General features: G+C 54.2%; 5 protein-coding genes across 9 annotated transcripts; 2 read left to right on the forward strand and 3 right to left on the reverse strand.

The window, feature by feature from the left end:
- Window positions 1-32,479: 32,479 nt before the first annotated feature.
- FBXL15 (F-box and leucine rich repeat protein 15) lies at window positions 32,480-44,671 on the reverse strand. 3 transcript variants are annotated; one of them, XR_015913602.1, is made up of 5 exons: window positions 44,481-44,671; window positions 43,258-43,760; window positions 42,736-42,889; window positions 39,001-39,124; window positions 32,480-32,566 (listed from the first exon to the last, which is right to left on the reverse strand). XR_015913602.1 is itself a non-coding variant. In XM_088528825.1 (3 exons), exons 1-3 carry the CDS (start codon window positions 44,661-44,663, stop codon window positions 42,700-42,702), a joined length of 876 nt encoding a protein of 291 aa, XP_088384951.1. In that variant the 5' UTR covers window positions 44,664-44,671; the 3' UTR covers window positions 41,959-42,699. The 3 variants fall into 3 exon arrangements, 1 of the variants encoding a protein (XP_088384951.1); XR_015913601.1 differs by having other exon boundaries at window positions 32,480-32,673; XM_088528825.1 differs by lacking the exons at window positions 32,480-32,566; window positions 39,001-39,124 and having other exon boundaries at window positions 41,959-42,889.
- CUEDC2 (CUE domain containing 2) lies at window positions 34,557-41,363 on the forward strand. Its single transcript, XM_010220229.2, has 8 exons — window positions 34,557-34,649; window positions 35,492-35,635; window positions 35,955-36,016; window positions 37,427-37,560; window positions 38,516-38,686; window positions 39,024-39,085; window positions 40,767-40,827; window positions 41,203-41,363. The coding sequence occupies exons 1-8, from the start codon at window positions 34,576-34,578 to the stop codon at window positions 41,347-41,349; spliced, it is 855 nt and encodes a 284-aa protein (XP_010218531.2). The 5' UTR covers window positions 34,557-34,575; the 3' UTR covers window positions 41,350-41,363.
- Window positions 44,672-57,714: 13,043 nt separating the features above from the next.
- On the forward strand, window positions 57,715-97,224 carry PSD (pleckstrin and Sec7 domain containing). Of its 3 annotated transcripts, XM_088528823.1 has the most exons (18): window positions 57,715-58,180; window positions 58,325-58,617; window positions 58,706-58,816; window positions 59,180-59,640; window positions 65,525-65,959; window positions 69,081-69,086; window positions 77,904-78,104; window positions 78,626-78,706; window positions 79,266-79,378; window positions 80,224-80,282; window positions 80,774-80,863; window positions 92,397-92,440; window positions 93,164-93,342; window positions 94,181-94,251; window positions 94,928-95,085; window positions 95,516-95,660; window positions 96,375-96,518; window positions 96,944-97,224. In XM_088528823.1, exons 1-18 carry the CDS (start codon window positions 57,715-57,717, stop codon window positions 97,181-97,183), a joined length of 3,297 nt encoding a protein of 1,098 aa, XP_088384949.1. In that variant the 3' UTR covers window positions 97,184-97,224. The 3 variants fall into 3 exon arrangements, with proteins under 3 accessions (XP_088384949.1, XP_088384947.1, XP_088384948.1); XM_088528821.1 differs by lacking the exon at window positions 69,081-69,086 and having other exon boundaries at window positions 57,715-58,281; window positions 58,396-58,617; window positions 77,904-78,098; XM_088528822.1 differs by lacking the exon at window positions 69,081-69,086 and having other exon boundaries at window positions 57,715-58,228; window positions 58,355-58,617.
- Window positions 97,225-99,275: 2,051 nt separating this feature from the next.
- NFKB2 (nuclear factor kappa B subunit 2) lies at window positions 99,276-110,408 on the reverse strand. Its single transcript, XM_088528824.1, has 24 exons — window positions 110,370-110,408; window positions 107,617-107,809; window positions 106,956-107,069; window positions 106,394-106,472; window positions 105,915-105,955; window positions 105,674-105,772; window positions 105,261-105,412; window positions 104,406-104,512; window positions 104,062-104,220; window positions 103,540-103,644; window positions 103,272-103,357; window positions 103,018-103,156; window positions 102,789-102,908; window positions 102,494-102,676; window positions 102,158-102,299; window positions 101,848-101,962; window positions 101,398-101,605; window positions 101,118-101,287; window positions 100,808-100,910; window positions 100,331-100,563; window positions 99,958-100,027; window positions 99,658-99,830; window positions 99,474-99,585; window positions 99,276-99,394 (listed from the first exon to the last, which is right to left on the reverse strand). The coding sequence occupies exons 2-24, from the start codon at window positions 107,659-107,661 to the stop codon at window positions 99,276-99,278; spliced, it is 2,874 nt and encodes a 957-aa protein (XP_088384950.1). The 5' UTR covers window positions 107,662-107,809; window positions 110,370-110,408.
- A 2,061-nt stretch (window positions 110,409-112,469) lies between these two features.
- On the reverse strand, window positions 112,470-120,430 carry TMEM150A (transmembrane protein 150A). The gene is made up of 7 exons (XM_088528826.1): window positions 120,317-120,430; window positions 117,985-118,032; window positions 116,020-116,091; window positions 115,771-115,838; window positions 115,526-115,653; window positions 114,288-114,465; window positions 112,470-112,751 (listed from the first exon to the last, which is right to left on the reverse strand). Exons 1-7 carry the CDS (start codon window positions 120,394-120,396, stop codon window positions 112,507-112,509), a joined length of 819 nt encoding a protein of 272 aa, XP_088384952.1. The 5' UTR covers window positions 120,397-120,430; the 3' UTR covers window positions 112,470-112,506.
- Between the last annotated feature and the right edge of the window lie 1,466 nt (window positions 120,431-121,896).

The following is a 121,896-nucleotide window of genomic DNA, read 5'->3' on the forward strand; positions in this document are numbered from 1 at the left end:
AGGGTGAAATCTCTTGAAGACAGGGCTGTCTCTCCCTGCGCGCCTGTTTGCTCCATGGTATACGCACACCATGGTATACGCCATGTATAGGGTAGGGACCTGCCATCGGCCGCCTCTTGGGGTGCTTTTCTCTCCCCTCTGAAGCAACGCGGCCCCTCGGCGCCCCTCAGAAAGTCATTGTAGCTCCCAGCGCTGCATTAAACCAGCAGGGCCCTCGCCCCTTTGCCCCGTGCTCGCCACGGCCGCAGCCGCCCTGGCAGCCCGTCTGCGTGCCCAGGGACACTCACGCAGGCTCCCAGGGCTTCGGGCCTCCCTGCCCCCACGGCCTGCGCCCTCCCCAGCGCATCGCCCCTCGCTGCTCCCCGGCCTGCCAACAGCCCCTAGGGTTAGGTTTTATATTTCCTACCCGCTGGCCTCTCCATTCCCACCAAGTCAAACTTCAACCAAACTAAAAAGAAAACAGAGGGAGAGAAAGGAAGAAAGAAAGGCCCCAAGAGGCTCCCGGTTGTTCCAATCAGGTCACTGTTTCCATACCAATTAGGACAGATGCAAAGCACATTATTAAAAATAGGTCTGCAGACCCATCTATGTTGATTATTGTCCTCCGTTTCCGTCCCCAGCCAACTCCGTTAATTAATAAAGAAACTGCCAGAGAAGGAGGGGGAAAAAGGGTGGCAGGGATTCCCCTGACTGGAGCCTCCTGTTCAGAGAGTTCAAGAGAGAAATTGGACACTTGAGCCCCTCTGCCATTTTCCATTGTGTGTGTTTTTCCTAATGAACGGTTTAGTGATGCAGGGCTGGAAGTCAGCTCTACCCCACCCCCACTAACTACCATCCATCATTAAATGACCCAGTAAGAGGCATTTAGTGCTTAGCCCTCTCTAGAAGAAGTCAGATTGTTGTTGGGATGGCTTTTTCCTCTCCACTCATCCCTCTCTCCACCAGTTTGGCCGGATCTGAAAGCATCTCAGAGCCTTTCAGAGGTGACTGTGCTTCTTTAGAGGAGTCGTAGGAAAAGACAGAAGGGACAAGCCCTGAGACCAAGCGGAAGGGCTCGTGTGCTGGAAAACCACAGCTGGGGAGTCCTGCGTTAGTGGGGCCAGGATTTCACTCTCAGCAACGTCAAACCAGGCGGCTCTGGGATGGCAAAGTTGTTAATGGAGAGACAGCTCTGTAGCCTACGCAAGGTATACTGCTGATCAACGTACGTGCTGGCGATTTGCGAGAGGAGACAGAATACACAGTCAGTAAAAGTCAAGGAGGGCTGTGAGAAACGTAAGTGATAGATAATACTAGCAACATAAAGAGTGCTTGTCTCCTTCTAATTCTGCTAGCCCTGCAGGACTCTTCTCCAGCCAAAACTAATTTATCTTCATAATCCTTCCTCAAAAAGCAGGACAGTGTTATTAGTCCAATTTTGACAGTGGGGAAACTGAGTCAAGGACAAACTAACCTGATCAAATTACTAAATGAGTCAGAGACAGAGCTAAAATTGGAACTGTGCTGTCCAAGGTTTCTCAGTCAGTGCCTTTGCTCTAAAGCGGAAGTTAGGAGGAGGCAGAGAGGTTAAATGAACCATTATCGTAATTAGACTTGATGAAAGCAAATCTAGGGTTGGGCCCAAGATGGCAGATGACGTTTACCTTGGATGAATGTATGTCAGTGTGTGTCCTAAAAATTCTCTGAGCTATTAAAATGCCCTCATGAGCTCTGAACCTGTGAGGTATAAGCTCCGGATGTAACTTAGAGTGCAGAAGGCCCTGCGTGATCTTGGTCACATCACTTCATCTCCAATGACCTCTAAAGACCCTCTCCATCTCTAAAACAAGGGCTGTCATACCCATTTGGACTGCAGGTTATTTTTTGCAGAGTCTGTTTCTTACTAATACATTTTTACAGTACTCACTGTGGGGTTGTGATCTGCTGATACTTGTGGAATAGGAACTGTCACAAAATGCAGCCATCTTTGCACCTCTGAGCTGACAGGCAGAACTCATGCACATGCACCAAGGTGAACTGCAGACCACGAGCCAAACACCCACCTGCACATGCCAGCAAGGCCATTTATCTGAGAGCTGACTGTGATTTCCAGCTAAATACAAAGCTACTTTCACACAGACTGCCCTTTCATGAGTCTGAAGGGTTTTGTTTTCCCTTTCCTGAGTCACTCTTTAGTAGATAGAGACTCTTCACATGCAACATTTCAGTTTTTCACAAGAGCTCTGATACACACAATAAAACTCATGTCACAGGTCCAGAAAATCCACTCTAGGCTTCAGAAATGTGCAGAAGGAGGTTTGGATAGAAAAGAGGTTGTTAGGTTGTTTTTTTTTCAGCCTAATCATTTTTATGACATCCTCCGCCCAGCAAATTGAATTGCTGGAGACATCAGACAATTGATTTAACACTGAGGTGTGACAACATGCTTTCCTACACAGTGGAAATGAGAACCAAGCCAAGTATCAGGACTAGTATCATGTAGAAAGGAGACCATGAACAGAGAACTTTTTTTCCTGATATTTCTATTTTTGTTTAGATTATAGGTGCTATAGGGATCACTAATATCTTAGGATGCCAGTAGGAAAAAATCAGCACAGGTACACTTCACCTGAAAAAATATATATGACAAGAAAGAAGGCATTCTTGTGAATCCGGAGCACCAGCAAGGGGCCTACAGTGGTGAAAACAGATCTGGGAGTTGAGTGCTGCAATAAGTCACACACTGGAAGTGAAATCCACCTGACATGACAAGACACTTCTCTATCCACAGATAAACTGCAAACTGCGATCAATCATCTACTTGTGGAAACAAAAGCTACGGGAGATCTGTACATGACTAGAAACAGTCCTTTAATCCTACTGTAGAAGGAAAGTTGTATTCTCAAATATTCTGGTTCCTGCAGAGTACAAGAGATCTGCGAGGCCTGGTACTACATCTTCGCTAGCTGTCTTCCACTCCTCCAAACCTTTGAATCTGGATGCAGGGAACAAAGAGTATCTCTGATCCTTCCCCTCCCTGGTTACTCTGTCCATAAACTGCTGCATCACGGCAAGAGCAAGTTCCCAGCACCCCATTTTCCTTTCTTTCTTCTCCCTTGTCCTGCGAGTAGGACACATCGGTCAAATCCTTCTCTGGCTGTCTGCAAGGTGCCACACTGGCAGAAACCTAGGGCAAACTCCTGCTCCTTGGGAGAAACTTTTCCCTTCACATCTCTCTGGAGCTGAGATCTAGATCAACCAAAACCTGATCAGTAAAATAAATCAGTGGGACACCCAATCCACTAGGGAAATAGCATCACCCTGCCTTGCATTTATCTTGTGGAGTCAACTTCAGAGGCACTTCACTTCTGAAGCACTCCGAGGCTCTGATACAGTTTACTCAGGGCACACTCTGCTCTCCAGCTAAGCAAACATTGCTTTGTTTTCTTTGAGCCCTTGAGAGCTCTTGCCTGCAGCAGCCCCCCAAGGGGAAACAGCAGAGCCTCTTGTGCCGACTGAGCGCTCACATGAGAGAGGCTGGTTAACCAAGTGGTCCCTCTTGGCTCAGCACAGAGGCCGTGACACAGCCCAGGATGCAGAGCTGGTCATGCATTCGAACCTGCTCGCTGTCTGTTTGCTCCCCTCTTTCTTAACCAATGGAACGAACCCTTCAGCAGATGTTTTCCTAACTCCTGAGAGGCATGTTGGTGGCTCCTCGTTGTAGAGCTCTTAGATGAGGCTGAAAGCATCCAAGTGAGTCTAAAGAGTGCAGGAGGGCCCTTCACCCACAGAGAGCTCAGCCATTCTCCAGCTGCTAAACAAATATTATTAGCAGCAGTGACAGAGAACCAGCCCTCCACAAAACATACTCATTGCTACAGGATTTTCCAGCAAAACTAAATACCAACAAGAGCAGAGTAGTGCTAAGGAGAGAAGAGACAATACTGATAAAGGACAAGGCAACGTCAGGCATGAGTAATGGCACTAGCAAAAGGCAAGACAGCGTTGAAGGGACGAGAGTCAGCATGAGCAGAGATTCAACAGACCTGAATTTGCCTCTTTTACTGCCATCTGCACCCCAGCCAAAGAAATGCTGAAGATAGGAAGAGTCATACAGCTGAAAATTGAAAGTCAACCCAAGTAGAGACCAGCCAGCACTTCCCAACATACAAGGCAGATCTAGCTAGTGCTGCAGTACAAAACCAAAGCAAAAAAAGTCCAAGTAAGAGCTAACCAAGCAGGAGACGTAGTCAGCTACCAATATAAACAGCCCAATAAAAACAACAGCCTCAGACTCAAACACTCATGAACCAGTGTTTAGTGAAAGACATGTAGAACTGAATATGTCTTCATTCACCAGATGTTCCTTGCTCAGGACACAAAGGAAAGGAAGATGGCCAGAGTCCACTCTGTGCTACATAGCGAGGGGGTAACTAGCTACTCATGAGAGCTTTCTCTTCTCCCACAAGTTTGCCCTCCTCTCAGCCAGCAGCTTATATAGTCTTCAGCTTACAATGTAAGCCTAGTGTTTTATCATCCATGGAATATTCAATTTTTATATATGTATGCACACACACATATATATATATAAGAAAGATCTTCACCAGCAGTGACTCAGGGCTTTGGAAAAGTGAACAGTCCTACATATATTGCCAGCACCTGTTTTTAAGTCCTGTATTGAAAGTCAAAGAGAACAGACCTAAACCAGGAGACACTCACACACATGAACCTCAGCTGAAGACAGGTATCTCTCTCCAGGCAAGAGGCAAGTACCTAACTGCCAGAATACACATCCCATCCCGCCCTTCAGCACTTCTCACCCACTGGCTTACACAGCTGCCCATCCATGTTCTGCCTCCCTTGCATCCTTACAATTACTTCTGGCCATAGGTAATTCAGAAGTCTGTATTTCACTGCAAACAAGTCCCCTATAAACAAAGCCCTATGAGGACAGAGCTCTTTTGTGGATTCTTCTCCTGAAGTCTATGTTTCCCCAGTTCTGAAATGGGAGTGCCCTAGCTGAAAGCATATTTCAAGGATATGCAAATAAAGACGGTGAAGTGTTCGGGTACAGTTAAAATGTAACATAACTTAGTAATTGAACTTCTTAAGGAAGGGAAAGTTAAGATCCCTATAAAAGCAGTAAAATGAAAGGAATTTCTCAATCCTTTACTCGGAGACCTTTTAGTTTATTGTCAAACCCTAGATATATCTATCCTCCCCAGCACTGCCTCCACCATATACAAAGAACCGAAATAGTTGCCTGCACTACAGTAGTGACATTTCAATGATAGCACAAAATAGATGGGACGCCAGAGGTTTTATTGAATGAAATATTATGGCACTGACTCATGACTCATTTTAGTACTTCATTCCACAGAAGCCGCTGAAGACAGCTGCTTTCCCAACACACATTTCATCTTTTCACACATTCAGGGTTCCTGTGCCAACCTGTACCCCCTGCACAGTGGATGTGCTGTACTCTGTACTAAAAATATAGAATCCTAATTTCCCTTTATACTTCGCAAAATCCCACCTCTTTCTCTTTATAGTATAGACAAGAAACGTATGAACAGGTCACCCTTGTAGTCACGTCCTGGATAGGAGCTGACTTCAGACACCCCATGTGACAGTGGGAGCTCTTCACTGGGAGGTGGCTTCAAAGCTCAGAGTTAACAGGCATGCTGTCAGTTCAGTGGTTTTTGAACGAGACTCTTAAGCATCTATTTTTTTCATTCAATCTGAACTGTGTATTTACCCTGTAAGCTCCCTGAGGCAGAGCATGTCCCTCACTTAGTTCTGCCTTTTGGCTCAACCAGAATTTAAACAGCACAATTAGGCCCTGGTGCTGCTGCTGGATACTGACTTGCACTGGGGATGATCCAGATGAAGGAATCAAAAGGGATGAAGGATCACCACTTTCAGCATACTTCCTGTCTTTGGCTGTATAGCCCTGTCCTTTTGTAACTGAGGAAACAAATGCTCCAGAGAAGCCAGCTGCAAAGACAGAAGCAGAAGTCCAGTGCCTCTAGCTCTTATTCCTTCATTCAGACCATTAGATCCAGTAACTCACCCCAAAAAATCTAGGCCTGGCCTTGCTGCTCAGAGCCTTAGGAAACACCTGGAGGTGCCTTATATCAAGTTGCAGGCCACAGAAGTACAAGGGTCCTTGATTACCGTTACTGTATAACTAGCCAGGTGAGTTACCTGAGAATGCTGATCCATTGCTCAAACCATAGCTTGGCCCTTGGAGGAAAACAGCTCTTGACCCTGTATCTGCACCTTCCATCTATGCTCCTGCCAAAAGCATCTGCACTTTCCAAAGAGAATCAGTTCCAGCAAACACCACCAGCACTAATGTAATTTGTGTTAAACATGACTTCCTCTCATGTCATACCTTTTCCCCTGAATCTTCCCTGTGCTCCTTTCTCCTCCCAGACCCCTTCTCCTCCTCCACATACAGCTCCTAAAGCCCTGTCAGAAGACATGAGGCTCAGAAAAGCATGGCCACGCAGCAAAGCCCCAGAATGACTCCTTGGCTTCATCCACCTCTCCCCACTATCACCTGCTCCTTTGGCCCTAGCAAAACTGGTGACATAACAGCTGGAATAACCCCCAAATCTTCACCAATTATCCCAACAGACATCAATGTACTCCAGGACTATTTGGAGGATCTTCCTAATTACTAGTCAGACAATAGAGAGCAGAGGCAGGTCTCTGGGATCCTCCAGCTTGCTGTTACTCCCAGCCAAATGTTGTCCTATTCGGCCACTGGGACAGACTGCTTCGTACGGAGACCTCTCCGCCACAGTTCCCCTCTCCCAGCCCTCCACTCAGCTCCCTCCCTCCCCCAACCACCAATCCAGCATGTGGATTTTATGAATGAAACTTTCTGACAGTTATGGGGTTGGCAGAGGCCTATTCAGCAAGCTAGAGAATGTGTGAACATCAGGCTTCATTAGAGACTTCTCCCAGTCAGCTGATAGCTCATTAACTTAAAGTGGCCTCTTGTTTTAAAACCTCAGAGACTGGGAGGTGGGTATAGAAAAGGGGGGGGGTGGTTCTCATTGTTCCTCTTCCCTCTCTCCCCCGCTGCCCCCTGTGAGATTAGGCGCCCTTGGAGGGGAAAGAGAGAGGCTAAAACAACTTTAATTAGTTATTTTCAAAGATTTTCTCCCCCTTTCTTCCTTTTTTGTGTGTGTGTCGAGCAGGGGGGGTCTCTCAGCTGGGTTTTTCTGCATGGCGGAGCTCACGTCATTATGCTTAAATCCAGCTCCTCCGTCTTTTGTCTCCTGGCCAACAATAGAAGAGGGCTTGTAAAAAGCTCCTTCCAAAACTCCTGGAGACCGTCTGAAAAGGAAGATGGGATAAGGACTCCTCTTTTTCCTCCCTCAGGCACAAAAGTGACAGGCTGGTGCCTGTGCCAACAGCTTTCCTGTGTTAGAAGCTAGCACTGGAGTAAGTAGGGCAAACCGAGTGCCCATTCCTAAACTTCTGCCCTGGCAGATGAAAAACGGAGTCCAGACTCACCCCAGAAAGTGGCTGGCAACTGTGCTCTGTGTGGATTTAAGGTCAGGTTGGCAGCTCTGGACGTTGAGATCAGTCATGGGCCTTTATCCCAACTCCTGATCCTCTGCTGTTCTTTAAAGAGACCACAAAATAAAAGCAGCAATAGGGCAAACCCTCCCTCATGACCCCACTTCAGAAGAACACAAAATAAACAACTAAATTCCTATTATTGTCAGCCACAGGTCTCTCTGGGGAAATGGGCTGAGACCAGCACATTCATCCCATACAGGCAAATGAATTGCAAACCACGGTGGCTTCCAAGCTAAATTGATAGATTTAGCAGAATAGAGAAGAAAGGTGCCATGGCCTCTGTTGTGGTACAACACCAGCAGAGAAAGAGTGTTTGTTCCTTGTTAGCACGGAAGCCCAGAGCAGCAGCCACTACACCGGCACCCTCCAAATTCACTTACTGCTTTTCCAGTAGGGTAAAACATTTTGTCTTTAAGTCCATCTGGAAGGGAGACGTGCCTCTGAAGAGGACATCAACGGAAGTTTCAGTGAAGCACAAGGGTTTGCATTTGAGGCACTGGACACAGAAAATCAGCTAAGAACGCTGAGCTAACAATGATTTCATACTCTAAAATTCGTTTCATGCTACCTCCTTTGCCTGTTTAAACCATCAACATTCAAGTGTTTGGACCAATGGGCTCTGATAGCTTTCACACTTTCTTCTCGCATTCCAGCACAGACACAGAACTGGGGCATTGGTGAATAGTACAGTTTAATAGGATATCAGAGAGTAGATCACAGAATAGTTAAGGTTGGAAGGGATAAGGTTGGAAAGATAACGATTGCCTGCCATGGCCTCTTGAGTCACAGCCTCAAAACTAATAAATGAGCTATATGCTCTTCAGGACAAAGACTTCTACTGCAGTTTCACATCATTCAGTATCTGTTTTGGTCTCTTTTCTCAGATGAAACTGAACAGCTCTTCCAAATTCTCAGAAATAAGGACCCCCACTCCTCTACAGCCACTGTAAAAGCACAGCAAAAAAAAATGTGTCTCCTTCAAGTTAGTGGACGCTCCTATTGCTCCCTGAGAGAAGGGAAGACAGAATTTCATCCCCGTAGTTCAAATTACTCCAAACCTATCTGTTTGGCCTGTAGGTACTTATGCTGTGATCCCGCCAGTCCTCATAAGCTAAATAAGACTGACTGGCTCACTGCCTGGTGGTCCTGCAAGGAGAGCTCCATACTGCAGCACTGAAAGAGCAGCACTTGGCCCTGGTGTCTGGGCCAGCAGAGAGCTCATGTCTCAGATTGGTGGTAGGGCCACCATGCTGCAGGACTCCAACATTTTCTTCTGAGACTGCAAACTAAAAGGTCTTTCAGCATTTCTGGCAAGGGTTAAGGATGATTACTCTTTCCTCCTATAACACCCCTGCTCTTCTCTTTCCCTGTCCTAATTCATTCCCCATGGTTTGGCGAGTTTTCTTTAAATGAAACCTCTCCAACATCCCATTCTAGAAGCGACCGCATTTCAGAAGTAGTAAACATGGTTCTTACATACTAATCAGAGGGGAATTATATGATTTTTAAATCACAGTTGTCTAATGAGTCTGGCATCCTTGAATTAAATAAACTACACAAGTATTACTTTTTATTGCGCTTTCATTAAAGCAAAGAAGTTTCTTCTCTCACTGACTGCAAGGGTTTTAAAATGTAGATTCATTTGTGGGAATTTTGAATTCTCTGCGCTCAGCATCAAAAAGTATAGTACATTTTATCATAGCACATTCATTTTGCCCCTGCCATGAACCGCTAAGCTCAAATGTTTCCAGGCGAAGCCATCCCCCATATTTCGTTCCATTACCACTGCCTTCAAAAGAGCAAAGCTGCTGTGCTACACTTACCACCAGGAACAGCTGCACCCACCAAGCTATTACACTTTTTCCTCGAGAAACATTAAGGCTTACTCATAGAATGATTATCAGCAGAGTGAACTTAATTTATACTGAAGGGAAAACAAAGATACTAATAGTATAAAGGTTGGCAGAGAGACCTATGATACTACATTTTGTTTATCCCTCAGCAGTGTAGAAACATAGAGACATCACAAAGCACCAAGTACTACACACAGACACAGCTAAAAGAGAGCCAGAGTTTTAATGAGGGAGGTTCCAACCTTTGGATTTAACCCAGAAGCCCATATAGCCTGCACAGAAAAGCCTAACCAAGGCAACAGCAGTCGTCAACCCTGGCTGCAGAGCACTGCCTAGAACAGGATGCTGCACTGAGAAAGTTACACAGACAGGACAGAAAGGAAAGAAAGACGACACTGTGTTCTTCATCAGTCCACATTCGGGTGATGCAAAGAAAGGCTACATGTCTTCAAAACTGAAACACATGTTTATAACAGAAATAAAAATGACAGTGAGATTTCATGAGAACTAAAAATAAAAAAAAAAAGGGCACAAACATAGAGAACACCCCCACCTAGTTGCAAAAAACAAACAAACAAACAAACAAAAAAAAAACGGCCAGGTAGAGAAAGTTTTTTATTAGGCCAACTGGTACATTGACATTATCTCAAACCACAAGCATTTCCTAGTATCTACCTTATCTATCTTTAGTGCATCACAACTGCAACAAAATACCACTTCACCAAAACGATGACATTCACCACCTCTTTCACAACATTTTTCCCAGTGGCAAAATGGAAGCAGAGCAGAATTTGTAAAACAGTGTGACAGTTCCTACCAGGCTACCGATTAGAAAAGACTGAGCAGAAAGCAGGTCAGAAATATTAACCAGTGGGCAAGAGCAGTTTTGTGCATCGCAGTATCACAAATAGGAATGGTTAGAAGATGCACAGTACTGACAATTAGACTTCTCTCCCAGCAGGAAGGCTGCATGATGACATGCTCCAAATCCAACCTCAACAAGCTCTACGCCACTGCAGTTGGGATGCTCACAGTACTCAAGATAGCTAATTCAGGCTTTGCTGAATTTATTTGTTTCTTGGCACAAATCAAAAGCCCAAAGCACTTTTTACTTCTCAGCCTAATGCACAATTTCTGCCATATGGAACCATAGGTTGTTATACTGCAGTAGTGTGGAAAGACTTCAGCCAAGATAAGTATCATCCTCTAAGCTGAGTGATACCAAAATACATAGGAAGAAACACATATTACTCAATAAGTTTGTGAACTTTAAAACATCCCCTTGATTATGATTTTCCTAGCAAAGAATCTACTAGCATGGGACAATTACTCCTTCTGTATATATGGCACAATCCAGATTTAGCATGTGATAACCACAGCAGCATCCTACCGATGTAGTATTATTGCTGGGTTACACCAGAGGGAGAATTCACATAGGTAATGTTAGTTTCTTTTATCTCCCAGGACACTGGACTTTGCTCCAGTATGAACACTATTTTTTCAAGCGCTTTTTTCATTGCAAATCCCCAGTCGCAGGGCCTGAAAAGGGGAAAGCTGCAGAGCTGAAAGGTGACACTCACTTCTTTTCTCTCTCATTCAGTGATATCCAAAAAGCAAACGTGGTGCCGATCAGGGTGGATCCCTCTATACTGGGCAGTACAACATATTCATCTTCCCCGAAGATGCCAGTCCTGTTCCAGAAGCTCTCCAGGCAAGGAATTCCCTGGCAGTTCCGTGCAGTGGTGCATCTCCTGGCCGGTAGGAAATGATGAGTTCTCTTTACTCAAAACTACATGAGGATGAAGTTTAGGTTTTATCTTCTGCCAGGGCTGAAGAAACTTCTTCGCCTTCTCTCCTTGTGAAGAAATCCCTTTTTACTATGCTGTCTGTGTGAAGGTGGCAACTAAGGCTCAGCTTTCTGTCATGGCCCATATCATTCCAGCCTGACATCATCCAAGCTCACACTGAACTGCCAAGTCCTCTCCTTGTTTTCATCAATTTGATGCTCTTTTTTAGACATATCCATATGTCACAAGTCTGACGGCACGCCTTTCTTAGCTGTCTTTTCCTTCTCCACTGTCACTATTTCATTTATGTATATAAAGATTTCTAGATCAAATACAGATCACTCAACATCTTGACATTCTCAAGAACTGTGAACTGTGATTATCACAGAAAAATTCTCCCAAAGCAAATATCAAACAGAGTCTATTTTCTCCTCTCAATGAGACCTCGGCCAGGGTAATCCTGACATGCTGAACCTCCACATGCTCAGCCACTGAATGATACAGAGGCATAAGGAGCCAATGGGTCATCTCTCAGAATTGTGAATTTCTGCAGGTGTGCTGTGACAACAGGGAAAGATGAAGTCATGTCAAAGAGAATAGTACATTACTGAAAATTAGACTCAGTTGTTAGAGGAGATAATGTTGAAGCTTTACAAAACCCAGTATGCTAGTGAAATACATTGTGATATTTCCTCACTCCTCCAATGTGATTTAGGGGTGCTCAGAACACTTCAGAGGACAGAGCATCCCAACAGCACAGCTCCAGAAGATGAAACTAGTAGGAGCTGAGTAAGCAATAATGTAATGAAACATGGTCTTGCATCCTGACGCAGTGCCTTGCATTTGCTACCTGCTACTATCAAGGTGGGTAAAATTCCAGGTTTTAACCCAGATCAGGCAGGTTCACACAACATTTGGCTGATTATGAAATTCTACTAGGCAAGAGAGAAAAAACAAAAAACACGAATAGCAAGTCTGTCACAGAAGGCAGGATAAAAAAAAAATGAAGCTGCAATATAGGGCTCCTGAAAGAAGGCATTAACTCAGGGAAAGGGTAGCGATAGGATTCTTGGAGAAATATCATTATGACAGCGCAAAAAGGAAAGGCCCATCTACTTGGTGCCTATTTGAAAGGATGCAATGTCTTCCAGGAAGACAGAAGAAAAGGAAAGAAAGAAATAAATCAATATGAACTTCTTTCAGGAATGCAATGAACACAGGGGGTGTCTCTCTCTGTTTGGCAGCCCCAGGACACTTGCAGCCCTTGCTTGGAGTGTGTGGATATGTTTTTGACTTGTCCCGGTCAGCAGATTAATGGCATTAACGAAGTTTCCATTAGCATCGGAGATTGGGGAGGAGGGTGAAGAGACAGAGGCGTCCAAGCGGAAAGCCACATGACTGCAGAATTGATAAGGCTAAAGATGAAACGGAGCTTCATTGGCAGAAGAGAGGCCAGGAAATGCCACTACAAATTAGCCCCAGGCCTCATTTCTTTTCCCTTCATTATCCAAACCCCTTCAGGAGAAGAATGGAGGAGGTTATGACCCTCTCCCAACACACACATACACAGATATTGAGTGAGTCTCTCTCAATGAGCACAGGCGTGGGTATATCTGTGTGTGTCTAAGGGTCTGTGTGTGGCATATTTTTGCCTAGCACATCTGTATGAATACACAGGTTAAAAAAATCTATGCATCAGTACATAGTTACACATCTGTAAATGTAAAGGTTATGTATGTTTTTGTACCTATGATCTCTGCAGCTAAACTCCTTTTTTAGTGAGCTTTTACTGACAAACAATCCTACTGAAAGCAAAGCCTTTGTACAATTCAGTAGAAGTTCCAGCACCTGAACTTGCTATACATTCCCAGTGACCCACATGTGCCCAGTATATCAGGACACATATAAGTTTATTTACATGGGACTGTGCATAGGGTTTATCTGCAACCACATATGTAGCTATGCAGCTTCCATGCACGTGTGCTGGTGCTCATATTCAGGCATGCCTGCAAATTATAGGCTTTGAAGAGAGGCATGTAAGCACGAGTGTATATGTGCACATAAGTTTCCACATAGCTGCTTTCCTGCAGGCTTATCCTTGCACCTTTTTCTGATAGTCTGTGTATATGATGGTTTCTCTGGAGGCATCTACATTGTTCCACATGAACCTCTTTAATTCTGTGTGCATTTCCTGTGTGTATGTGTCTATACTCTGTTGTTTGTGTTGCAGCTATTTCTCTTCAGTACATGACTGTCTCTTACAATTGCATATCCCAAGCATGTTTCGGCCTTTCTGTCTATCTCTCTTGGTATGTATGTGCATGCAAACATATGAATGCCTGTATTTTTGAACATAACTGTGTATGTTAGATGTAAACTATTCTGGGTATACGTGAATGAGTTTTTCTACCTGTCTGTCTCTGTGCATGTTATTCTTGAGTATATCAATGAGCCTGCATTTCTTGCTGTTACCTAATCATTGCACCTGAAAATTAATGAAAACAGGTAAATACAGCAATGAATGCAGTGAATTATTTGTGGTAAGAAATGCACAAATCCCATTTTATAGATATAGGAAGTAGTAAGGAGAAATGAGCAGAGAACCATTTTAATAAGTCATATATACCCAGAAAATTTAGGAAGAGGAAGATGATTTCTTGCATAGATTAAAGAATAACATTTCTCTAAACCTAAAGACTTCTATGTATTGTTAGTCAGAAAGGCAGGTTGTCTTCAAAGAGAATTAGCCACAGGCTACAAACATGAGAGACAACTTGGCCTAGGGGTAAACAAGAAAACAACCTCCTTCTGCCTTTGGAAAACAAAAAGAGGAAGGGAAAAAAAAGTCAGGGAGGGATGTGTAAATGGAGCTTTTTGTGCAGTGGTGCTCTGTTATGTGAGCTGTATGTGACAATAGCCCTGAAACCCAATGCGAGCAAACTCATAAAAGAGGTCACTGTCTCTTTAATTAAAGCTCCCTGGTTTGAGGTTAAAAACAAACCCAGTGTTTTATGACCAGGTGTGCGTGTGAAAGAAACGGGAACCTGATCTCCAGCCCAGGGAGACAGCAGCATTGAGAAGATAAGGGAGGGAAGCTTTTTATTAAGGTGTCACTTGAATGCTGCAACAGGGCAGCACCAGGCGAGGAAAATGCTGGAGTGGCAGGAAGCGTAAGTCCCCAGGGCCTAAGCCTTCCAAAGCATCAGCAGTAAGAGAGGCTCCTAGGAGAACTAGCTAAAGAGCACACGGGAAACGGCAACACTATCAAGAAGAATGCGGAAAGCAGCAACTGATAATCGCAGAGACATACCGAGACCCAGAAGACAGAGCACTTCATGCAGTATTCTCCGAGTTGGCAAACAACAGGAGCAAGAGCAACTATTCTGACGCTGGTTGGTAGGGTCAGGGAGCAGCCAAGCCAGGGAAGGCCAGCACACTGAGATCCATGGAGGTCGGCAGGCAAGATCCCTTATGCTGTTCACAGAAGCCAATAAAATGCCAAAGGAAGAGAAGGAGCAGAGATGCTCACTCTCTCCCCAAGTTTGTTTCTGTCAGTGATATATATGCCTCAAGATATACATGCCCACAACATCATTACTGACAGTAGATCACGCTCGGAAGCTAGAGCCTCCATTTGCCCTGAAATCAAACGTTAGATAAGGTACCTACTAAAAGGTACCTGCCACCATAATACTGAACCCTAATGAAGTACCAATATCCCTACGGGTCACGTTTAGCTAAGGCTCCTTTCTTTACAGAGCTTCCAACAATTGCTCCCTGTCTTTAAATTGAATCAAAGGGAAAATAGTGGTTAGTTCTTTCTTATACTGTTCTGGATTTTGATTCAATGCCAAATACCAAAAAAAAAAAAAAAAAAAAAGAAACAGAGTCCCAAATCCTGCCCATTGTCCTGACAGTCAGTCGGAGGTGTAGGATCCTTTACAGAACTGAGATATGTTTTGCGTGGCTACTGCTAAGCACTTTTGTGTATAAGAATTCTTACCCTAATGCAAGGAGCTGTCATCGGAGTGAATGAACTTGCAAGCAACAAGCTCTCCTGAGCAGAACCACAAACACTGTAATCGCAAGCCCTGTACATCTCTGGATCTGGGCAACATAAACCATGTGCTTTGAGCCAAATCTGAATTTCAATTCAGCTTTGCCATGAAAATCCTTGAAGCTAAAATGATACCACTACGAGACTTTCAGCAGATTTGCCACAGTATTACTAAATTAAAGGTGAAATATAACATAGAACAAAATAATTTTTGATCCTTATGTCTCATTAGACACCTTTGTAAATAAACAGCAACATAAGCATGTTCTTGAAGTGCTCTATTACAGATAAACGCAACACTAATTTGGAATTTTCTATGTTCAAATGTATGTGATTATCCCTAATACTATTTTAATTTGCCTTTTTTAAGAAAATGGTTGCAAAATTTTAATAGATATAATCAGAAGACAGCAGGTTACCACAACATCATCACTATGCTCAGTGAAAATATCTATGAGATATGAATGAAAAAAGCAAAACTTTAAACATGGAAGAGAAAAGAATTGAGAGCAGAGCACAGAGTAACATTTTTCATTTAACAATCTTCTGTTGCATATTTTCAGTTTCTTTACAGATGAGACTAAATATCATATCTTTACATTATAACCAGGAAAAGGAACAGAGACTAATTATCATATCTCAGCCCTGGTGAGGCCGTATCTGGAGTATTATGTCCAGTTCTGGGCTCCACAGTATAAGAGAGATGTGGAGCTGCTGGAGAGAGTCCAGCGCAGGGCCACAAGGATGATCAGGGGCCTGGAACATCTGCCCTATGAGGAGAGGCTGAGGGAGCTGGGCCTGTTCAGCCTGGAGAAGAGAAGGCTGAGAGGGGATCTGATCAGTGTCTATAAGTACCTCAAGGGAGGGAGTGAAGAGGATGGTGCTGGTCTCTTTTCAGTGCTGGCCACTGACAGAACTAGAGGTAATGGCCACAAACTGAAGCACCAAAAGTTCCACAGGAACTTAAGGAAATTTTTTTTTAACAGTGAGGGTGACAGAGCACTGGACCAGGCTGCCCAGAGAGGTTGTGGAGTCTCCTTCTCTGGAGATCTTCAAAACCCACTTGGATGCAGTCCTGTGCCACGTGCTCTAGGTGACCCTGCGTGTGCAGGAGGGTTGGACTAGATGATCTCTAGAGGTCCCTTCCAATCTTAAGCATTCTATGATTCTATGATCTTTCCATCATAATCAGGAAAAGGAACACATACACACAGAGAGTTAGTTTGACTGCCACAGAAAGCGACAGAATCAGAAGCAGGACCAGAGTCCCATTCCTGTTCAGGAAAAAGAATGATTAGTCACTGGAACAAACTCCCAACAGAAGTAGTATTTCCTCCATTACTTGAAACCCTTTAGCCAAGGTAGATACCTTTTCCCTCCCCACTCCCACCCCTTCAAAATATACCAGTTCCTGGGATCAGTACTAAAATAACTGGGTGATATTCTACAGTCTGTAGCATACAGAAGGTCACAGTATAGGAGCTAATAGTCCTTCCAGGTTTGAAATCTATGAAAACTGCAAGATAAAATTCATCCCTGGTGTAAAGCTACTGGATTTAACTTTTTCCAGGAATAGATTTAAACCAGTTATGGTAACATATTTGCTAACAGAAGGCAGACAAGGTCCTGAACTACAATCCTATAATTCTTTGTTCCCTTGCAATACACACAATCTTCCCATACAGAGCTCCTGCAGACATGGCCATGCACCTTCTCCTTACTTCAACTAAGGAATCTGACTTCTCATCTCCAAAGCAGTGGGTCAGACTGATTGATGGTACCCTGCTCTCACTATCAGTAAAGTTAAATGATGATTGAATTTACCACTTCCCTCTTTCTCAATCTGTTCTTACTAGAAAGTGTGTACATAAGGGCATGAGTTGACATCTATTGCCTGATAGATGCTATTTTTGAACAGCTCAGAAATTAAACACAATGTAGAATGATTTTTTTTGTTTGTTGCTTAAAATGACTAAGAACTTTACATGCAAATTTATACTGACTGGAATAATCTCCAAAATTGTTTCAAAATTGTATATTTATTTCAGTCAAGATTTTTTTTAAAGTCCAAACAATTCAATTTGATATTTTGAATACAAGATGTGGTCCCTTTGAACTCAAAGCTATATTACTTTCCTGAAGTTTAATTCAAATTTTCTTTTTACTTTTTTTGTTTAAATCACAATAAAGGTGAGTATTTCAGGCTAAAGAAAATGCCTCCTTAAACTGTAAGTATTCTCCTCCGCCCTCGCTCTGTATGTTCCACTTTTTTTTTTTTTTTTTTTTGGTTCTGCAAGCAAATCAACAGATTAGCTATTGGAAAAATCATTCTTTAACATCCAATAATCTGGCTGTTTTACCTTGGGCTGTATTCTGTAAGCCTTGCTCAGCCCTACCCTGCTGCTCTTGATACTAATGCAAAGCAAGTAGATGCTGCGTACCGAAGAGCGCCAGTTAACAGGGTTAACAGGTTCCATTTACTTTGCACTTGTGTAAATAGTCACATAAAGTGTGGGACTTGGGACATATGTTCACAGTCTCCTGCTGAGCAGTAACATTGCCAGCATCTGCTTCATGACTAATGTTAGGTCTCTTAAAATGAGTTTTTAGTGGGGGCTGGGGCTAGAAGGTGAGATTTCTTTGTTGGGTTTTGCATTTTCATTTTTTGGGGGGGGTGTTCCCCTTTCACGTGCCTTGTCCAGCTCTGTTCCTGACTTTCCCTTCCAGATTTGCATCAGATTAGGAAAATACTGTCCCCAGTCATTACAATTTCTTGATTTTTATGTTTTCTCACTTTAGAACGAGAATGTAGTTTGGTGGCACAGTTGTGAGCAGACTGTCAGACAGATCTCACTGTCATAGAAGCAGCTATGCTGATTTACACCAAAAGCTAGTTCTCTGTTTACACCATTAAAATTATTAAAGCAGTAATAGAGATTGCAAAAGATATAGCTTCCCTATACCTGATCTGCTGGAGACTGCAGCTGTTTAGACTTTTTCTTTGACATGTGTTTTAGGCTGAAAATGCACCCAGCATAACATAACTTTTTCAGAGAGTAGTCACTTCTAACAATTGACGCTAATTAAAATGCATGAAAAAAATGCATGAAAGATTACAGTTTTCACAGTCAAAATTATTATTTTTTTTAATACTAATCTATGCATTTCTAAAACTGTCAAATGGAAACAAAGTGTTTTAAGATCAAAATCTTGAAATCTCTCCATAGACACAAACTATTTTGAGGGCAGACCGGGCGATGGGGTCTTAATTTCAGTTCATAAAGTGCTCACAACTTTAGCTTCTCATCCTTGCTCTAGATGAGAAGATTTGTCAGAAACTAGACTTTTTCTACAGAACAGGAAGTTTCCCATCCAACTATACCAAGTTTGTCATACCACTCTGGGAGACCAATAATATAACATAACATATTAACGAAAGAGGAGTTGGATCCCAGAGGCTAAAACTTCTAAAGCATCTTGACTAATCTAGTCCCACGGTCTTAATTTCATCTTTATTCACTCTTACATTACCTTGAAATGAGGAAGCCTTACTTACGTTTGCTTTGCTTAAGGCTCCAAGAAGAGAAGAACATTCCTGGATTTAAAGATGTCCGTATGAGACTGCGCAATCTAAACTCAGTTCCAAGCTCAGCTACAATTCTCTAGCGGTAAACAAGTCATTTATTCCATTCCTTGATTCCCTTCACTTATCTCAATTTTAATACTCAATCTTAACCAATCATAAAATTTTCAAGCCTATGAAGATTTTAATGTGTGTTTCTCAAATCCAACATTCTGGATTTGTATGGGTGATTCTAGACATTCCTATAAAGTAAATAAGAGCAGTAACAACCTTTAAATAGTTGAAATATACACACACCACCTCCTGATTCGAGCAAAGCTATAAACTGGTATAGCTGCAGTCAGGGGATAACGAAAAAGAGAGCAGAAACTGTTGTATAGCATAATATGGAAAAAGAAGAAGAGAATAAAGAACAAGGTGAATGTGAGTGTCATGCTAAGAGGAAAAGACTAGGCTTGCTAGAAAATACTCTTAATTAAGAAAAGCTCTTGCAGCTTGGAGCTCTTACTCCAGTTCAAGGATGACTATCACACAGATACTGCCTCTCTATTGCAAACTGATTATCTGTCTTTGCACTGTGGGAATAAAATTGTTTAGATTTTTTTTTCCTAATAGTATATCACTCATAACAATTAGCAAAAGCTGCAGGACAACACAGCTGTAAAACATCCTTTTAAGGCAGGAGGCTGATATAATAAAACAAGAAAGTATTAGAGAATACCTTTGCAGGTGAAAATTGTACATACCTAGCACTTTATTGGGTGGCAATTTTCCTACCCTGCCTTGTAGAATGGAAAGAGATGAAGAGGAAGAGATGATAAGAAATAATAACATTTTGTACATCATTTTGTAAAAGCAAAGCTCTGCTGGTTGGAACTATATATCAAGGCAGACATCAGAGGAAAGATAGCTGTAGGAAACTCCACATATTCCCTAGAAATGAAGGTCACGAAGCAACATTGGCTGCATTTGGCCTAAGCAAAAGGTGCATACTGCAACACACCAGGATCCTGATCCACGTGAAGTCACTCTGAGAGCACAGTGGCCAGTACCCCTTGCCCATCTCCTATTTCCTCCACCTTGCCTCATCCCACTCATGTCACTCCTAGTGTCTACCACTAGCTTTCTGACTCTACTAAAAAAACAAACAAACAAAAGACAACAAATAAAAAAACACTAATCTTACCCATGCTATTAGAAATCCTAACAAATCAATTTTTTCATAATTCAGTCCATGCTCTTATTTCTCTTTTTACCTCTTTTTCTCCTACTCCTCACCCCTCTGCCCCAGATTTCACTCTCTCCTTCCCACTTTTCTTCACCTCTTTCCTCTTTCCCCAATTGCATTCCAAAAGTTCTCAGTTAAAAGCATTGCCTGAAGCAAGATCACATCTCCAATAAGAGAGGCAACTTCATTACAGTTTAACATAAAAGATCAGCTGATATCGATCCATAATTTGGACAAGTGCCACGCTATTGACAGGAAGACAAAATAAGTTAGAATGGCCATGTTTCAAAAATTCTGTATATACACTCAATCACTGGAACAGAAATTGCAGCTGAGTATATAATAACACAGCCATGTTCTTTATTTCCTCTGTAGATCAATGCTAATATGTGGAGGGCCCCAGAAGATGGATGTTGCTGACAGAAAACCTTGAAATTCCAGGTTAAGACTTGGGTGGCTTCCTGGAAAAAAGGACTGCTCTGTGGCAAAGGTAGTGTAATTTCAATACAGAAGACCAAACCCCTTCCTCAATACCTGAGAGTACTCCACCTCAGTGTAGCCACTTTGCATTTAAATTCAGGTTCATGATGACAGAACCAACCTAACATCAAGTTAGATAAATAACTGCACAGGCTTTAGTTCCCAAAACAAGGGAATCGCCTAGACAGATTACTTGCAAAGGTCAGACAATCCTAGGACAATACACGCTTAGACACTCCCAACTATACAGAAATATATTGACTAAATTCAGCAAGTTCAGAAGGTGAAGCTAGACTTACATTTTAGTCAGTGACAAGACTCTCTTTCTCTCCTTGATATTCCTATTCAATCAACTTCTTCTGCACTTCAAAACAACTTTTCATGTTGGCTAACACTACGGTGTTGGGAGAGAGGGGATTTTTTTTTAAGAGGTATATGGTTTGCACCACTTACACAAAGCGCTCATTTTCAATTGCTCGGTAAAGCAGGCACAGTTCCTAGAAAATATATTGCCCCTTCAAAAATTCAGTTCACAGTTCAGTCAGGCTGAATCCAGACTCCACAACTAACTTTTATCTTGACAACAAGTTAAACCACAATCCAGATGCTCTTGAATTTTCTCAGCTGCACAAATCATACTGAGGGCTGTGATTGATGCCCATCACTAGTTTAGTGAAATTAGAGTTTTGACATGTAGTTCTCATTACGGTGCTGTTTAGGACATGCATAGAAGTGATGTGGAAAGGGGTTCTTAACGAATTTTCTACTGACCTACCTGCAGAGGGACCAAACCCTTGACTGTACAAGTATTAACACAGTAGGAACCATAAGCCTACAGATCATCCATTAAATTCACAGAATTCCACCAACTGAGCTATAAATGCCCTTTCACCTCGTCCTTCCTCCTTCCTTCCAAGCCATCTGGCTAACAGGTTAGAACTGAGGACACCTGTGTATTAAACCATTGAAGCTGGGAGATTATTTGCTAACCCTAGAGCTTCAGTTCCCATCTGAAGCACCTGCTGCAGGCCCTGGCTCACAGGCAGTTGAATCCACGCCAGTGGCCCCTGATTCACCTTTTCACTGTTTGTTTTGTTGGCGTCAGTGGAGGGCTATGCAAGGAGCACGGCCTGTCTCCCTCCCACACAAGGCTTTTTGGGAGCTAATGCTGCTATCCTTCCCCACCAGGATGGCTCTTGCTGCCTGCAAAGCTCTTACCATGGCCTAAGAGTGGCATCTAGTGCTGAGCTGCTGCACTGCCCTCCAGCAACACAGTGGCGCTGCTCTAGCTGTTCTCACTCAGATTGTTGCACCTGCTGCCCTCAAACCACAGCCAAGGCTCTGTCTTGGACACTGAGCAAAACAACTGGGCTGCTCCAAGCGAATTAGGGTATTTTCCTCATCAACTTCAGAATTCATTGATTCCATGGGCAGGAATCGGTAGTACAGTGAAATAAGGGGTGTTCTTATTACAGTTAAGCAGACCATGCTCTATGAAGAGGATAACTCTTCACAGCCCAGACTAGAAGATGGCAAATTCCATCTAACATTACCTTCGCCTGTATGCTATTTAAAGTGTTTTTACTAATATGCACCTACGGAGAACAGGTCAAAAGTGCTAGGCATTTCTGAAGGCTTTATCTGTACGCAGACACTGCAACCTTCATTTTCCACTACTCAAAACAATTTTGTCTCCCAATCCCTAGTTTTCTAGCTCATTTTTTCCTCTTCTTCTCTGTGTCAGACAAGTCTCAAAAACAGAACCCTTTCAAATTACAGCATCAAAAGCAGACAAGGAACCAGATACACCCTGTGTTCCTTCTCCACACCCAAGGAATATTTGGAGCAAAAGTAGCAGCAAACAGAATCCAAAAAAATAAATTAATTTTAAAAAAAAATGCCTGGAGCTCTTGAGGGAATTCCTGAAGGCAGCATTCATTGTTTTCTTGCACGATTTCATGATTTACTCAAATATAATTTTATGCTGCATGATTTAATCAAAACGTTCTGCTGTCAGGTACATTATCTCAGCTGAGCATATTTTCCTTTTCAGCCTTCTTGATACAAAGTGCTTAAATAGGTAAAATTGTAGTAAAAAGTGTGTAACTTTTTATACACTTTTCAGTAGCAGATCTCGAAGTGTTTCAATGGAAAAGGTCAAGTGTTACTAGCCTCACTTTATACACCTGTAATAATGAGGATAATACCCAAAAGACAGAGCGTGAGGATTAGAATCTGTGTCCTGAGCTCTTTCCATCGCAGACATAGTTTAGTTTGATTTTTCCTATTACACCTGAACAAAAGAAATCAGAGCTACCATTAAGATGGTCTTTAAATTATGTCCCAGTCTTCTCCCTATTTTAGTTCTGCTAACAGCAAAAATTAGGCATTTTTTATGAAAATTCAGAAGCATGTTTAAATATAGACTGATATGTATCACAAATTCCCATTTCTTAAAATAGGAAAAGCTTTCACATTTAGACTCTGGTCGAGTTCATTGCTAAAAAGTGACTTTTTGCATATGAATGCAGTAGAAAGATAGATCCTGTCAATATTGTATCTGTAAAACATAAAAGACAAGCTAATAATAAAATGAAGCGCAAAACAGCTTGGCCCTGATCTGGTCCAACGGCTACTGTGGTATATGCATACGTCTCATAAATTTTCTAGGGCTAAAAAGGTTCATCCTGTTAGCAGAACCTGCATTCACAAATAAAGTGCAAGAAGCCACAACAGTTTTGATGCTGTAAATGTCAGCTACGCCAGTACAACCAAACATCCACTGACAGCTGACTGAAGTCCAAGATGAGACAAGTAGTTAGTCTTAGTCTTATTACTCTTAGCTAGCTGATTAGTACTTAGTCATAGCTAACTGACACCTACAGGAAACTCAGCAAAACTGCCCTACACAGAGTTCACAGCAGCTGGAGATCTGCACCCAGAAGTGCAGCCTTTGCACCTTATTGCAAAGACTTAGAAGAGCAAAAGTTCCTCCTAGCTGTAGGACATCGTCAGCTGGAAAAAGAAATCTTGTTTGACTTTTTACTACGACTACAAACAATCTTACAATTCCCCACAGGCTTAAGTACTTCATAATCATCCCACTATAGCATCAAAGGCCTTTTGGAGAATAGAACCTATGACATCTATTTTTCAGTGCTCTTCAGCATTATATTCTTAATGCTCCTTTAAGGTTAGCCAAGTCAATGGAGCTGCTTAAAAACAGCATATTTCATTTTTAGCCAAAAAGCATTGCTCCAGGCACCCTGGCTCCTTATTACATCTCTGGCTTTGTTCAGCACCTTGCAATCAGAGACTGAAACATGACTTCGATCCCTCAATCATTTTCTTCTCTGTATTCTCAAGAGTATGTGTAAGCAGCATACTTGCTAGTGCAGCAAGAGTCGGGGAGCCCAAAATCCTGACTCCTTTTTCTGGCTCTGCCACAGACTCTTACTGAAATACATGTCATCCTGCAGTGCCCCAGAATTCTGCAGTGCTCCATATATAAAATGATGATAAAGACACAAATGTAAAGCATAATGAGCTCTCTGACAGAAAGATGACAAATTATTAATTTACTTATTATTCTCTTACTTTGTTTCTTATTTTTAGATGAATTGCTCATTTCTCTGTCACAAAAACGTTTTTATACCTGTGAAAGCTAGACAGCTAAATAAGCCAAAATAAAGGAATGAAAAAGATTCTTTTGTCAGAGACATCTTTAGAATTGTCTGTTACTTGTCTGCAAGACTTTTCTAATTGTGATAAAATGTACATACAGCATTAAAGCAGAGGAGGCATAAAGTGACAGAAAGAACCAAGGTAATATTCACATAATGCTTCTTGTTACCAAGGAATAGTAAAGATAAAGACTAAAAAAAATCTAATTGTAATGTCAAGATGCAGGTTCGGTTGTAAGACTGAAACATGAGTTTTCTCAGGAGCAACAGAAAGAAATGCCTTTTCGATTTAAAAATATGAATATATATTGGTGTGTGTATACATATATGCACAGTTGTAATCAACTAAGAAATAAACAGGAGAATATGGAAATGCATTTCGAGTTTAATGACTCACATTTTCAGCTCCCTTCTTTCTACATCAATCCACCAGAGGGCTCCAGGACTCCATTCTCACCCGCTGTCCTGAGAAACAGCAACCCCGCAGTTCCTGCAAAATTTAAATCGAAGAGTCAGATTCTCCTTCAGTAGCAGCAGGAAATCAGGGAGAGGTTTGTGCTGTCACAACAGTGTGCAGAGATTTTCCACACTTAGGATCTGAATTTCTCTAATACCTTAAAAATATAGGCAACGATGAACTTTTTTTTAAAAAAAAAAAAAAAGCTCTGAAATGTTATTTTAAGTTGCAAAAATGGGCCTGTAGAGGTCTGAAATTAATTACTCGATTAATTAAATTAAAACTCAGTTCGGTTTAGTATGAATAAAAACAGTGGACAAAAACAAAGCTATGTACTGATAGAGAAAATATTTGGAATAGTCTCAAGGACACGTATGAACTAAAAAAGATTACAAATAAAGCCAGAACATCAAGAAATACATCTCTGCAATAAACTCCTTTCTTCAGGCTAAGTCCCATTGCCAGAGCCTTGCAAAGCTAGAATAAACTAAATATCTAAAACACCTACTCTAGGAAACACACCTGCATTAAACAGGGGGCAAGAGGAGGTGGACAGAATATAATTTTTTTTTTTGTTCTCTAATTTCAATTCAAATACAAAAGAGAAGCATGTGTAACAGTTAAAATTAGTCACATACAAATACTACCCACCCACACATCAAATTACCACAGAACAACCTTATTTCAAGTACATTATACAACAAGGAGTTAATAATAAGCTGGAGAAGGCGCAACGCAGCTCTGGCTGGATGCGGTGCACGTGCATCGCTCATCACGTGTGTGGGAGCGCGAACCCCATCGCCCAGGCGGTGCGTTCGCCTCCCCGCCTCGCGCGAGCCTGGCCGCTGAGTGCACGGGCTCCTCAAGCACAGTTTCCTGCTGGGTTGCTCCCTTCTGCTCGGTGCATTCAGGATATGTGTCTGTGTATGGAAACCTTATGGGGTTTTCACTGAATTATGGGCCAAGAATCTCCAGATTCAACTTCACATTAGGGGGAACAATTAGTTGCTAAATTTACTCCAGCTGTTTTCAGTGTCTCAGTGCTGGCCATTTTCCAATAACATGAACAAAAATTAACCTCTTATAGCATTTTGCATCAAAGTATTACCATACTTCTCCAAAGGAGAAGCACTCCAAGGAGAATTTTAGTGGCATTTTAACTTTAAATTTCCTCAAATCTCTCTTTCAAAGCCTGGTGTGTTTTTCCCATCTCTTCATTCTCCTCAGGACAGACTAACCTGATTACCATCCAGAACTGGCAAAAGTTAACTTTTAAAGTATTTGCACTGGAGAAGAATAGACTGACTGCTGTCATTCTAAAACCTATTATCTAAAGCAGAAGTTTACCAGCAGTCTGAGTGCACGACACTTGAACTCTCTAAATTTCTCCTGGGTCTTGAGATTTCCAGACAAGCCAAGGAAACTAAGATGCAGAGTCACAACACACACACAATAAATGAGTCCTTAAATTCTGCCATTAAACCAGGTGCCACGGGCCACCTATGAAAAAAGCAGGAAAACCTCCTATCTCGTCTTGAACAAAGACCAGTTTGGGAAGACAAGAATTAACTCAGGGAAGTTACAAGGCCAGACAAGCTAACTCTGTGTGTTTCTCCCAGCTTTCAAGTCTGCTCTTTTCTAGGCTTTTTATATGGGCTACTTTTTCCTTATAGATTCCCTTTGACTGCACTGCAACTTAATGCAATTTCCACCTTGTGTCTGCCCCAGAAGCAGCTGCGTTTCCAGCATGCCCTTTATACAGTAAAGGATCCAGTAGGATCACGCAAGCTGAAACCTGCCCTAGAAAACTGAGATTTGATGGGGGATTTTCAGACTCTTCCTTTCCCACACTAAGATAAAATCACAGAAAAACTGAAGGGGTTATAAAAAAAAAAAAAAAAAGACAATCCTGCATAGCTCATTAGCTTCAGCAAATGTACTGAACATGTGTGATAAACAGTCAAGAGCAAAATTTGAAGACACTCACTGACTATTCAAAGAAATATGTTCACACAGTGTCAGAGGAGGAACGTATATAGGCAGAAACAAACTGTGGGGACAGACTCTGCTCCTAATGAGCACCGAGTGTGGAATGATGTTCCGTACACAAGTGGCATTTCTCCGAATTTCTCCTGGTACAGCGCAAGGCAGAATCAGGCTCATCCGATTGGTATTTAGCAATATATTACTGAGGAGTAGGATATACACTTAGCAATATATTACTGAGTAGGAAAGTAATTATGCCTTGCTGCTTTAGAGTATTTATGAAAGAGAAGCAGCTGGTACCACAAAATTACTTCTCCCAAGTTAATCCTTCCCAAGATTTTGCTCCAGAAAGCATCTGGGATCTTTGTGAAGACCAAGTAAATGAGGGCACAGCTCACCTTACCGGGGAGCAGGCACTGCAGCGAGCAAGGCGGGAGCAGGGGAGATTTTTACAGAAGGGGAAAAAAGTGGAGACGCGACACGGATACAGCTTCCACCTTTCCCAAAGATGGGAGCTGAGGGAACGGGTGCTTCCATGGCTGGATAGGACCGGAGTGGACTGGACCAGGCCGGTTCGGACCGGATTGGGCCACACCGGCCGCGCGCGCGAGGCGGCCGCGCGCGCGAAGCCGTTGCGCACGCGCACGGAGCCTTACAGCCCCGTGCCCACAAGCAAGATGGCGGCGCTGGCGCTTGCCAGCACGAGGCCGCTCTACCTTCCCGCGCCTGCCTCTATGGCTGGCGGCGGCGCGGCCACGTGACGCGTTCAAGCGCGCTGCGCGGGACTACGCGGGGGGACAGCGAGGGAGCGAGGCCGCACGCGCGATCAGGTGACACCCCCCACCCCAACGGTCCTAACGGCTCCAACGGCCGTTCCCTCCGTCCGCAACGTCCCCCCGCCGCCCCGAGGGCGCTCTGGGGCTGCCGCGGCCCGGTGGCCCCTTGGGCCCTGACGGGACTCCTGCTGCAGCCGAGGTGTTCGGCCCTGCGCTGCCTTCATGGAAGGGTCCTCGCGAGGCGTGCGGGGGCCCTGGGATCCGGGAAGGGGCTTTAGTTCTCGAGCGTGCTGCGCTTGGGTCAGCGGGGTCTGTAAATGAGGGCTAGGGGGCCGACCTGCAGGGTTTATAAATGGGGGGCTGTGAGAGGCCTGGTTCTTGTAGGGAACAGCGAAGCAACTCCCACTGCTATTGCTGTTCGGGACACGGAGGTGCCAGGGCAAAGTTAAGCTTTGCCTAAGCTATTTGTTGCCCCTATTGTGGCGACATCTGTTGTTTAAGCAACTTTTGAAAATGGCATTACAGTTAAAGAGTGAAGTGCTCCAGGACACACGTTGCATTGGAATATTCTTTAGCTTTTTTACGAATTTTGTTTCAGCTGCATTTTAAGTATTGTCTAATTCTTGCAAGCCTTTGTGAGATAAGTAGCTGAGTATTATCACTACAGAGGGGAAGTAGAGGCAGGGAAATACCTAACTCCCCAAAGTTACTCAGCCAGTACGTGAGGTCTAGGATTACAGTTCAAGATAAATTAAGTATTAGCCATTTACCCTATTTCGGTCTCGGATGCTTTGCCCTTGACCATGTGCCAAAAGTACCCAGCAGGGAGACAACAGGGAAATCTTGCACTTATTTTCTTCTCTGTCTTATTAAAGCAACCAGAAACAAATTCTATTTGACAGTCATGTTGACAAAAGTTCTTCTGAAATACTTCGATTATGCTGAGGGAGCTTTTCAAGCCATACTACAGAAATTATAAATGTTGAAAAAAATGCCCATATGACCATGTATTGTAAGCTTGACAAGTATGATATTCTGGCTTTCAAGTTAGCCTTTTTTATAGTACCTTTTATTCTGAAGGACAAAGTTGTACCCTTTGCATTAGGAAAAAACTATCACAGCTGACATGAATGATAGCATAAGGACTCCAGTATTCAAAGAAAGAGCCTGTTGTGTCTGTAGCTCATTTTGTTTTTATTTCCCAAACAGGACTGCGCAGTTCTTGACTTGGGTTAAAGTCGGAGGCTGTTCTGAGACTGGTGACATTCCGCTAGAGTCACCAGAGTGATTTGCAGATACTGACCGTGAGCTGAGTCTTTCTGCAGGCAACTCTTCTTCTCGGGTAAGGAAGCTTTGGGAAGCACAGGCATCCAGTAGAGCTCGTAAAGATCGTGGGGAATTCTGGCTGTTGACGTTAATGTATTGTGTTATGGCTATCTAGTGGAAGAGACTAAGTTACTAACAGAAGCATTATTTTAATGTTATAGCATAAGCAGTTAATTGTACTATGTGCAGTGTGGATTCAGGCCTGCCTCTTAAAGCAAACCACTGAAGTTCTTTCAGAGACTTTTTTTAGCAACCAAAACAAAAAAACGGGAGCACTGAAATTAAGTCTGCAAGTGTTATTCAACCTGGAACGTTTTCTTTTAAGTCAGCAAAGTTTCTGAAAAAAAAAATAGTTTGGTACTTGTAGTGAAAATTTCTTATGGAGAAAGGACTAGTGTCTTTTTGTTGCTGAAGAGTAGTAATTGAAAACCTTTTGAATAAATAACTACACAACTGGATAGAAAAAAAAAACAGAAAAAGCAGCTGTTTCTTCCATGCCCTGTAGGCAGAATATCTTTATCTCACAAACCCCTCCCCTCACTCTGAGTCTCATTTTGCTTTCTTCTGCTGGAGACAGGGTGGGTTTTTTTTTAGTTCTCTTTCACAAAGCAGCAAGTTTGCTCCTTATTTCTCCTGCTGGTCCTAGAAGGGAGTTCGTTAGACTGAATTAGGAAAAAAGATGAGAAAAGGTTTTAAAGTACTTCAGAGGAAAGAAGTTATAGGAACCTTATTGCTGACATCGTAGGTGAAGTGGAATAAAGCTACAGCTCTGTCTCTCCTGCAGGTCAGAATATTACTTTATATAATATATATGTGGTATATATTGTTTATATAGCAGGGATTTCTGCTGAGGTTCCTCTGCGAGCGCACAGGCACACGCATTGCTGCATGAAAAATTCTCTGTACTTTCTGGTAAAAAGTTCTCAGAGAGGGGACAGTTTACTGTCCCTGTCCTATAACTTACACATTTAAGAATAATTACTGAAACTTGGGCTGAAAGAGCTTTCTAAAGGCATTCCAGAGAGTGAATTCCTCAGCCAAACAGCCAATTTTACCTAAAGTTTCTCTGACTTGTTCTGAATATTTCCAGAATCTACAATATGCATCTCCTTCCGCTTAGAGAAACCTCAACTCATTGGTAGGCAAATTTATGATCTCATAAAAGTTGATATACATCCGAATGACAGTTCCTCTTAGCTCAGAAACACTTTTCCTAAATTGCTCTCCTCGAGTCTGTCTTGTTAATATAAAGTCCAGGGCACAATCAATCATCACCATCCCATCACATTGACTGTTTAAGAATGATTGCTGAAAATTGCACTTGAAGAGCCCTCAGAAATGATCTAGCCATACGCAAGCATGTCAGATTTTCACCTCGTATTTAAAAAAGGCAGAACCATATGCTTTAAGAAGCCAGCGTTTCTGGAATACAGAATGGGCAGGTACTTCACACACTGCAGGGGTAACTAATACAGGGGAGTGTTGGTTTGCAAAAATCAAATTTGATATTAACATAATAAGAGGGAAAACACAAGGCAGATGGAGATTACAGGGACAGACAATTAGGTGTTGTAGTCTATTGAGCTGCTGGCCAAAGTATTCAGTACAGAAAACTAATAATTTTCACATTCATATTTTGAGACCTGATACCTCTCTGTCTGAGGTAAGAAAATAGGAATGCTGGGAAATGTTATATGAATCAGGTAAACATTCCTGTTATTAAAACAGGCTTGGTTGGAAATAAGATGTCTTAAAAAACTGCCTGCCTTAAAAAAAAAAAATACAAGGAGTTTCAATGGTTGAATATCTCATATTGTGACAGTTGAAAGCTCTATGACTCTTAACTGAGAACAGAGCAACAGGAATAAAAAGTCTTCACTATATGATTAAGAAAAATGAAGTTATATTTTGGGCAGAATGGTAATCAGAGCCCCACTTATAATGACAAGATATGCAGAAGGACTTTCATAGACAGGACTGAATCCGCTGACAGCTACCAAAGTGATCTTAATATCCACACTGAAATTATGACTGGAAGTTTGAAACAATGATAGCACCTTTTCAATGCAATTGTGCTCTGGGGAAATAGATTTTTTTTTTTCCATCTCTGAGTTTTAGATCATTCAGTGCATTATAAATCACATCTCCACAAAACTCTGCTGAAAGGATAAGCCCTTCCAGTAAATCTATTCCTTAAATATTGCATGTTATGCCTGGAGAAAATGTGTCTTTTGAAGATACAATGCATAATGTGTTTTGATGTTATGAACTATGGAATTCTAAACTTGGCAATGTGCAAAGAATACACAGTAACATCAGTTTGTTCCTTGAATAATCCACTTTAAAATGTTTGCGCGTACATTTTTTATCTCTATTTCGAGAAAACACCCACTGAATCTGTAAGGCTGGAGGTGCCTTTCTGGCTTCTTGTCCACAAGACTCGCTCAGCCAAGACAATTACGCACTGCAGATCTGTGACATAGAAAGTTTTTTAAGAACAGGCTGTTCGCCAAGGGGTAAAATCTTTCCTGTGTGGCCATAAATGAGGCTGTGTGAGTGTATCTGTCTCGCAGAGGGCTCGGCACTGGCGGTCTTGTGGGAGAGGTATTACAGGAGCACAGCTGGATTCTCCAGGTACAGAGGCAATGAGGCAATGACTGACCCACGAAGAAATACCAGAGCTGCTGGCATGTTTCTGTTCTTTACTGTTAGGTTTTGTCATTAAAGGATTTCTTTTCTTCCAAGGTAGACTAAAGGTGGCAGCCAGGCTTCTCTGGGGATAAGCCGTAAATCTGGGCGTGCTGGTAGATGTATTTATGTGAGGTGCCAGGAAGAATTTATTCCCAATGAATAAAACCTAGTGCTTTCTTTCTTTCTTCCTACAGGCACAGGGAAATAGCTTTTATTCACATACCAGCATGCTAACTCTGTGGGAAATGTTTGAAATAACTTCAAACCAGGATTCCTTGTGGTTGTTAGAGGCTGAGGATTGGAAATAAGCAGTTAGTACCTGGCCATAGTTCCAGCACTTCTCTTGCAGATTTATTTTTCCTATATTTCTTTTGTCCCAACCTGACTTGCCAGCAAGTGCCTTTGCTTAAGATGATGAGTGTCTTTGCCTAATAAATTACTAGCTGTTAATTTATGATGCTCACAAAAGTGCCTTTGACATGGAGAATTGTGCTCTGTTGTTGGGTTAATTGGGTTGTCAGGCAGTGTTGCTGGTTGTTAGATAGTTCTTGCTCCCAGAATAATGCCCTGCTTTGGGGAAATGGGCAAAATCTTAAGATTTCCAGGTCCCAGGGTATTATAAAGAATGAGTAAGGGAGAAATAAGCTTTTGTCTGGATAGTAATGACCATAGAAACAACATTTTTGATTACTGGGCTTGATCTTCCATCCCTATTATCTGTAAAAACAAAATAACTTCTCTTCTAAAACCTGCTAGTTCAAGGGGGTTAGTGATAGCCAGCAGTCACAGAAGCTTAAATCATGGGAAAAGTGCTGCTTAGGACAGTCATCAAATCTTATCACTGGCTTTCCCATGTCTGAAATGGAAACTCACCTTGTTCTCCCTATGTTGTAAAGACAACAAAGGTAAACTTGTCTCTGCCACGCTGCTAGAAGTGTGACTCATTTAAAACACACACAAACAACAAACAGGCAGCTGGAAGGTGTTTTTACACATGGTGATTTTTACTGCCAATTTTCACACTTGCAGGCCATAACATCTGCAAAAATGAGAAAAATGCCAACAAAGGATCCTCGTGAGGCTGAAAAACAAAAGCGGCAGCCCAGTGGTCAGGAGTCACTTGGAGGCTTGGTCTTTGTATGCAGAGCGCCCACTTAAGAGTGTTCAGGCTGTTGGTTTTCTCTAATGCTGTGAAATGCAAATTTCTTCTTTGAAAGAAGAGGTAAAGAAACTTTTTAGCTTAAAGGGAAACTGCAAATAAATAACCTTGTCTGACAGTGCCTTCTCCTGACTGTTCTTGCAGAGGGGCTGTGTTTGAGTATGTCTATTGGTCATCTAGTAGTACAGCGTTGATAACTCATTGTTTTTTGTCCCAAGTGAGAGGTCTATGAAAACAGGGTTTGTTTCCTTATTTAGTTACTGGATCTAGATGAGTGGAAGGGTCAATATAAATACGCAGCTGTAGGGGAGTTTAGATGAGTAGGTGGCATTTGTGTTTAGCTCTGATCATGGTAAGAATTAGAATAGTTCTGTCAGCATGTTTGATTTTGGGAGCCCAGCTGTGCAATGGTGTTTCCTTATTTGTCTCCCTGCCTCAAGAGAGTGGTGCTGACATAAAGATCCAGGAAGAGTCAATCCTGCAGGTAGCTAAATCTGTCTTTTCAAAGCCCTTAAGAGCATAGACTGGGCTTAAGTGGAGAATTGTTGTAGCAAGCAGCAGTGCGTGATGCCACAGACCCACCAGAGCACTTTCACATAAGCCTTTCTCCCTCTATATCAGGAACCAAATCACTGGAGCCCTAACATGACCATAGCCAGAGGCAGATGTGACTGGCTTTGAGTGTGCCACAAACAGAGCAGTGCAGGCACTTTGCTATGTACCTGGTGTGGTAGTCAAGTGCAGTGCAGGGTTTAGTGGACTCTGAGATGCCTCTGCTGACAGACTGTTGGGCTTTGGTTGTTTCTAAACCCCTTAAGAGCTGTGCTTAATGCGACTGGAATGCTTCTGCTTGTATCTTGCTAGCTATGGAAGTCTCATCTGAGGAACTCCTGAACCTTCTTGACTCCCATGGGCATCATTTGAACCCACAAGACTGCTCCACATGAAACCAGGGAGTTGTATGGTTGGGAGCATGGGGACATCTGCAGCCTGTAAGCTCTGTGGACAATGACCATGTCAGTTCCTGTAGATGCAGGGCTAATTTGCTTCCTTGGGAAGAACTTGGGACTTATCCTGAGAGTCTCTTCACCCATCAGCTTTTTAGGTCCAAGGGGGAAGGAATAGGAATGGCTTTTCTCCACCAGGTTCAATCCAGGCCTGGTACTAGTAGTTGAACAAGGGCCATGGGCAACCCCATTGTGCCACTGCTTGTGTAGGAGGTCTGTTATTCTAAGCACTCCCCTGAAGAGTTTTGGGTTATCAAGTACCCCTTGTTGCAGCTGCAGAATGGCTCATTTACCAAGTACAACAACGGGCTCCTGTTTGTGCAGGATTGCGCCTGACCTGCAGACCTTTGCTATTTTGGCTGGCAGACTAGTTGTCTGTGTCCTGGCTAGTATTTCCCTGTGAAATCCACTAGGAAGTCTTTTCTCCAAGAGGCATTACCCTTCTTCCCCATCATTTTTGAGTGCAGGCAGAAGGTCCCTCCCTTTTGGCAATGAGCAAGCAAACCCATCACCTCCCTTCCTTGCCAGGCAGCAGAGTGTTGCAGCTCAGGAGGTGCCTCTGGGATCCTGCAGCTGGACACACCTGGATTTCCAGCTTTAGTTTATGCTACCAAAGGGGTGCATTTTACACACCGTACAGCTGCATACTGCCAACAAGAACAAGGGACATCCAAGAGACTGAGTTGCTTTGGGCTGGTATTTCCTCCTACTACTACTTTTTGCAGATATCTTTAACTGCCTTTACCCAGGTTTGTGTGTCAGGTTGGAGCGGCTCATGAATTGTTCAGGTGGGAAGCATTCACTCACTTATACCATGTATATCTTTTGATCATGTTAATCTTTTGATCAATTTCTTGCCTTTGAAGTTACATGGAGTTTTCCTTCCCATTATTTTTTACAGAAAAAAAAAAGATTTGAAGAGAAATGGCGCTAGAGAGAATCATTCGAGACACACTGACACATTTCATCCAGTCTCACATTCCTGCTGCAGACCTCAGGTACATCCATAAAGGAATGTCCAAGATCATCATTTGAATTTTAATGCAGTATTAATTGCCCCTCTGCACATTATGCTGAGCTCCAAGTGGAGCACTGAAACTCTCCTAACTTTTTTGTTGTTTTTCCTTGTCTGATTCAGGATGCACCCAGTCCAGTGTGAATGCAACCATCATTTAGCATTACAGTTTAGCATGTCATTTCTTTGATGACCAAGATGACTAATGTCCTGTCTAATAGCATGCATTTGAAGATGAAATTCCCCTCATTCCACAGTGATCCCAAAAGATGTTGTGAACAGCACACTGCTGCATCAGGGCTGTCCCTATTGTAAGCTCTGCCTGCAAGCAGAAATACAGCCACCCTGAGGTTGGAACACAGCAGCTGGTGGCAACAGTGACCCAAGCATAGGAAAGCAAGAAGGGAACGATACATCCCATAGAAATTACAAGTTGCCATAATGACATCACCTGAAACACCAGTCAACACTGAAAAGTCAGGGTTTCAGCAATTACAACATTTCAGCTCAGCTGAAGTACCTGTAGCAGCCCAGCCTCTGGCCACATGCTGGGATGTTCCTCCAGTGCTGCCCAGGAAGAGGATGGCACACAGTATTTCTTGTGGTATCCTGTTTTACCCCAAACATTTCCCACTCAGCCACTGACTTACCTGCTACCTAGCTTTCCTATTAAGTCTCTGCATAAAGGATAGGCCACAAAGGTCCTTCTGCTGCTATATTTAGAAAGAACTGGGTTAGAGGATAGAGGGGGTGGGAGGGAGAGAGAGAGGAAAAAAATGGGTCTGTTGACTCTGCTTTCATGTCCTGTGCTCTTTCTATCTCCAGTGGAATGGATGATGTTTTTTTCTCCTACATCACGAGTATCTTGGAAGAATTGGGCTCACCAGAGTCCTCTGAAGAGACCTTTGACATGGACACCTTTGTGGAAATGATGGAGGCCTATATTCCTGGTTTTGCAGAAATCCACAGGTGTGTGTGAATACAATTGTTGGTATGTGTATGCCGTGCCTGGGGATGCCAACTCAAGCACCTCACTACCATAAACTTGCTTATAGCCAGGTCAGGATGCCTTAATACTCAACTTGTGCCATTCTGATTAAGTCAAGCTCTGTCTAGATACAAAAATGCTAATCCCACTATAGTTTGCAAGTAAGTCCTGGGCCATCTGAAATGCCAGTTTGTAACACCAGGCTTCACAGCAAGCCCTGTCTTTTTAGAGAGGTAGCCAAGTAGGATGGACTAGTGCTTCTGTTTCTCACCCTAATTACACAGTATCTATCTCTTGCAGTGGGGAAATTTGCGAAATGATGTTCTCCCTCTCAGAAAGGCTTGGTGAAGCTCGCAACGAAGGTGAGTTACACAGGGAATTTCAGCACCAGAAGTATATTCTGCACCTGCTTTCAGTCTTAATGTTTGAGGTTGTCACAGAATAAAAAAAAAAAAAAAAGTTGTTTATAACATAGGATCTCATAGGATAGCCTGAATTCATTGACTCTTTTGAGATCGATACATGGGAGGTATACATCACAAAGAATACAGGGTAGGGAAAGAGGGTAAAATACACTCGACCAGTCTCCAAACACCTCTCAGGGTAGATCCAGAGTACCAGAGAAGAAACAGCAGGTACAGAGGTTCTAGCTGAAATTCAGTTACTTCTGAAGGTGGGAATTTCCGCCTGTCTCTGCTAGCTGAATGCCTAAGGTCATAGGGGCAGCCTGTACCAGATGCAACATCAAACAGAGAATCCAGCTGATGGTGTGTATCAGTTGAAGAACTTAAGCATCCTCAAAACTTACTTTCTGTTCACCCATGAATCCCACTATTGATGCAGAATCATCAGTGGGATATGTGGGACTGCAGAAAACTATGCCCTAGCAGTCCTTCCTAGCCTCTGTGTTCACAGATCAGCTGAAGTGCTTCATTAACCAGCCTCACAGATACTTCTCACCAGAGAACAGATAGGTCAAGCACCCAGGCATTAAATCTTTCAGGGCATAATAGTTGGGATTTTACCTGTCTGGCAACATCACTGCTTTATCAGGAGTCAGGAGTTCATACAGTGTAGAACAGACGGTCTTCTCCCTTATCCTACTTACTGCTTTCCTGTACTTAACAAAACCTACTGCTCTTATCCCTTGCATCCTACCCTTGAAGGATCCTGATACAGCCTGTGTGGGGAAGAATAGCACCAGCCCAGTTTACAGATGACAGAACAGAGCTGAAATTATTCTTCCTAGACAACACAGAAAGAACCTGTATCACAATTGCAAAGAGATAAATCAAAGCAACCTGGCCACAGGATGCGTTGGGTCACGCACAGCACAAGATCCACCACTGTATTCCCAAATTTAAAAATCAAACCCACACTCAGTTCATAGTTGGAGTGAACACAAGGAATTTGTTAAAAACATGACAAAATATGCCTTAGGTATCCACAACCAAGCATTAGATCAAGCTAGAATTATATTCAGAAGCAGCCCCAGCAAGGCCTGAAAATACAGAGCTGAGACACTCCAGCATATGTGTGTGTTCAATCTTTCTGCAAGGCAGTGTAACTAGAGCTGCAGCTGGCCCCACCAAAGGCAGGAAGAACAGTAGTGGTTTACCCTCCTGTCACTTAAGGAGGGTAAAACAGTCCAGACTGAATATTTTTTCAAAGCAAGATGGAACATGACACACTAGCAGCTTAATGCTAACAGAAAGCCCAGAGCTCTTGCCTTTGTGGGGCTGTTCCTCAATAGATATCACTGTGTCTTTAAGAGAAACCTGGCGAAAGGGCTGCGGAGGGCAGGAGTGAAGCCACTTCTGAAGACGTGAGCCAGGGCCAAGAGCCTGCAGCAGGAGCCTGCAACGGGAAACATCTCCACACTTTGACGGCAGGAGCTGGGGCCCAGGTATGGCCACTCCACAGAGCAGAAGAAGCCCTGGGGGCAACATCGCCCCACACCACATTACCAGCACCCCTAAAGGCACTTTCTGGCTCTGAAAGGTACCACAAAATAGGGCATGGCACAGTATCATGGGTGTATATGATCTCTATTATGTGGCCTCAACAGGTGTGTCACGAACTGGAAAAAGAAGATTATCTGTTGCCAGAAGAGTATGAGCCATCACTGGCTCATCCTTCCCAGCCACTGAGGTGGTGACAGGGGGCTAATCACAGCCTGTCCCAGTGCCCTCAGATCCAACAGCAGCGCAGCAACAATGCCCCTGCAGCCCTAGCCAGGCTTCACTGTGCAGTGGCACCATGTTCCCCCAGCTCATTCTGTAGTTGGAGCTGGCTCTCCATTTTTGTCATCATCTGCCAAGCTGCAGCCAGCACAAGAACTGAGCACATTTAGGTATCAGTTGTGGAGACTCAAATCCCAAGCTCTGCTTGCTGTTTCTCCAGTATCTACTGCTCTGAAGTGAGTCATTGTATCTAGGGCCAAGAGGGGCCTTCTGATAGACCCCCAGGGCACAGTGCCCAGCCAAACCTTCCTTTCCCCATCAAAGCATGTATAACCTTGCAGGGAGGAAAATGAATAAATCAAGCTTTGGCACCAGTGCTCAGAATGCTACTCCTGAGCAAAGAGCGCCACACAGATAAATCAGGCCTCAGATGCCCTACCATAAAGAAATACAGGGGGAATAAATTAAGGAAGAACAGTGCTTTGTCCTGCCAAAGATGCTCCCATATCAGCTTCAGGAAGGGGATTTACAGTCAAACTTGTAAGGAGTGACAGCCTTCAGCTAAGAGTAAAGGATGAAGGTGAATTTCCTGACTTCATGTAAAACCAGAGAGACCCTTTTCAATAACCACCTCTCTTCCACATCCCCAGCCTAACCCATGTCTCTTACTCTAACTAGGAAGACAGTGACTTGAAGGATGGGGTGGAGCTGCTACTGGAGATGTTTCCTGCCTGTACAGTGGGCCAGGCGGAGAAGGCACTGTCCATGGCCCTGGGGAACTTGGAGGAGGCAGTGCAGTTAATTGTGGAAGAGAAGGTGGAAATGGGCACAGCAGGTGTGAGCATGAAGGTATCGTACTCTCAACTAGGTGGCACCAGGCCAAAGTGGTGCCCAGGGACATACAGGTATGGCAGGTCTGCATGGCAGCTGCAAGCTGAAACTTTGACTGTGGGAACTTTCCATGCTCCCAGCCAAGAGCCAGGGAGGTCACCCAGAACCCACTCCCTCTCCCAGCTCTCTGGAGGACAAGCTGTGCCCACAGCCAAGCCAGAGAAGCTGCATGTCTGGCACCCCTCTTCTCATATGGGTGGCAATGCTGCATCAGCAACTGGACTCAGCTGAGCTAGCAGGGGAGCGGGGGACACAGCCCGTGTGCTACTCACCTGCCTCCTTTGTCTCCTCCCAGGAACTGGCACGGCCCCGCAGAACGCCCAATCACGAGGAGCTAAAACAGGTTATCTTGCAGAAGTAAGTATCCAGCAGCAAGGATCCCCTTGTAGGCTTACTCTATTTGCAATAAAGGAGGATGCAGCAGGTCAGGGCAGATGACCAAGGTCAGAATAACAGTATCAACTATAAAGAGCTTAGGCTGCACGATGCTTAGAAAAGATGCTGTGAAGCTGATTTGGGCGTAGCTGAAGCATCTGAGCATAAGTATAATCCAGGGGTGCAAAAAGAGGTTTGGATTTCCCTGCTTCCTTTGAGCTCTAGTATACAAGCAAGCTATCAGCATCAGCTGGGGCACAGCAACTGGCTGGTTGAGAGACTTCAGCCTTCTAGAGATGTTCAGTAAGTCACAGTGTTGTCAGCTGAGGTCCCAGTTAAAGACTAAAGGCACAGACATCATGCTGCAGCTCAGGTAACATGGGGAACTTATGAAGCTACAGCAGGTCATTCATATCTCAGTCCTTGGAGACAGTCTAAAGAAAACTAAAGATTTCTGTAAGGGACTACCTGTACAACAACACTGTGAAGATTAAATCTCAGTCACTGACAGCATGAATTTGGCCTTTCTAAAGAATCCTTTCTGAAATCCCCTTCTAGACTTCCTGGGAATGAAAATGGCTTTAGATGGGTTTAATTTTATTCACTTCAAAAAGCCCTTTAATTCTCAATAGGAGAACACATACTCTGGTTTAATTGATTTACTTTAAGATCTCAGCTTCCATGAGTGTCCTCCTGTGGGCATGCAGACTCCACATGCCTATCCAGCCATGGCTTTTCCACTATTTTACATCCTCTCTAGTGAGAGAGGAGAGAAAAAAAAAAAAAAACAGCTGATGGTCTAGGGAAGATAAAACAAGGAAGAATGGCATCCAAACTGAATTAACAATTCCTGTCCTTTCCTATATTATGTGCAGACTTACTTCAGAGCAGCACATAAGGGAACAAAAAGTACCACCTGCCAGTTATGTTTCTGGGAACTTCACTTTAATGACATTTTGGCAACATCCTGTGCTTTAAACATCACTCAAGCACAGATACAGAGAGCAGATCACCATAGTTGAATATATACAGGAGCAACTATATTAATTACTGAGGGAAAAAAAAAAGTCACAGTCAGCTGCGCTGTCCCCCTATTAAACCAGCTCCAAAGTCTCAAGAGCAGTAAGTCAGCAGTACAGCAAGCAAGTATTTGGGCCCTGGTGTGTCAGTCACACAGGGAATGAGGTGGTGCCTTTATGCAGTTGCTTTCCGCTCAGACACACTCCCTAGTCGAGCAGGGCATGGAGCTCTAAAGGCACACGATCTCCTCCGGGCAGGAGCAGCAGCTCAACCCTGGGCAGGGTGACTCTTACCCTTGTCTCCTTTAGCCGCCCCCGCTCAGGCTGAAAAGGAGCAATGCTGCCCAAATACCAGGCTGGACCTCAGCTCCTCTCTTCATTTAACAGGCGCTACATTGTCTCAGCAGCCCAAGCTTTTTAGACTATCCACAAACATCCATGGATGCTACTCCAGGAGAATCTTACCAGAAGGATGGCAAACTTCTTTCCTGTTTCATACAGAGAAAAACCTTAAGTGCTCCTAGCTGCAATCTAGGCAAGTAGTACACTTCGCACAGCCACAAACCAGCCAATGAAGACATAGGCTCTGAGCAACTCTAGGCAATGCATGTTGCAGTATTTGCTAAGTGCTTCTTGTGTTTCAGATACATGATGGTGGATAGTGCTGAAGATCAGAAAACACATCGACCAGCTCCACCAAAAGAGGTGAGAAGAGTTGGTGGCCCAACTCACTAGCATTTTTTAAATCTAAAAAGCTGACTGCAAGCCCAAAAAGCAGAAGGGCAGTTGCAAGGAAGAAACATTCACAGGGCTACTAGCTAGCACAGGGGAAGGATTAGTTTAGCAAAGAGGTGCTGCAACATCTGCCAGCACTTAACGCCTCCTGACTAGCATGGCTGCAGCCCGCTCCCACCAAACAGCTACCCTCCCATTTTTGACTTAGGCTCCCAGCTCACAGGATGGGTAACTCAGCCCATCCCACTCTGTCTGGCCACCCAGGGCATGCCTGGCTTGGGCTCGGCCCTTCTCTTTTCCCAGCTGTGTGGCTGCCCAGTAAGTGTCAATGTCTTTCTTCTCCAGGCTCCTAAGAAGTTGATCCGCTATATTGATAACCAGGTGGTAAGTACAAAGGGAGAGAGATACAAAGACATCAAGAAGCCAGAGAGCGAGGAGATGAAGCGGACTTATATCAGCCTCAAACCAGCCAGGAAGTACAAGTTCCACTGACCACCAGTCTCTCCTGCTCGCTTCTGCCTCACTGGCCCAGGCATGCAAGGATGGGCACGTGGCACTAAGGATCAGAGGAGACTCTTCCATCCTCCACTAACTGGAACTAACCTGGGAGCCAGGACACTGCTTTCAGCTTCCTCAGCTAACAAGGAGGAGCCTTCTCTCTCTAAGTGGCTGTCCCTCCCTAGATGAGCAGCACAACAGCTGTCTGGTCATGGGCCTTGCATGGGACATTTTTAGATCTAATATGTGGCTTGGGCTTTTGCAACAAGCTTCTTACAAGTCTGTGTGCACTGTTGCTTTAAGTTGAATGCCAGTGTTAATAAAGATCATGTGAGTTGGTGTGTAGCTCAGCTGGAGAGCACATGGAGAGGGCTGCCCCAACCCTCCTGGGCCAAAGATAGGAGCAGGGCTGCTCTCTTGCTCTAGCCACTATCTCCATCCTGCTCTCTACAGAAGGTAGCTGCTGTTTGGTTAACCACCGAGGGGATACAAGGATGGAAGTTGTATTCCAGACCAGAGCTAGGCCACCCGTGCCAACACAGCTTGCAGCACTCCGTAAATTGCAGTTGAAAATGCAGACAGGACTCCTGCTATTTCTCTCACCCCTGTTGAGTCTGAAAGCCACAGTGCTGTGACAGGGAGAAGGATGGAGTTCCAGTAGGCCTGGGGAAGTATAAATCAGAATCTAGAAGAAATAAGCAGTGGCCATCAACTGCTTTCAGTTTGGTGCATTTCGTCTAGTGAAGCTGCAGCAGGAGCCCATTGCCTCAGAGTACCAAGGAGCAATTTCTCCACTGCACTGGCCTGCACCAGCGCCCAGGCAAGCAACTAGGGCAGATATGTGCACTCTGGCTGAGCTCAGAGGTACCTGCCCTCTCTGAGAGGAGGACTGGCAGCTTCTCTTTTCTGCTCCAGCTGGCCTAGTTTGTTCCCAGCAGTTCTTTGGGCATGCCCTGCATACCCACCCTAGAGTACAGGGGGCCACAGTCCCCATCAAACACCCTGCTGCTCCCTGGACAGCTGCCACGTAGAATGTTAAAATACAAATGAGTCTTGTCTATTGGCTGGTCTGGCCAAGGCCTGTTCAGCACCATGGTGTTCCTGCAAGTCACCCGCTCGCTCCATGTTACTGCAGAGGGAGTTACATTCACAGGAGACACCATCAGGGCGCACTCACCAACACCCAGTGGCTGCTAAGCAGCCCCAGAGAGGAGAGCGAGTCCCACTCAGGCCAGCCTCACCAACGGGACCGACCTCTCTCTGTGGGTCTCAGCAGCAACTGGCTCTGGAATCCTCCTGGGATCCCAGCATTGAATCCATCCCCCCCACCCAGCAGCCACAGTCCTAGATCTGGAGGTTAATGAAAGGGGCAAAGCCAACCACGTCCTGCAGGAGAACAAGGGCCCTCTGCAGCGGAGGCTCCACATCCAGCTCCACTCCACGGCCTCGGAGGATGCTCAGGCTGGACTCAGCCACATTGTGGCAGTGCTTCACCTTGAGCGAGCGCAGCTTGGGACAGTACTCGGCCAGGACTCTGCCAAGAGAGCACACAGCAGTCGTCAGGACTCCTGAGCACAAAAGTCACCCTCTTCTCTACTCACACCAAGCCAGCACTCAGCACTGCCAGGCACACAGCATACTTTGGGAGCAGCACCCCAACAACCCCAGAGGGAAACTCAAGGGACATGGGCAGGTCAAGCCGGCTATGTCCCACACTGACCCTCTATAGCATCCCAGGGAATTTGATGTCAGCAGCAAAACATGTCCCAAAAGGCCTACCAGCAGTCTTTCCCCAAAACGTAGCTCTCATTACTTCCAACATAAAGAAACCCAACTTTTCTCTCCATGGCCTTTTTTCCTCCTTCCCTGCAACCCCACTCAGCTCCCCACGTTCCTCAGTACCTGATGGAGTCATTTTTGACTCGCAGACACCCCGTGAGGTCCAGGTGCTCCAGCTCAGGGCAGCACTTGGCGATTTCCTCCACTGCCCCATCGCCCACGTTGGCATTGACGGCCAGCGAGATAGACTTGAGCTTGCCACACTTCTGCGCCAGGTAGCAGATGGCTTCATCCTTCAGCTGGCGACAGGCTGTCAGGTCCACGGCCTCGAGCGCCTTGCAGTGGTCAGCAAGGCTGCGCAGGGACAGGCTGTCCACCCACTCGCAATGAGCCAGCGAGAGGCGGCGCAGGTTGGGGCAGCTCAGCGAGATGGCCACGAGCGCGTGGCGGCTCAGCTGGGCACAGCCCTTCAGCTGGATCTGCTGCAGGTGGTGGTTCTGCCCAATGACAGGGAGCAGCTCTCGGTCCGTCAGCCAGTCGGAGCAGTTCTGGAGCACCAGCTGATGCAAAACTTCGTTGTCCTTCATTAGGTTAACGAAAGCAGCTCTGGGGATGGCAGGTCCGATCTGCAGGGGGAACCCAGGCAGAATGAGGCACTCACCAGAGTTTCAGATCAACTTGGCTCAGTCTGACTCTCACCAAGAAACTCATCCCACTCCTCTCTCCCAACGTGGCACAGAGGTGACCAGGGCCACTCTTCCCCAGTTCCTGGGCAAACCCTGCCTTAAGGCTCCCCTGCCTACAACATCTAATGCCAAAGTTTCTACCACTGCCCTCAAGAAGGCACGAGCTGCTCTGGCACCACATGCCACTCATCAGCACATGCTTCATTCCATAACTCCGCTCTCCCAAAAACTTGCCTGACCATTCACATCTCCTCAGAAGAGGAGCCACTCCTGCAGCTCCCAAGCCCTCCCAGTCTCTACCAGGGCTTGCACAGGCTTTCCATCAAGAGAGGGCATGGCCTGACCTCCAGACAGCTGTGACAGGCCGTGCCACGCGGGAGCTGGCTGCCAGCCACTGCCCAGGAACAGCCTGGGTGGAGCTCCCTCACCCACTGCCCACAGCCTCCTGCTAGGGACAGCCACATTGCTGGTCCCTGAGTCACCTCCTCTCCTCCCTGAACCCATGAGTCCAGCCCAGCTTGCGAGCCTTAACCCAAGCTCCTAAGCAGAAACCAGCCCCCCTTGACAGGGCTTTCTACACCCCACAGAGCCACAAGCTCCCCGTTAGCTTGGGAGCAGTGGCACATCCAAGCATCCCCCAGCCTCTGAGCCATCTGATACCTTGCTCGAGTCAAAGCAGCGCATGTTGGCCAGAAACAGCTGGATGAGAGACTGGAATGACTTGCTGACCCTCTGCAGGCTCAGGAGCTGCTGCAGCGGCAGGTGGCAGAGGACGTGCGGAACCAGGATGTCCTCCCAGGGCAGATCCAGGAGGCATCCCCTGGAGGGGGCCGCACTCATCATCGGCTGCCGGGCGCTATCCCCGCGCAGCTACTGCCGGGCACCTCTAGGAGGAACAGTCAGAGAGAGACACTCAGCACCGCCGCGGCCGGCCCGAGGGGAAGCGCCTGACAACACCCACGAGCGGGGCTCGCTCCGCCGCCGCCGCCTCCCCGCCAGCCCGCACTGCCCGCCCGGGAGCCTGGGCCGGGCTGAGGCTCCTCTGCGCCGGCGCCTGGCCAGGGGCCGGGCCTGCAGCTCTCGGCCGCGCTGCGGGGGCCCGCGCGACAGCCCCACCGGTCACCCCGGGCACAGCGGCCCCCGCGCGGCGGCCGGGCCGGGCCGGGCCGGGCCGCGGTGCCGGTACCTGCCAGCCCGGCGGGGCTCCGCGCGCGCCTCCATGCGCGTCACCTCCCGCGGCGCCGGCGTCCCCTGCCCACGTCACCGCGGCGGAAGTGAGCGGGGCGGGGGCGGGGCGCGCGGCGGGGGCGGGGCCGCGCGGGCGGCGGGAACGCGCCGGGCCGGAGCTGCGGGGCGGGCACGGGGCTCCCGCCGCCTCCGCCCGCGCCCCGTGCCCGCCGCCACGGCTGCCCCGCCGCTCGAGCCGTGTGTCCGCCGCCACGGCTGCCCCGCCGCCCGCGCCGTGTGCCCGCCGCCCGCGCCGTGTGTCCGCCGCCACGGCTGCCCCGCCGCCCGCGCCGTGTGCCCGCCGCCCGTGCCGTGTGCCCGCCGCCACGGCTGCCCCGCTGCCGCCTCGCGCCGGTGCTGGGCCGCGTCGCCCTAGTCTGCCCGTGCACACCCGGTACAAGCCCCGTGCACGCCCGGTACCCCGTGCACACCCGGTACAACCCCCGTGCCCACAACCCTCCGCCGCTCCTTGCACACCCGCTGCCCCGGCCCCGCCGGCAGCTGCCGCGCATGCGCGTGCGCCGGAGCTGTCCCTTCAGCACCACGCGGAGCCGCGAGCGCCGGGACCCGCCGCTGCGGTGAGCGACGGACCGGGCCGGGCCGGACCGCGAGCGCGGCCCTCCCGCCCGCGCGGCCCCTTCCCCTCAGCCCTGCCCCAGGGAAGGCTGGCGGGCAGCGGGACCTGGGACCTACGGCAGGGACAGCCCTGCACCGCCCCGCTCTGGTACCGCCCGGTGCTGCCCCAGTGCCGCCCCGGTGCCACCCTCCGCCAGCGCTGCCCCGGCGCCGCCGCGCTGAGGCAGCCAGGTCCGACCTGCGCCGCAGCAGGGGCCCGGGCTCCTGCCGGTGCAGTTGCCATAACGACTGCAGGCAGCCCTCGCGGGAAAACAGGAGCTGCTGCGTCCCCGCCGCTGCTCCCCGCTCCGCTCCCCGGAGCTGCATCCTGTCGAGTCGGGTGAGCAGGGGCGGGCAGCAGAGCAGAAATAGGGTCCCGTCGGTGGGAGCTGGGAGGATCTCCATGCCCTCCTCTCCTGGCCCATGGGGCAGCCCAAAGGCCTGTCTGTACGTGGGCATCTCACAGCGATGCAAAGCTCGTCCTAACACACCATGTGTTTCTGCGGTGAGGCATGGAGTGGCCCTGGCGGGTGAGCGTGGCCCTCACACAGATCTGAGCTTTTCTACCTTGTGCAGCATCAAGCTACTGACTGCTATTAGCAACAGGCACTGTAAGAATAAAAAAAAGATTCACGGCAAAAGAGGAGGACATACACACAGTGAACAAGTCCCAACCACGGTCGTTTCAGTACCTTCAGGAGGGCTACTAGTTCTGGGTGTCCTTCCTGCTTGTCTAGAAAACCTAAATCCTTTCTGCTCAGGCTATTTCCAAGCTCCATGGATTATTTTTACAAGCACTCTGAAGCCTGAACCTCCCTTCTTATCACATCATGGGAAATGGCAGAGCACTCATCTCCGTTACACAGGAGGAAGCAAGAGCAGGATTTTTAATTTTCTAGAGCTAAGAAGGACTCCAGCCACGGCCTTACCCACCGACTCCTTTCAGCCCTCAGCTGCTTGCGACATAGAAAGTGCTCCCAGCTCTGGCTGCTGATCCCGTTTCTAGACTGGGAGGGTTCATTTTGCTCTCAGGAGGTTTCAGTCCTGTGGTGACTCTGCTTTTGGCTTTCTGATAGAAACGTAGTAGTTGGCAGGGTGTCCCTTAACCTCGCACATCTAAGTGAATGACTGTGGCTGTTGCTGTCTATAGGGAGGCTATTGAAATTTCAATCTTGTTCTAGACAGGACATGAGGGAGCACCAGGGAGTGCAATGCTCATTTACATCTGGCCTTCACTGCAGCCTTTCAGTGCCAGGAGAGACCTGGCTCGTTGCTCCCCGCTTGTGCTGGAGTCTTTGCTCAGAGGAGCAGTGCCGTGTGTTGCTTGTTATCCTTCCTAAGCAACACGTGTATTGGGCTGGCAAATGGGGCTTGCTCTGCTCCCACTGCCACCTGTGTTTGTTTTTCAGTTTGCCAGATCCAACTGGGCTGCCTGAGTCACTTCCCCAGGGCTTGCTGCAAGCAGGGCTAGGAAGAGGGAGGCTACTCAGCCTATACAAGCTTTGGGAACAACAAGCAAGTTGGGAGGTGCTGTTATAATAGGGAAAGAAGTGAGGCCTCTCTGATCTGTGTTGCTTTCTTACCTTACCCTGGACAGACAAGCCTGCCCTTGCCCTGAGGGTAGGTCCTGGGACTAAGGGACCTCATGCCAAGGCAGAGTTTGCAGAGCTGATTAGCGCAGGAGCGTCTCTGCCCAGGTGCCCTTGGCTCCATTGGGGAGCCACGTTTACTCCAGCTCACTGTAGGCTGCTTTCATGAGGGGCTACAGCACTGGGCAGCACTGCCCTTTCAGGCACTCCTGGCTCTTTTCCAAGTGCAGCTCACAGGGTCAGCATCACCCTGGGAAGCTCGTGGATCCTGCAGACTAAAAGCAAGCTCCCTAAGAGGATCTTGCAGAGACGCTATGGGGTTCTTGCTCTGACAACCCTCTCCAGGCCCAGAGGCCAGTGCAGCCTAAAATTTGATGTCTCAGCACTTAGGACGCTGCAGGTGAGGGGGTAGAAAAAGAAAGTAAATAATGCAGCTGCTCCCTGAGGAATTAGGAGCCAAGCACAGTTATGCAGCCAGGAGGGCAGGGGCCTCCCTGGCCAGGGCCCAGTCGCACACTACCTCAGCCAGGCAAGCTGAGCAGGTCTGGGGGTGGCAGCCAGGGTCAGCCAAAGCTCTAGGTTATCAGGAATGTTTATGGTCATGAAGCAGTTTTGAGGTCAAGCCAGAGACACAAATCGGTCAGTTTCTCCTTATATCAGTGGCTTCTGGTATGTTTGTGTGATCTACTAGCAGTTCTGGACAGTTTCCATCTGTGAAATACTCAAGTTCTCTCTCTCACGCCCAGGGCACCTGTGCATGCATGAAGAGCATCATATTCTGCTACTCTGCTGCACGTGGATATGGTGAGGTACAGCTCAATGCTGCCAGGATGTCCAGCAAGTCCAGCAACCAAGGGCTGCACTAATGGTAAGGGTCCCAAACAGGTGTCTTCCTTGTGCTTGTGTATACAAGGGTCTCCTACACGTGGAGTGCCTGTGACCCAGCTGCACAGTGCCCTGGCACACCGCCTGGGTGGTGCCACCTCCTGCCACTTAGCAGTGAAGGGACAAGTGGGAGAAGACAAGCTTGAGGGATCTGATTTTCTCTCTGCTCTGCTGTCCCAGTGAAGAATTGCAGCAGGCCTCAGCCTGTCTGGCAGGGTGCCCCTTTGCCTAAGGGGTCTGTTCAGTTTTCTTGTATGGCGTTTGGAAATTTATGTTTTAAGGTCAAGCCAGATGCACATTTCCAGCCAAGACCTAATGCTGCAAGCTGGTCTGCCAAGACAGTCTTGGCCCTGGTGTCAGGGAGGTCCCTCGGGACCAGGGGAATTCACCTTGCTAGTCGGCCAAGCTGAGGGCAGAGCCTGAACTAAAAACTTCCTGCTGCAAGCTTGGCTAAGCACCAGCTTCAGCGATTTTAAAGAGGATGTGGGAAAGATCATCACAATTGCTCCTGGAAAACCAAGTAGTTGGATTACTTTATTTTCCAAAGGGAAATAAGAAGGGCTGTGTTTTTACTTATGTGTACGTTCACTGGTGTCTGTAAGTATTATGAATTCAGCAGTGAGCCTGGTGGAGACAGTACATGAGAGAGAGGAACGGAGCTGACAAACATGAAGTGAACCCAGCTAGTCTGGTTTCAGCGTGTGTCCTGGTAGCTCCTTGGTACAGTGTGTGCTGTGTGTTAATCAGAAAACCCCAGCTCCTGGAGTACAGGGATTAAAATACTTAATTTTTAACAAGAAAAATAAATTGATAGCTATTCAGGTTGCAGGAACAAGAGGAAAAATGTGATCTCAAGAATCCAGAAGCCCTGGAAAGCTTGGAAAGACTGATCCTTAGATGCCTACTGCTATTGGTGATTTCCATGTAACTATATAACCTATGGCTACAGCTGATGTTTTTTGCATCATTTTGATATCTAGATTTGGTAATACAGTTTATTGATTGTACTGACATATTCAGTGGTTTGAGATGAACATAACACCAAGGAGAGACAATCTCTGCCATAAAGGATGCACCAGCTTGTTCAGATGTAGGCACTTCAGTGGACATATCTGAGAAAGATTTCCAGAATCAAGGAGGGAGCCATTTACAAGAGGAATGAGTTGATCTTGGAGGTATCTCCACTTTCAAAAGTGAAATACTCATACATTCGAGACATCTTCCTTCCAATTCTGGTCTGCACCCATCATTTTGGATGAAGGGCAACTGAAACTTCGTGCTTCAAGATGCAGACTGGGCTGCGAGGTGCTTGGTGGCTGCATGGGGTTGGGGAAGTGTATAGCACAGGGCTGAGCACAGATGTACTCAGTGAGCTCATGCTGCTGGTGGGTCCAATGCCTTTGCTATCCCAGCGACTGCTGATATTCTGTGAGGGAAAGGAGGCCTCTTGCGTGCAGTGGATCTGCAGTGACGAGCGACCCAGATGAGCCCTCAGGGGAAGGGCACAGATTAGCTCACAACTGCTGCTGCAGCTTTCCTGCACCTTCCTTGGGGACATGTGGTACCTGCAGCCTGGCCTCCGTCGGCCTTGGGTCTGATCCCGCTGCTACCTTTGTCTTTGTAAATGTCCTGTTGAAGGGAGAAGAGATTTCAGCCACCTTCCCTATGGCAAGGCAGAGCTAGCAGCTAACCGCCTTTGAAGGGTCTAGAGCAGCAGGTTGGTTTTGACCTCATGCTTCAAGGGTGGGGTGCGATTTAGGAGTTTTGAGGCCTGAAGAGAGCATTGTCATTAGGAGAGATGATTTAGAGCTAGGAATCCAAGGTTCTGTTCCCGGAGGTGCTTCTAATTTGATAACTGATGCTATTTTCTTTTTGCATTGACTTTTCATTGTGTTGATTTGCTTTGAAAACCCACTTATTTCATGTCAGGGGCATATTGAGAGGTTGGTTTGATTTCCTCAAGCCTGCCTGGGTCCCCAGAGGACATTCTGAGCTGTCAGAAGGAACAAGTTATTGTTGGGAGATGGGTGCAGTGCCAAACCTAACCTAACCCTCACCTTGATACCCATCACAGAGTAAAAGAACTTGGCACTTTGATGACTAAATACCCGCAACTTCATCACAAGGCTAAAGGTATTTCCTTAACAGTTTTTCTGAAGGATGACAGTAGGTTTGCAATGTTCACTCTTTAAGACATGGAAGCTGGGCCATGCAGGATCCCTGAGGATAAAGAGTGGATAGAACTGTCCTTGTTTGGAATCTCAGCAGGATCTGGGTCCATTTTCTCTCTAGATGCAGAATAAGTCCAACACATGCTCCATTGCTCTATGGGATGGAGCAGGTCACAGTCTGACTTCTATTTGCATAGGAGAAGAAGGTGTTGAGCTTACAGGGGCAAACCTCTGCCTTTAGGTTCTTTAGTTCACTCGCTGCCCAGGAGCCACTCTTTAGCTGGTGAAACAAGAAGCTGTGCCTTTTGCCCAGCTCTTCCCTGCAGATGCCACATTACCTTTCTCCTTAATGAGAAGAGAATCTGAGTACATAGAGTTAAAAATAAATAAATAAATAAATAAGACAGAGAGAGACAGCAAAGCAAAATCACAAAATGAGGCAAAGCTGTCCCCATCAGAGTTGGAAGAAGCATATGCACGAGGGGCTCCTAGCTACTTGCCAATGCAAGGTTGTGCAGGCAGGGTCCCTATGAGGTATCCACTGCTGTCTCTCCCAAGCTTTCAGCAAATCCTTTGCATGCAGCTCCACATATCTTCCAGTTGGTAGGTTTTGCCCAATGCCTGGACTAGATTCAGTTTCCTCACTGTACTTGTAATTACACCTCCTTAACTAACCCTTCAGAGTTTCCACATATTTTAGACAATTCTGTGTGTGATCACATCTCCCTGGGCAAGATCAGGTCATGTGCCTGCAGCTTCTTGTCCCCTTTCTACATAGGATGCTGCCTGCAGCCTTTCATTCATTGCTCTTACTCCCCCTCGCATCCATCTGCTTGCTGATTCCAGCCTGACGGAGCCAGGCACGCCTGTTCATTTTGAGCAAGAGACTCCAAGGGGAGATGCTGTGACAGAGAGGGACTCTCCCCATGACCTGCCACACCTGTCATTTGTCCTGTGGAAGTACCAGCAATCAGGGCCATCTTGGGCAACACAATGTCATTATGTACATAAGAATAATGAGAGAAGGACTTTGTAAGATCACCAGAGAGTGAGGAGACTGTGTATTTGTCTTGTCCAAGACCACCATGCAGAGCTGGAAAGAGCTGGTCCGTCAGCACTCACATGAGCTCCTACCAGTATTGCCCTCGCACAGTCCATGATGTCTCACACAGTCCATGGAGAAGGAGAGGTACTTCTCTTACCCAAGAAGTCATCTCAGGTATTGGGAGTTAGGAATCCAGCCCTGCCAGGGGCATCTCAAGCTAACAAACTTGCCTTTGCTGTGTGAACAGCAGGAAATCCAGCCTAAACCTTCTCTAGGGCCACTCTGGTGTGAAGATGCACTGGGTTCTCCTGCATGGGGAGAGCAACTCTTTGTTTAGACAGGACCACTGCTCTCCCCCTGCAGTCTCTGTCCAGCTCTGTTCCAGCCTCACATCAGATGGCAGCTGTAGAGCAGGGCTGCCTGCAGAGTTGGTAAATCCCTAGAAAGTTTATTTTCCTGCTCCACATCAAGGAGAGGAAAAAGGACACTGAACGGTGTGGATATGGTCAGCTCTGATCAGGCAGAGGAGCCAAAGGGGCTGACTCTGTGTGGGTGCTGTGTGGATTCACCCTGAGGCAAACTCCCCTGATTTGGAAAGGTGGAGGTTGATCCTGGGTGCACATATAAATAAACTGCCCCTGCATGGTGGAAAGAGGGACTTCTACAGAGCATGTAGTCACACCGCATGGGGACTGGGGCTGGAAGAGCTGTCTGTGCTTGGCTTTCTCTGGGGATTTGCAAGGGGAGATGGTGGCTGCAGGGTGATCCTGGGGCCGGGCTCCACTACTGTCTTCTTACCAACACTGCATTGTAAAGCAGCATCTGTATAACAGACTGTCAAGGAAGAGTATTTTCACCATTTATCCTTAACCACCAGCCTGGTGGAATAGCAGATAAGTGCATCAAGCCATTAAAGACTTGGCTTAAACGGCAGTGGCTTTTTAAATATATAGCTAGGATGTTTGGATGTTGGCACTGAAGGCAGAAAGGATTAATTGGAGCTCTGTAATTAAGCTTAGGCCACAGGGGAACCACTGGGAGAAACGTAATCCATTGCCCTGGAGCCCTCTGCGGGTGGAAGACGCCAGAGCTCGGCTTGCCTTGGCCACGCTGGGAATCAGAAGCGCTCGTCTCCCGCAGGAGCCGCTCACGATTTCCGTAGCGCTTCTAGGTAAGTGGGCGAGGAACACCCGCGTGCCAGCAGAGTGACTGTCCCCACTGGGAGGCTGCACTAAGCTAGAGAGCTACAGGACGGCCCTCAGCCCCTTGCAGTACGTAAAGCATCAGCTGCTCTGAACGGAAAGGCCCTGACTGTCCCTCCCTGTCCAGGAGGGCAGCATGCGAGTGCAGTACTGCAGGCAGTCTTCTTCTTGCTTGAATCAGACCCCTGAGCCCTCCATGCAGGGTGTCACTACACAGGTCACTGTCTCACTGATGGCCCAGCACTGCACCACGGCATTTGCAAGTGGAGGAGACAGTAGAACTGCAGAGCAGGAGGAGCTGGCAAGCCACAGAGCTGTGTCTGCATGTGTCTGCTAGTGCCACTGAGCCCTCCAGGGACTGCTGGCTCAGTGGCACAGTGAACACAAGGGTGCTACTGCTGCCCTCACCCTGAGCCCACTCGCTGCCCTGAGAGCAAAGGCACTGCAAAAGCCAGGAAGCTGTGCACTCCCCCATGGCCGATCCTAGCCTGGGGAGATGCCTGGCATTTGTCGCCAGACACAGCACCTGTATGTCCAGCTGTGCCATTCCCGAGACCACTGTGAGCAATCCATGGACTTGAGGACAGACTGAGGATCAGTAGCAGGAGGAGGTGTCGTGGGGGATGGAATCTGTCATCTACTGCCTTCCCACCACATGCCCCCAGGATTTATACAGCTGCCGGGACAATGCACTGCCCAAGGTCTGTCCTCTTACCTAGGACACATGAAGTACCTGCAGGCAGGGGCTGGACAGGCTGAGGTGTCCAAGGGAGGCACATAGGGAGGAGATGGCAGCGAGAGGAGGTGATACAACAGCGTGTGGTGCTTCTGGCTCTCTAGACAAGTGTGCTCATGGTAGGGACCATGGGGATAGAACACCAGGGGTGGACCACTCTGGCTGTTCTCTTCTTGGCCGTCTGCCAGAGGAATTCCCTGCTCCTGCCCTGCCTCGGCTGGGGCAGTGGGCAGGGATTCTCGCAGGAGGGTGGAGAGAGCCATAGCTAATTCCTGGTCCAGCGCAGCTCATGCTGGCACAGATTGGACCTGCAGGTGTGAGCGTGTCCCTCGGGAGAAAGGGGAGTGGTGAGAAGGGAGACACAGCAAGAAGCAGATGGTGGTAGGGTGAGCAGCAGCTACTGTGGGAGGAAACACAAATGATGTAGAAGGAAATGTGCTTTCCATGAATGGCCTGGAGCTCCAGCCAAGGCTGCAGGAGAGGACTTCCCTGGAAAGCCCATGCCTCGCTCACAGCCACCAGCGATGGTCAGTCCCTCTCCAGCGGGATCCTTGGCTCCAGGCTGCCGCAGGTGACAGGAAGGCATGGGCTGCCCTGTCCTGGTGCGGCGCCCTGGGAAAGCTCGGAGCGTTTCCACTTGGTTAAATTTGTCACTTGGCTGCAGCTTAGAGAAAAGCCTCTCCCCCCACCTCACCCTCCCGCCAGCGAGAAGCTGCTGAAGGAATCAGGTCGCTGATCCCATGGCGCCAAGGCCCCTAATTAGCCCAGCTCTGGCGGAGTGGGCCGGGAGAGCTGTGTGCGCAGCAGCAGCTCAAGGAGCCGCATGCAGGCGGAGGGAGCACGGCTGTGCACGCGGGAGCCTGCCCAGGGATGGGGAAAATGGCAGCTCCGATGCATTAAATATGAGGCGAGGAGCATGCTTGCGCGGTGGCTCCCTGCCCGCAGCCCCGCGCTGGGCACCGAGAAGGGGGTGGCGTACGAGGGGTCTGTGCCTGCCCGTGCTGTGCTGTGCTCGGCAAGGAGGAAAGCTGGGAAGGGGGAGCTTTCCCCAGATCCCTCTGGAAGGCGCCTCACTGCACACACGGGAGGCACCGGCTCCCCTGGGCCCTGCTCGCACACGCTTAGTAACAATTGCTGGGCTGGGAATAAAGTGCCGTTTAATAGAGAATCGATTGGGCAGCTGCGGAGCACAGGGAACGCGGGCTGTCACGCTCCGCCAGGGTGGCCGCGGTGGGACCAAGGGCACTTGCCACCCTCTGAGCAAGGTGCAGAATCTGGCTCCCTAGCTCGAGAAGGCCCCGGAGAGACCCACCCCCAGCGCAGGGCAGGACCACCACCAGCCCTGAGCGCAGCATCCCCTGTTGGGGACCCATCCCAGGGGCCACTTTGGGCCTCTGGGCCCAGCAGAGGATGGCAGCAGGGTATTGGGATGACTGCCTGTGCCACCAGCAGCATGGGACTTTGGCTGCCCGGCAGGCCCCCATGCTGCTTGGGCCCCACCTCTCTGAGGGGTGGCTGTGGGGCCCCGCACTGCAGCCGAGGGAGCCAGGAAGCCGCCTGCCCGTGTGGGCCGAGGCCGCGGCAGGGAGGTAGTGGGGACGCAGCCCCTCCGGGAGCCCGCTCGCCGTGCGGGGGGTGCACGGGGACACACGACGCCGCGCGCAGCGGCACCGATGAGCGGGCACCCGCATGCTGCCCGCCAGGACGCACACCCGAGCGGGACGGGCCCGCCACTGCGCAGAGCGCCCGGGCACGAGGGCCCGCGCTCCCGCCGGCCGCCCGGGCCGCCCGCTCCCCGCCGCGTGTCCCGCTGCCCGGTGCCACCGGGCGGGGCGGGGCGCGGCGCCCGGCGGGAGCTTCCCATTGGCTGGCGGCGCTGTCAGCGGGGCGGAGTGACAGCCCGGCCCGGGATTAGCGCGGCGGGAGCGCCGGGCCGGGGCCGCCGGCACCGCCACCGCACCAGCACCAGCTCGGTGCCGCAGCAGCCCCGCATCAGTCCCACCCCGCAGCAGCCCAGTACCGCGGCAGCGCAGCCCGGCGCCGCGGGCAGGGCGGCGCGCAGCATGCGGCGCTGAGCCCGGTGAGCCCCGGTGAGCGGAGCGCGGCGGGGCGCGGAGGCCGGGGCGGGCGGCGCCGGGAAAGTTGCAGCAGTTGCGGCGGGGCCGGGCGCGGCGGCGGGCGCTGCTCCGCGACGGGGGTGCCCCGTGCGGGCTCCGTGCGCTGCCGGGGCAGGCGGTGGCACCGAGGCCTCGGCCGGGCGGGGGGCTTCCCGGTGGGGCGGGCCGGGGCGGCAGCGGCGGCGGCGGCTCGGGGGAGCGGGCGGCCCCTGGCCCGGCGATGCGGCGGGAGCGGCGGCCGCCTCATCCGGATGGATGTCACATCCACTCAGCGCTCATCCCGCCGAGACGCGCCGCGCCCGCCCCGCGGGCCCCCGCGCCGCCCCCGCCCGGCGCCGGGCCCTGCCCGCCCCGCTCCGCTGCAGTCGGGCTCCCCCGCGGGTCCGGGCGCTGCTCCCGCGCGGCCAGGGCAGCCCCTGCACGGCGCGGGGCCTCCGTGCCCCACGGGCCGGCGCGGGGAAGAGCCTGGACACCCCCCGGCTGCGAAGAGGGGCAGGCAAGAGGCGCAAGTTTCTGGTACGTGGGACAGGATTTCCTGAATAAGTGAGCCCCGCGCTGGTGGGCAGCCCAGGTACCGCACGGCAACCCTAGAGTGGGTCTCCCCAAGTGGTGCTGGAGGTGGCCTGAGCACCCTGTGGGCCACCCACCCTTACGAGACCCTGCCTTGAGGCTGGGGGATGAGGAAGGCTCCCTCCAGCCCTCGAGTGCCTTACAGTCCAGCCTGTTCATTCGAGGGATTTAAAGAGCATCAGTTTGATTCATTATTTCAGTCGGTAAGGAGGAAACCTACATCACTGAGGTTTTCATCTCTCTTTGCATTTGTGCTTTTTTAGCTTTTATGATTAAAGAAAGACTCGCTCGGCTGGAGGGTGCAGCAATCCAGCTGCAGTGACTTGTAGATAGCTATGGCCTTTACACTGAATTTGATAATTCTCCTTTGATAACCAGGAGGACACACTGTTCTTATCCCATTCAGTTCACCCCCATTTATTTCAGCAGTAACTTGTGTGTATTGGGATAGGCTGCTTTTTTTTTTTTATATACATTTGTTATGAATGCCAACATTTTTTAGCAATAACTTTTCTCCTTGGCATGTGTGTTAGCTGGCTTTTGGATAAAAACTGGAATTTAATTCGAAATGTATAAAACCCACATCGTTATTATTTATTTGTTAATTTAGAAACCTTGAGTCTGAATACCGCCATAAGGGGGGGAAGATTATAAAACAAGTAACTAACGTGTTAAGCAGGAGAGTGTTTAGTGCAGTAAGTGCATTATAGATTGCCAGGAGCCAGATTTTTTTAGAAGCATAGCAGTGCTGATAGATAGGCGCCTGCTCCACGTGGGTGATTTTGGCTATTTTGAGTTATGTCTCTGCATCTCTGGAGCCTAAACACCTTGGTATATCCAGTCCCACATCCTTCATCTTCTTGATGTTGGGAATTTAAACCTGTCTGCTCTGCAGTAGGAAAGAGGAAGAGGAAATCGTGCTTTCCTCCATTTGCAGATGGCATTTGGTGCCTTGCTTTCAAATGAAGGGATCTTAGGGAGAGGGAGTTTTTATCTCTGCATCTGTGAGAAGCCAAAAGGAGTCAGGGTGGAACCATTTCTGCACACCAGGAATTTGGAGAAACTTGGTGAGCGATAAATACAAGTTTTGGCTTGGTCGTAAGGAAGAGCAGTAACCCTGATGGGGTGCTGCTGAGGACGCCGGGTCCCTGTCTCCCGACATAACCTCCAGCCTCACTGGGGCCGAATAAACACCCCCCGGGCGGAGATGGCAGACAGCCCTGCGAGCTGTGTACGGGCCGGGGTGCGTGCCTGGCACGCGCCCCTCTGCCAGCATGCTCAATGCCTCAGGGCAGGGTGGTTGTAACGGTGTTTTGGATCTGCGCATGTTGACAGCTCTGTCTGCACCGTGGACACCGGCTGCAGCATGTGATGGTGTGACATACTTAAAACACAAGCTGACCTCCAAAGTGAGGCATCCTGCAGCTTCTGAGTGTTGTTAAACGTTCTCATGAGCTGTGAGTCTGGAGATGGGGCTGCCAGGTGCCCGTTCTTCCTGAGCCATCCATATCCCACACGTCTGGGGGTCATGGGTCTGGCTCCTGCCTGCCTCTAGATTCCCTTCCCCTTGTGCTCACTCTCCTCCAACCTGCTCCTCTTGCCTTTTTTTAGGGCTGCCTAAGGATGCGTTGCCCTTCAGCCCCGCTGTTGTCTCAGGGGCGTTGGGAAAGCTCCTCGCCATCCCTGCGCCACCTTGCCTGGCTCCAGACCTGACATCCCGCTGCCTCCTCCAACGGGATGGCGCAGGCCGGGGGAGTTGTCCGCGTCCGCCCCCAAGACGGCTGTGCCATCTCGTCCCCGCCGTTCACCCGCGACACGGACCGCAGGTCCTGGCTGGTGGCCACCACAAGCCCTGAGCCCGGCACCTGCAGCCCCCCGCGCTGCCTCACACCAAACCTCAACGCGGGCCGGCTGCACCTGCTGCGCAAGGGCCTGGCCCCCGAGGCCCGACGCTGCCCGCTGGGCCTCTACAACAGCACAGGCTCCCTGGCCCGCAAGCCGGCTGAGACGGGGCTCTTGGGCAACGGGAGCTGTGCAGGCGTGGGGCACGCCACGGCCCCCTGCACACCACGCCGGGGCACCCAGAGCCCCGTGCTGGCCTCCCCGGGCAGCCGCAGCCCTCTGGTGGAGCCGGCGTCCGATGGCCACAGCTCCGTGGTCACCTTCCGCTTCATCGAGAAGGCCAGTGTGAGGACGCTCAACGGCCTCCCGGGGCCCGCGCCCCGGCGGCAGGATGGGCCCCATGGCCTCAGCCGCAGCCTGGAGCTGGGCCGGGCCAGCAGCGCAGAGGAGGGGAGCCCTGTAGCCAGCAGGGTCCCGGGGGGCGGCGAGAGCCCCTGGGCGCCAGGCTCGACACCGGCATGTGACGGCAGCACCGGGCACGGCGGCGGTTCGCACACCCCTCCTGCACAGCCCAAGCTGCAGGAGCGGCTCGTCCACAGGCTCAAGCTTGAGGCATCCGTGTCTGACCCACTGCTGGCCAGGGGCAGGGCCATGGGGGATGCACAGCCCAGAGGGAGGGATGCCTGCGCCCTCAACACCAGCTGCCTCTTCAGCTCTCTCACCAACGGGCTGCAGACCCCCCCAGAGGAGCGGGCGCCCTTTGCCAGGAGCCCGCTGAACTCCGAACCTCGACTCCAGGTAGGTGCTGGCTCTGCGGGGCTTGGTGGCTGCAGTGCCTCTTCTGGGTCCTCCCACTTGTGTCCCTCACTGCGCTTGTGTCCCGCAGGGAAGCCCGTGGGCGTACCCCCGGGAGAGCTCGGCCCACGCCCAGCGCGTCGCCAGGGCCAAGTGGGAATTCTTCTATGGTGCTCTGGACACTCCCAGGACAGGTGAGAGGGTTGTCTCTCTGGGGTTGTCCCTCCCTGGGCAGGGGAGATCCTGGCGGCTCAGTGTGTGCAGAATCAAACCCCTGCCATGATCAGGACCAGCCATGGAACCGGGACAGCACATGTCCCCACGGTGCAGCGCAGGCCGTGAGCACGAGCCCACCCCATCCCATCTCTGCCTCTCCCAACATGTTCGTTTTGCTCCAGGCTCACTCTTCTCTCCTGGGTGCCCCGTTGCATGTGTGAGCCTGTTCTGAGCGTGCACACAGTGTCGCAACAGCAGCTTCCCTGGCGCACCTTGGGTGTCCTCCCCAAGGCCAGGGGCCCTGTCCCTAAGTGCTCTGGGCTCTCTTGCAGGCTGCTCTGTCCCAAAGGCTCCCACCGCCCCGGCCGAGCCCCCGCCACAGCCCAGCCACGTGCTGCCCATGGAGCCCCAGAGGCCGGTGGCCGAGCACAGCCTGAGCCACGTGGAGGTGGAGATAGAGATGTCTCCTCCGGGCTGCAAGAAGCCTGGTTTTTGTGAGACCGGCATTATAAGGAGGACGGTGAAGTACTCTGAGACAGACCTGGACACCGTGCCGCTGAGGTGCTACCGCGAAACCAACATCGATGACATCCTGGCTGAGAAGGACGAGGTAGACTCGGCTATTGAGAGCCAGAAGGACAGCGAGAGCAACCCAAGTTTTGCGGGCACGCCGGGGAGGAGGGACAGCACGCCGGAGGAGCCCCCTGCCCAGGCCACCACCGAGCAGCAGGGCGAGGGTGTGACTGTGCGGGACGGCGAGGTGGACGAGGATGACGAGGTGTTTGAAGCGACGAGGCAGAGCGGGCAAAGGTGAGGCTGTGGGCATACGCGCAGAGAGCTCCTCTTGCCTGCTCTTTTATCACCTGTGTGTGGCGAAAGGGGCCCTGCTGAGAGGGCCAGGCCAGCATGGGCAGTGGAGTTGAGGCCATGGTGCTGGGCAGGGCTGGGGAAGCCCTCGCCGCCCGGCAGGGGCGGCCGGTGCTGGTGATTCAGCACAGGGCACCGTGCCACAGATCTGCCCCTACACGGTGAGACCTGCAGGCCAGGTCACCTGCCTGAGCCACAGCTCAAGGCTTCCCTGCCAGGTTAATCCCCCCTTGCCTCCCCTGTCCTGCCTGGCCTTCAGGTGACAGCACTAGGACATCTGAGTTCACGCCGTGCCTCGGTGGTGCTCTGTGCTGCCAGGCAGTGGCCACGCTGTCCTCCACAGATGTCTGTGCCCTGGTGGCACGGCAGGAACTCTCTTGCTTGGTCACACTGGTTATTTGCTCTGTTCAGGAAAGCTGTCTGTTGTTGAAAGCTGTCCGTACTGTTGTTTTTGGCATCATTTTTTGTTTGCATGGCAAAATATTCTTTAACGGGGCACTGATGACAGCAGAGGACGCTGTGGTTGTCATTCAATTGCCCATGCACATGGCCAGCTCATCTCCCTGAGGTGCTGTCTGTCCTGCACTGTGCGCTGGCAGCCAGGATGTGAGCCCAATGGAAGATGGGGCCTTGTAGCCTGGCGGGCTACTGGAGTGTGGAGTCAGACACCCATGTGACTAATGAATGAGCTCGGGAGATGGACAGGCAGAGCAGGAAGCTGAGAGAAGAGGCTCAGGGCATGACCCAGAGCCCATGGATGGTGCTGGCCCTGCTGAGGCTGGCCTGAGGGCAGGCGACGAGCTGCGTGAGCAGTGATTTGGTCAGGAGAGGAGGTCTCACCTGCACCTGCGGGCTGCTGGGCACAGCAAAGCTGGCGATAGCCACATGTGAGGAGCCAGGAGGGCGCGTGCTCACACACCTGCGGGCCTCGCTGTGCGCGAGGTAGATGAAGGAGAGCGAATGGGGATATTTTTGATGTTAGCATTGAAAAGAGATAATAAGAGAATAACTCCAGGTCCCATAGGGGTGCCCCTGCCCTGGGAAAGAAAAGCATGAAGTCCTTGTGCTGAAATGTGTGTGTGTTTCATGGGGAGAGCTGGTCTGCTGCGGGCTCCTGCAGCCCCCCCCTCGCTAGCGGAGGGGACAGGTATGTCTCTCCCTGCCTCCTGCCTGCTCCTCCAAAACATAGGATTGTACAGAAAAGCGGAAAGTGATTTTAAGAGGAAATGTACTTTTATCCAAACAAATTTGTGACAGAAGTTTTGAAGGTTTAAAGTGATAGTATTATTGCTGCACACAAGTTATTTTATATGGCCTTATTTTATTTCCAAGCATGTACTAGGAGCCCCTAGACCTGCTTTTTGTCCCCTGCAACACCTTTTTGTAGTTCCCCAGGCAGTACTAGAAATCTTGGAGTATACTTAAATGTAGTGCTGCTCCCAAACACAGTGCTCTGTGTCCCATTACCAATATGTATATAGAGGTGTCACATTCCTTTTATACGACTTCTTTGCCATGTGTCTTTCAGACTTTTGCATTTGCAAACCCCAGAACATTCCCCAGTTAGATTCAGACTCTGTGGACAACACTTTGAAAATCAGAAGTCCAGAAATGTGAGCTTGATTCATATCTACATTGCAGCCTGTTTATTTATTTATTTTGCTTCTGCACTGTTTCTGCACTCTGCAGCTGCAGTCCTCCTTCCTCTTTGCCAGTCCCCAGTAATGATGTTTTCTATTTGAAGCTTTCTGCCTCGCCTGCTCAGAGGTGGCAATGCTGGGACGATTAAAGCAGCCTCCCAGCAGCTGCGCAGCTGCTCTCAGCCAGGCCAGCCCTAATGAAGGGGCCAGCGTTTTGGGATGCAGTCCCAGCAGTTGCTCTGCACAGCAGGTTGTTAGTAGCTGGGAAGAGCCAACCCCACAATATTATTGAAGCACCCAATTCCCTTTGGAGGCTAATTCACAGCATCTAGGCATGTAAATCCCCTTGAAAATCTAGCCTTAAGGGTTTATCATCCTCTGCAATGGGGATTTTGGCTTGATGCTATCTTGTTGCCCTTGATATTTTGTGTAAAGAGCATCTTGTGTGATTTACCACCCCAAAGTAAGCGAGCAAGCTAACAGCAGGCAGGATGTCTGTCCAAAAAATCCAGTGCAAAATCAAACAAGTGAAGAAAAGTGACAGAAGAAGCAGCGTCGTCTTCCAGCCAGTCTGCTTGCTGAATATATTTAGAGTCAGATCTACCACTCTAATGACTAGTCTAAGCCTTTACTGTCTTTAGTCCCATTAGTCCTGGGGAGCTGAGACCTGTCAGCAGGAACGGGCTCAAATCCCTTCCTCCCAGAGCAGCATCAGCTGTGGCTGCCAAGCTCCCGCTGTTGGTGCCTGGGAGGGCCAGCGTGGCCCGCGGCACCCGTGGCCTGGCAGATAAGGGGCAGAGGGCTTTGCAGAGTGGTCCCCAGGACCTCTGGCAGGCACAGGGGTGGCAGGAGGCAGAGCTATCTTTTCTACTAGCCACTGGAGCAGTCTGGACCAGGAAAATGTTTAGAAAATCTGCTACTTGCACAGAGAAAATAGCTGCAGGGCAAGCCTTGCTGGGGATTAAAAAGTGGTTAAGGCGACGATTTAATCAAGCGCTTAAGCGTAATGCTTAAGCCTGCTGCTTAACCTGCCTCGGTAGCCACAAGGCTCTCGCGTTGCGCCGCGGCAGAGCCTCAGTCGCAGGGCCCTGCATGGCCGCAGAGCTGGGGCTCGGTGCCGGCAGCAGCCGCCCCGCGCCAAGGCCCCCCGCTTCCAGGTGGCCGGGAAAGCCAGGGGACGCCGATATGTTGTGATGGGTGAGGAGGGGCACTGAGGGACTGTAGCACGAGGGGGCAGGTGAGAGTGAGCAGCCAGGTGAGGTGCGGCTGCCCCAGCGCCCGTGGCTGAGCATGGGTTGTGGTTATGACACTGAAGCTCAACAGCAGGCAAACTGCAGGACATGGGCTGCAGGTAAAGGAGCCTGGGGAGTGCAAGGAGCCTTCAGTGCTTGTCCGCAGATGAGCTTTGCTGAGAGGGGAATAAGGTGAAGGACCGTTGGGCAATGGGGTAAAACCTTGTCCCCACCATGCTTAACTGGGACCCTTGTGCAACTCCTGCTGCGTCTGTGCTGGCAGGAGGAACAAGGCATGGCAGGGCTGTAATCGGGGGCTTGGGGTGTTGGTGATGAGAGGAAACCCCTGAGACCCTCAACAGAGAGGACTGTCCTCCTCTTCACCCTCCTGCCAAGGACCGGGCCGCTGGGCAGCACCAGCAGGGAGAACCGCATGAGTCCTTCCCCTGCCGCTTGCCTGCAGCGGTGGTTGATCAACTGCAGTTACTTGGAGCCCATGGGTGAACCTCAGCCCCTGGCATGGGGGCTGGGCTATTCGTGTGTAATGCAGCACGGTTGTCATCTCCCCTGCTTGCCCACCTGGCCCATTCCCAAGAAAGGAAGGCCCTGGCTCGAGCACCAGTTACCACAACCAGCACTGGAAGCGTGTTCACTACTCCACTGCTCATTGCTGTTGTGCAGATATTTAATTATAGGCTTCACGTCTGCTCCTCCCAGCTGCGTTTCCCTTGTTTTGCAACCATGTGCCTCTGCACGGATCTTTCCCGCAAATGGGAGCGGGACACAAGTCGACTGGCAGAAACCAGAGCCAGGAAGTCTGGGCAGCGTGCGGCTGGCAGGGCAGCTGGGTCTGAGCAGGAGGACTATGTTCAGGCAGCATTGTGCCTGTGGTACTGCGACTAACCCGCATCTCAGCTGGTTTGTGTAGAGCTGGCTTGGTATTTCAGGGTGGAGAAATAGTTCCCAGAGTTTGGATGGTGGGGAAAAACAGCTATATTTTTTTTCTGTACTTTGACAATGTACTTGGTCACAAGACTGAGCCCAGTTCCCTTAGCCGCTCCTGGGACAAGGTCCCTTCTGTCAGCCGGCGCTGTCCTCTCTAGCACAGCTCATAGCCCTCCTGTTAGATGCTAGATGCAAAGTGAAGTTGGCAGCATTAGCTTCATGTAGTAGAAGGTTGCTAGACAGCAAGGGCAGCGAGTGAGCAGTTGCACCTGTAAACTTGTCTATGAGTGTTAGATAGGTCTCTCTCCCCTTGACCAGGCCTGTAAGGAGCCACCCCTGAGTGCCTTGTAGGAGAATGGATAGGAGCACAGAGCAGGACTGTGCAACCTGGGGAGATGCCAGCGGATTGACAGGAGCAGCCTTCACCCTGGCCCTCGTGCCGCCTGCTTGCTCGGCCGAGCTCCCCTGAAGCCGCCTGGCCTGCTGCTGCAGGAAGGTTGTCAGCCTGCAGCCCAGTGAAACAGTAGAGTGTGGTTTGTGAGCAGTGCACAAAGGCTAATTAATTGAAAGTCATTTGGTGCTTGTAATGGCAATACATTTTCTGAGCCCTCTGTGCAAAGCTGTTTGTTCATAACAAATGTTATGACAAGCTGGATCAGTTCTTCTCTTTTAATCAGAGACGACAGTGGCATAACAAGTGCTTTTCTGGTGCCTTAATAAGGTGATAGCAGCTTATGAGTAAAATTGGCTTTTATGATTGCGTTTGTGCTTATACAAATGAAACAGTGATGTTCCCTGTGTTGGAAATATCCTTACTGTCACATGCCTAGATTGATAGGCTGGCTGTAATTTATCTCATTTACCTGACAAAGCATTCAAGGGTTCAGGATTTAGAAACTCTTGCCTTGGGCTGCACCCAGGCATGTCCTAGAGACAGGCTGAGCCTTGTTGCTTCATATGTGACAAGACAGTTACCAGGGCTAAGCTGGGCCTTTGGGTTGTGGGCCAACACACAAGGGCCTCGAGCCCAGAGTTGGGTTTAAGGCTCCCTACAAACTGCCTGGGAAACCTGGGACCTCAGAATATCCATGTGGTGAGACCCAGCAGGGACAGGGGGCCAGCCAGCAGAAAGTGCTGCTGCCGCCCAAGTATCTCTGCCCACCTTCCTACTGTAGCTGAGCCATGGGGCAGCAGAAGAGGATGTGGTTAGGATGTCTCCATGAGGAGCAAAGCCGTGGGTTTTGATTCCTGCCCTTGGGATAGGGTATCCTACTGTCTTTCTGGTATCATCCGTCGTGTTACTTTTCACATGGTGCTTTGGCTTTGTCGGGGAAGGTACAGCCTAATGGTTAGAGCAGTCCCTTGCGAGCTAAGCCTGGCTCATCTCAGCCTAAATCTTTTGCAGGTGCTCTAACCACTCAGGCATCCCACTCCTGCTTTAAATCTATTATTTTTATTTATTTATTTGTTTTGTGCAGAGCTTGCAGGTGAGCGTTAGGCACCCTCTGGGCACTTTGCTGTGAGACCATGGTGGCACATCTGCGGAGGAAGGTGCCACATGCTTGTGAGCAGCCTCAGGAAGAGCATTCCAGGTGCCAGGTTGCGCTGAAGGCACACAGAAAATTTGGGCACTTCCAGATTTGGCTCAAATGGAGCTGAAGTGCCATGTCCTGCTTCTGGCTCTTGAGCCCTTTATTGGATCTAACCTCCAGTCAAGTGACTGAAAGAAGTAGGCATCTCATAAGCTTCTTAAGAGGATGAGCCACGAAAGGAACAAGGTCTGTGGTGCATTAAAGGAGAAGCATATGTCTGGAGGGAGTCTAGTGCAGTCCCTGTTCCCATGATGTCTTGGAAGGCGACACTTTTCCTTGGAGGCCTGGCATCCCACAGATGTTTAAAGGAGATTTCTGTCCTCCCCAGTTTCCTTCTAGAGCAGCACAGGGCTTTGGGTTTTGGGCTTTGATCCCTTGCTCCTCAGTGACCAGTTCTTCTCACTTTCTTTCCCTCTAGGGTCATGGATCGAGACACACAGGGTATGCTCAAGTCTCCAGTGCCCTTTCTGCTAGGGCACAGCCTCTCCAAGGATGGCATGGACTCTTTCAGCAAGCATTTTGAGAGCATCATGGAGTCCCATCGAGCCAAAGGCACATCTTACACCAGCCTGGACTCCATCGACATCCTTTCCTCCCCAGCCCGCACTCATGGGACCGTTTTTACCTTCGACCTCCCAACCCTCACTCCAGAAGTACAGGGACAGATCCGAGACAGCGCCAAGCTGATCAAAGAGAACTTTGCTCCTCTGGCTCACTTGGAGCCAGACTCTGGGACCAGTTCAGCCACAGATGCTCCATGGACTGCGAGGGAGGAGCGAGGGAGGCGAGGGAAGGGTGTTCAGCACAGTCCTTGCCGCTCGGAGGACAGCACTCCCTTGGCCTCCAACATGAGGTGAGTGGTCAAAGTCATCTGTTACCCACCTGGGCCTCCAAGGATGGGCATTCAGTATAGTTCTGAGCAGAGCTTGATCTGTGTCACTGAGGAAGAGAGGAAAGGTCAGGACTGTGTGTGCTGTATCTTCAAGTGATAAGGACAGTCCTGGATAAAACATGAGCTGTTCCTGATGGGTTAGAACAGGTCTGGCCATGTTAAGTGACTGATGACGACAGAGATCACTATGATACTGTGTTCGGTATGTAGGTGAAAGCAATTTTTGTCCTTTCCTCTTGGCTTTGGTGGTGCCATCCAGCCTAGCAAACGGGGAGTCTCAAGATTTCAGTCTGTAACTCCCACTGCAGGCCAGTCCAAAAGCTGTGCTGTCTGCAGAGAGGCCTATCAGAAGTCAGTACTGGTAGATATCCAAGAGCCTTTTCATCCTGGAGGCCCAGGCCCCCTGCTACTCTTTTGTCTCTCCCCATGTGAGCAGCAGCCTTCTGTTTCCTGAAGGCAAGAGTCTCACAGCCATATTGCTCTGGCCTGGCTTGACCTCCTGAACCTCCTCAGCTTTGTGCGGGGAGACCAAGAGCAGAGAAGAGCTCAGCCACTAGTGACTCTCTATACACTACACCCAGCCTGCTGTGCCTGGGCTCAGGACGGCCACTCCTCTTGGAGAGATCTCTGCTGGAGCAGGCTGGGGCCCCACCACTTCCATTTAAGACCATGTTCCTGCTGAGTTGATGCCTTGTTTGGACTCTCCTCCCTTCTCAGAAAGGTCTTAGCTGGTTGGCAGGCTTCATCTTTGCCTCTTTTCCAGAAAACATTCAACTGGAGTGCAGACAGGTCCCCTTTGGGTGTCATGCCCTATCTCATGACTCGTCTGCAGAGCCAGTGGCTCTCAGATAACCTGTTGTCTGTGTCACACCAGCTTCAGCTTCCCTATTTCTGATGCCTCCCTGCAAGATGTCCCCTCTGTACCAGCAACCTGTTGTGTAATGTAAGAGCCTCCTGAATCTTGCAGGCTTTCCCCACCAATGCCTAGTGCTGGGAATGGATGTGCTGGAAAGAAACTTGCCTTTGCCTCAGCTGTCAAAACGAAATGTAGTGTCACTACTGGCAGTAATCAGTGCTGTCCTCATGGGCTCAGCTTGGGGTGACTACGTGGGCACTGGGCTCTGTGTCACCTCTGGCTGCCTACAGTTCCAGGTACCTGTGGTACCTCACGGTTTTCCTGGGGACAGAGGCACTGATTTAGGCCTTCCCTTTCCTTAGGACAGGCCTGACACTGAAGCCCAGGCAAGGTGGCACAGAGGCAAGGTGACATCTATGCTGCAAAGCTGGTCATGTCTGAGAGGCACAAAGCAGCGAAGGGTGGCAGTATCCAGCCATGATCTCCGCTTTCTGGAGGAAGAAGCTGCTTCCTATTCTTCTGCCAAGGCAAAGGACCAAAATAGAGCACCCCAGAGAAAACAAAGGGACAGCATCTCACTTATTCACCAGGCGCCTTTTACTGTGTCAGTGCCTCTGCAGGGGTCACAGGAGGAGAGGGGAGGAAAAGACACGGCTAAGAACAGGAATGGCAGTGAAGAGGCTTAGGAGAGGCTTCTCCTCAGCGGCTGCTGCTCGCTGCAGCAGGGAGCAGCAGCAGTGCCCAGGGCAGTGCAGCTCTGGACTCTTCTAGCACAGGTTTCGGAGCAGCGTTGGGCCGTGACAGAGGCCAGGGAGGGATCTCCCCTGAGCAATAGCCTAGATGTGTTCCGGGCTTGTTGCCATCCTTCCTAGCCTGGGGAAGATGTAGTTGAAATATGAAGAAACCATCCTGCCATATGGATTGTTGATGACCCTATCTTCGCTGTCCCTCTTATGGTCTCCTGTCGTCTTCCAGCCCTGCCTAGCACCACGTGCCCCTCTGCTCTGCGGAGTCAAGGAGCCCAGGGAAACTCAGCTGCAGCCCTTGCTGCATAGCCTGGCCTGGAGACCCCGTGGCTTGGACTTTCCTTCTGTGATACTATACAAGCTAATCTAGCCTTCTTAAACATGTGCACACACACTACCTTCCCTCGTCCAGAAGTTATTCCTCTCTGGTAATTTTTTTAATTGCTCAGCGCAAAATGCCTCCTTACGTCTTTCCACATGTTTCCTCTTGGCCCAGTTTCTCTGCCACAGCCCTGTGGGCTGCAGTTGACCTGCACAGCCCCTGCATTAGAGCGAGCGAGCGAGCGAAGTGTCCTGGCTCCAGCAGTGCCTGAAGCAGCTGCTCCAGGAACAAGCGTGTGAGACCTGGTCTAGCAGCCGCAGGGGCTCGGGGCGCCGGGCTGCAGCAGGCAGCAGCACGGCAATCTGCTCCCTGCACCCTGACCCAGCCTTCCCTCTCAGCCCTCCAAGAGATCACAGGCACGGAGGCAAGTGTGGTTGTGATCCAGTGTCTTACCCTGAGGACAGGACTTAAGATTTTAACAGGTAGTGTGAACTACTTTGGGAACCAGTGTGGGATGTAGGGCACTGGATGCTGAAAGCAGAAAGTGCCTCTCCCGGTTCAAGCAGTGTGTAGCTGTGTGATGCTCCTAATAATGGGTCTTAACGGAAAGAGCTGGGGAAAGATCAGGAGCCTCCCAAGACTCTGCGCTAATGATCACCTGTGCCAGTGTGCCTAGAGCAGGGCATTCCCAGCCAGTGCCATGAGCACAGGTGGATAAACTCCCTCCACTGCCCCCAAGGCTCAGCGCAAGGTGCAGCTCGCTGACTGGCACCTTGTGTCAGACGTTGGCTGCCACCCGCTTCTCTCTGCCTCTTTTGGCTTAGGAGACTGGTGCCGGCTCCCTCGTGCTGTGCTCAGGCTTTGGGAGGGGGCTGCGAGGTGCCCCAGCAAGGCCTGGAGCAGCCCTGCAGCGGGAGCTGCTGCATTGCACCTCCCAGCAGGGAGGGCAGAGCTGTGCTCTTGGGTAGCTGCGCTGTGGATCTGGCCAACCCCAGCAGTCCAGACCTCTGTGTGCTGTCAGGGGCCTGTCCCACTTGAGCCTCTGAAATATCTGGCATTGCTATTTGCTTGGGTTGCTGATACATTGGAGTCCAGCTTGGATGTAATTGCTCTGCAGCCCACAGTGCTCCATTTCTGTTGGTGGTAGAAATGGCAAAGTTGTAAGTAGCTCTTATGTTGACAGTGCATGGATTTGGTAGTGGTTTCAAGCTGTGGTGTCCTCGCTGTCTGCCATGATGTAATAAGCTTGGTTTGTACATCCTCAAGGCTCAAACCAAGGCTATGCTGTCCCCTGCTTTTATCTTGTCCTTCTTTGTAAGAGATTGGCCCAAGTGAAAACATAGCAAACTCGGCCCTGGCATTGATCTGCCTCTGGTGTCCTTGGTTAGACAGTGCTGGCTGAACAGCAAGGCACTGAGACTGCCAGCTAGGAGCTGGGTGAGGAGGCCACATCAGGCCCTTCATCCCTGAGCTCAAGAAGAGCCTGGCTTCTGCCTTTCCCTGGGGAAAGGCCTTCCCGCACTCCCCATGCTAGGAGCCACTTTTCCCTTTCCACATTAGATAGCATCTGGCAATGGGAAAGGCTCTGCTGGGGGGCTCCTGAGAGGCACCCCATGGTAGGAAACCCCATAGAGGGATACCCTACACGGTCCCTCTGCTCTACTGCAGTGAGACACGGTGCAGTGGGACCTCCAGCAGCTCCACGAGTGCCTGGCCCTCGCTCTGGGGACAGGCTGTGGGTTGTTGCTCTGTTGGGGCAGGCAGTGACGGTGTGCAGGGCAGAGGGCTGCTGCGGAAGCAGCCTGTCCGTGGAGCAGAGACGGTGACGCTGGCGCGAGCAGGAGGCAGGCTGCTGCGGGCGGGTGACACAGAGGGTCCCTGCACTGGCAGAGTGTGCGGGGCCGGGGAGAGGGAGAGGTGCGAGGGGCAGCCGTGGTGGCTGCAGGATGATCGCCCCGGCGCTGGCAGCCGGAGCATTGCAGTGCGCGCTCCAAATCCCAGGGCTCTGCAGCAGCGCCGGTGTGAGCGGCACCGCGAGCGCAGCCAGGCTGCCGCAGTACCAGACACAGGCCAGGCTGTGCCCTCCCCACCACCGCACCGCTCAGGGCATCAGCCCCAGGGAGCCTGGTGACCAGCCCTGAGGAGCTTTTGTCACCACTCCTGGGAGGCGGAGAGAGGAGATGTTAATTGCCCCACATGACACCTCGGCGGGAGATGAGCTAGGCAGGCTCTGCAGGGACCTGCGGAATTGGGGGCATCGCCTGAGGTGGGACAGAAAGAAGGGCACGCAGGAGACCCAGGCAAAGCGAGGTTGGACAGTCCCCATGAAAGGGCTCGGATGCCAAGGTGATTGGCAGCAGGTCCCAAGTCTCGCTAGAGGGAGAAGTTGGCCATGGAGACAGTGTTGTGTGGGCGAGCAGGGAGCTCCCAGGGCTGGCAGCCACCCCAGGTGGAGGATGTGCTGGGAGCAAAGCCTTTTTCCAAGCCAGATCGCGGCTGCTGGCGCGCGTGCCGGAGCGACGGGGCCGTGCCAACATGCTGTGCTGCCTTTCTTTATAAGGTCCCTTTTGTAACTGCAGCAGACAGTGAGCGGGTGCCTCCCCTTGCAGGCGCCGGAGCAGGTTCCTCAGCTGGTCCGGAGTGGCCTGAGCACTGCGGTGTGCTGGGCAGACTGGCGGGCCGGCGCAGCACCGTGCCCAGCCGGGCGCCCCAGCTGCCAGGGGCCTGGGACAGCAGGCAGGGGTGGGATGCAGGGTGCAGAGGGCTGCGAGAGGGATGCAGGGTGACAAGGATGGAGCCATAGAAAGGAGGGACGGCGTGGGGCACAGGCGGGTGGCCAGTCTGCCGAGGCCATTCCCAGCTGGAGCTGTGAAGGGCAACAGGAGCCGATCTCGGCAGAGGTGGCGAGATCAGGAGCTGCAAACAGGGCTTGTGGGGAGCAAGGGTGAGGGGCCTGGGCTGCCACAGCAGGCATGTGCCCTGTGTGTGTGCAGGATGTGCACGGGGGCACCAGCAACACCGCAGCATGCTCGGGTATTGCAGAGGGGGAGGAACTGGCCAGGGCAGAGGAGGGGGACGAGTGCCAGGGACACATGTGCCCGCCTGGAGCCCCACGCACACGCAGCCGAGCGCTCGATCCCAGACGGGCAGGCACGTGCACACCAGTGAGCTGGAAGCGCTCCATGCTGCACACGCATGTAGCGGGAGTGGTCCTGGCACATGCAGCTAGCGCGGAAAAACGCCGGGACACCCGCTGGGACAGGCAGGGGCTCCGGCAGGTGGCCCGGAGAGCAAGGTGGCTCCTGGCGGGAGCGAGCCCCTCGCTGAGCAGAATTGATGGCCCCAGTCGCCACCTCCCCTGTGTGAGCGCAGAGCCGAGGAGGAGGGGGAGCTGCGGTGAGAGACAGGCAGAGACAGCCACACGCAGGATGAGGAGGGAGGGAGGGGAGCCAGGCAGGCGCGGAGGCTGCATGGGAGCCGATGGGAAGGGGCCGGAGCCGCAGGGCCTAAGCAGGGCAGCCGCGGAGGGGCCGGGCGGCCGCATGGAGAGCAAGGGGGAGCAGGCGGCGGCCCGGGGGCGCCAGCCACACGCAGCCATGCTCCGAAGGGTCCCTGCGGTGCCGGAGAGCCGAGCCCTCCTGGGAGGGCAGCAATAGGGCCGGAGGCTCTGCAGTGTCCGGAGGCTCCGCAGCGCCAGGAGCCACGGGCTGCCGGTCCCGCGGCTGCCCCCTTGGCCCAGGCACCGGCACCAAGGTGATGCCGCGCTGGCCTCCCAGCTGGCCTCAGGTGCCTGCTTGGGGGCCCTGGGGAGCAGCGCAGACTCCGAGCGTCCACGAGGACGTAGCCGAGTGCCGCAGGGCCCTGTGGAGAGCCGTGCTCCTCGGGGCGGGTGCAGGAGCAGGTGGACCCGGGACCACGCTGCACATGCTAAGCAGCCCCGCCGGGGAGGCTGCAGTTGGGCTCGCAGGTCCCAGCGCAGAAGAGCTGCTCCTTCCTGAGACCAGTGCCACAGAGCTCTGGGCAAGGTGGCCTCCTGTGCCTGGCTTTAATTGCTGCTTGTGTGACCCCATGGGTCTTGCTCCAGCCCTGTTGGCTGGGCTTTGCCCAAAGGTCTGAGAGATCCAGGTTTCCCTGGATTAATACCATGACATCTCTGTCTCACAAGGAGAGGCCGACCCTCCGCCTGGCTGGTGAGTAACCTGATTTTAAGGATCTCGAAGCCTGTGAACTCTGCAAACTGTTGGGAGGACTCAGATGCCTAAGGAGACAGTCCCTGTCCTCTGCAGAATTGGGGCTGTCTCCTATGAGATGGGCTGGTGGGTCAGGGGAGAGGATGAGGAGGCACCTGTGAAGAGGGACATGCTGTGGGGGAGGGTCTGGCTTTGCTGTTTGCTCCCCCGAGGAGCGGGATGGAAGAGGGGTGCCAAAGTCCCAAATTAGTTCTTACCTGGCTCTCATAGCGAAAATGTTTGAGGCTGAAGGGGCCTCTGTGGTTGGCTGTTTTGAGGAGCAGCTCGGAGAGAGCTGCTAGGGTGAGGAAAGCAGGGCTATCTTGCCTGTGGTTGGAGGCTGGCCTGGATGACCTTCAAGTGTCCTCCCAGCCCGAACTTCAGTTCTGCTGGGAGTGAACCAGCCCAAATCTTGGCGGTCATAAATCAAAGTCGTTCCACTGAGACCAATGGAGGGAGCTGCATTTTTTTTTCAGCTCAGCCAAAGATCCGGTCTGGTACATTCTGAGCTCTCATATTGGGCAGGCTGGGCTCGCTTGGCTGAGGCATCATGCATCTAGTCAGGCGTGTGGGGTAGCAGGAATGGAGGGCAGAGTGCTGGTCTGTCCCATGCTCGTGTCCCCCAAGTTTGGACCAGGCTCCCTGCCAGTCTGGGTTCAGGAAGCAAACTGAGGTTCTGTGCTCTGCCTTGGCGAGCACGAAGCACTTGGATCACAATCAGAATTTTTGAATTTCCTACAGCAGGTGACTCACTAAGAAATGTATCATGCAGGAGCTGGACAACCAGGAGCTCAGTAGAGCATCTCCAACTCAAACCCATTGCCATCCAACTGAGCTTGTGCCCAGGGATATATCTTCTTCCCCTTTCCTGAGGCGTAGGGTACTGGGAAGGGAAAGTCCCCACCCTGCAAATACATCTGTGCTAGGAGAGAGGAGCTAGAGGTCAGCCCTTTTGGGCAGGCTTTTCCAAGCTAGGTTTATGGCTACCTGTTGTCCAGGAGAGAAATTATGAAGATTTGTTCCTGGTTGCTGACAGTTCCTAAAGGAATATAGTGGCAGGTGAGCCTGGGTTCATGGTAGGAAGGTGGAGAGTGTGAGGTGGTGACACGCTCCATTCCAGAGTGGAAAGGTGCTCAAGTCTCCTAGTGGGCTCCAGACAATCAGTACGGGCAGGACTCCCCACAGCAGCCCTTGGCACTGGGGTGAGATTGCCCTTGGGAGAATAGACAGCGTAGACAGGGGACATGCTGTGCTCAGCATAGTGTGTGGCCCTTGAGGGAGCTCCTGCTTGTTCCCCACTTCTTGCCCTGTCCCCTTCCCACCAGTTTATCTCGCTAGAGTCCGGACAGAGCGTTTACTCCCTATACAAACCCCATGCATTTCCCTCCCTCTTGCCCATACCTGCGCTGGATGTGAGCTCCCAGGTGCAAGGCACATGCTTTTTGCTGGCTTTTAAGCTGTCTCTGTGTGTGCAAGTACTTGTGTGCTGTCACACGGGCAGCTTGAGACCATCTCTGGCAGCATCACGTACGCTTGGAGCCAGGAACTCCCCTGGGCAGTCTTGGCCCCAAAACCCGACCAGGCAATCCCTGCTCTAGAGCCTGGTATTTCCTCCTAGGAAACTGGGTGAGCGTGCTTTGCTACAGGCCCTCGCCACAGGTACGTACTCGAGGGAGCTTGGGTAGTGACAGCAGCTGTCCCCTGGCTTTTGCCACCTCGAGACAGGCCTGGGGGACACCAGCCCCTGAGGAAGGGTATGTGGCCTGCAGAAGGGATGCTGGGCGTGTCGGGTGTTTGCCATTTGCCTGAGTCCTTATGCACATATTGCTGGAGTGGAGCCCTTTGTGCCCAGGGATGTGGTGGGTGCAGGGGACAGCCCAGCCGCGGGGCAGGCAGGATGGTGCTGAGCGAGCTTTGGGTCTCCTCTGGGATGACTCTTCTCAGGTACACTGAGAATACCTGTACAACAAATTTGATCTTTATTCTTTAAGTACAGGCCAACTCTTCAGATGAAAATATTTCTGATGTAAAAATATTATCTCAGTGGTTCTTCAAGCCAAACTGAAATGTCAGTGTAGAAAGTATGCTTAAATATATGTGTGTGTGTGTGTATATATATATGTATATATATATGTGTATATATATATATATCCTCTAACACATTAGGTCACTGGCAGGACAATTAGCATCGTCTCAGTTGCCTCAAACATGCACGTAAGCTCTTTGCTCTGTTTTGCATTTGCTTGAGGATTTGGCTTTTAGTCTTTTTGGTTTTGGCAGAACAACTTTAAGAAGCACGCTGTGATCCTTGTGCACCTATTTCAAGAGGCAAGGCAAGAATTGCAGCCACAGGCTGGGAGCCTGCAGGAGGAAGAGTTGTGAGGGGCACAGAAGTTCCTGTGGAGGAGCCTGAGTGGGTGCTCGGCCCTGGGGAGGAAAGGTGAAGCGCACAGCTCGAAGTTAGCTCATGGAGAGACACTCAGAGCACTAGGTCTGCCACAGGAGACCCGTTGTGGTTACCAGCCTTGAGGCAAGGTCCAAATCAGGCTATCGGGTATCAGGATAGCAGGGATATTGGCTAAGAATGAAGAGTCTTCAGAGTGTGACTGAGCAGCTGCTTGCCCTGGAGGTCCAGCTGACCTGCAGGGGAGCAGCGCAGGGGTGGCTTTGGGTTTGCTAGCTCAGCCTGTGGCAAGAAGAGCAACTCTGGAGCTTTTAGGGAAGGAGACAGTGCCGGAGCCCCTGTGATTGCAGCTCATAAGGAAATTACAGTCACCACAAGCTGTGGGCTGTGAGTGCCAATTGCTGGGTGGATTCATCTCAGCATTCCTGGGAAGCAAAAATAGCCCCTGAACCCTGTTCTTTGGCTGGGGGCACAGCGGTGACATCCGTGCGCGGAGACAAAGCGGGGCCGAGGTCTGTGCCCAGGGCTGGCCCAGCAGCGCCGCCCTGTTTGGTGCTCAAACGCCGGCCAGCGCTCCCGAGGGGTGGCAAGTACCGGGGCCCGCCCCAGCGGCACCGTGGGGCACAGCCGGCCTGTCTGGGGAGAGGAGCAGCTCTAGGCACGTGGCCAAGAGCTGTTCCAGCTGCTTGACCCCAGAGCCACGCAGCAATCTCAGGTCTGTGTTATACAGTGGTTTCAATGTCACAAAACAAAGCTGCGTCCGCCTGGCGTCTGGAGGGGTGCCCATGAGGCAGGGTGTGCTGTTTGTACAGACGGTGACCCTGAAGGCCTCCTGCCAGCCATGGCCAGAAGCTCCCCAGAGCACGCTGGCCTGGGGCCAGGAGGGGGAAGCAGGTGGACCCGAAGGCCATCCTCATGCTGCTCCCAGGAACGCAGCGCAAGGCCATGGACAGGCGCTCTCAGGACATCTGGAGCCAAGCAGGAGCCAGATCTCCTCCTGGGCCACCCACTGGGACCTCACAGCAATCCCTCTCCAGCGCTGGCAAGCTCAGCTCCTGGAGGCCACATCCAGCGCATCTCCCTCGGGACACAGGAGCTGGAGACGCGTCTGCCCACCAGCCAACGGACCTGAGGTTCAGAACAGCTCCCCCTGGTCCCAGCTCACTGGGGTGTCGAGAGGGTGGGAGGAGGCAGGCGGGAGCCCCTCCGAAGGGGAGAGGGCAGCCTCGTGCTGCGATGCAGAGCTATCCAGGGATGTGCTGCGCACCAGCTGCAAATGCAGTGCGGGAGGCCGGCACTGAGCGGCGGGGAGATTTTGTCCTTAGTGGAAGAAGCAGAGTCTCAAGGAGACTGGTCTGTATAATTGGCTCAGGAGAGTAGGCCTCTTAAAAGTCAATTAGAGACTTTTAAAAATAAATCAGGCTGGAACATTGCTAGATCTGCCAGAAAATTTAGGCGAGGTCAGAGTTGCTTAATGTTCACTGTTGATTAGGTTCTGCTTCTTGTTGGGATAACTTGTGTGCGCTGCGTCAGACTGCTCCGGAGACTCAGCCAAGAGAGTGCTTCCAACATGGCCTTTTAAGGCAAGGTGGGTGAGAGCGGATGGGCAGCCTGATGAACACAGTATATGATGTTGAGGGGTGGGAAAACAGGGTGTTTTCCTTAGTCTGCCCTCTCTGCGCCTCAGCTTTCCCCTCAGTGAAGGACTTGGAAGTTTGTGGATCGGAAAGGCTAAGGGAAGGAATTAGAGTGTTCTTTTCTTGAGTAGAAACTGTATTCAAAGAGCAGCACCAAGAGTCTGTCCAAGTTAAAAATGAGTGCAGGTATGTATGACAGCATGTGATGCATGCAGGTAACTGCTCCTCACACACATGCACGCAGAGGGAGATGAAGATCCTTCAGGCCTTGGTGCAGGGGCAGCGAGCAGGCAGTTAGAGCATCCTCCCATGTTTCCACACCCCAGCAACACCACCCTCATAGGCTTTGAGCAGGGATGGTGTTTCCCATGAAGACCTGGTGAAACAAAATAGCAGTTCCAATAGCAATAGTTCCAACAGCAGTTGCGATAGCAGCAGTTCCAGGACAGTCAGGAGGAGATCCGTGAAGTGCTCTGTGGTGGCATTTGTCAACACATTGGGGCTGGGGTGGTAGTTGTTGGCAGCAGCTCCCAGGGCCAGGAGCAAAGGGACGGGGGTGTGAGTGCTACAGGAATGTGTGCCCTCGCCCTCTGGCACTGGGAATGCAGACCTAGCAGTGGACACTTGGGGTGCTGAGGAGGTTTGTGCTAGAGCTGTGATGGCAGAGGGTGAGTCCATACGTGACACTTTAGAGCTGCAGGGTCAGAGAGTTGGGGCCTTTGCAGTCTGTTACAGGATGATGGTTTGCCGTAGAGCAGAGAGAAAGCCGGAGCTGTGAAGATACATCTACTTCCAGCTTCATCAGTTACCTGAGAGAAGAGAAGCTGTCTCTTGCCTCCATTTTAGATTTTGGAAAATGTATTTTGTGGGCTACAGGGGCTTAGGAGATGTGGATTCAGTTTCTGACTCTGTTCTCAACATGTTGGATGACCTTGGGCTGGTCACCTCAATTCTGGTTTAGTCTTCCCTCTTGCAAGGGGGAAACGTGACAGGCCTCCTTGAGAAACTCTTGGAAAGGTCATAGAGAAAAGCTCTGGCTAACGGCAGTGAGAAGCCCCATGATAACCATGATCTGTCCCCACAGGTGGGCTCAGCTCAGGCAGGCTTTTCACTTCTAGACTGGGCCTCTGCTGAGAGATATTGGGTGAGTTAACCATTCTCCAGAGAAATGTAGGCTGATGGCGCTCATGCCTTATGCTCTGGGTATTTGTCCTGACGTTTGTCACCTCCACTGAGCAGAGTGCTTGACATCCTCGTGAGGGTAATCACCGAGCTTTTCCTCAGTAGGATGTAGGCATGGAAGGGAGAATGAAGCTACTGGCAAGAAGTGAGAGAGCAATAGTACGTTTCAGCAGTTCAGTGTAGTCAGCTCTTTGGCCCAGTGGTCTGCTTCAGGGAAGGGCTCACAGGATGGCTTCAGGCAGAGTTCCTGTCTCTCTGTACCCAGTTTGGAAATGGCTTTGCGCTGCTTGGGCCTGTCATCATTCAATGGAAATGTCCTGTTGCCTCTTCTCTCTTCCAGCCACATCCCCAAGCCTTCACTTAGGGCCTAGGCCCAACCTCTTAGCATCTCTACTGACTTTGATCGTAATGCACCCCAGCAGCGAGCAGCAGGCCTCCAAAGTAGGGTGTGGAGCCTGGATTTCTTGAGAAGCTGAAAGAGCAGAGGATCGATTGGTAGACTAATGTGGAGTGTCTGTTTCCATTACAGCAACCACCCCCTGAGCCAGCTGGTTTCTGACTCAGACTCGGAGATGGACAGCATGGAGCAGCTTGCCCTGGGCAGCACGGACACCCTTTCCAATGGGCACAAGGCTGACCTGGAGGCTGCCAAACGCCTTGCCAAGAGGCTCTACAATCTGGATGGATTTAAAAAAGCAGATGTGGCCCGCCACTTGGGGAAGAAGTACGTGTGGGTATTCACAAGAAATAGCCTGCTCTGCAGGGCTGCCATTCCGCCTGCCTGGCCCACTGGTGCACCCACAGCTGCCCTGCAAGGCACTGGGTTGTCAGAGGGCCCCAAAGCCCTCTCCCCACAACAGCCTGCCTGTGCCACACATTCCCTCTGCAGCTCTTAGCACCTAAGAGACACCCAGGTTTGATACCCTCTGCTATGATTTCATCTTGGTGAGGATGCCTTTTGTAAGGCATCAGAGTATAGGGGACTGGCTGGCTGACCTTCCTTGGGCCCTTACAGCTCTATCTTCTCTAATTGTTCTTACTTGCTGTATGCTCCTGTTGGATCTGTGGGTGATTCCTCTGAGCTCTGTAGAGTGTATATTCTCAGCGCACTCTCTGACTTCGTGTCTCCTGGGGGGCCCCCAATCTACTGAAATCCACTCCATTTCTCTTCTTCCTGTCATCACCATGTGGGGACATTGCTGTCCACACAGTCTGGTCGATCCCACTCTCGCTCCCTCCTTTCTTTTTCAGCAATGAGTTCAGCAAAATGGTGGCAGGGGAATATCTGAAGTTCTTCGTATTCACAGGGATGAGTCTGGACCAGGCTCTCAGGTCAGAACTCTGTGTGTGTGCATGTGTGCATGTGCCGTGGCCACCTGAACGGGTCCAGCAGATCATGCCTTCTGCAGCTCCTCACCTGTGCAGAGAGCTGCAGGAACAGGAAGGCCCCACTGCTCCCACTTGGAGATCTCCTTACCTCTTAAATAGCGGGATTCATTTCCCAAAGCGCCTTCCCAGCCACACAATGAAGGAAGAGCATCCCTGGTCTTAGCTCATGGGCCAGTGCAGTTTAGGAAAAGTGAGGCTTGCCTATAACAGAGTTGCCAGTCTTTGAACACAGAACCTTTGGTGCCAACCCAACCTCGTTCCCCAGTATAGTCTCTAGTGCTTGACCTTAAGTCTGTGCTATGCTGGCTGGGTATGATGCCAAGGACTTGGAACAGAGTCCTGCTGCTGCCTGAGCAAGGTGTAAAAAATTGGGACTTCACACGTCACACACGGGGCTAACCAGGAGGGGACAGAAAGGCAGTTCCACTCCCACTAAGAGTGGGTTAGAGAAGCTGCCGGAGGACTGGGTTTGCAACTTACACTGCTGCTGCTTCTTTTTCAGGTCCTTTCTAAAGGAACTGGCCTTGATGGGAGAGACACAAGAGCGAGAGCGAGTGCTGGCTCATTTTTCCCAACGTTATTATGAGTGTAATCCCAATGCCATCTCTTCTGAGGGTAAGAAACACTCTGTGTGCATGTGTGTGTAAGTGTGTCTGAGTATTTCTACTTGAGTGTGTTCGTAAACTTGGAGAAGGTGCCTGAATAAAACCAGAAAGCAGTCTGCAAGCATGTACTACTGCCTTAGGCAAAAGCCCCTGTTACAGTGATGCCGTCATTTCCCTCAGACCACAAGTGCTTTAGATAGTTCTATTAAAACCTGCTCCAGTCTGAAGATGTGCGATTAGGGCTCAAACCATCCTTAATTCTGACCTTGAGCAGATTAGCTCCAGAGGCAAGAGAAGGCCCTCCTCACCACACAGACCCAGCCCTCAGATCCATGCCTCAGGGAAGTCAGGTGAGAAAACTGGGGTATGGCACTCAGCGGGGCCTAGGGAAGCACCCAGATTGTATTACTTTACCTGAATGTTTTATGTCTTTGCACCTTTCTTCTGTGTGTTCACATGCTGAAATCTGCCCTGGTTTGGCTTTGTGGGCAAGTGAGTTTTTGGCTGTCTGGCTGAAGAGGGCTGTATCGTTGCCACTTTGGCCGTGCTGGGAGCCGTACAATATTAGTTCAGCATCACTGCCTGGCTAAAGCGGCTGCAGGGTTGGAAGGGAGTTTGGATGCCCAGTTTTGGGATCAGCTTTAATTCAGTGGCCTCCTATTGACTTGCTGATGTGCTGCCAGCACCATGCCTACTGCTGCGTGTCCTGTGTGCCCAGGGTGGGAGGAATGGGCTCAGCACCGTCTTGAGCTCACCCAAAGGCATCATGTCCCAACTGATATCCCAAATGGATCAGGTCCCAACTGCAGGGCAACTTCTGGGGCTCTGATCACCTGTCCTGTGCTTGTGCTGCAGACGGAGCCCACACACTGACCTGTGCCCTGATGCTGCTCAACACAGATCTTCACGGACACGTAAGTTCCCTGTGCTCTCAGCCTGGTCAGTCCCCTGCCCTTTCGATCCTGAACTGCAGGTCCCAGGGGAAGAGTGAGGAATTCCCAAGGACAGAGCTGTGTGAGCGGGAGGCACGAGGGCTGTGCAGCCTGCCCTGGTCCCACAATGGCTGATCAACACTAAAGAGTCTGTGGATGAAAGAGGAGAAAGTCTAAATAAGAGTGGGAGCTGGTGACAGAGAGAATGAGGCTATGGAGGAAGACACATCAAACTGGAAGATTTGGGGTAGGGTGAGGAAACAAGACAAAAGCAGGCAGGAGGAACTCCTGGAGTCTAAGTAAAGCAGGAGGCTTCTCCACACCTCAAACTGCCCTTCCTGAGAGCTGGCTGACCACTCACCTGCACCAGAGAACAGGAAACTTGTTCCTGGGCTGTGGGAACCTTTTCCAGACAACAGTGCTCCCCTAGCCCTAAGGTAATGCCCTACATTTCTCTTCCCTGGCTTCCTCAGAATATCGGGAAGAGAATGTCCTGCTCCGACTTCATTGGCAACTTGGAGGGGCTCAACGGAGGCAGTGACTTCCCCAAGGAGCTGCTCAAGGTAAATCCAGTTGCTTTCCCTGGTCAGCTGAGCAGCAGGAACAATGACTGGAGTTTTGGATGGGGTCACATGGGTGACTGCATGGGATGCATTGAATGTGTCCATCGTCATGCTTGTGTCAGACTGTTGGAACTGAGGCAGCAGTAGTGATGTTCTCTTGGCTTGGGGATGGGCTTTGCTTCTGTGAGATTTGCTGTGTTCTGAGGTTGATCAAAGCTGCTGCCATTCGCAGGCAATAGTTGCCCAACCAAGTGTTCTCAAAGTAACGCCAGGTTTTGAAAGCCTTCCACCTGCTTGGTGGACGCTTCACGTGTACACAGGGCAGTCCAGCAGGCAGGAAAGCGGCATGCTGAATAACCAGGTATATCTGACTGTTGTGGCCCAGGCTGATTTTGTGGATGAAAAAAAATGAGGAAGGTTTAATAAAAATGGGGTGGTTACTGCTGCCAACGTCCTGTAAAGGACTCATGAAGTCCCCAAGTGCCTGGCCATGGCCAACAAAGCCAGAGAGGCGTTCCAGCTCCCCGGGGGGGCCTGCACCTGAGGCACCTGGGCACCGCTAATGCAGCTAGGGCGAAGGCAGCTCACCACGTGCACAGCAGGCAAGGACACAGTGCTGGGAGCACCCAGGATTTCCCCAGGACTCTGGATTGAAGTCCTGGCTGCCCTCGCCTCTCTGCACTGGGGGCAGGAGGGGGAAGCCTGGGTCAGCTTTCATGGGGTTGTGGTGCCCAGCTGCAGCCTGAGGCTTTACAGCATTATCCCTTTGGCACTTGGACCTTCCTGGCTCCCCAGAGAGGGCCTGGGAAGAGTGGGCCATGAAGCCATGCTGGTGAAAATGTTTCTGGTGATGTGGGCAAGGCACAGCCATGGGAAGGGTGGCCAACAGTTGATGCCCTGGAGCTGGGAATGAACCATGCTTCTGCAACCTGCCAGGGGGTCCTGCCTCGCCGTGTGAGCCGGTTCCCGCTGTCACACTTCACAGGGGTGTCCAAATGCAGCGGGTGAGGTGCCTCCAGCCGGGCTAGGGAAGGGCACGGCATCCCCAGCCCGGCGAGGCCGGCCCGAGCACGCTGCGGGGAGGCTGCTCGGAGGTGGGGAGAGGGCCGTGCCTTGGTGGGTGACTGTGGCAGGGCCCTGGCAGGGGCTGGTGACGGTGGTGTGAGCTGGCTCCTTCCTGCTGAGTCATGTGGGGAAGAAGCAGGGAGGGGAGCTCCCCTCAGCCTCGCCATGAGCCGCAGCCCCCGGCACCCGCTCAGCGAGTGCCCCGCCGCGCTGCGACACGGCCCTGTGGGCGCTGCAGTGCCGCAGCTGCCAACGCAGCAGGGCCGGCGGGGCCCGGCAGGGCTCAGTGCGGAGGCACCGCTGGGCCGTGGCCTGGTTGCATTTTTCTGCCGTGTCCCCCTTTTCCCGGCCGGCACAACCGGTGCGGGAGCAGAGCAGCTCGGTGCGTGTGTGCGCGAGGGAAGCGCTTGCTGGCTGTATTGCGGGCTCTGATGAATGCAGGGAGGTAGGGGACAGCCTGAAGGGACAGCCTGACCTTGAGGCTCATGTGTGAGCCCAGGAAATGGCTTCCCTCCTGTCATCGAGGTGCACCTGCGGCCAGGTGCTTGCTATTTCTGGGCCTTTGTTTCCCCATTTTGGGCCATGAGAATAGGATTAGTTCCCAAGGCAGTTGCAGGCCAGAAATCATTTGTGTTTGTGAAGTGCTACAGCTGGAAAATACTCATGAAGTGGAAGACGGGCTTCCACGGGGCATCCACAACACTAATGGGGGTTAATAAACAACTGCGGTGCAGGGTGACAAGCTGGCTCTGCTTGCAGGCTTCCATGGGCCTATTCCTGGCTGTGTCGCTGGCCCCATCATTAAGGGGTTAGCAGGAGCTTGTCCTCCCTCTCAGCCCACACTTCTCCAGTAAAAGGAGTTACGTGTTACGCAGAGGAAAAAAAAAAATCTTATCTATTTTTAAACCCAGCTGCAGAAAAGGCTTTAGGCACCCAAAGCAGAATAGAAACACCCCAAATAAGGACCCTGGACCTCTGCTCAGTGTGCTACTGTCGAAGCTCCAGACTTGCTCTTGACTTCTACCGGGGACCTTGCTCCTGCGTTAAATTTGCACCCCCAACAGCACTGGCAGGGGAATGAGCAGTGTCTGTCAGATCTCAAGCAGGGTGAGATAGGGCGGCAAGTGGGTGCTGGAGGGGCAGGTTTTGTGTTTGCGTGGCACAAGCCAGTGCTGCTGCCGGGCAGGGGCTGCGGGAAGGCTGCAGAGCTGCGCCAGCTGAGCAGCGAGCGCAGCCCTGCGCAGCTCTGCCGGGAACCCAGCAGCGGGGAGGCTGCTCTGCTAAAAATGGACTGTTCCCTCTGCAGCTGCAGTGCTTCCCACAGTTGCCTTTCTGCCGCCTCTGTATCGCAGCCGTGCTGGGGAGGGGGAGCAAAAGGCATCTCCGAGGAGCGGCACAGGGGCAGCCTGCAGCTCCTCCATCCCGCTCCTCTGTCCCCAGCGCTGGGGTCCCCCAGAGAACCTCTGGGTGCCCGTGGGAGAGCGTGGGGCACAGGGCGGCTGCGCTGTGGGAAGTGCTGCTGCCCGGCGCTGCTGTGGGGAGCAGCAAGGAAGGGGGCGTGAAGGGGCCGCAGCACCGGGCCCAGCCGCTGCCCAGCACCTCTACCGGGCTCGACGGAACGAGCCCCCTGCTCCCTGCCGCCGGCTTTAGGCTCCTGGGACATGGGTCCCCGTGCCGGCAGAGGCGGGAAAGCCTCCCCTGCTCCCCTCCCTGCGGCAGCCTGCCCCAGCCATGTTATCCTATATAGGCTGCTACCTCCTCCTCGAGCCTGGCTCGCAGGCTGTGCCTGGGGACCGCGGCTCCCGTGCCAGTGTGCCCGCACAGCTGGACAGCTAATTTTAGCGCTCCAGGAGCACACGTTAAGGGCTGCAGGCGAGGGGATGTGCTGGCAGGCTGCAGAGGAGCTTCCCAAACCTCAGGAGTGGTCCTGGGCAGCCCCAATGGTGCAGAAGGTGAGTGTTGGGGGCTCTTTCCAAGCCTGCCCAGGAAGCTGGCGCAGGCTGGTAACCCACAGGCATCAGGCTGCTGTCCTGGACTGGGGGACAGCAGGGGAGCACAGGGTGGCTGAGGGACACCAGGGCAGCTGCTCCTTGTGGCTCCAGGGAGGATGTCGGGACGGGGCCCTGTGCTCTCCCGTCAGCTTCAGTGCAGGGTATCCAGGACAGATGCAGCACAATGCCTGAGAGCAGGTGGTGGCTTGAGTCAGACAAGAGCTTTATCTGTGCCTGGATGATACACGTAAACAATCCCAGTTTTATGCAGAGGAAGCCCAAAGGCGTTCCCAGTGGTGTCCCCTTCACAGCATCTTCCTCGCTGTGCCCTGGGTTGTTCTGCTGCTGGCACCATGCAGCGGTGCCTCACTGGTGACTAAGTACCAGGCCTGGAAACCATTTTTCCTCATACCGAAGCACTCCCTGGAGGACCGGGCTGCATAGTAGGGCTCTGTTCAAGAGTGAGGCTGTCCCTGGGCGGGCTTTCCACCAGGGAAGGAGCTGGGCTGGGGACACACGACACAGTGACCCTGCATAAGGCAGTGCTGCAGGACACCCACATCTGCACGCTTGGGTTTTGGGTCTCATGCCCAAAGGAACACAACTGCCTGACCAGCGAGGGAAGAGGCAAAGCCGGGTATACTAGAGCTGGTGATATCTTTGTGAGCTTGGGTTAGGTTTTGCTCTTCTCTCTAGCCCAGACCTCCTGGGATTTCACTGATTGTTAGTTGAACGTTACAGTCCAAATGTGGATTTGACCTTTACATGACTGATCAGTTTGCTGAGCCTTGTATCTTCCCTGTCTTCCTCATCCTTACAAATTAACCTTGTCCTCTGTTGGAGGGTCTTTAGTAATGCAGTAGAGCCCAAGCAGACTCCATTTCTCTCCGACTCTGCCCAGCAATTGCAGGAGCAAGGCAAAATTGTGCTGCCTGCCAGCTAGGGAGCCTGGAGCTCTCACAGAGTTAATGAGTTAAGCCTCACAATGCAGTCAGATCCCCTGGGGGAGGAAGGTGGGATCGGCCCCCACTTCACTGCTTGGAGGCACAACTGCAGAGATCAAATGCTCAGACTGCTGGGTAAGTGATTAGCAGATGTGAGAAGAAAGCCCCGTCTCCCACCTCTGAGCTATAATCACAGCAACGCCTGCTCAGGCTAATCCCCCGCGCTGCGCTTTGGCCTGGGCTCTTCAGACACAGCTTCTCCACAGGAGCGCTACCTGGCCTTGCCCCTCTGTCTCCTGCGGCCCCCTGGGGGCCTGGGGGCTTGTCCTGGCCCGACAGGGCTGATGGGCACAACCGGGGCCGGGCCCCCTCCCTTGCAAGTGTTCTTGAGTGGTGGCGATGCCAAGCGATTACGACGCAGTGGAAAATCTACCCTTCTTCGCTGGCCACCTCTCTTGCTCAGTCAAGCCTAAATAGATTAAAGTGATCCACCTGCTTTCTCCAAGGATGCCCAGCTTACCACTTCTTCAGGAGCAGCTGCCCAGCGCGTCTGTGTCCTGCCCTTACCCAGTGGGCAGCTCTAGCTGCACATTTCCCCTCCTTGTCCTGGCTCCTGGAGGCACCGGCAGGAGGGTGAATCTCAGGACGGGTTTTGAAGATGGAAGCTGTGAGCCTATCTCTGCCAGACCCAAGTCTTCTGCCACTCTCAGCTCTGTGGAAGGTGCCGGGCGCTCAGAGCCTAGCCAGGCTCCGGCAGCTGCCGTGCAGCTGGTTCGGGGCCAGTGGTGCTGCCTGCCCCGGCCATGCTGGGCAGACCCAGCTGCTCCCCATGGCGTGTGTGCAGCAGGCAAGGTCAGCGCTGGCCTTGCTGCAGCCCTGCAGCCTTGGACACAGCCACTGTGCCACAGAGGCACCCGTCTGGCAGCGAGGGAAAGCCCGGAGCCTTGCCAGCGATGGGACAACTGCCCCGGTAGGAAGATCAGACCTGCCAGTGTTTTGGGACCCTCTGCTGAATGTCGCTGGGGGAGGCCTGGTGTGACCCAGCGCAGGTGGAGCTCTTGCACCGCTGTCCAGCATCTCTGGCCGCCAGCCCTGGACTGGAGCTCATGAAGTCCTGGAGGTCTCAGCACTGTCTTTCCTGTTGCCCCCGACACTGATGCATCAGTGAACGTGAGGGTCCGGCGGCCCTGCTCCTGCCTGCCCTGCAGCTGGCAGGCAAAGCAGGGAGGAGGCAGGAGGAGGCCAGCTCGTGCCCTAGGGCCGGCTCTGACAGAGCATGCAGTGCCTGTGCCGAGGGTCACGTCCCTGCACACAGGGAGATGTGATGCTGCTGCCACTCGTCCTAATGATACCTTGTGCCAGCCTGTCCCTGGCTGCAGCCGTTGGCAGCAGTTGGGCTCCAGCAAGTGAACAGAGTGAAGCATTGCGGCCATGGACACTGCTTGGACAGCTCCGGGAGAGGAGACACATTTTCTCAAGCCCCCGTTTGAAGCAGGGACCACCAGGGCCACGGAGGAGCAGGACAACACCCAGAGCCCCGGGGCCACATTTCATGGGAGCCCATGAAGGTCCCAGGGCACGGGACACTCCGTAACCCGCCCGTGGGGCCGCATCTGGGGTCCTCGCGAGCGAGGGCGCAGGGGGCTGAGAGCGGGCGAGGCGCGGCGGGAGCAGCGCGGGGGAAAGGCCGGGTACCGGACCAGCAGCCCGGCAGCAGTACCGGATGCAGAGAAAGGCCGGGTACCGGGCAGCAGCCGCGCCAGGCGCGGGACCCCGCGGCGCCCGCGCGGGGCTCCCGCCGTCGGGCCGAACCGAACCGAACCGGGCCGGGTCGCGGCGCCGCCACGGGCCGCCATTGGCTGCAGGCGGCGGGCGGGGCGGGGCGGGGGCCGCGCCGCCTCCCCGGCAGCCGCCGCCGAGCCCGGCCCGGCCCGGCCCGGCTTCAACAGGCGGCGGCGGAGCGGGCCGGGGCGGTGCCGCCAGCCACGGCAGCCGCCGCCGCGGGCACCATGATCGGCGTGAACAGCATCAACAGCAGCGCGGGGCGCATGCGGTCCCGCTCCATGTGCTCGGTGCGCTACGGGCGCAACTACCGCGGCGTGGAGACCTTCTGCTACGGGTGGCCGCAGCGCTCCCGCACCCTCAAGCCGGTGCTCTACACCGACCTGGTGGTCAGCCGCCTCCAGAGTCGCCGCAAGAAGAAGCCGGTAAGGGCCGGGGGGCGGCGGGGCGGGCGGCCGAGCCCCGGCCCCGCGGGCGCTCAGGGGAGGCTCCCGCGCTGCGGCCCGCTCGGTGCCGCCAGGACTCCCGGGGCCCGCGGCTCGCCGCGGATGGCGCCGCCTCCGCGGCTCCAAAACGGCCTCCGGCACCGGGCCGGGGCCCCGGGACCGGGCAGCGCGCTGCGCCAAGCGGCGGCTCCGCGGGCGCCCGTCTGGCTCCAGGGGGTGGCGGGGGGGTTTGCGACACCTCAGCGAGGGCAGCGCTGCAGCCCCGGGCCGCCAGGCTGGGGAGGAAGGAGCGGCGCGCTGGACCAGGAAAAAAAAAAAAAAAACACGGGAACATTTTGCTGGCAGGGGGGTTGCTTGGTGTAAGTCGGCGCCGGTTTTGGAGGAGTTGCGCCGGGGTGCGTACGTGGGGAGAAGTGGGAAGGGTGGCTCTGGGCATGCCCCGCTTCAGTGGGGTGCCCGCTGCAGTGTGGTGGCCAGGAGAGCCCTCTCACCTGCCACGCTGCGGGGCAGGAGGCTGGCGGATGCAGGCAGGGGGACCGCCAGGCTGGGCTGCCGCCGCGGTCAAAACACACCCGGTGGGGACATCGCAGCGATGACAGGCTGCGCTGCTGTCATAGCGCAGTACGGTCTGGGGGCAGCATTAAGTTGTGACGCACTCGGATGGAAACATGCAGTTGGAAGAGAGACGCTGGATCATTGCGTGTTGTGCTATGGGGCTGCATGGGGAAGATATAGGGACTCGACAGCAATGGGCCTGTGGGCACTTTGCTGGGCAAAGAGTGTTTTAGTAGTCTGGCTTGAGGCAGTGCCAAACCTCCAGCGCGGAGCAGCATGTGCAGCCGTTCTCACCACCTGCTTTTGCCACCTGCAGCAAGGCTGAAGGTGATGCACAGGACAGTGTTCCCACAGTAGCGCAGCTGAAGAAGAGGAAAGTCTGTCCCGGTTCAAACTTCCCCTATGGGCTAATGTATGAGACCCCATTGCAGTGGGGAGAGGGATGAGGGGACGCTTCTCGTTCTGCTCCTGTGGCACCAGTGCAAGTGGTGCATAAGGGGACACGGGATGCGTAGGACAGGCGCATGCCAGGTGATGAGCTGCTCATCCCGAGCAGGGCTGGTGCAGAGCAGACAGGCTGCAGGGTGCGGGGGCTTGCTGCAAAGGTGAATAAGGGACGTGACGCAGGTTTGGCCAGGGTCTCTTTGCTCTGACGGAGGCCCCTGGTTTGACAGTACTGTTCCTCAGGGCTGGTTTTGTGGCTTTTCTGGAGAGAAAGGTATATATATATATATTTATATATATATATATATATATATATATATATTTTAGGAGGAAAAGTTGGGGAAAGCCAGCGACTGAGCTCTCGTATTGAAATGCTGCCAGGCACAGCGAAAGGGAGAGTATCTGCAGGGAGGGTACTTTGTAGCTGTGAAGTCTCTTTTGCAAAATGTCACATGGCCATGACTTTTCTTGGTGCTGGCAGGAAGAATAGAAATTTTGACCCACGCAGGGCAGCTTGCTGCTCTGGGAGCTGAATATTAGGTTGCTAAGCATGAGAGGCAGCACCCTGGAAAAGGAACTCGTTGCTTTGTAATGCATCTGTAATAGCCATGGTCTTCAGCAGAGGATCCTCAGAAAGGGTTAACCCTCTCTGCCTAGTGCCTAAATGCCTGTCTTAGCCCAGCATGTCGAGCACAGAGGGAACTTACAGCCCTCTTACAGTTCAGTCCTGTCTGCGCCAAAGCTGAGTCTGCCCTGGCCGGCGTCCCTACTTGTGTGACATTGCCAAGGCTGAGGCAGAGTGTGAGAGCTGCTTCTTGCCTGATGCAGCCCATCCACCCCTCCTGGAAGCACTTGTTGGAGCAGGACTCGGAGGGGTGCAGTCAGGAGGGCACAGGAGGAAGAGGCCCTTCTTTCTGTGAGCAGTCCCCCTGGGACAGGGTTCCTCAGTCTCTTAGGTGCTGCTCCTGTCGTGGGCAGAGCTGGCTCCCGCAGTTCACATGCTGCAGCCGTGAGCTCATAGCCCTGGGACAACAAACCTAAGCTTGGGGGCAAGCTCAGGGGCAGGGGCCAGTCCTCTGCCTGCCTGGCTCTTGGGCAGCCCTTACACATCCAGAGATGTCAAGGAGTGCCAGTCTTGGGAGTCCAGAGAGCCTGGAGAGCAAGCTGAGCTGTGAGGCCGTTGTCTCTACTGATACAGCTCTCATGAGCTTGCGTTCAGGAGCCCGGGCAGTTTAGTCTGCCCCATGAAAAGGCCGGGGGTTCGGTGGGCAGACGCACAGCTCTGTTGCTGTGGGGCCAGGGCAGCAGGGACGGTGTTTGCCCTTGCAGTGCTAGTGCAGGGTTAGTTGCAGTTCTCAGCTAGCAGCTGGACTGAGCCCACCACATTAGTTTCATACAAGACATCAAACAGCTGTGAGCAGGGGATGGCATTTGGCCAAGCAGAGTCTTGGCAGGATTTAAGCGTAGATGTAAAGTTTTGCACTGCACCCCTCCCACCACCCCAGCCCTCTCAGTGCCCCCAGCCACAAGCAGTGCTGGCCCTGCTGCTCCTCGTGACCTGTTTCTGAGGTGATGGCACTTTCCAGCCTCTGCCCTCAGCAGGCTTGTGTGATGCTGCCGGTGTTCGTGACGGGGCCGCTTGAACCTTTTGAAGCTGCAAGAGCGTTTGTCCTTTGAAGTGTTCATAGGCAGTCCCAGAGCCCAGGTTTTTATAGTGTTTTGCTCTGCTGGGCCGTTCTCCGGCACTGTGCAGACGTCGCTTTCATTCAGAATTACTCCCTGAGCGTTTTTTGGCATCGGCTCTTCCACTCTGTGTTTTAGCAGAAACCCTCCCACAAGGCTGGCACAGGGCTCTGCTCCGAGAGGCCTCCTTCCCCTCCCAGCTCTCCACCCGTCTCGCTCTGCTCTCCCAACCCCAGGCCCAGCTGCTTGGTATCTCCATCCCTCAGCACAAAGGGCTGACCTCAGTGCACGTTGTTGCTGAACCAGGTCAAATCCAGTGCACCAGTCTGCCAGCAGCTGCCCTGGCCCATATGAGTATTCACTCCTTTCTGAGAAGCTTTCCTGCAGTTCTTGTGTTTCATTCTCCACCTTTCTGTGCCATTTTTCTAGCCTCTTTTTGTCTCTTGGTTTGTAGGCTCTCTCTGCTGAACCCCCATCAGTGAGTAACATCCCTTTCCTTCTGTTACCCATGATGATTCCTATGATTCCTTACCATATACATTGTTTTTTCAAAGGCCTGCTTCTCTCTCTCGCTGTTTTTTTTTTTTTTTTCATGACCAGGTTATATTCTGGACTTTGGTTCCCTTTTTTCCCCCATTCTGCTCTGTAAGTGCCAGCAGGTCCCTTCATCCCAGACCTCAGCCTTGGTGGCGAGGGCTGCATAACCAGGGCCCAGGACTCATCTCCTCTCAGGTGCTGACCCTGTTAACTCCATGACACTGATACCTTCCCAGTGGACAACTGAACCCTGTTCTTCATCTGCAGATAGGGAAGACCCCTTTCCTCTTCTGGAAAAAAAAATGGTGTTGAGTCAGCATTTCACTGACCAGGTAATGCATAGTGAGCCTTCTCCTTGCTCCATTCTAGTTCGGCTACATCTCCCACATGGAGTGATGGATTTGCCTTGTCCAGACACTGTTTGGGTTTATCTGCTGGCTGTGTTTCCCAGGTCCCTGCATGGCTGCAGTTGTACTTTATCTGCCATCAGCAAGATATCTCACCAGCAGTCCCTGGCCAAGTGATGGATGTTGATAACTGCCTGAACAGTCCGTGCAAAACTCAATTATCCTCCTCTGAGGATGATGCCTTGCAGATCTGTCAAACTCCTTGATCTCAAGTCCTCTGTGAACACTGGTCTGAAACCCTCCGTCCGGAGCTGGGGACTGGGCTGTAGACCATCGCTCTGTGAATGGACTTAGCTTCTTCATGCACTGGACGTGGGCACTAGATTGTGACTAGCCAAACTCTGCAAGTATTTGGGGCAGTAAGGGGTTCAGGGCATTTCAGAAAAGCTGGAGAGGATTTGGGGCGTAGGAATGGGCTGTAACTACCCAGAGGGCCAGCTGCCCAGGGCAGAGACTTGTTTCCAGGCTTGGGATTGAGTGCCCTGCTGAAGTCTCTGGTGAGGTCTAGCCATGCTCACAGGGAGTCTGGAGGCCCTCTCAGCTCGAGGAACATTGTTGTGGAGCACCCATATTCTGATAGCCCAGGAAAGTAAATACCTCGTGTGGGAGCAGGGTCCGTGTTGGGTTGTTAGCTGTGTGGTTGCTGTGTGAGGCCCCAGGAGGTGCTGTGTGGATGAGCACCACCAAAGCTCTGGCACAGGGGCTTGTTCTCCTCCTGTGGCCCCTCTGCTGCTCCTGTGCATCCTCTGCCTTGGGGGCACCAGATCTACCTGGGGAAGGACACCCCAAACCTGCTGTGGTTGACTGCAGCGCTTGGGCAGTGCCTGACTCAGAGAGCATCCTGCGGTGCTGGGCCAGCGTTACATACACAGTCCATCCTACATGTGTTTCCCGGGTTTGATGCGTGCCCAGTGTTTGAGAAGGTGTGTTTTGGGCAGCACGGCTTGTGCCTTGGGGCAGATACAAGTGTTACCAGGTGGGAGACTGAGTCTTCTCCACGTTCATGCAGCAGTGAGTGTTGCAAGGCCTGATTGATGTCCATGGGTGCTGGGCCTTGCTCGTCCTCGGGGCTGTCCATGGCCAAAGCATGGTGAGGTGTGTGCTGTCTGGCCAGCCCTGGAGCAGGAACAACACCTCTCCCAAGGGCTTGGGAACACTTGGCAGAAGGCACCTTTGTGCTGCTAGCCCCGTGCCCCTGTCATTGGCAGACCATGAGATGGGATGTCCTACGTGCTGTGGCCCAGTGCAGTGCCACAGCTGTGCATGGTGTTGCATGTCCTAGGGTACTTTATTGTCCAGTGTCCTGGAGCAGCCTCCCCCTCTGCCAGTGCCACTGTGTGACCAGCTCCAACCATGTGCTGCTGCTGTCCTGCCTTCATCCCCGTCCTGCTGCCCTGGCTGGAAGGGTCCCTACTCCAGCGTGCCTGGGGACCTCCTTCTGGCCCTGTGTGCCCCAGAGCACAGAGCCCTCCCTCTGCTGGGCTGTCAGTGCCGCTGCTGCCTGCTCTGGGCACCCTGCTGCGCCCCTGGCCGGGGGCTCCCTGCGTGGTGGTCCCAGCTCTCCCTCCCTCACTCCCCCTGCCCTGCTCCCTGGCAGCCTCTTGCCAGCCCAGCGTGGTGCCTCGTGTCCCCCTTGCCCAGTGTGGCTGGGCTGACCCCTTGCTCCGCTCTCTCCGCAGACGCTGTACGGCTCTATCAAGAACGAGAAGCTGCAATGGGCCATGTGAGTACCCCTTTCCAGGGCGCCACGGCCGCACCGGCAGCCCCGAAGGCTGTGGCAACTCCCTTGCCCTCCTCACGCGCTTGGAGCCCACTCGGCACCACAGCGCAGCGGCCGCCCCAGCGGGACCCGGGCTGATCCCACACGGGCAGTCGCTTGGTGCCTCGGCGCGGGGCTGGGCGCTGGAGGCCGTGGCGCAGCGGGCCCTGCGCCCACCACTGCCGTCGGCGCGAGCCCGGCGCCCGCGCTGCGGGGATTAATCAGTGCATCGCGTAACGCCAGCGCCGCGCTGCTGCGCCGCTGCCATGGCGACGGCCGGCAGATGCTGAGGGGCTTAATTAGCAGCAAGCGGTTATGAGTGCGGGGGGAGGCGGCAGCTCCGCGCTCCCACATCCCCGTGCCAGGAGAGGGAAACGGCAGTGGCGGAGCCTGCCCGGCACGGGGCCCCGTTTGGAGGGAGAGCTTGTCCTCCATGAGGGGATCCCCCCATGCCTCTGTCTTTCTGAGGCCAGGGAGTGTCAGGGCTGCTGGGGGGCTGCCAAGGGCTCCCTCCCAAAGGCACCGCAGGGAGGGGAAGCTCCCCCACCTGCCCTGCTCCTCCTCGCCATCCTGCAGGGAGTCAGGCCTAACTGTGACTGCAGCAAGGAGGAGGCCAGGTATTTGCTGGCCCCAGTGTGGTTAACATGTGTTTTCCTGTCTTCACTTATGACTATCTGTACCTGGCAGAGACGAAGAGGAGCTGAGAAAGTCCCTCTCAGAGCTGGCTGACCCCAATCCCAAGTCCATCAAACGCATCAGCAGCTGCAGTAACCCCTTCCTTGACTTCTCGCAAGACCCTAACATCGCTACCTACAAGCACGGGCTGCTAGTGCGCAAGATCCACGCAGATCCCGACTGCAAGAAGAGTAGGTGCCTGGGCATCCCGCGGGAGGGACTCGGTGGGGGAGATTGGAATGTGATGGAGAGCTCCAGAAGTCATCACAGTGGGAGAGGGGCCAGAGTCACAGCGCCAAACCTGACAACTGTATCAAAGCAGCCTCCACATCAACCCCCACCACCACATGTATCAGACTGCGACAGGCACGATCCAGCCTGGGGGTTTGGGAGCCCCAAAGCGTCCCCTGTCGTCCGTCCTGATGATGAGGGCTGGGCAGAGGCTGGCAGCAGTGGGCAGAGGAGCCGCAGGACCTGTGTGTCTCCTGCCTGTGCTGCTGGGAAGGTTGGCAGATGGGGAGGTGCTGCAGTCTCTCCAGGCAGCCCTGCCTCGCTGTAGGATGAGGAGAGAAGAGGAGGTGCCCCGTGGTGCTGCAGCCATCGCCCCACAGGCTGCGGTTGGCTGGGTGCTGCCAGGCGTGCTCCGTGGGCACTGCAAAATCCTCGCTAAGCCCCAGCTGTTTAATGCCTCCTTGATCTGATTAGATGCTGCTGTCCACCGAAGCCAGCAGCACCTGACGGGCAGCGCTGCCTTGCCCCGTTCCTGCGCGCACGGAGAGGAGCGGCGCGGGCGAGCAGCAAGGCGGGCGGCCCGGCCCCGCGGGGCGGCGCGCAGCCCCCCTCCCGCAGCACCATCTGCCAGCACGCGGCCGCTGTGGGCTCAGGTGCACGGGGACAGTCCTGGCGCACAGCCCGTCCCCGGGGGGATGACGTGTGCGCGGCAGAGCGCGCGGCGGGAGGAGGGGTAGTGCTCGCCCGGCCTGCTCGGCCTGGGGACTCATGTCTTGGTTGCTCTGTTTTCGCTGGCAGCGCCCCGTGGCAAGCGTGGCTGGAAGCCGTTCCACGCCATCCTGAAGGGGATGATTCTCTACCTGCAGAAGGTAGGGAGCAACGGGGTACCCCATCCAGGGATGCTGGGAGCTGGGACAAATGACAGGGTCTCAACAGAGGACATCTCCGAACCTCAGCTCTGTGGGATGTTGGTCACAGAAGTCCCTGTGAGTGCTAGAGAGCAAAGAGGGGACTCCCCAGCAAGTGTCACAAACCCCATCGTAATCACAGTTTCAGCAACCTGATCTCCTGAGCCCTGGACCTGACGGCGTCCCCTTTTCCAGCATGCTCAGCTTTGGGTGCCAAAAGCAGCTGCCAACTCAGGGCGCTGCCTGTTTAGGCTTTGCTGGGGGCCTGTAGAGAGGCAGCACCATGGGCCTTTGAGCTGCGGAGCTTGGGCTGCAAATCCATTCTCATGTAGACACCCTGCCCAGCCACAGAGAAATAGGGAAAAGTCACAGTCCTCGTGTTACCAAGCCCAGGGACCTGTGCTGTAGAGCATGCTCCTGCTCTAGCAGCCCCCAGGCTGCTGGCAAGCCTGTGGCAATGCATGGGCAGGGCAGCCTCGTCCCAGCAGCCCTGCAGCAGCCTGGCGGGCCGAGCTCACAGCTTCACTGCAGGCAGGGCTGCCAGGCGAGTTACTGCCTGCAATGCTGGTGACTTTGGAGAGCTGAGTCCCGGGAGGTGCATCCCTAAGGTGGCCCTGAAATGCTCTCTGACTTTCAGGAGGAGTATAAACCAGGAAAAGCGCTGGCAGAAGAGGAGCTGAAGAATGCTATTAGCATCCACCACTCGCTTGCCACGCGGGCATCCGACTACAACAAGAGACCCAATGTCTTCTACCTCAGGACAGCTGACTGGAGAGTCTTCCTCTTCCAAGCACAGTGAGTAGTCCCAGAGCTGCTTGGGGAGAGAGGCTCAACAAGGCAGACTATGCCACAGAGGCCCTGGGGAACAGCCACGAAGCTTATCCTTGCTCATCAAAGTGTGGATGGGTGGGAAGGGGCTGAACTCCCCATTACTTATCCTGTCTTGGCCCTTTCTCCAGAAAAGGGGAGGAGATCAAGCTCTGTGCTTTGCCCAGCAACTCTCCTCCTCCTTCCCATGAGTTCACTGTGGCTTGACCTGGTGAGTTGCTGGGTGCAGAGGTCCCAAGTGCCACAGCTGGACAGATCCAGTCATGTGGGGACCACAAGTCCCATACAGGACAAGTCCCTTGGGCTTTGAAGTGTCGGGGTTGGCAGACAGCTGGGAAAGCAGACAGAGGATAGTGCTCTTGGGGCCCTTCTCCTAGTGTGCTGCCTTTCCCTGCAGGAACCCTGAACAGATGCACTCCTGGATCACCCGCATCAATGTGGTGGCAGCGATGTTCTCCGCACCCCCGTTCCCCGCAGCCATCGGCTCCCAGAAGAAGTTCAGCCGCCCACTGCTGCCCAGCTCCTGCACCAGGCTGTCCCAGGTAGGCCCCCGCTCCATGGCAGCAGCCAGGGTCATGGGAGATGCTGGCGACATGCCAGGGGAGAGGCAGCAGAGGGAGCTGAAGGTGGCAAAGGCTGCATCAGGACCCACCTAGCTCAGGAGGGGTCTTGTGGCAGCAGGGAAAGCTCATGGTGGCTAATTGCAGAAATGTTGGTCCAGGCCCATGGAGGGACCTCTGCTGCCATCCCCACACTCAGGTGAAGGGGACAGGATGCCGAGCGCTGCCAAAGCAGGGACAGCCAATGGAGCCAGACTGCAGAGAAACATGAGGCCCTCCACTGCCCTCCCCACTCCTTCCCCAGGAGGGACCCATGGTGCTCCTTGCTGCAGGGTCCTACTACAGCCAGGACCTTGAAAGGAGACCGGAAGGGGGGATTAGCAGGATCTCCCTCACGCCAGCGCAGTTATTCATAGAGCAGAAGGGATTAAAAATATAGCCTGGTTTTAGAGGGGATTAAATCCTTCAGCTTTAAGACTGCAGCAAGCCCACCAAGAGGCAGGAGGAGATTTTCCCCTAAGGGCCTGTGCTTTTGCCTGCCACTTTAAATTAAAAAGCAAACAAACAAAAAAGATCAGGAGCAGAAACTGAGATCCTGGCTGCATTGAGGAGGGGCTCCTGCTTACTCTTCCTGCCCCTGCCTGCAGCTGAAGGGTTGCACAGGCGCAGCACCAACATGCCCCTGCCCTTCCCCAGGATGAGCAGGTGAAGAGCCATGAGACCAAGTTCAAGACGATGTCAGCAGAGCTGGTGGAGCACCGCTCTTCCCTGCCAGAGAAGAAGGTGAAGGGCAAGGAGTACGAGGAGCTGAAGCAGAAAGAGGAGTACCTGGAGTTTGAGGTGAGCTGGAGAACACGTGGTGCCCACCAGCACTACGTGCCCACACACCGCTCCCACTGCGAAGCTGTCCCCATGGTCTTTGGTGTGGGACAGGGAGCACGTGTGGCCCCTCGGCTGGCTGCAGGTGCGGAGTTGCGGCTCCTGCCTCCTACCTCTGCAGCGGCAGCAGTGCCGGCTCCCTGCGAGGCGCCTCGCTCAGAGGCACTGCTGCCCACGCCAGTGCGTGCCTGGTACTGCGGCAGCGTGGCTCGCCGGTGCTGGTCCCGCTCCTCAGCAGGGCGGGAGGGATCCCGGGACTAGGGGGCCGCAGGGAAACGCGCGGGGCTGTCAGCTCACTGGGTGGGCTGCTGGGGGGTGCGAGAGCCAGCCTCCCCCACGGAATGAGCGCTAGCCCTTCCCCTCACCCTACCCCACTTTGCCCCCAGAAATCCCGCTACGGCACCTACGCCATGCTGCTGCGGGCCAAGCTGAAGGCCGGCTCGGAGGACCTGGCAGCGTTTGAGTCCACGCTCTTCGATGCAGCGGGCAGTGAGGACGATGGCCTGAAAAAGTCCCGCTCCAGTCCCTCTCTCAACGTGGAGGCCCCCAGCGCAGGCACCAAGGTCAAGCGCAACATCTCGGAGCGCGCCAGCCGCCAGCCCCCCGGCCACCCCCACAAATCGTAAGCGAGGGGCATTGGCCGCCCGCGCTGCAGCTCCGTTCCTGCCACCAGGTGCTGGGGTGGACACCGAGTGCCCGCTGAGAGCCTGCATGAGTCCATCCTCTTGAGGCACACAACACGGGGCATGAGCGCCCTCACCCAGCTGCCCGCCCCAGCCCGCGGGGCTGGGGCCCCTCAGGCCCGTCCAGGCCCCTTTGCGGGAGGTGGACGCAGAGCAGGGCCCTTCCCAGTCCTTGCCTGTAGAGCTGCCCATAGGGCCGCCTCCGTCAGACTTACACCCTCTTTCCCGTTGACGCGCGCTTGCCTGCGGGCCCCTCGTTCCCTCCCTTCCTTGTGGGAGAGGAAATATCCAAAACCCACCGACTGGGCTAAATTCTTCAGTGTGAAAAAGCCAGGAGCTGATTTCCTCCAGCGTGGCTCCGCTGTGCCATGTGGGACAGACCCAAGTGGGGGATGACAACTGGGCCAGGGTGCTGTGGTCCAGCAGGCCCAGCCCTTGTCCTCGGCCCCTTTCCCACAGGCTGGTGGCCAGGAGGTGCCAGGGCCAAAGGGGCCTGACCCCCTTCCTGCTGCCTCAGCTGCTTCTCCACCTGCTTTCTTACAACTTTTGAAGAGTTTTTGTGATACAGTTTTGCACTTTTTAGTACCAGATCGAGCTGACCACCACAGAGTTTTGGGGGGGGGGAGTGGGGGGTGGGAGGGAGGGTGATTTTTGATGCTTCTGGGGAACTGCAAAAAAAACAAAACAAAACCAACCCAGCCATTGCCTGTAGACACTGCACTTTACATGGAGTCCGGGGTGAGGGTGCTTCCCTCGCAGCCCCCCCGTGCACTGCTGCACCCTGACCAGCCTGCACCCCTGGCCCCTCTTGTGCTGCCTCCTGCACCAGCAGCGGCCCCACAGCCAGCCCAAGGGGCCCAGCCCCAGGGGAGCGGGAGCCCCAGGCACGGTGGGGCGCCCGCGGGTGCTGCAGGAGCCCAGCCTGGCTCCGTGGTCCATGTAACACTGGTGCACAGAGCTCCTGCTCAGGCTGGCTGGAAGATGAACCTCTGCTCGAGAGGGCTGCTAGGAAATGACACTATCTGGCGCTAGTGAGCCCGGAGCTGCCTTTCCTGCTTCGGGCACTGCTGCTCCAAGGTGCAGGGGGTGCTCCACGCAGCCCCTAGCATGGGCCAAACGCAAGAGGCACCAAGTCCTGCTAGAGGAGGCAGCACAGCGGCCAGAGCCCCCCGCGGGCTCCATCTTCTGCACGGTGAGCAGGAGGCCAGCGGCAGCAGCACGCGCAGGCACCCCCGGTCCCGGGCAGCAGGGCTGCCGGTCCGGAGCGCGGGCAGCCATCCTGCAGCGCTGGTGTGTAAGCCATGGCAGCAGCAGCACGGAGCGGGCATGCGGAGGGCTCCACGAACAGCAGAAGGGCTGGGGAGGGGGGCTGCAAACGCGCTGTTCTGGGCCGCCAGGGACTCGGCTGGGTTCAGCACTGACTTTGCGAATGTGTCAAACTTTTTATTCTGCTCTTCTGAGTCTTGCAAAAAAAAAAAAAGAAAAAAAAACGAAAAAAAAAACTACCCTTGCCCCACGTGGCTTGGGGAAGCGAGAAAAAAAAAATCTTTGTACAGCTTCTTCTGTCAGTTACTGAAGTAAAAACTTGCTCTTCAGTTCTTGTGTCAGGCGTGGCTTTTCCCCCACCCTGCCCCAAAAGAGGTCATGGGCTGAGCACGGTCCTGGCCCCAGCTGTCACCCCAGGCACCATGGGGTGCTGAGGAGGGAGCAGTGACAGCCCTGTCCAGACCCGAGAACAGGGCCTGATGCACCGGGGGAAACTGGTTGGTACTGCCTGATGAGTGCCCTGCCACAAGCCTTGGCCCATCAAGGCAGAGGCTGGAGACACGGACGGCCAAGGTTAATGGGAACCGTCCCCCTTTATTCACTGGAAGAGGGACCATTAAATAAGAGCAGAGTGGGGCCGGCGCCCAGGGCAGCAGCAGCCCCGCAGGCTGCACCCTTTCCCCAGAGTCCGGGCAGCGGCTGCGGGAGGGCCCCAAGTCCAGAAGGCACTTGCAGAGGAGCGCGGGGCGCCCCGGGGTGGCGCGGGCGCTCAGTGCACCTGCGGCTGCCGGCTGTGCGGCCGCTCGGCCGCGGGCGCCGTGCTCGGCTTCAGCGGCGGCTGCTCCTCCTCCACCGACTGGCTCCCGTAGGCGCTGTCTTCCTTGAGCTCTGGAAAGCGAGACAGGGGCTGTCAGCAGGGACAGGGGGCTGGGCAGCAGGGACCCCTGCCCTGTTCCCACCCCCATACCTGTGTTTTGCAGCTTCTGCAGCGTCTCCCTTTTGTGCAGCAGTGTCACGCCCTTGCAGAGCCCCATGGAGTCGAGTGCCTCGAGCAGCCCCCTGAGGCTGCCGCCTGCGAGCTGGGAGGGACGGGCAGTGAGCGGAGCCGGCTGCGGGGCACGGGGAAGGGGCGCTTTGGGGAAGGCACTGACCTCGTAACTGCGCAGGAGGCTGATGGTGGGAGAAGCCATGTCCTTGTAGGTCTCCACCAAGCTGCACAAGCCCAATCTCTTGGCCAGTTCGGTCCAGTCCGAACTACTGCAGTCCTGGTTCAACAACTGCTCCAATTCCTGCAGCGTTTCGCTGTCAAGGGACAGGATGCTCCCTGCAGGGGAAAGGCACCTCCATCGCAAGGTGCCCGGGCCCCTGCTGGCCGGAGGGGGTCCTGTCCTGCCTCAGCATGGCCCCCATGCCCAGGGCCACTGCGGGTGCGGGCAGAGGGCCCTGCTCACCTAGCTGGCGGGCGGCAGGCAGCTCGCCCTCGAGGCTCTGTTGCAAGGCCTGCAGCAAGATCTCCCGCACCTGCAAGACACACGCACGTGAGCTTCCCCCGCCGAGGCTGGCTGCTGCCCGAGCCCTGGCACACTGTTGCAGCAGCCTGTTGGAAGGAAAGCCCTGGCCCCACGTCCCCTCGCCACATGCAGCCCTCACGCCACAGCCCTACCTAGGGGACAAGCTCCCAGCTCCCTGGTGAAGGACAAGCCTGGTCTGTCCCAGCCATTCTTGCAAGAGGCCCTCCTGGCGCTCTGTCCTCTGCATGTGCCATAGCCTGCTTGTAAATGCTCAGCCCGAGCTCCCCCGTGCCCTGACCCCCTCTCACTGCACCTTCTGGCTCCGAGTGAGGTCCAAGGGTGTGTGGCACCGGCGCTGTGTGGGCCTCGCCTCCTCACACGCATGTTCAGCAGAGGGATCGGGGTCCAAGCTTTCCTCCACGCTGGGAGTCGGCTCCTCCAGCTCCATGCCCAGCTCCTGCTCCTCCGGGTCGGCATCTGTGTCGCTGCTTGCTTCTGATGACGATGGACTCACTGGCTCATCGTTCTCACACGACACATCCGCCCCTGCGGGGAAGGGGTGCACTGAGCCGCCGAAGGGCGCATCGGGCAGCACCCGCGTGCCAAGGGCTGTGAGCCCAGCCAGGGAGCTCCCAGCAGGGCTGGTAAGTGCCATACAGCACCTGCAGAATGCAGCCCCCACGACGTGCACCAGCGGGGCAGGCATGGCCGGGGCCCTGCCCTGAGCCCCGAGAGGGCAGGGCTTAGCCAGGGCAGTGGGTTCCCCTTGGGGAGGGAGGGCAGCGCTTACCTGCTTTGAGGAGCAGCTTGGTAAGCGGGGGGGAGCCCAGGCCGGCAGCCAGGTGCAGAGGGGTGTTCCCAGCAAAGGTCCGGCTGTTCACATCTGCTCCGAGCTACGAGGAAGCCCATGAGGCCATGAGGGTGAGCTGCCTTGGCGCTGTCCCCCCTACTCCATAAGACTTCTCAGCCCTTAAACCAGAGCCCCCACGAGCCCTGCACATGGGGGACCTCCCCCAGGGCTAGCTGAGACTCTGGCCCCCTCTTTCATGTCCTCAACCACAGTCACCAACACCAGAGAAAGGAGGTTGGACCTCCCATACCTTCTTCACCAGGTGGGTGGCCATGTTCAGGTTCTCCATCTCCACAGCCAGGTGCAGTGGGGTCCTTCCACCCTGCCTCTCCACAGCATTGACGTCCGCTCCCTTCCTGACCAGCAGGTCCAGGCAGGGCAAACTCTTTGCTTTCACGGCCAGGTGCACAGGTAGGAGGCCTGCAATAGGGAGCAGGAGGCTCAGTGGCCTCCGGCCAAGGCCTCAATAGCTCCATTCCCCACCGTGCCAGGTCCCTGCCCCTTTGGGCTTGCCTCCCAGCTTTGCTCACCATGGAAATTAGGCAGACAGAGCAGATAAGGAGCAGCTGAGCCCAGATGGGCCAGCAGTGTCCTCAGCATCTCTTCATCGCCAGTCTGAAGTGCCAGATGCAGCAGGGAATTGCCATAGCGGTCCAGCAAGGTGGGGTCAGCACGAGCTTGCAGCAGGAGCTGGACCACCTGGGTCTGCTTGGTGATGACTGCCAGGTGCAGTGGTGTCTGCAGGACAGAAATGCCACCAGCCTGAGCGCTTGCAGCAGAAGCTGAGTCCAACACCACCATTCCCTTTGCCATCATCAACCCACCATGCTCATCCCTGCTGACTCCCTATGCCTGTCACACAGGGCCTAGGCAGGAGATTCCACCCTCACCCGGGACATGGAAATGGAAGTGAGTCCCAGGTCGAGGATAGTCCCTCCAGCTCTGCTCCACAGCAATGGATTGCCCTGGGAGAACTCTACCTGCTGCAGGTTGTTGGTGACATTGATGATCTGCTGGTTGGGAATGCTAACAACCACCTCAATCAGCTGCTTGATCACACCTGTCTGCTCATGGATAATAGCAAGGTGCAAAGGCCTGAGAAAAGAGAGGAGAGAACCGTTGTCTCAGCTCCACATCTCTTTAAATCCTCCCCATGGGCATGGATGCCTCACCCCACAAATCCCCTGCAACGCTGTCTCTGCCCCATGGTGCAGGGCTCTGACAGGGCCAGCAGGGCTCAAGCACTCTCCCACCCTGCCCCTCCTTGGGCCCACAGCTCTGGGCACTCACGTGTCTCCGTTCTCATCCTGTGAGGCAGCCAGGTGCCTCTGCACTGCCAGCAACATGCGGGGGTCAGCAGTGACAGAGTAGTCGAGCAGGGCATGGGCGTTGCGACGGTCCAGCGCCAGCATCCACAGGTGACAGATCTGGACTGGAAGGTGAAGAAGGGCATCAGCTCCAGCAGCAGCAGCGAGTCCGTTCCACCCTCTCACATTGCAGGGCAGGGAGAAGAGCAGCACCCAGCCAGGTTCCTGAGCCTGGGACTCGCACAGCCACCTCTCCAGGGCCTCCCCGCACCCCCAAGTGCAGTTTCTCAGCCCCTGCTCAACCCCAGCCGCCTCGTACTGTGTTTCCGCAGCTCCTGGCAGTCTGTGTTCTCCGTGGGCACCTGCCTGTCGCCCTCATCCCCGTCCGTGCTGAGGGCCTTCATCTGCACGCCGCCCTGGTAGCCCCCAACAGGGTGCGGGCCGGATGAGTAGATGCTGTTGTAGGCCAGCCCAGGCGCGTAGGGGTAGCTGAGGCTCCCACCTGCAGGCCAGGGAGCCATGGGTGAGGATGGAGGGAAGCGGGTAGCCCCCGAGGCCAGGCTGTGGCAGACAGAAGAGGGGGCAGGGAGCAGGGAAAGGAGACCCCGACTCACCTCCGCCAGAGCCAAAGCCCCCAGCACCCCCGCCAGCACCCCCCATGTGAGAGCCCCCGCCAAAGTGCTGGGGAAACTGCGGCAGGACTTTCTTGCGTTTCCTCTCCACCTCCTCCTTATCTGCAAGGAGAGACACAGGCCAAGGGTTCAGGGGCAGACTGGAGCCCCAGGGGGAGCAGGCCAGCCCCATCTCAGCAGCCAGGACCACCCAGCTCGGCGACACACTCACCTTCCACCACGGGGTAGTAGGTGAACTGTTTGGAGTCGCTCACATCACCTCCTCGCTTCCGTTTCAGCTGCAGGAAGACTGTGACGGGGCGGTCGATCTTGGGCTTGTGGTACGGGGGGGTGCGGAAGACGATGGCATACTGCAGGCGGGACAGGGGCCATCAGCCCACCCGGCCCCTGGGAGCCAGGGACGTGCCCTTCCCAGTCCCCCGGGGCACCCGCCTGCCTGCAGGCCACCCCCAGCCTCCCTTGTACCTGCTTGTGCACGTCCGTGGGGGAGAAGTCCCCAAAGGCTTGCCAGCCATTCTCGTCGTCCTCATAGAAACGCACCTCAATGTCATCTGGGGAGAAACAGGGAACCTGGCACAGCCCGTCTCACATGCAGCCCCAGCTCAGCGGGTGCAGTCCCTGACCGCTACAGCCCCTCTGACTGCATGGCCAGCTGCCTTGATGCCCTCAGACACGCGTACCCCCTGCTGCAACCCCTCCAGAAGGTTTTTCTGCAGGAGCAAACACCTTTTACCTTTCTGAACTTTATCACACAGCAAGTAGACCTCATCTCCTCCCCGCACTGAGCCCGCTGTCTTATCCATCCGTGAAATCTTCAGGTTGGAAGCTCCAGGGGACTCTGCAGAGTGAAGAAGCAGTCAGAGCTCCTGTGCCAGATGGAGCATGTCCTTATTCCATCTTGCCCTGTCCCCTCCATGCCTGCCCACAGCACTGTGGGGAGTCTGGACATTGGCACCAACCGGCCAAACAGAGCCTATTCACCCCTTAACATGCCCAGGGAGCACATCCAGACCCCCAGGGCATGTGACAAAGAGCTACATCCAACAGTCTCCAAGGCTGCATCATGGGAACCTCTCCCCAGACCAACACTCTTGGTAACCCTGAACACTGGTGAGAACAGGGAGCCAGAGTTGAGCAAGGACCAGGCTGAGAGAGCCCAGGACAGCACCTAGGCAGGTGACAGAGGCTCTTCCAGGGATTCCCATAACAGTTTCCAACCTGTCCCACACCAAGCAGGATCTGACCCTGCACTCACTGCTGTCGTGGATGGGGTCCGAGATGACAGGCTGAAGGGCCAGCGTGAAGTTCCCGCTGCTGTCACGGAGGTAGGCAGTGAAGCGCAGCCGCACAATGCTCAAGTCCATCACCTTCTTCAGCTCCTTCGCCTCCAGCTCAATCTCACGCAGCTCAGCTTCTGCGCGGGGCAGAGGGACGTGAGCCAGGCAAGGGAAAGGGCCTTCCCCCAGGGTGGCACACCAGCTCCATGCCAGCCCCAGCCCTCCAGCCGTATCCTCACCTCCCCACAAGCTCCTTTGACACCCACAGCAGCTCCTTTGACACCCCACCACAGAATCCACGGAACCTCCAGGCAGCCCTCACCTGTCAGCAGGTGACTCCTGTTGCGCATCTTCTGCTGCTTCAGTTTTTCCTTCATGATCTCCATCATGTTCTTCTTGGTGACATGGAGCACGCCGAGGTTGTTGAACCTGGGGAGAAAAATCTGCTGTGATCCCAGGGAGTTGGGGCCAGAGGCAGCCGGCTGCAGAGCAACAGGGATTGCTGAGCACTGGGAAGGGTCTGGCTGAAATGAAGTGGTGCAGCAAGGGATTAACATGCACACGGCAGAGAGGAGCAATCAGAGTGGGAAGGGAAAAGTGGCCAGGAAATAACAGCCAGGAAAATCCTTGATGTTGGGAAAGAGCTTATGTTTGCAAAGGAGAGCTGAGGGGGCGAACTCAGAGGGCTGGGGGCCACAGGGACCAGGTTAAGCCATTTGCCACCCTCTAGTAGGTGTCTGGATTGATGAGCTACAAAGGGCTTCATATGCAGTGGCAATGAGCATGCAGCACGAAGGGAAAACACCCTCTCTTTCAAATTGAGCTGGTGCGAAGGCACCACAGCCAGCGAGGAGCCTGCCTGCCTCGGCTGCGGCAGCTGCTCTTGCAGGGGACCCTTCTGCTAGGGACTCCAAATAAGACACGGGCCAGCTACAAAGCCTTCCTGCAAAGGTGGAGGAGAGCCTGCTCCGGGCTGCCGCAGGAGCTGCAAAACAGGCACAGGCTCTTACAGCTGCGGGTGCTGCACCCAGAACTAGGGAAAATACTGAGGGGACAAAGTTGTACTGACGACCTTGTCTAAACCCAGTCCAGCGAAATCTGTTCCCCCCGCCCCAGCCACACTGCCCCCGACGGAGACCACCCAGCAGCCCCAATCCAAGGGCTCCCTTGCACGTACTGAGCAGTCATGTCCTTGGGTCCCACAGTCATGATGCAGTTGCCAGCCTCATTGCACTGCTTGCCCACCAGGCTGTGGGCATGCACCCGTGGAGGGTCGCTGTGGGTCACCAGGTCCACCTCGATCCGGGCTGTCCCTGAGTAGTTGCAGATCTGCAGGGAGAAGGGGGCTGAAAGGAAGGCACAGCACCCAGCCAGCAAGGGCAGGACCCCGCAGTGCCCACAGGACTCTCTGAAAAATCCCTGCTCACAGTAGCCACAGCTTCTACTGCAGCCCTCCAATTCCCTAAGCGCCACAAAAGGTCCAGGGCTTTTTGGCACACGGATCACACTCCTCTTACAAGGCACTCCCCCCCGCCCCCCAACAGGCTAGCCAAAACCACTGCCCCATCTCCTCCCAAGAGCAGCTCTCACCTTCACCGTAGGATACGTCTTGCGCCCCTTCTCGCTGGATGCTCCCGGCAGCCCCCCGTGCGAGGGGCCTTCGCAGCCGTACCGAAAGCGGAACCCCCGCTGTGGAGGCACAACAGGGGGTCAGCCCGCTGCCAGGCCCCACAGCCACCACAGGCTGCCGGGGGCCAGAGCCACATTCAGTGCCGTGAGCACAGCAGGTGACAGCCACCCATCGGCTGCCTTACCTGGGCGATGTCCTTACCTGCTTTGGCTGCTCAATGATTACGAGGTAGGGACCTTCCACTGGAAGAGAGAGAGGAGAGACAGCGGTGAGAAACACAGGATCACCAAACCCTGCTCCCAGTAACGATGCCGGAGGTGCAGAGGCAGCGCTGAAGGTGAAGGGACCCTGTCTGGCCCATGTGGGGACCTGAGGTCCATGGCAGGACTCCCCAGCCCCTGTGCTGTGAGAGCCCATCTGGAAGTAGCTGCCAGAGAGCCAGACAAGGCTCTGGCACAAGGAGCACAGGGAGACCCTGGGGAGACGTCTCAGCCTGAGCTCAAGTACCCAGGAGACTGAGCAGCAGGGCCAGGACAGCCCCTGCGCAGGCAGCCCGGGGCAGGGATTCCCAGCTAGGACAGGGGGACACAGGCCTGCGGGGAAGCGCGGTGTGAGTCAGCCTGCCGGGAAACCCCACTGGAGCTGGGGACCCCCGGGGGGGGGCCCGCCAGGGCCCTTACCCGTCTGCACCAGAGGCTCCTTCTGCTCCATCATGTGGGAGCTGAAATTGAAGTCATCATAGTCGATGCCGTCCAGGCACTGGGGGACAGGGAGAAGTGAGCGTGAGAATTGCTGGACCCCCAGCACCCTGTGGGGCAAGCACAGAGCCCCATGGCCCACCTGGGGACAGGCACAGACCCTCCCACCACACACAGACCCCCCCCCAGTCTTCTTCCAATCTCCCACTGCAGAAGTAGCATGCACAGACCTCCTCTGTTCCAGCCAGGGAGGGGACATGCACAGACCCCGTGTCCCATCTCTAGCAGCACACACAGACACCCCCACCCCCTGATCCCCAATCTCCTACCTCCCAGGGGCAGGCACAGAGCCCCATGCCCCGACTGGCACAGACCCCCCTGTCCCACCCCCAGCAGCATGCAGAGATCCCCCTGTCCCCCGCAGGGGAGGTCGCGCACAGACTCCCCTGTCCCAAGCGGGGCGTCATGCACAGAGCCCGTGTGCTGCCCCAGGAGCGGGCACAGACCCCGGGAGAGGAGCGGCAGCCGCGCGCCCCGCACTCACGGCCTGGTAGGGCTCCTCCATGTCGGCGCGCGGCCGCCCGGCGGCCTGCGGGCAGAGCGCGGCGCTGAGCGGGGCCGGCGGCGGCAGGAAAGGCCCCGCCGCTCCGGAAAGTCCCTAGAAACCCCGCGGAGCCGGGAAATGACGGGACCGCGCGTCACCGCCCCGCCCCGGCCCGGCTCGGCCCGGCCCGCGGCCCCGCGGCGCCCCTGGCCCGGCGCGGCCCCGGCCCGCCTCCCGCAGCACCGGCGCCGGCTGCCCGGGGGCGCAGCGGCCCCGGGGCTGCCCGGGGACTCCCCGCCCCGCGGCCCGGCCCCCGGCGCGGTGCCCCCTCGCCTGCCCTCGCGGCCGCCCCGGCCAGGCGCCGCCACGGCGCCCACCTCGGCTGCCCGCGCAGCGGGAGCCCCGCGAGCCGCTGCCTCCCCCGGAGCCGCCGCAGCCTCCCCACGGAGACGGCGCGAGCGGGGCACCTGTCCCGTCCCTCCTTCCCACCAGGAAGCATCTGCTTTCGGAGCGGCAGCCCCGGGACCCCGGCAGAGCTACATCCCGCCACCGCGGCGCGCAGAGGCCACCGCAGGACCCCGGGCACGGGGTGACATCCCAACCCCGCGAACGCGCTGCTGGGCTGGCGTCCCCTGCGCGCCCCCTGCGCCCTCCTACTCACCGGGGAGGAAGAGGCCGGTCTCAACAGCCCGTCGAGCCCCAGCATCTCAGCTGCACCGTCTGCTCCCGCGCGCAGGGGCTCCCGCTGGGGCCAGGGGCTGCCCGCGAGCCGCAAACCGCCAGAGACTTCTAGCAAAGGGGCAGGATCAGAGCGTCTGGGCACACTCTCTCTTCCTCCACATTCCTCCTCATCACTAAGCAATGGAAAAAGAAATATGGTTCTGACTCTGCAGTGCCCTCATACCATGAATTTCTGAATCAGTGTTCGTTTTAGGTCCCACTCGGGGGATTTTGGGTGTGTGGGGGCAGAGGGGAAGGAAGGGGATTGTTCAGCCCATGACTCATATTCTTCAGAAGCTGAGAAGAGCAAAAGAGCCTTTTTTCAAGGAGATTTTCCAGCCTCTCACAACCCCCAGAGGGGCTGCCCTGCAGCCTCAGCCTCAGGTTTTCCCCACCTGTTGCCTGAGCGCAGCCAGACTGCGGCAGCCCCGCGGGATGCAGCCAGGGCAGCCCTCGGTCAGGGCAGTGGGACTGAGGGACCTGCAGGCACAGAGGGCCCAGCACTGCAAAGCAGCAAGATGGACCCTGTGGGGGCTCCCGAAAGCCTGGGAGCATGGGCACGACTCCACCTTGACAGTGTCAGGCAGTCTGCAGCCAAAATCACCAGCCGACCCTGCCAGGGCGACCCCAGCCTGCCTAATCCATCGGGCCAGGTTTCCCGGAGAGGCAAAGGGCGGCAAGAGTTGTCCTTCCTTAGCACACTGGAGCCATCACTAGCCCTACCGCAGGGTCTGCTCAGGAGTAGCCCAAGCCCAGGGAGAGCCAAGAGGAACCAACTGCGCTCCTCAAACAAAGCAGCTCCCAGCTTCACTGCGCTCAGCTCCCTCCCTCCTCCAGTGGCTTTCGCTGCTCACTCGTTGCCCCAGACACTTCCACTTGTTGCAGCAGCCGCTGTGACTAAGGAACATCATTGGGGTTGCTCCTGCCTGCTCCCCAGCATCTGCAGCAGTGTCTCACTTGGGAATTTTCTGTCCCTATGCACACATACTTGCATAGTGTGTGTTAAAGGAAACACCTTGCTTATCAGGCAGAACCACAGGGTCACGGCCCATTTCCTTGTTCCTGGAAGGGCCCACGGCAGCCTCCCCCCAGATCTCATGGTACGACCTGCTGCCCATGCTGCCCTTTGGTTCCACAGGATGAGAAGGGAGGCCCTGGTTTTCACCTGGTTGTGTAACACACTCAGTTTTTGTCCCCCTCACACCCAGAAGGGAGCCCCTCTCAGCCTCCTACCACCCACAGACTGTGGGGCAGCACCCAGCACAGGGCAGTATCGCTGACGCTGTTGGCGCCCAACACATCTTGCACAGATCTCCAGGTGTGTGCAGCCTGTCGCACACGCACAGTGCCTTTGCTGGCCCACTTCTCATCCTCAGGCCTTCCTAGGAGTCAGGAAAGGCACTTTCCAGGCCTGCACACTGATGCTGCTGAATGTGTAGGAAGAAGCACCTGCCCTACTGCCACGAGCTGTCCTGAGTGGCACTGGGACCTTGCTCAGGGCGCAATAATGTCCCAGCCCCCTTCTTGGATCACCCAGCGAGCTGCTGAGTCAGACTCCCTGTGCCAACCAGACTGCTTCAGTTAAGGGCCAGCCGCTGGCAAGCAGAGCAGACGAAAGCCGCTGCTTCGTGCCTGCGGTTCCTTGAACGTGACCTAGGAATGCAGGTGCTATTTTCTTTTCTCCAGCGACAGCGCCTGATTTGCAGAGCTTGCGCCCTGCAGGCAGGAGGGAGCGAGGCCCCTGCCAGACACATCTGCTCTGGAGTGCTCAGCAGCCTCCAGAAGGACACGAGAGGCACGGGAGGCTGCAGGAGCGCAGAGCAGGCTCTGAGCCACCCTGGTGCGCAGCAGACGTGCTCCAGCCATCCAGCTGGCTGCGCCTCTAACAGAGCATTTCACACACATTTCATATCCCCCGGGGCCTGCTACATCCTGCAAATTACAGACCAAAATTCCTGACCTTGTTTTTCTGTGCCCTGCTCCGTCAGAGAAGTCCAGGCAGCATCTGGCACGTGTGTAGCCAGCAGAAGCTGCAGCGCTCCCCAGCCACCAGCCCGCGGCACAGAGTTTGGGACATTTCTTTGTTCAGACCCAACCCCCAAATCTCCCTCCTGACCTGCGAGTGGGGTAGAGAGAAATCCCCTCTCCCTGAGAGCTGCCGAACCTTCACTTTCCCTGTAAAGCCTTAAAATACCTCTGCTGCCATCAGGGCTATCAAGCTGGGTTTGGCAACCCCCAGCCACCCACTGATTTCTGTTTTTCCTTCTCTAGGGGCTCACACATCAGCCGCTTTCTTGCTGTGCTGTTAACCGTCTGTTCAGATGTGCACCCTCATACTCCCCAAACCCCGTTTTAGTGCTGGCCAGGAGTTGGCCAGCCCAAGCTCTCCTGCTTTCCACCTCTCCCACGGTGTCACTGTCACCGCAGCGCTTGCTGCGGCTCCGGGGCGCTGCAAGGTGCAGCAGCGAGCAGGCGCCTCACCGCACTGCCCGGCTCGCAGCGAGAGCCCGGGCTGCGCAGCAGCCAGAGGCAACGGGGAAAGCAGCAACTCGCGCCCGCTGGCCAGGAAGGAGCAGCCCCGTCCCAGCATCGCGCCTCCCGCGCCGGCCCGGCCCGCAGGCACCGGCCGCGGTGATGTCCGCCCTGGCCCACCCGGCCCTCTCCCCCGCGGGTCCGGGCCCGCTGCCCCCTTACCTCGAGCCCGAGCCCCGTCCCAGCGAGTCCGGCCGCGGCCCGGGGAAAGTCCCGGCCCGGCTCCTCCTCCCGGGGCTTCCCGGCCCCGGCGCCGCCCCGTCCCGCCGCCCGCCCCGCGCGGCGCCCCGGCCCCGCTCCGCAGCCGGGGCAGCCCCGGGGGGCAGCCCCACGGCCCAGCCGCAGCCGCTGCGCCCCGAGGGCTTCCCAGAGCCACTGCGTCCGCTGGCAGCCACCCACTTCGGCGGCAGGGACCAGCAGGGCACGGTGATGCTGGCTGCACTGCGGCCGGCATCCTGCTCGCAGGCAAGTGCCCGGAGCAGCCCCCATTCCCATCGTTGTGCTGCAAGTCAGGCCGGTGCCTGTGGAGCCGCCTGCGGGCCAGCTGCAGCCACCAGCATCTCCAGCCCCGTGTTGGGAATGGCACTAACTGGTGGCACAGCCAACCAGCACCGCCCCCACTGCCAGCAGCTCTTGTGGGAGCACCGAGTCTTCTGCCCGCATTGGAACTTGTGTGAGCAGGGAGTCTGCGCCTGCTGCGCTGAGCACGGCCGTAGATGCGGGCAGACCCTGTGGCAGGGCCTTCTGTTGCCCGCCCTGCACGGCCCAGGAAGGTGGCAGGCACAGAAATGCTGGCAGAGAGGTCCCCTGCAGCCTCCACTGCAGGCAGAGCCCAGGACAGAGAGGCAGGGACGGCAACTTCCTCACTGTGTTGTGAAACCTCTCGTCTTTCCCCATCCCGGGCCTGGGAACAGGAAACTGCCCCAGGATCAAGTGGCACCAGCAAAGGGCTCCTGGCCACCAGCCAGGGCTTCTGGGGACCTCGAGGACCACTGGGCTCGGCATGGCCCTGAGGCCAGGAGCTGGCCCAGCCCTCGGCGCTGGGGAAGGCACGTCTGCTTCACACCTGCCTGATTTTCACTTTTATTATTGCAAATTCACTGTTTCTCTTTATAAACTTTTAAACATATATTATATATAAAAGTCAGATATGCTCCTCTTTCAACTACATATACAGGTGGGTTTATGGTGGGCAAATCAGGAAGCACAACCTGATCAACACGCACAGCAGCAGCAAATGCCCCTCTCAAGGGACAAGGGGAGAACTTATATATAATCTCTCTCTATATGTAGGTACATATATATACACAGGCATACACAGACATACACGCACACTCCTTTCCCTCCTCCCTCCCCAGGCTGCTGCCCGTGACGGCCCGGGGGGACGCGGCAGCAGGGCCAGCACCGGCTTTGGCGCCGAGACGCAGAGCGAGGGCAGGGAGTGGGCAGGACCGCACGCGAGGAGCCGGGCGCTGCGGGCCAGGCACTGCGTGCGTACGGGCACCAGAGGGCACATGTGGCGCTGGACGGGGCTTTGGTTCCCATGGCAGGCGCTTGGTGTCTCTGCGACTCCGCTGCCCGCAGGAGCGGGGCCAGGACTGCGCTGTGCAGCCCCCGCAGGGGAAATGCGGGAGAAGGGCTGCGGTGCAGAGACGGGCTGTCCCGGGGAGGGGGAGTCCCTCTGGTTGCCCCTCCAGGGAGGAGTCACCTCCACACAGGCAGCACCAGCGGACTGGCACCAGCACCAGCCCACGAGGACGGGAAAGGCACTTGTTTGGCTCTGGTCTGGCCGTAGCAGCCGCCTGAGGGGCTCCCTGCGCGGCTCCCTGAGCAGCTCCCTGCATCTGCCCTGCAGCAGGAGGAGGCAGGAGTCTCTCCCACAAGCACAGGCCTCAGCAGCAGGAGCCCCTGCAGAGCAGGGGTGGCAGGAGGGCACCCCGCTCCCGGAAACGCGCATCCCTTCGGAAAGGGGAGGATCGTCTCTGTGTGATGCCCCCGGCTCAGCAAGGGCAGTCCTGGAGGCTGCACCTCGGAGCCCAGGCAACCTGGGGCTGGCAGCACCCACTGCCCTCCAGCACCTCCCACCCAGAGCTCCCTGAGGACCCAGTGCCCTTCTCCACACAGGGGCATCGCACTGAGGGGCAGCACGTGCACAGCCCTGCAGGAGGCACCGACCGGCGCACACCCATGCACACACGCACACGCACCCAGCGGCGATTGGGGTCTCAGAGCTGTCCGAGGCAGGGGAATCACTCTCACTGTCCCATTTTCTGGTCCCTGCTGCATTCTACCTGCGGGGTCAGATCATGGCCAGGCCCTCAGCATGGCTGTGGATGTGGGCTGTGCTGGACGCGCTGCTCTCAGCTTTGTAACTCTTGGGGGCCCGGCTGGCTTTCAGGAGGACCAGGAAGGTGTCCGTGGAGATGGCCCCAAACTCAAAGGTGAAGGTGCCGTAGAAGACCAGGACGTCGATGATGAACATCCACTCGCACAGGGCAGCCACGTGCTGTAGCACGAAGCTCTCCTGGATGAAGAAGACACCACCTGGGGGCGCCCGAGTCAAGGAACACAGGCTGGACCCAAGAATCTCGAGGCACAGCCGCGGGAGATGCGCTGCCCAGAGCATCCCCAGCATTGCAAGCTCCCTGTGTTCACAGAGGCTCAAGGGGAAGACTGTTACACGGTCTGATATTAAACCTGTGAACTCCTGTCCTGCATCAGGGCAATGGGGACAACCGCCAGAGCGCAGTGTGGGACGGGATGCTGCCGGGCGCAGCGCCAAGCACTGCTTGGCTTGAAAGCTGCTGACAAGAGGGAGAACCAAGTGCAGCCCCTGTTCCTCTTCCCCAAATCTCTGATGCCAACCAAAAGCACAACCCCGCTTTGTGCAGCCACTGCCCCAGTCCCGTGACACTCTGGTCACCCTGGCAATTCACGGGATTGCTGCCAGCCGGGGATTTTAGGAAGACGCTGTGGGAAGGAGGAACTGGGCCGGCAGTCCCCAGGGCAACAGCGTGGTGCCTGCTGTGCGGGTCAGGCTGCCCGGGAGCACAACACGCACCCATCTCCCATTCCTCAAGCGGGGCTTTCTCCGATACTCCCAGTCCTCCTGCTGGATAAACCTTCAGAGCCTAAACGCCTCATCCAGCCCTGGCCCTCTCGTGGCAAAGCCCAGGCTGCTGCCCTCCCTGCGGCCCCCCGCCTGCCTCCGTGCTGCCCCGGGGCGGCCACCAGCCCGGCAGGGATCCTGCCACCCCTCGAGCTCTTCCAAGGTGCTGCCTCCCCCAGACTTTTTATACTCTGGTAGCGCTTGCATTTTTCCAGGGAAATCTACTTCCAGACTCAATCTAAGTGCAGAGACAAAGCAGGTACTTCCCAGGCATCCCTCAGCCCGTGCCAGGCAGCTGGATTGGCACACCGTTTTTATAGAGCATACCGTTTGAGGAAACTCCCTTCCTTCTCCGAGCCAAACGGCTCCCACAAGTTGCAGCTTGCTATTGGAGAGCTGCGAGGTGCCAGGTGAAGCCTCCTGCAGTTCCCTGACTCCTGCCAGGTAGGATCTCAATTTAGGAGAGACCGTGAGACGGAGGTCCCCAACCTGCACAGGACAGGTCCCTCTGCTTGCCCATTTTGGTCACTCTGGGAATGGTCCCACACATTTTCCCCACATCTGCCCCCGTTGCAGCCCCATACTTCTCCCATTTCCAGGCCCAGGTGCTAGTAAGGACGAGTGTCTTTGAGACCTGCAGACACTTTGTGCTCTCTCTCCTTCCTGCTCACATAACCACCACTTCCCTTCCCAGTTTATCCCTAGACTCAGCTCCAGCAAGTCCCCAGTGCCCAGGCCAGACACTCAGGACACCCAAGGCAAGCACAGGCTGCTGCCATGTCCTGCCTCCCCGCCGGCAGAGCCGAGCGCCGCAGCGTTGGCCCCACGGGTGACTGCAGCACCCCCATCCTATGGGACTGTTAATGAGCTGGCCGCTGTGCTCTGTGTGATGCCTCTCATCGCCACATCCTCCGTGCAGGGGCTGGAGTCCTTCCCATCCCAGGACACCCCCTCCTCGCAAGAAAGGATACTGAAGACGAGTGTGATGAAGGCCATGGCTGTGAGGATGCTACGCAAGTGTCCGGTCCAGTAATGCCCGCGAGTTTTGGCCATGCGGTACGTGAGGATGGACTGCAAGAACACGAAGAGCATGCTGGTGGGGAAGGCCACGCCAGCGCCAATGTAGTGCAGCACCTTGGCATGATCCACCTGCGGGGAGAGACCACAACGCTGGCACCTTGGGATGCTCCTGGCACGACCAGGCTCTGCCCCATCTCTGCTGTGCAGGGTGGGTCCTGGACAAACCTGCGACCACGTCCCCAGGGGCAGCAGTGGAGCCGAGTCCCAGGACCCCCAGTGGGGGCCGGCGGCTGCCGCGGAGGCCAGGCTCGTCGGTCTGGAGCTGCCCAGCGCTCGCCTGCTTCTTGACCCCGTGAGCAGGCAGGGCCAGCTCCCCTCCCCTTCCCGCCCGCGACAGCGTGGCCTGACTGGGGGTGGAGAAAAGCAGCCACCAGAAAGCAGCGTCTGCCCAGACACGTCTCCTGGCACGGCCTCTCCCGGAACAAACACCCGCGGGGATGGCAGCGCCGGGCAGCCCGGCTCCCGCGGAGCAGCCGCTCTCCCGGCACAGGCAGCCCCAGAGCAGGGGCTCTCCCAGGCCCCTTGCCCAGGGGGCCTGCACCAGGCCCGCTCTCCCACCCTACCAGGGACACGGCACAAGGCCCAGCTCCAGCCCCACTGCTCTGGCCATAGCAGCTCATCCACGCCGGCTTCCAAAAACCCTGCCCGGAGTCATGAGTAGCACATGCTGCCACGAGGGAGGAACTGCCACCCCTGGCAGCGGTCACCCAGCCACGTGGGCAGGTCCCTGTGCGCCTGTCCTGCCCCGGCCGCCTCAAGCCGCGGTGACCCCCGTGGCAGGAGGGCCGCAGCATCACCCGGACGCCAGCGGCACAGACTGCCCCTGCAGGGGTGAGAGCCCTGACCCCAGGACAGCCGACTGCTGAAGCGTTTGCTTTGCGAGATAAGGGTTAAACCCAAACCCGCAGCTTAATCTGCATCCAAACGTCTCAGTGTGCAAACAGGGAGGAATCACAGGGAGCCTGGAGGAGGTGCAGGAGCGTGTGAGCAGCACTGCCCTGAGCAAAACAACAACCCCCCATTTCAAACCCCTCACGGCCGAGTGTCGCAACCCCCCGCCCAGCACAGGGCTGGCGTGTGACCCCTGTAGCTCCAGTGGGATTGCCTGGCACCAGCGGAGCAGCCTTACCTGGAAGTTGCCGACCATGGTGAGGCCGGCAGCACAGATCCAGCCGGTGGCCAGCCCCAGGGTGTTGAGGAGCGAGGGCCCGCAGCACTCCAGGACGTGCGCGTACCGCAGCAGCCCCACCAGGATCACTGCGAGACGAGCACACAGCGCCGGTCACACACCACCTCCCGCTGACCCGTCGCGGGGTGCTGGGGCAGCTCCTTGGAGCAGCCGCAGCCCAGCTGAGCCCTCGTGCCCACACTTACCCATGAAGGAGCCCAGGCTGCAGATGAGGCTGAAGAAGCAGCTCTCAGGAGGCAGGGTGCCGCACTTGCTGCGGGCAGAAGGCAACAAGCGGCAGCCCTTAGCGGCGGGGTGCGGAGCGTGGCCGTGCCCCCCTGCCTGCACCACAAGCCCCCAGGCTCCCAGTGCCTCCCAGTGCCCTGTGCCCACCCTGGCGCCCGCTCTGCGCAGCACCGCTGGCCTCCATGTGCTCCCACCAAGCGGCTCCTCACCTGACCAGGGGGATGTGATCCAGCGTGCAGCACAAGCCGGGGCCATCCACACCACACGTCTGGTTGTAATTCCTGTGGGAGAAAAGCAGCGGCTGGGGGAGCAGCCTCTGGCACTGTCTCCTCATGTAGAGGACCTGTGGGAAGACGGGCCCGGGGAAATCCGCCACTGAGCGCGGGCCCAGCAGGGCCTCCAGCCCCTGGGCCCTTGACCCTGCAGAAGCTGCTGGGCCAGGCAGAGCCTCCCACAGCCACAAACCCACAGGCCTGGGAAAGGGAGAGCGAAGGCTCTTATCGGCGCCAGGCATCCGTCCCATCACAGCTGTGACTGCAGCCGTAACCAGGCTTCCCCTCTGGGACGAGGTGCCTGCCCCTGCAGGCAGCACCAGGGACACGGGGTGTGTGGGACCAGCCGCTGCCCCTCGGCTTCCCGCACGGGATGCTGGGGCAGGCATTGGGCTGCAGACCCACGAGGGCGAGCGAAGGAAATCCCCTCTCCTGCGGTTTGGCTGCAATGCACCCCAGCGTGGCCGCTGGCCAGGATCCCGGAGCTCCCTCCAGAGCAGGCGGCCCTGGGGCTGGGGGGCACGGCCACCGCCGGGGCCGCTGCTCCCCCTGCATGGCCTTGCTGCCGGGAAGAGCACACACGTGTGCACCAGGAGCCTGGGAGGAGAGCAGGGTGCAGCCACACAGTGCTCGCTGCAGCGCCGCGTGCGCACGGACACCCAGCTCCCGAGGCGGCTGCGGGGTACACGACTGGCCCCAGGCGGCACATGAGCCTCCCAGCACGGGGCAGGGGCTCATGAGGGTCCTGTACAGTATGCGGGGAAACAGCCAGGTCTGTGGGGTGCACCAGACCCCGGGCTGTGCCCACATGGAGGGACGGGGAAGAGCCCTCGTGCACCTGGCCAGGGCTGAGCTCTGGCCGCCTCCATCCAAGGCCGCGCAGGCGCCCGCACGGTTAAGCGGGCTCCAAGGGGAAAGGGCCGGGCTGCTCGCGGGTGTTTTTTCAGTCTCCTCGTTTACTGGTGGCTTTGTTTTCCAACCGCAAAACCCGAGCGAGGCACAGAGCCCCACGGGCTCCTCCAGGGCTGCTCTTGTGGTGTTTGGTTTGGGACTCTCTCTCTATTTTTTTTTTAAGCAAGCAGCCCGGAGTTCGGAAGCATTATTCATCATTAACGTCTGTTTATGCCGCGGAGACAACGCCGACAAACACATTCTTCCCAAGGCAGCATAAGCTATCGGACAGGAAATGGCAGAGGGTTTTTTTTTTCTCTCTCTCTTTCTCTTTCTCTCTCTCTCCCTCTCTCTCCTTCAAACGCTCCGGCAAGAATTAAACTAACATGGATTTTCTGGGCACATTTTTCAGGAGATGCAACAAGCCAAAAACCACTCTGAAGAAATTGCCAAAGGAGCAGAGCAGCCTTTTTCCCAGCTCGCGGCTCATCCCCGCGCAGGGGCTGCAGGGATCCATGCCCGCAGACGGGCCGCCCGGGACAGGCCCTCCCGTGCTGGAGGGGCAGAGGGATGGTCAGATTCGATCTAAAGCAAGCAAGTCCCAACCCTTTCCATGGAGACACTCGGCCCTCTGTAATTCCCTAACCACTTATTTTCATACTTTTTCCGTGCTGGGATTTTTTTCAATAGCCTCCTTCTCCCTGGGCTTTTTGCACCCGGCTTGGACCACTCACCAGAGCAGCCGTAACCACACACCAGCCTGCATGGAGCAGCGGGGTGGGGGTGCTTTATATAGCTCAGCTCAGCCCAAAAATCCTTATGGATTTGCCAGCACGGGGCCCTTCCTGTCGGCAGGCAGTGCCTGGGCAGCCACACGTCCCCGTACAAGCAGCGGGGCCAGCAGCGGGTGCCCGGTGTCCTTGCCCGCCAGCCAACACCGCGTATGGACAAAGCTGTCCAGGCGATACAGCACAACCAGGGTCCCTCCCGAGCCCATCCTCAGCTCCTTACCAGTTATGCACGGGGCAGATGTGGTTGTTGGAGAGCGCCATGGCATACCTGGGGTAGAGAAAACACAGCAGCGTTACCGCAGCCTCCTGCCCTGTTCTGGGTGAATACGTCAGGCCGACCCTCTGGTGCAGAGCGAGCGCCCTGGCCTGGCCGTGGTGGTGCCGGCGGGGATGAGGCCCTCATGCGGCTCCCTGGTGTCCCCTGGGACACGCGGCCCCGGAGCCTTCCAGCCTTCCTGGGCACTTTGGCCGCTCTCCCCGCAGAGCTCGGGCCGCGGCGCAGCTCCCCGCTGCCCGCGCCGTGCAAGGTTCAACCCAACAGCAGCCAGGCCGGCTGCAGTTCCTCCCTGTCCGTGCCTCCAGCCAGCGCTGGACCTCGCCTGACCCTGCCGCCATCCCACTCTGTAGCTCAGAGGAGTCTGAAAACCTCCTGTGTTTTGGCAGCCCGGCTGCATTTCACCATGGAGTTCAGCTAAACACAAGCGAGGCACAAAGCGAGCGGCAGGAGCGCCCAGGCGGGGGTGGGAGGGCTGCCCGAGCCTGGGCTAGACGCTCCGCACGGGCACAAGCCAATGCGCCAGGCAGCGCCAGGGAAGCGCTTGGGCACCGGCCTGGCCAGGAGGACAGCGGGAGGGAGGGCGCCCGGCCAGCGCCGTGCGCCGGCAGCTCCCGCAGCGCTTCCCAGCCTTGCTCCTGCTCCCAGTGATCCCCAGCGCCTCACTCAGCACAAGCTTGATCCCCACCTGCCTCCCCTGCCCCCCAGCTCCCCGCACCACCAACGGGCACCTCCGGCAGCAGCTGGGAAGCGACTGGTCCGGCCAGCCGGCCCCTCCACCAGCATCATCCCTGCCCGCCCTGTGGCCGCGGCCTGCACTGTCCTGCAGCCTGCGCCCCCTCCCCACGGCCCGTCTGCTCGGAGACCTGTGCTGGCAGATCCACACACACGTGCTGGCTAAGAGAGGGCTTATTCACAGGCTCCATCAATCCTCCCTTTGCAGATGCTGGCCCCCTGGGAGTGGGGCAGCCTGCCAGGCGGTGCTGGGCAGGATCCCGGTCTCGCCAATTAGCCTGCCTGCTCGTTAGAGGCAGGAACTGCACTTGCTCAGGGCAGGACAGCTGGCCCAGGACCTCGTGCCCCAGGGGACAGGGCCGTGGGGGCTGGGGTGCCGCAGCAGCACCCCCAAGGTGGCTGCAGCTGCGCAGGACAAGCCAGAGGGCAGACAGCCCCACTCAAGGAACGGCGCGGCCAGATGGGACGACCAGGCAGCGCATGTCCAGGTACGTGTCCGTGTTCATGTCCTGGCCAGGGCGCCGCTGGAGATGAAACCCAGCACAGCATCACTGCGGCGGGACAGGGAGGCAGGCAGACCACCTGCCCGCGCCTGAGGAAACAGCCGCTCCTCAGGGCGAGAGCACGGGGTGAGACCTCGGGGGCCCTGCCTCCCCACACTCACAGCTCCAGCCACTGCTGCTGCCAGCCATAAACACCTCTGGCTAAAAATAGGTGCAGACACCGGTAAGACCCATTGGCTTCCCTAGCTGGCTATGCAGCCACCTGGCTTTGGCAGAGCACAACCCCAGCAGGGAACAAGGCAGCAAGAGGCCCTCGGGAGCTGCATGGCTCAAGCAGAGCCCCGGCGCTGGCTGTGGTGGACGATGGCAGCGCCTGCTCTCCCCAGCAGCACGGGCTGCCACCGCGGGACAGCGGCCCAGCTTCACTCTGGGGCTGCAGCAGCTGCTCAGGGACAGGAAAGGAGCCCTGGAGCATCCCCCTCATCATCTCCCAGCTCTGTGCGGGACCAGGGGCACCACGAGGCCCAACATGAGCTGCACCTCCGCTCTTCCCGGGCGCAGGGCCGCCAGCCTGCAGAGCAGCTCCCAAAGGGGCATCGCCTAAGCAGCTATGTTGTGCTGAGAGTGCAGCCCAGCAGTACGGCGTGGGTCTCTGAGTGGAGGTGGCAGCACTGGCCCGTGGGTGCTGGGGGGACCCTGCTCGGGAACAAGGGGCAGCTCAGACGCTACAGCGAGGGCCTCTGCTCTTGTGCAGCCCGAGTGCGCGCGAGGGCCAGGACTAGTCACGCTCCGCCAGGGCGGCAGAGGTGCGAGGTGGGAGCTGCTGTGCTCAGGTGCGAGGGGCGGCCGCCCGCGCAGGGTTTGCGCGCTGCGGCCTCGAGGGGCCCAGCGCCCCGACGGTGCTGCCGGCCCGCGGGACCCCGCCGCTGCCCCGAGGAGCGGCCCGGGAGGCGGCAGCGGCTCCGCGGGGCGCCGGGGCTCGGAGCGCGGCCGCGGGCGGCGGGGGCGGCGGGGGTCGCGGCGCTCGGCGCGGCACTCACACGATCCACATGCCGGTGATGGTGAAGGCGGGCAGCGTGACGGGCAGGATCCCCCAGGCGGGCATTTTGGCGCCGGGCATGCCCCGCCGCGCTACGGGCGAGCGGCGCCGTCCCGCCGCCTCCTGCTGCCGGGGCGCCGCCGGGCCGCGCTGCCCACGGGCCGCGCCGGGGCCGGCGCTGCGGGGCCGGGGCCGGGGCCGGGGCCGGCGCGGGAGCGGGCGCGGCGCGGGCGGAGCGAGGTGCCCGGCCGGGACAGCCCGGCCCGCCCCGCGGGTCCCGCTCGGCGGAGGGCCCGCCCCGTCCGGCGCGGCGGGGAGCGGCGCGGCCCCGGCGCCACGTGGCGGCCGAGCGGCTGCGGCGGCCATGGAGCCCCCGGGGCCCGGCCGGGGCTGCGGCGGCCCCGGCGGAGGGGGCAGGGGCTGGCGCTGGCGAGGAGCCCCCGCGGGGCTGCCTCCCCCCAGGGTGCAGGGAGAGGGGCGCGGGAGAGCCGGGGTCGGAGCGCCGGCTGCTTCAGCCCCGCTGCTCCCGCAGGCCCCGCTCCGCAGGGCCCCCAGGCCTAGGAGCAGCTCTGGGCAGGGCAGGGCCCCCTGAGGCAGTTACCACCGCCTGCCTGGAACTGTGGCCAGGAGCAGCCTGTCCTGGCTGAACCCATGGTGGAACCTGGGTGCTAGAGAGCCTCTCTGCCTCCCAGCCCCTGGCAGTGCCCCCAGTGCCTGCTGCAGCTGCGGGTGCAGCCGGTGTCCCCCGGTGGTGCTGAGGCAGGGTTGCAGCCCCTGATAACCGCCACCAAGAGCAGCCTTGCTCCTCTCCTCGTGCAGCCCGGCCCACTTCATAGGAGGGCAGAGGGCTAGCAAGAACTCAGCCTACCTTGGGGCAGCAAGGCTGCTTGGGCCATGGCCTTGACTAAGGTCACGCTTCTGCCAAAGGACTAGCAGGCACCTTGGCTCTGTAAAGCTCTAAGCTATTGGCCATGTACAAATTTTCCCCCTTTAGCTTCGCTTCTCCCAGACCTGTTCCCCGGATTGCTCAACTGCTTATTAAATTCAGCAGCTGCCCCCCAACCCCACTGCCTAAATAAGTTTCCTTTTTACTTTCAGTGTTCCACCCAAGAAAAAGAGGAAGCGTGACTTCCTCTCATAGAGCAGTGAGCTTATGGCCAGGGAGCAGAAGCCACGTTTCCCTTTCTCTTTAACTTGACACCCAGGTGTCCTATCCCTGCGGCTGCTTGTGGGCAGGTACGTGCAGGCCCTGAGATGTCAGCGGCAAAGCACGGAGGCCCAGGGCCCTCTGGCCACACACCTTGTAGGGGCCAGTGCTCGCGGAGCCTGCAGCGCTGTACAGTCCTGCAGTGGACAGGAGGTGGCTGGGGCAGGGTGCGGGCCCGTGCAGAGGAGCGTGGCCTAGGCCCGACCCTGCCACCCCCGACCCACTGCTGTCCCCCACCTCAGCCTGCTTGTGCACGGCCCGGAGCATGGCCGCACACAGGGACCTGCAGTGTGGAGGCAGCGCCTCTGCCGCCAGCCCAACGCAGCCTCCTCAGGGCCTCGCGTTTGTCCCTGCTCTCACGCACAGGCGAGCAG

The sequence above is a fragment of the Tinamus guttatus genome, unplaced genomic scaffold (assembly GCF_059628265.1).
Source record: "Tinamus guttatus ecotype Peru unplaced genomic scaffold, ASM5962826v1 Tinamus_guttatus_pri_ptg000314l, whole genome shotgun sequence".
Classification (NCBI taxonomy): Eukaryota; Metazoa; Chordata; class Aves; order Tinamiformes; family Tinamidae; genus Tinamus; species Tinamus guttatus.

Bases quoted from the DNA above. Each gene is read 5' to 3' on its own strand.
- CUEDC2 (XM_010220229.2), top strand. From the start codon at position 34,576: ATGGCGCTAGAGAGAATCATTCGAGACACACTGACACATTTCATCCAG. The intron at 38,687-39,023 runs GTATCGTACTCT...GTCTCCTCCCAG, and splicing joins CAGCAGGTGTGAGCATGAAG to GAACTGGCACGGCCCCGCAG. The intron at 39,086-40,766 runs GTAAGTATCCAG...CTTGTGTTTCAG, and splicing joins AAACAGGTTATCTTGCAGAA to ATACATGATGGTGGATAGTG.
- FBXL15 (XM_088528825.1), bottom strand. From the start codon at position 44,663: ATGATGAGTGCGGCCCCCTCCAGGGGATGCCTCCTGGATCTGCCCTGG. The intron at 43,761-44,480 runs GTATCAGATGGC...TTCCCCCTGCAG, and splicing joins GCTGCTTTGACTCGAGCAAG to ATCGGACCTGCCATCCCCAG. The intron at 42,890-43,257 runs GTACTGAGGAAC...CTCTCTTGGCAG, and splicing joins GTCAAAAATGACTCCATCAG to AGTCCTGGCCGAGTACTGTC.
- PSD (XM_088528821.1), top strand. From the start codon at position 57,715: ATGGCGCAGGCCGGGGGAGTTGTCCGCGTCCGCCCCCAAGACGGCTGT. The intron at 95,086-95,515 runs GTGAGTAGTCCC...CTTTCCCTGCAG, and splicing joins GTCTTCCTCTTCCAAGCACA to GAACCCTGAACAGATGCACT. The intron at 96,519-96,943 runs GTGAGCTGGAGA...CTTTGCCCCCAG, and splicing joins AGGAGTACCTGGAGTTTGAG to AAATCCCGCTACGGCACCTA.
- NFKB2 (XM_088528824.1), bottom strand. From the start codon at position 107,661: ATGCTGGGGCTCGACGGGCTGTTGAGACCGGCCTCTTCCTCCCCG. The intron at 105,773-105,914 runs GTAAGGACATCG...GTGCCTCCACAG, and splicing joins TCATTGAGCAGCCAAAGCAG to CGGGGGTTCCGCTTTCGGTA. The intron at 99,586-99,657 runs GTCAGTGCCTTC...CGTCCCTCCCAG, and splicing joins GCCTCCTGCGCAGTTACGAG to CTCGCAGGCGGCAGCCTCAG.
- TMEM150A (XM_088528826.1), bottom strand. From the start codon at position 120,396: ATGCCCGGCGCCAAAATGCCCGCCTGGGGGATCCTGCCCGTCACGCTG. The intron at 115,839-116,019 runs GTGAGGAGCCGC...TTCTGCCCGCAG, and splicing joins GATCACATCCCCCTGGTCAG to CAAGTGCGGCACCCTGCCTC. The intron at 112,752-114,287 runs GTATCCTTTCTT...GGGCGCCCCCAG, and splicing joins CTTCATCACACTCGTCTTCA to GTGGTGTCTTCTTCATCCAG.